The sequence below is a fragment of the Aphidius gifuensis genome, linkage group LG3 (genome assembly GCF_014905175.1).
Source record: "Aphidius gifuensis isolate YNYX2018 linkage group LG3, ASM1490517v1, whole genome shotgun sequence".
In the NCBI taxonomy this organism is placed as follows: Eukaryota; Metazoa; Arthropoda; class Insecta; order Hymenoptera; family Braconidae; genus Aphidius; species Aphidius gifuensis.
Window position 1 is genome coordinate 20905817 of NC_057790.1, and position 105424 is coordinate 21011240.

Below are 105424 nucleotides of genomic sequence, written 5' to 3' on the forward strand. Positions count from 1 at the left end.
CCCAAAAAAATCAATAGATGGCGCCACCTGTTTTAAAAAATTTCAAAAAATATCGAATACCTCTTTGCTCATTCTATGTTCCTGATACTCAAAAATTTTTTTTTCTACAATTTTTTTGAAATTTGATAGAAAAAAAAATTTTCGAGTATCAGGAACATAGAATAAGCAAAGAGGTATTTCATATTTTTGGATATACCTCCTTGCTCATTCTATGTTCCTGATACTCAAAAAATTTTTTTCCACAATTTTTTCAAAATTTTATAGAAAAAAAAAATTTTCGAGTATCAGGAACATAGAATGAGCAAAGAGGTATTCGATATTTTCAAAAATACCTCCTCAGTCTTTCTATGTTCCTGATACTCGAAAATTTTTTTTTCTATAAAATTTTGAAAAAATTGTGGAAAAATCATAGATTTGTATTAGGAACATAGAATGAGCAAAGAGGTATTCTTAAATATTTGAAAAAAAAATTAGGAAAACAAAAAATGGAAGAGGTAATTTTCAAAAATAACAAATACCTCCTCAGTGATTCTATGTTCCTGATACAAATCAATAAAAATTTTAAATAATAAATTAGGAAAACAGAAAAGCAAGAAAGTAAATTCTTAATTTTTTTTTACATATTTTCTGATTTGTATTAGGAATATAGACATAGTGAGGAGGTAATCAAACTTAAAGCTAATAATAAAGGTACACAATATTTCTTTTTCATTCATCAATTATTATTTATTTATTTATTGTTTTTTTTTGTTTCTTTTTTAATCATCTTTTTAATGTAACAGTTTTACAATTAGAAAAAAAAAAGTTACAAAGTTGTCAAGTGCACAAAATGACAAATAAAAATAAAAATATCTTAAGGGTTTTTTTTCTTTTCGTTTATAATTATACAATGTAAAATATTTATGTTGATATAATTGCTAAATAAATATCATTATAAAGATTGTTTGTATTTTTTTTGTTTCCCTTCTTTTTTACAATCAGTTTTGGATTTGACAGAAGGTCAACTAGAAATTAAATATACCGCCGTATTATATATTTACATAGCACGCCATCTTTCTTATCCTTTTGACAACTTTGAGCCATTATTACTTTAGTGCTAATATAGGACACGTCCTTATTAACTAAATCTACACTATGACGTCATATTGCACTTTGATGCATTTTTACGCAATGTTTATGTTTTGCTAGTCTAATATTTTTTTATTTACCTGTATTATTTTATCACAATATTTATACTATTTTTTACAAATTCTAATAATTATTTAATAATGAATTAATGTTTGGCTAAGTTAATAAGACGAATAACAATGTTCACGTGCATTAGTAAAAAAATGCAATATTTACACTATAAACAACGTTTTATTTTTAAAAAAGGTAACAACATTAATACTATTATTGTTATTATTATTAATTAATAATCCATGCGTTTATTGTTTGTTATTTAAATTGAATATTAGTTTACCAAAAATGGAAGGATGCCTGGAATACTTGACCTTGATTGCCAAACTGTTGACAAAAAAAACATAGTGAATAAAAAATCATTTAGGTTCAATTAACCTAAATCAATCAAGAAGCACAATTTATAATTAATTTACATCATTTTTTGAAGGTAATTTATAATATCAATCTTATTAAAAAAAAAATCATTATTTATTTATATTTACATTTATCAGTTATTTTAGTTTAGCAAATTATTTTCTAATAATTTAATAAATATCATTATGATACTTTCAAAATAATAAAATAAATTTTGTTTATTTAATTTTCACTCTGTTGTGATAAGTTTTATCAATTATTTTGAAATTTTATGTTGAAAGTGACTAATAAACAAATAAAATTAAATATAAATATTGATTTTTGGTAATAACAATCATCATTTTTAAATATACACAATAAAATAAAAATAAATTTTAAATTTCTTTTTCTTTTGATTGTATAGATTTTAAAATTTATTATTTTTAATTTTATTTTATCAGAAAAAATATCAGTTTAAAACTTGTCTTGCATTGATAAACATCAATCTTGGTGCACGTATATTTCTTGATCAAAAAAATAAATTAAATTAATTAAAATTGTTGTCTCAAAACTGAATTATTTTTATTGTCAAGTGTTTGTTTAAATATTTAAATTAATTGAATTATTAAACTTAAAAATCGTATAAAAAATAAAATTTAAAAATATAATTTTATAATCTTTGAAAAATGTCGATTCATAAATTCACAGATGATTATCTTGCTACAATATTCAAGTTTTTACCATATTCAGACAGATTAAATATGGAGAATGGTAAAATAAAATTATAATTATTCATAATATAATACATAATAAATTGATTTCTTTTGTTGTTTTTAATTTTTAGTATGTGAGAAATGGAAACGTATAAGTAAATTCCAAGCTTGGAATGAAGTTGACAAATTTTTTGCTGGTGATTTCTATTTTTTTAATCAAGAACATTTTGGAGATAGAAAACCACCACAAGAAATTGTTGAGAAAGTCATTATACGATGTGGTCAATTTTTAAACAGACTAATATTGGGTGATTATATTGAATCAAGTATCATGAGAGTTGTTGCTGATCATTGTTGCAACGTAACATATTTACAATTGGGATTTCACGTTCATAATACAATGGATTATGTTGGTGTTTTTGAAAAACTTATCAAGTTACATACAATCAAAATTTTGACTCATTATTCAACGAAATTTGATCCTCAAAATTTTCTAAGTCTCACAGCTGATATTAATACTATTTATTATTCTGTTGGATCATATGGAGATACACCAAGTCGAAGTTGGTGCAATAATTTTTCATCAGTAAGTTATCCATTAATAATAATATTATGAATTAAAATTTAATTATTTAAAATTAATATGATATATTAATTATTGTAATTTTTGTTGCAACAGGTAATTTCGAATTGTCATGTACTCCATTCACTCAATTTACGAGAAATAAAATTTGACAAAAGTACATTTAAAATAATAACAAAGATTCAAACATTAAAACATCTTGGTTTAATATTTTGTAAATTGCCATCAAATAGCAAAAAAATTAAGAAGCTTGTTAATTTAGAAAGTCTTGAACTTGAACGTATAGCAAATATGGAAAATGAATTTCTTCAGGCAATTTGTGAAAATTTAAATAATTTAAAAAGTATTGCAATTAAAAATTTAATGGCACCAAAAATAACAAGACAAGGCTTTTATCTTTTTAGTGCACCACAAAGTTTAAAATCAATACGTATTTGCATGATGGAACGTGAAATTGATAACACAGTATTTTTTCAATTTCAAAATTTAATTAAATTAGAATGTTGTGGTTGTCAATTAGTGACTGATGTTGCTATTAAAAGAGTACTTGAAAATTGTCCTGCACTTGAAGTTTTAAATGTCATGGGAACTGCTGTAACAGTTGCTACTATTCAATTGGCTGATAGAGCAACACGTCATCGTTTTGGTAATGCATCAAAATTACATGTATTTATACATCAAAATATCATCAAGGACTTTGAATGTTTAAACACACCAGCCAATAAATATCTTGTACTTCAACACGATGTTTTTTGGCAAAATCAAACACGTGTTTTTAATTAATTCACAAAATTATTATTTGTCATCATTATTTTAATAATAATTCAATTATACTCTTCAATTTAAACGAGCACGTAGATAGCAAGTTTGTATAATTTTAAAATTTATCTTTAATACCATAAACCACATTTTGTTTGTGGATTCATTATTGTTTTGTTGGAACATTCAAACACATCAGAAAATTCTTTCATGTTTGAAAGTGTTCCAGTCATTCGAAAAGGAGCTGGTGAATGTACGTCAGTCATCAACATATTGAGCATTTTATTTAAAGGCATTGCTTCACAAAATGACTGAAAAATAATCATGTAAATAGAATTAATTTTTTGAATTGAAAAATATAGAGAAAAAAAGATATTGTTAAATTAAATTTTCAAGTTGCTTACGTGTGCATATGAAAGAAAAAACAATTTTCTTGTGTTTATATTTTCCAAACCAATTAGCCGCATATTATTTAATGAATATTTTTCAACAGAGTGTTTTTCAAATGCCTTAAATACAGCTCGTATGCCTGTTGAATCAGCAATATTTTCTGACAATGTTTTTATTGAATTTAGCTAAAAAATAATAACTCAATATCCATAATTAATTGTATGTAACTTCTTTTTTTTTTTTCATAAATGTAATATTTAGATTTTTTTTTTTTACCTTGTAAGTTGTATTCTGCGAAACAATTGCGTATTTTTTAAATTTTTCCACGAAACACCAGGCTCTTTTTTTATAGTCATTAAGTGTATTATTTGACCACCAATTTTTTAAATTGCCATTATTGTCATAACGACGTCCAATGTCATCGAATCCATGAGAAATTTCATGACCTTAAATTGATAAAATAATTATAAATAAAAAACAATAGATTAATGATGATATATAAATGACTTTATTATTAAATATTATGATACCTATTACACCACCAATTCCTCCATAATTGACAGCACTAAATTTGTGAAAAAAATCATATTATTTTTATATTTATTATTATTCATTATGTTAGTAAATAAACACTCACTCTGGTTGTTCTTTACTGTAAAATGGTCGTTGTAAAATTACTGCTGGAATTGCTACAAAAAAAAAAATTCTATGTTCATGATAATTATATGTAATATTTAATTGAAAAAATATTTATATTATTATTTACTTACACAAAGAATTTTCTGGATAATCATGATAGGCATTTACAACAGTTGCAATTAGATTTGACCTTTTTATAAAATAAAAAATAATTAGTAAAACAAATTTAATTGAAACTTCAACATTTATAAATTTAAGAAAAATTAATTATACTTTTTTTTATCAACTGGTGTATTAAATAATTCAAGATTATTTTTAATATTAAATTTACGAATTGATAAATAATTTTCCATATAATTATCACCAATTTTGAGCTGAAAGAAAAAACAATTTATTCATTTTTATTTTTTGCATTTAAAAGATAAGAGAAAAAATAAAGAAATGTATTTTTACTTTGTTGTAATAATGGTAAGTGATATTTTTATTTAAATACCAGTCAGGAAAGCCAATAAATTGTCTCATCCCATTTAATTTATCAAGAGCACTTTGTTTCGATTGTGAATCCATCCAAGTAGAATTTTCAATGTGTTCTCTCATTTCATGAATAATTTGGCCAACCATTTGTTCAGTCTAAATTAAAATAAATAAAACATAATTAACTAAATTATTTTCAATTAATATAATAATAAATTAATAATATTTACAGCTTCTTTTGCATTATTTGGAAAGTATCTTTTAATATACTCATGTGAAATTGCATGTTTTAATTCGTTTTCTGCTGTACAGATAATCCATCTAGTTATTATAAAAAAAAAAAATAATAATAAAAATATACTTGATAAAGCAATAGATGTTTAACAATAAATAAATAAATTAATATTATACCTTGGTTGAATTTCCATCATTACTGGACTAAATTCTCTTGATATATTCAACATCTCTTGATTTGTATAAGGCAAGAGCTCACTTATCAACCACCAGTGCATTGTGTTAACTAAAAAAAAAAATTTAAAAACCACATTTTTTAAAATAAAACATTTATCAAGTATAAATTAATATTCATAATTATATTTACTGATGTCTCTTTTTGGTGTTTCATCAAGAACTTTTGCTAAATTAATAAAGTATCTTAATGGATGCACAGTAATAATTGTTGATCCATTTACATTAATTTCAGGAACAACAGATAAGTAATTACGAATATACTCCAGCCAATTGATCTTTAAAAAAAAAATAATAATATATAATTTTAATAATTTTTTAATAAACAAATAAAAATAAATTAAATAAAAAATAATTTACTTTTCTATTTGATTGTTCTGGAATCATTGAATTATATTTTTTCTGTAACTCATCAATAGTTAATTTTGTAAATGGAGCAAGAAGATCTTGATCAGTTGTGTTTATTCCAACTCTTGTAATCTACAAAAAAAAAAAATCATAATAGATTATAATTTCATGATATAATTTTAATAAATAAACTTACTTGATTCAATTTAACTTCTAGAGTAACAATATTTCTAGCATCAGCTTCAATTACATCATCAGAAATATTTTTAACACTTTTTTGTTTTGCAATTATTTTAGCAATTTTACCAATACCATTTATATATTTACGAGTAAGATTTTTTTGCATATATGCTTTAAGATGTTCTTCATCTAATGTTAAACCAGCAGCAGTTTGTGTTTTGGGTGATGATAACTTAATTAAATTAACAAAAATATATTATTAATAAAAAAATAAATTCAATTATTTTTATCAAGCTAAATTTACCTGAATAATATGAGATGATGTATCAAATACATCAGGTTTAATTTGAATATTAAATAATAATGATTTTCCCAATAATTTGTTTATACTTTCATCAATTATTTGCCAATTAAAATTATCATTTGATAATATCCATTCTTGGTTGTCCATGGTCATTGGCCAGCCACCACCTTGTTGATTAATTAACTCCACTAATCCAATTATTCCTTGGCTCTCAATTTTACCTAATATCATTAATATAATTTATTAAATTATCTATTATCAATAATAATTATCTAAATATATACTCACTTGTATTCATACAAACTTTGTACAATTCTTTAGCTTTTTTTAATGATAAATTTTCATCAGATGTTATATTCGACTCTAAAATATCTAAAAAAAAAAAATAAATAATAATAATTACATGAATTTTTAAATAAATTAAAACTCAAATAACTCACCTTTTAAATAATATTTTGTTCTATTATTTATAATATTCATATAAGTCATTATATTATTTGTTTTTTGATAATTTTTTCCCCAATTACCACAAGCATATTGATAAAAATCATTGCATGGATTTGCACGTGTATCCATACCATTAATAATTTCATTAGCTAGAAAATTTTTATTCAATTATTAAATTGTTATTATAATTTTTAAATAAATATTTAGTTTATTTATAATTACCTATATCACGACATGTTTCAGTTTTACAAACCGGTTCATTTTCATACTTGATAGTTGCTCCTTTTGATTGCAATATGTGCATCAGTATAATTACATGAATTACAATTATTCTGTAACTTTAAAAATAATATAAAAATACATTTATTGGTTTTATAATAATTATTAATTTATATAAATATATATATGTATTTTTTTTTTGAGTTAATTTGTAGTTTTCTTGACTTACAGAAATAGGTTTTTCGCCTGGGGAATCATCTTGGAAACTGGTTGAATTCTTTTGATATTCCACACCGAAAACTGGTGGATGATGATAATGATGAGTCAGGGTTAACGTTCTTATTTCAATTTTTATTATTATTATTTTTTTATATATATTTGTTCTTTTTTTGTCATGTTTAATTTTGTTTTTTTTTTTTTTTTGTTCTTATCTTAAGGCAAATAATAAAAAATCTGGATTTATCGAAATGCAAAAATCTTAATAGAGGTATAATTTATGTGGAATAAAAATTAATAATAAATAATGCTTTGGTTATTTTCCCAAAGCTTTATTTTGCTTGAATAAAAATAAATCAGTTTTTTTCTTTTTTTAATTGATATATAAAAATATAATGAAATTCTTAAACTGGTATTTGATGCAAGTAATTAATTTATTGTCGATATAACCAGACATAATTATTGAGATGAAAAATTAATTTATTATTTTAATAAATAATAATTTATTATTGATGCTTTGATATGATTATTTATAAATAAAATATCAACATGTTCAATTGGCACGAAAATAGTTATCTTCATTTGTCAAATGAAATATTAATTAAATATTAATGTGTACATAATGACGTAAATTACTGATATTATTATTTCATAATTTTACGTCAATACGAGTTAAAATTATAAGATCTCACAATACACAAATGTTTCATCATATCATAAAATTACAAATGATAAATTATCAAGTTAATAAATTACTCAAAAATTATTCTCTTTATCTCTTTCAACTAGTTAAATAAATAAAAAAAAAAAATCTACAATATCATTTAGAGTAATTTTTAAAATTGTTATTTACATTTAAAATTAAATTAACAACTATATAATAAATTGTAAACTTAATTTTTCCTGTATTTGGAAAAATAAAAAAAAAAAAGAAATTTAAAAAATTGATACAATTAAAAGTAAAATATTTAAAACATTATTTATCAATATACAATATTTTTTTTTATTTCTTCATTATTAATTAATTATTCGGTCAATGATTTAAACAATTTATAAATCATTTTTTTATCACGAATCATTGCGAGTTTGGTATCGGATTTCCAATAACAGTCAATATATAAAATAAAAAAAAAAATAATAATATTAATAAATAATAATACTTTAAAAAAAGCATTGATAAATTATACCCGCATTTTAATGTTATTTTAAAAATTAAAAATTAACAAGCACATGTAAATTTAAATCAGAAAATTTTTAAAAATGACATTTTAATTATTAAAGTAACGAAGAAAAAAATTTTTTGTTTTTAAAAATTATCTAATTTTTCATTTAAAAATCACAAACACAAAGTATAAATAATTAAAAATACTGAGAAACAATAATGCTTCAAGACGATCAGCACAATCTAACAAGATAATAATCCATTTTCTCGTTAAGCTTTCTTGACGTACATAATAAAAATTTTTAAAAAACGACACAAATTTTTTATTTTTCTATATACATGTTTTTGTTTCATTTAATGAACATAAAGATTAAAATTAAATATACAAATAAAGAAATTTTTTTTTTTTTTCTATCAATTGTTGACCTATTTCACACGGTTTCGGTCTTTCGCCAATTATTTTTTCTTTTTCTAATATTGCAATCAGTCTCTCGTGAATGGCCTCTCAACATTGGCTATTTTTATTTTAAATTTTACAATTTTTTTTTCCAAGTAATATTATGCAATTAAACGCACATTGTTTAAGTGCACATATAGTCAACAGAATAAATTAAAGATACGCAATTAATTGCGCATATATCCATAAGTTAAATGAATATTTACATTGCGTCAATGTTAAATTTATTCTTTGCAATCGAAATTCTTAAAAAAAAATATTTCTCAAACATTTACTCAAAGATGAACAATAGTAATAAAAAAACAAAATAATAATAGTAAATTAAATTTATAAAAATATCATTGACAAGTAGATATTGAATGAAAATATGAAAAAAAATAAAAATATTCAAAGAGAAAATAAATAAAGTGAGAATAAATTTTTATTTTTTTTTAAAAAATGTCAAAAGAAAGTGTGGCTTTAAAAACGAGAGGAGTATTATGTGGTTCGTCAAGCAAGTTGGCATAATTTAGAATATAGATTTTTTTTTTTAAAATGAATTATTATAAAAAAAGAAAAAAAAAAACATCAAATGGACACATTTATATGTACCGTAAATTTTACTTCACGCTTTTTAATTACGCTCGATCGTATTAACCAACATTATTATAAATTTAACATTATTTTTTTTTATTTGTTTAATTATCTCATCGAAAATTCATGGTTTTATTATACACAGGTATTATTAATTACTTTGTTAATCTCGTTGAATAATAAACGAAAAATTATTGGTATTTGGCAGTTTGTTTGTTTTTTTTTTTTTTTGAACATTTATATTGTCGAAATTTCTTTTATCATTATACTAGTATTACGTTGACATTTTTTTTTATTTAAATATATATATATATATGTATATATAAACAACAATTTTACTACAATGAAAAATATAATCGATATTGGCTGTAAATCGAAAAAAATTTCATTGTGATAACATTCGTTTGTATTTATTTTTTTTCTGGTTCTCAATTCCAAATTGCATACAACAAATAGTTTGTAAACTCTATCAAACATAGATTTGAATTAGATAATTACACATTGTCATTTATTATTTATTTTTTATCGTTTCGAAATTATTCATTATTTGACAATGCTATTGACAAAAAGACAAACACATTTTCGATTATAACAATATACGTATTTGAATTTAAAACTTTTATATAATATTTAAATAATATAACAAACAAAAAATATATTTACATGACAACTAGAGCAAATTAATGTTCAATTTTCATTTTAATTTTTTATTTATATGTTGACCACAGGATTGAGTGTCGTTGCGGCCGATGAAACACGAGAAAATATTTTACGGCGGAAGTTCCAGACTCGACATTCAGAAGTTAAATTAAAAAATAAAAAAAAAAAAACGGAAATGGCTTGAGAGTCAAGTTAATAGAAATAATAAAAATAATAAAAAAAATATATATATATAATATAAGGTAGCATAAAATCATTGGCTGGAAAATTTGTGTCATCTTTGTCATTGTTTCGTTGAAGACAATATTTTGCTTGAAAAAATTCTCTGCATCGTTAATTCACATTATATATAGTAATATTTTTTTTTTGTTTATAAAATTATAATTAATTAGATAATTAATTTTTTTTTATAAATGTGCAAGAACTTCAACAGCTGCTTGAACAGGTAATGTTTGATCGCCATTAAGTATAACTGGTTCTGATTCAGTTTGTACAATTCTAACAAGATTTGCATCTTTTTTTGTTGTTGATATTGTGGCATTTGGTGTAACATTTGTACGTAAACCACAATAACTTGGTGGTCTACTTTCACGTGTACATGGTCCAACAATACTTGCTGCATTTGATCTATAAGTTGGTGGTGGTGATGATGTTGGTTGTAATCTATCTAGCAATAGTAACCGAAGCCTGTACTCTTGCATACTTGCCTATTAATAATAATAATAATAATAATAATAAATATACTTTTAACAATGTCAATGATAAATAAAAAAAAATAAATAAATAAAAAATAAACAAGAGACAACCTTGTTAAAAACGACCCAATTATTTACCTGGTAACTTGGTGGTGGTGTTCTGAACTGGAATTCCGGATAGATCATGGCCGCGTATGGATGCATTGGCCTTGCTGGTGGAATCCTTGCTGTTAAACTAAAAAAGCTACCACAATTTTCTCGACTACTAAATCGCCATCCCAATCCACTTAGTGTCACTAACATTATTCCACTACCTGAAACAAATAAATTGCTTGATTAAAAACCATACATGATTTTATATTTTATTTTTCATTTTATTTTCTATCTTTATCTTCTTGTTTATGTCAATACTATTTTTCTTATTTTTTTTGTAGTAAACTTACTACTGTTCTATACGTACATATTTTTTTTTATTAAACATTTTACAAGTTGATTGTAAGAAAAAAAATAAATAAATAATGACAATAACAATAATTGATAACAAGACATGAAAAACATGATCAACTTGATTAATTAAATTTTAATTCAAATTTGTTATTTAACATTTGTAAATAATATAAATATATTATGTATATGTATTAAAAGTTAGTTAAAATATGTATTATATAATGTGCATCTATTGAAATTTAAATTAAGTATAGAATATACATTTACATTGTCATTTTTTGTATTGTTGATATATTTTTTTTTTTCATTTTTATTAAACTTTTCAAATTCATCTCTATTTATCAATCTCTCTCTTTCTTTTTTTCTTTCCTTTTTTTTTTTTTTTTTTTTATACATTTTATTATTTCTTATTGAATAGTCCTCTATCTCAATGCCGATACAACTTTCCAACAATGTATTTTGATAGAAATTGTACTGTCAGCTGTCTGTCGACGTTGTTGGATCCAAACGACGAAATAAAATAAAATCAACCCTGGTTCTCTATTTTTTTTTTATTATACCAACATATTCACTGTGAGAATAATATTTTTTACCTCTCACTTTGTCTATTCTCTTATTCATTTATTTATCTATTGACTCACTCACTAACTCACTTTGTTTAATCTCATCCCTCAACAAAAATTTTATATAGTAATCCAATTGAATCCTAAATTTTTTTTGATCATTTTAGATCAATTTTGATCAATATTTATCCAGGAATATTTTATTTCATACAGTTAATAATTTTGCTATATACAATATATTTGATTTGACATTTAGAAAGTAGTCACCATTGCTAAACTCACCACACACCAATACATGAAAAAATAATTACTCAAATAATATTTAAAAAACTTTAAAAAAAAATCATTATCATAAATTTATCATTATAAATAATTCAAACAAATTATTGGATATATTTTTTTTCATAACAATAAAAGATCAATGATGTATACAATAATAATTTTATTGTTTAAAAAATAATAAATAAATAAAATAACAGAGAGAAATTAATCATGCTATTAAATAAATCATTGACGTTTTGTAGTTTGCCTTAAATAGAAAACTGGTTCAGTCGTTAAAATAAGAACGACAAGTCAATTTCCTCAATGCAGAGTACATAGAAAAAAATATATAATAAAATAATGAAAAAAAAATATAATCAGAATTTAACAAAGAAAATTAAAAAAAAAAAACCATATACTAAGTAAAAAATTAAAAAAAAAAATAAATTCAAGGTAAATCTAGCAAACACATGAACTCCCACGTTCTTGAGAAGAGATATTTGTATTTTTAATTTTCATAGCAAGGTTAAAATTACACTAGATTTAATTAACATAAATATAAATATATGTATTTTTGTCACGATTTTCATAAAGACACTCCACGTAAATTACATTCAAAGAAGATATTATTCTTCTTGTCTATATAATTTTTTTTTTGTCTTAATAAAAAATTAAAAAAACACCAAGAATTAAGGTGTGATACAAGGATAAAATATACCACACCTGATCAATTGAACAAGGTTGATAATTATTGTAAAAAAAAAATAAGATAAAAAATAAATAAAATACTTTGTTTTAATCTAGCAAACATGGAGATATAAAAAAAAAACATGTGTTTACTTGGAAAAACATTGATATAGCAATTGTTTAAAAATAAAAAATAATGATTATTTGTTAGAACAAGAGAATAACATGTTTTAATGAAAAGTAAGTTGTCTATTGAACCAAAAATGCATATGCCAGATTTAGTAAAGTTAATACAAGTGGGTCAGGGAAGATGGGCGTGTTGCATTTACTGAGTTAGCTCTCAACCACTCACTGGATCATCATGATGATGATGATGAGGCCCCAAATCAAAAATAGATTTGCCTTGGTTTAATTTTCTCACTTTAAATTAGCTTGATTTGTTATATACTCGTATTAAATATCATTCTATTTATAATACACACATATATGTGTTAAATTTTAGTTGAATAATAAATCTTTTTCCTTGACTTTAACATTAACCATGAAATACATTTTATTTTTCAACGATATATATTTGTATATATATTTTTAATAATATATATAAAAGTTGGAAAAATAAATAAATTATATACTTTCTAATGGATTAATATTTCTAACGATAATTCAGACAGATAATTAGAGTTTTTTTTAAAAAAAAAAAAAAATATGTAAATATGCTAATTATATTTTATTGTATTTATTGATAATTTAAATAATAATAAATTAATTTTTTAAATTAATTAATAAATACAAATAAAAAAAATACTTATATTCATTTGATTATTTTTATTATTGTTAATATATATTTACCAATCATAAGTAGTGATACAGCAACATGATCACGACCAGTTACCCTTAGGGCACCAAGTATAGCTCCAGTTGCTGCAAAAACTAGGCCCATAATGCCAATACCAATAATAGTCCAACGACATAATGGTGAACCTAAACCACAACATTGCTTTGGTAGTACTGCGTCTCTGTAACAAGAAAAATATACAAGACATCAAGTACATGTTGGTATATATAGCCGAATTGACCCACTGACACACACTTTACTCTTTTTTATTTTACTCTTTTTCTTTCTCTCTCTTTTTTTTTTTTTCATTCCTCTCTCAAGTATATATTTATTTTTATGTCCAAACGTCGTCATATTTTTCCTCAAAATATTCAAGTCTGTACACACAGACAATAAAAAATTATTTAAATATAAATATGCATTGTCATGTATTTATTAATGATTCCTTTTAAACTCAATTATTTAATATTTAATTGTCTATTGGTATTCATGGAGAATATTCATGAAGAAATAAATGTAAATTTAGCAATATTTTTAAGTGCAATTTTACCAATGCTTAGAGAAATTTTACAAAACAAGAAAAAATACTCACAAGTATATAATGATGAACGGAATAGAAAGTGCACAGTGTGCTCTTACAAAAATTTTATATTACTTGGTAACTTTTTGTTTCCGTGTTTACTTAAAATGTACTTATATATTTAAATACCTACGCATGTGAACTGTTTTTTTTTTTTATATATTAATTTTCATTGTTTCAATGTTAAATTATAATTATTAAAAAAATTAATATTCAATTTAAATTATTTATAATGTTTTTTATGTTTATTTTTATAATTTATCAAAATGATAAATATGTATATTTATTTATTTATATCTGTTATACTGACACAATTTACTCAACAAAAAATTTCACTTTTTCTTTTTTTACTTTTTTAAAAAAAGGTGAACAAAAAAATATGTATAAATTAAAATGAGTATATGAAATAACAAAGAATTGATTTTTGAATATGAAAATATGGTAAAAAAATTTTATGAGCTATTTTCTTGACGTTATTATTATTTTATTTTTTTTTTTTTTATTTTAATTTTTATATTGTTTTATGATTCAGGCAGGGAAAGTTTCAAGTATAGAATAAAAAAAAAAATATTGTATATAAATTGTTGAAGAGAATATTTTTAGTGAATGTTATAATAAAATTATTATTGATTTATTTTTTTATTTTTTTTAATTTTCAAACAACAAACTTTGTTGCTACATATTTATCTATCGGATGTAATATTTAGTCACGTACGAAAGATAGAATATATGAACAAAGTTAAATTCATCTATTTAATAAAAGGCGTGTCATGTTTGACAGGAAAAGACTCATCATGAATTTATTATTATTATTTTATTTCGTTGATAAAAGTTTAGATGAAAGTTTAATTTGTTAGATACAATATAGATAACAAGTTGCTCATGTTAATTTTTTTTTTTTTTTAATAGTCATCATGTTACATTTACTCTTTGTTACTATTTGTGATTGCTTTATCGTTGAGAAAACTGATCGAAATTTTTTGGTGATAATCAACAAAGTAGTGGGCCAATTGAAAGACGATAATATATTTTTTAAGATTTATCTAAAACTTGTTTATAGTTGATGTGATAATTTTCATTGTTTGCACAATAAAATTTACACTTATAAATGACAAAATTTATTGAGTAACACAATAATTATTGTGGTACTGAAAACAAATTGTTGATAAATACTATAAAAATTGTTAAGCAGAAATTGTAACAATTTGTAATAAAATATAGTAAAAATTATTTAGCCCAGTTAAATTTGTATATAAACCATCAAAAAATATTATTAAATATTATAAAATTAAAATTAAAATACTAGAAAAATTATTGTCTTGTATAATAATATTTTTTGTGGCCAGTATGTCAAATACAAATATGGCTTTTTATAAACAATTTCAGTCAAAAACAGTCGGAGCTTTTGCCACAAGATTTTATATATTAATAATATAATACAAAAAAATTTTCGTTGAATTTTATTTTTTTTCTATATATGTATACATAAACTCGATTCAAAGCATTGACGATGCGACAATAGGGGAAATAAGAGTGATTCACGAAAATAGAACTTGCCTGCAATTTCATTTATTCACTATTCTATATATATATATATATATATATATATATATATATATGTACATTTATATATATACATTTATATGTGTATAGAGTTCAATCGAAATTGGGGGAGAATGTATATTTTCCCTGCACAAAAACAAACCAACCCCAGGATCAATTTTATCCACTGAAGCGAGAATATATATTTGGCTTCATTATTTTTTTTATGGGGTTTTTTTTTTTTTTTTTATATATAAAACTTGGTTCTGAAATGAGGATCAAGTCATGATTTAAATCTTTTTTTATGGCTATTTATTTTTAAAACTAAATTATTAGCCGATTAAATTGCTTTTTCACATGATATCATAATTGATTTTTTCTTTTTTTATATTATTGTTGAAATATTGAAATACAAAAAGATTATTATTATTCTCATTTTATCATGACTATGACGAATTGTGAAAATTCAATTGTCACAATGCCAAATTTTATAATGAAAAAAAGAAAAAAATAAAATTATCTGAGAAATAAATTTTCATTGATGAATCCCAAAAAAAAACAAACTTTTATCAAATAAAATTTGACATAAAGAAAAAAATAAAAAATAACAAGTGTAAATTTTCAAAAAAAAAAAAAAAAACTATTCTCCTCAACAATGTCGCAGAAAATAAATAAATAAAAATTTATACATAGCTATATATATACACTAACCCAGTGACACGTGGGAAATCTTTGCCCTCGTATCACCACACTGTATTGCAATTATATATCTACCAAAGAAATTTCTCTCAGTACTTCACGTCTTCATGATGTTTGTGTCATAACAAACACGTCAGACAACAAACAAAAAAATAAATAAAATACGTATATCTATTCTCATTAGAGCCTAGTAAAATTTTAAACTATAAAAAAAAAAAAAAAAATTCAATAAAATATTCTACACACATTGAAATGTTTTTAATAATAAAATTAATTTCAATCAGCACACAAATAAATATAAATTGCGAGTAAATTTAAGGCGAAGCAATACCTTTGAAAAAAGCGTTTCACAAGAATCGCCCAAACTCTTTTAATATTGAACTTAGAGGCATGAAATTTTAAAGGTCAATATAAAATTGCATGGCCGATGGGCTGATTGTCTCAAAAATTGTTAATAACAAAAAAAAGTTATTAATAAATTACAGTTTTCTATAAAAACGCGATTGACCCGTTTTCATTCAAAAATGCATTCTCAGTTTCCAAAATTTGCAGGAGAACTTAGAATAATATGGCCGATGGGCTGATTATCTTAAAAATTGTAATTGTTGAAAAAATTTTTATTGTTTTTTTTAATAATCATTTAGTTTTTTTGCTTCTTTATCATGCACTGCTTTGTTGATGCTATGATATTTGGAACTACTAGAGGGCACTAAAAACGTGTTTAAAATCAGGTGCGTGAACCTAGCTTGCATATGTCTGAAAAATTTTCTAGGATACTAATATAATTAGAAGTGCTTGATTTGTACTATTTTGTACCTCAATTATTTCAATTAAAGGGTGGAATTTTCCAGATGACTTGAGGGGGAAAAAAATTGCTACAGACCCAAAATAATTTTTACTTATTTGTACCATCAAGCCCGAAATTTGTTCTTTGATAATAACAACGTAGAAAATATTTACTCCAAAATGTTAATGACTAATTGCATATCTATTTTAATAAACAACGTATTTCGATGTTTTATTTCCAAAATAGAAAGTCAGTTTGATCCAGGAAAGATCCCTTTTAAATGAACATTTTAAAAAATTTGGTTCCATTTTTATAAAAAAATTATTATAACTAAATTCGACCCTTCTGATTTCAATAAAAATATTTAAAAAATTCTATCCCCCCGGGAAAGGGTTAAAAAAAATTAATTAAAAATAAAATAATTGATTCCGCGATCCCTGTTAGAATTAGATAAAAATGTTTCAAATAAAAGTTGTAGAGAATAATATTTTAGGGGGGGTAAGTCAAATAAGTTTTTTTTTTTTAACCATCCGTTTTCGCGTAATTAATTTTTAAAGTTTTATATTTTTTGATTAACGCGTTTCCCCTCACTCTCAGTCCTGCGCGACCGCAATAGATATATAAAAAAAAAGAGATAGTTTTATTTTGACCCGACGTTACCCGACGCTACTCGACTGTACCCGACTCGACGCACACACACACGCACAGCTGTTGTATTTACACGCACCGTGAAAGTATTAGTGACATAAATTTTTAAATTCGATTTCTATCAATTCTCTCAATTCTCGCGTCGTCGGCTCGGACTAACAACAAAAGCAATTGTTAATAAAAAAAGAATCTTAACAAATAGCCCGACCATTCAAAAATGCATCGATTTTGAAAATTTTTTTTTCGTCATATTATAAATTAAATGGACTATCGTATGCGCATAATAAAATTGCTATTTCTATTTTCTCGCGGCCCGTAATTATTTTTGAGGGAAAAAGGGTGGTTTTTTCGTGAAAATACCCTACAACGAAATTAAAGTACTACAATTAAAGGAAATTTCCCCGTTTTTATTTTATTTTTCGGTCAATTATTTAAAGAGTTATTCTATATTTCACGGACAAAAATATTTTTATTTTCAATTCTTTTCGCGACGCGTAATTATTTTTGGGGAAAAAGGGGTGGTTTTTTCGTGGAAATGCCTTACAACGAAATTAAAGTACTACAATTAAAGAAAATTTTCCCGTTTTTATTTTATTTTTCCGTTGATTATTGAGAAAGTTATTCGATATTTCTCCGATCAAAATATTTTTTTTTCTATTCTTTTCGCGACGCGTAATTACTGTTGGTGGAAAAGGGGTAGTTATTTCACGAAAACGCTATATATCAAAATTGATGTACTACAATTAAAGAAAATTTTCCCGTTTTTATTTTATTTTTCGGTCAATTATTAAAAAAGTTATTCGATATTTCACGGACAAAAATATTTTTATTTTCAATTCTTTTCGCGACGCGTAATTATTTTTGGGGAAAAAGGGGGGGTTTATGAAAAATTGTATATATATGTAGATTATTATAAAATAGATAAATTTTTGTGTTTTGCCTAATAAACAATTAATATTTGCATAAACAAATAAAAATCTTTGAATTATCAAGTTTTTTTTTTAATTTGCGTTTATGTAAATATTTATTGTTATAAAGGCAAGACACAAAAATCTATTTATTTTATAATAATCTACATATTGTATACTATACATAACAATTTTTTTTTTTTGTAAATATCCCAAGATTGAATTGTTTAAACAATTTAATAACTTAAAATTATCAAATTTATACACTTTTTTCTAGTTGTGCGTGTGTGTGTGCGTCGAGTCGGGTACAGTCGAGTAGCGTCGGGTAACGTCGGGTCAAAATAAAACTATCTCTTTTTTTTATATATCTATCGCGGTCGCGCAGGAGAGTTTTGAGTGGGGACTCGTGAGGGGAAACGCGTTAATCAAAAAATATACAACTTTAAAAATTAATTACGCGAAAACGGATGGTTAAAAAAAAAAAACTTATTTGACTTACCCCCCCTAAAATATTGTCTTAGAGAGATAGATCTGGGCTAATTTGTACCTGTTTGTACCCAAAAGAACAAATTTGGGGTACAAAATATGTACCCCGATAGAAATAACAAAGTAATATTCATAGAATTTTTTTTTTTTTTTGATAAAAAAAACTCTTCTGAATAAAAAAAAATTATTCAAAAATATAGATTTTTGGATAATTGTTAATTACACATTTTTATTAATAATTGCATGGTGCCTTTAAATATAAATATTTTTAAATAATTTTTTTTTTATTTTAAAAAGCAGAACATTGTACATTAACAATAAAAATAAAGTATTGTAAATTAAAACGTTGTCACTTGTTTTTTTATTATTGTTATTAGGTATGAGTTCACTATGAAATGAATTTTTAATTTTTTGATTTTTTTTTCAATTAAAAATATTATACAGTTAATGAAAATATTAATAAAAATACAAAGTAAAAAAAAATGTTTTTTTTTATTAAAACTTCTATCCGATTTTGGAATTGATATTCTTATGTTAGTATTTCTGTTAATCAACGGCTAAAAAATATTTGAAAAGGCATAACTAAGTTGCTAGTAAATTAAAATATTATAATATTAAAATTGAAATAATACATTCGTGTATTTTTCTTTGAAAAATATATGTATTTTTTTTCAATATTTCACCTTTTTTCAATATGTGCACATTGAAAGTTTTCTTCATAGACATGTAGACTTCTTCATTTATCTTACAATGAATAAGAGAAAAAAGAAAACGGATAGAAAAGCCAAACAATCAATTTGCATCGGTGCCCAGGTCTCTAGGGGCCTAAACATGATGTGAAACCTATTGAATTGTGTGTCATCACATATTCTTTTAAGTCATTGACATTGGCCCGACAACCTTACGATTCCGGTTTTGCACAGAAGAATTAAAAACTATAGGGAAAACTAACTTTTTTTTCGTAGATCTTTACACACATATATACACCATATTTGTGTAGACGCATGCATACGCCTACAAGTAGAAGAAGAAAAAAAAAATTTTCTTATTTACTCTTTTTCCTCGTTCTCATCTATAACGGTAAAATGTAAATCAATTTACGTGAGAACATTTTAGTAGGATATTTAATTGTTTCAATAAATATATATTCAAAATTAATACATATAATTATTTGTTCAACATAATATAACTTCAAAGAAAAAAAAATTATTATTTTTTCCTGTTATTATGATAAAAGATAATATCAAATTATTTTGTTGGATGTCATTATAAATCTATATCTTTCAATATATTGAATTATACTTTTCAATTTTTTTTTCTACATATAATTAAATAAACTTTAATACTCTATATCGTAAATAAAAACAAAATTTAGTTTTTCTAATTATATTTTTTACTCTTTTTTCTAGTTCTCATATATAACATTTTGAACTTAAAACATTTTACGCATATATTTGTTTAATAATTTAGTTTATATTGTAAAAAAAATATTCGATAATTATAAAAAAATACTCAGCTATAGCAATCGCATAATCTTTTTTTATTAAATTAAAACTGTCCACACAATGATAGGCGTAGAAAAAGAAAAAGATGCAATTGAACAGCTAGAGAAAAAAATTGGAAAAAAAATAAATAAATCTGGCCTTTTTATTGATCCAGAGTACTCATATATTGGTGCAAGTCCAGATGGCTTAATTGATGATGATGGCATTGTTGAAGTCAAAGCACTTGCCGCAGATTTTGAAAAGTATGCGAATCACCAAGATTTCGACTGCCGTTTAACTATTCTTGGTAAACCATCGTACGAGCGTTTTTTCAAGAACGGTAATAAAAAAAAAGAAAAAACAGACCTAACCAAAATGAACGAGAATCACCCTCATTACTATCAAGTTCAAGGCCAGCTGCATATAACAAGACGTCAATATTGTATTTTCGCAGTATATACTGCAACTGGTATACATAGTATTAGAGTTGAAAAAGATAATAAGTTTTGGGAAGTCAATATCATCAAGTACTTGACAGAATTTTTTGAAGAATGGTATCTCCCAGAGCTCGTTGACAGCCGAACGATGCGGAACAAAGAAATTCGTGTACCAGAGAAATATGTCACATCAATGAGCCAGAATCATGTAGAACACAAAAAAAGATCACTGGTTGGAAAATTAAAAATTGTACATAAAAAACGAAAAACAGGTTTTCATAAATTAAGCATATCAATGATGCCTCTTGATGAATACTTTAATAATTTAATAAGCGTCAGGATTCAAAATACCGATGTAACACTTCGTAATCTTGTATATATAACTCGTTTATACACGGACTTATGATTTCATATACAGCAGATAGAGAGTTTCAACAATTTATTGAAAAAAATAATCATCCATTTTTTATGGTTTTTTTAGAGATTGTAAATGCTCGTGAAAAAAAGGAAAAAGAATTAAAATGGATTATGTTCTTACACGAAAATTTTATCAACGATAACGACAATAATAACAGTAATAATAATTGTTTCTCATATGATATGAAGGGAGATGCACCAGAGATGATTAATAAATTGCTGGAAGGCTTGAGTTCAAGCTTTTTAACTTATGTATGCCCTGATAAATGTCAGGATATGGAGTCATTTCAACGGACAATAATCATATGTTTAACAAGTGATGATTTAATAAGAATATACATGATTTAAAAGTATCTTACTAAACTTAATCACGATTACATTAATAAACGTGTTCTAAGAGATCATAAAAAATGTCAAGAATGTTCAAAAGAATATGTTAAAAGACATGTATTTGGTGATTTGGTTATCCTAGAAACAGTAAGATCAGGAAGTGATAATGTATTCACGACTCTAACACTCCAAGACATTCCACAACAGTTAAGTCTTGGTGGTAATTACTATGCATTAAAATTTTTAATTGATTATGATCCTGTACGAGATGGAATTGGGCATTACACATGTTATTGCATGAAAGATAATGGGTTTGTTTTTTATTAATGACATGCTTCTCCATAAAACCGAAAATGTAGATACGGGTAAAGTGAATCCATGCTTGATTGTATATTACAAAATCAAGCAATTGAAAATCGAAAAGTAATTGTGTGTATATATACGTATATATGTGTATGTGTATATGAATGTTATTTTTATAAAAATTAATTGTTAAATAAAAAACGTAAAGAAAACGATTGTTATTATTATTAATTGATTAATTCAATATATCATTTGAATAAATTAAATTCGTATATAATAATTAAAAAATATTGCAGTACAGTGGGCACTGCACTTAATTATATTTTCATCTCATTTTCACTTGTTTTCACTGTGCATATATATGTCAACATGTTGGTTTACATCGGAAAATTTTGCACAGAGGGCACTACATTTGAATATATTTTCAGTTCATTTCCACTGTGTAAATCTGCCATTACATGTCAGTTGACACCGTAACTAAGGCCCAAAACAGAAGAAAGAGAGAGAAAGAAAATGTGCAAGGATGTGCGCAGTGCAATAGTGCAAAATAGATTAGACCTTGTAAACGTTGATAGGTGTATATGTTTGTGAGGTTATAATTGTGCGAGCTAGTATTATAATAAACAAACAATTATTGTTAAAAAAAATTTTTAAAAGTGATTTTAAAAGTTTATGCTGTGCCAATCAGTGAAAAGTTTAATAACTAGTGAACGTATATTAATATTGATATATAATTTGAGTTTGCTCAATTGCCAAAAATTACAATAAGACATATGTGCTTTGATATTTTGTTAGTACACTATATTTTGTACAAGTATATTGGGTAAGTATAATTTAGTTAGTACAAGTTTAACTTTAATTAATTCAATAATTTTATAATTTTTTTTTCTACTAACCTTTTAAGTGGATGTTTTTATGAAAAAGTCGCTTAATTTATTAAAAGATGTGAAATGTTTGTTGACATATCTGAATGTATGTACTTCAAACGGTTGCAATCAAACAATATGAAATATGAAATATGTCTGGCAAAGACAATATTATAACCAAGTATATTTTGACAAGTGTAAATCATAGATTGGGAATGTCAGAATTATTTAATTGTTGATTGTTTACTTAATATAAATGTTTGTCAATCACACTGCAATAGCCAGATTGATTGGTATAGTATATGTACATGGGTAAGTGGAAAATGTTAAAATTAAAAATACTAAAAGTAATAATGTTGCCATGACTTTTGTTTTTGCAGATTTGTCTCTTCTGGATTGAAGTTGTACTTTGAACGCTTTATAAAGTGACTGACGTGAAAAATTAAAGTGTTTATTTATATAGCTCTATTCCTATTTAACTATCTGTCGGGATTCTACCACTTACTTTCTCCAGTTTTTTCTCTATCAATTGTCATATCAACTAACAAATATTAATCAACACATAATCTAAAACGAATATAATGTCAAACGCTATTGCTAGAAAAACATTAAAAATAATAGTTGTTATGATTTTTGCGTGGTCTTTTATATTCAGCATGTAACTCAAATCTTGCCAAAAAAAGAATCTACTGACCAATTATTTCAATATTTATATATGATTAAATATATATAATTTTATATGTTTATATGTGCATATATATATTAAATATGCATGATATAAAATTATATTGCATGATGTAATTAAAAAATGGCTAATTATTTCAATATTTATATATGATTAAATATATATAATTTTATATGTTTATATGGCCATATATATATTAAATATGCATGATATAAAATTATATTGCATGATGTAATTAAAAAATGATCTAAGTTTTGGTTTTTGAAAAATGTAATTGTATACATATGCATGCATATATACATACATTATATTTTTTAATTAATAATATTAAAATTACAATAGTAATAATCAATATTTTTATAATTACGAATATTATAAGGCAAATTTTACAAACTTTTTTTTGTGTAGAATTGCCATAACGTAAAACGTGAAACGTTATTTCTAAAAACATTAAAAGATAATAGCTGTTATGATTTTTGCATGGTCTTTTATATTTAGCATGTAGCTCAAATCTTGTGAAAAAAATAAAGTCTAGTGACCAATTACTTCAATATTCATATATGATTAAATATATATAATTTTATATGTTTATATGTGCATATATATATTAAATATGCATGATATAAAATATATAAAATGATGTAATTAAAAAACGATCCAAGACGTTATTAGAATTTGTTATTGTATGCATATGTAATCTATTTCTGTTTATAGAATGAAAAATCATTTTGAATTCGACATTTTAAATAATGAAAAAATTATTGCATGATTTAAATATGCATGTAATTTCAATTAGATTAAACAAAAATGTAAAATGCATGTAATAATTTTGTGGTGATTATTTTTTTTGCATGCCACTTTATAATCAGCCTTATATTTATTATCTATTTTATAAGAAATTTATTAGCACTCTTTTTAGTGTGTATGAAAGATTGTTTATGTACACTGTATATAACTTATAATTCTTTTTATTTAAACATTGGGTTCTATATCATATATTGTTTAACAAATTAAAATATATGAAACCTTATATGTTGTAAAGCATGGTTATATAGATTTAAGGTAAAAATTTGACCGGCTGCGCCGATGTATGGGCCCAATTGTTTTTGGGACTCATAGATGGGGCAGCAGTCTGCTCCATCGATAAATATAGGTTAGGGTTCACTTGAAACCAAAGGTATTGCTTCGCCTTAAAAAACAAATTATCTTGTTCATGCTGACACGTTCAAATATCATATCTCTTTTATTTTAATTTTTTTTTTTTTCCATCTAAAAACTTTTGTATTTTCCATTTCATTAGCAAGAGGTGGAAATGGCACGTGATGTGAATTGAAAATGATCGGAATCTAAAAGTCTAGTTCATTGTCTCGACAGCAGGCGTCAAGAAGAAATCCAACGATTCATCGTTTCCGCATGGAATTTCTCATATAAGCTAGATCAAAATGTCTATCTATATCTGTGGCTCAATCCCATAAATATATGTGCAAAAAGCTATGAGAAAAAAAATTAAAAAAAAACATTTGATAATGTTGAGGAGACAAGTCGAGCCACTTCACACGCAAACACTGGAAAATTATATTCAACCTCCTGATGACGACAGTACCAACATTATAATAATGATAATAATTGTACAAGTTGATAATAATATAGGGAGAGAAAAAAAAAAAAATGTATAAATAGTGTTGCAGGTTGAGACGCATGACATGTGCGCAATATGAAACCTTGAATCAAGGACGCAATTATTGTAGATAATACAATATGCGTCAATAATGACACTTGAATATTAAAATGACAGAAAAAAATAATATATAAAATAATTATTCATTTGAGAAATAATTATAATAATGCATTAGTTAATTTATTTATTTATCAAAATGATGAATTATATGACATAGAAACATTTTGGTATAGAAATATATTTCTCTGCATTTTATTTTTCGAATGACTGCAGGTGAATTAGTTCGGTCATAGAAAATCCAGGTAGATTTTATAAAAATACAAAGAAAAGATTGAAAAATGGTCAAGAAATTCTAAATAATAGGGAATAACTATTCAAGAAAATCCGGAAATGATATTTCAAAATTAAAACCTTCAAAAAAATGATAAAAATCATGTACCAAATAAATTCTTAGCGAGAATTAAAAAATCATTAAAGTGTGGATCCAAATGCTACTGTATCTTGAAAGTGAAATTTATTTTACCTTATTTGAGAGATGAGTGGATATATACATGCTCATTTATGAGCATGAAAAATATGAGAAAATATTGAGAAAAAAAAAAAAAAAATACTCAAACAAAGATCAAGTTGATGGATTAAAGTGATCATACAGCTGATATTATTTTGATTACCGTTATGCACTCAATAAAAAATGATATCAATTTATCATTTGAAAAATAAATACTTGATATAATCTATAGTTAAATTTTTATGTTGTAAAAAAAGCATATCAAATGAAAGTTATATATATTATTTAATTGTTCAATTAAATTTTTAATTATTAATTTATATTTTCTATTTTATTTTTTTTCAATTTATATAATTGAAAAAAAAAAATCTAGATTTAATTTTTTCTTTCTTATTTAAATAGTAATTAATAACAAAAATATATATTACATAAATCAAATAATTATTAATTTAATAACAAAGTAATTTAAATATAAAAAAAACTGATCTAAATTTCATCACAATAAATAATTAAATAAATAAAAAATTGAATAATTTCTTACCTGCCAAATGCAGAAACACTTGCAGGTACTGGAAAAGGTAAACCAAGACTAAGACCTCTTAGTCCAAGATGTGGTGGTGGTGGATGTAAATAACTTCCAACTTGTGAAACAATTGGCATACCAGTTGTACCAACAATATTATTAACACCACTAATACAACCAGGACCACCAGGATAACTTGGTGGCATTGAACAACTTCTCATAGCTCTTCTATGATGTCTTCTAACTCTTCTTTCACGTCTTCTTGCATCTCTAATTTCATCATTATTTGTATTTTGAAATATACCATAATCATTTGTTCTTATTGAATTATCAGTTTGTGCTTCAGTTGATGCAAAACAACGTATATCATTTATATTATTATCTAATCTATTTTGTAATAATAAATCATTATTAATATTAGATGTATTTTGTTGTTGTTGTTCTTGTTCATTTGTTGTTTCAATGGTTGATAAATTTGTTTGTATTCCACCTTCAACTGTTACAACACTAACTGGTCTTGGTGCATTTTCAGACAAAGTTCCAGCCATTGTTATAAAATTTTCAACATCTATCGTATATATTCACGAACAACTTGACAATTTTTCTTTGTCCTTTTATATTATTTTTATTATTTTTTTTGTCCTTTCTTGGCTTTCTTACCAACTTTTTGGGTATATCCAAATCCTTTTTATCTTGATCTACCAGAAAAGAATATAAAAAAAATAAAAATAACAACCAACAAGAACCAAAAATTTCTCTCCCCTAGGTTTCTTTTTTTTTTTCTTCTCGTTCTTTATATATTTTATATTTTTTTACCTTCGTTTTTCACTCCCTTTTCACCATATATATACACCACCAACACAAATGCACATATTTATTATCCTACAGCTTCTTCTTCTTCTTCTTCTTTTACTTATTTTTCCTTTTGAAAATCCAATATACTCTCACATAAACACACACAAGTCATACATAACTTTTTTTTTGCTCTTTTTTATATTTCTTTTCTTTCACTGACACAATAGCCTCTTATTTTGTCTTTTGAATGTTCATCAATAATATTCCCATCCCAGTATCTTCTTTAAAAAAAAAAAAAAAAACAATTTAAATCCGTTGTTTTAATCTTGATGTAATTATATACATAACATTGAATGTTAATTTAAACTTGAAAAATTAAATTCACAAAGCGCATAATTGACCAATAGTCTTTCCATCAGCATGACCTTCTTCTTCATTATTATTTTTTATTTTTTTTTTTAAATATTGGCATCGATCATCCGTGACGTCAACATCAACTCGAGCGTTTTTATTATTTTTATTCTGATTTCTTTTTTTTTTTTTTCTTTTACGTCAATGTATATATCTTTATATAGCTTTTTTTTTTTTTTTCTTTTTGGTAAATTATTTTGTTCTAGTCATCATTCAAGTTTCCATTAGCACACAAAAGACACGGTACTAGAGAGAAAAGTAATATGTACCAAGAACTTTGAAAATGACAAAATATATACTGTATTGCTTTTTTTTATATTTCAAAAAATTGTTATTTACCGCTTTTTTTTTTTTTTTTAAATCATCATCATTGTTGTTTCTTGTTTTTTTTTTCGTTTATAATTTATTTAACTTATATAAAACCGTTGTTTTACAATCTGTCAGTTTATTTAGCGACCTCCTATTCTCACTTTGTGTATATATATTTTTTATTTTTTTGATATAAAGTTGATGATTGTTGGTGTGTACTGTGTGTTGTTTGACTGAGTCTGCGATGAAAGCACCGTTTCAGGCTCTGGTTAACCGGTCACGTATGCCCGCCACTGAAAATGAAAAGTACCCACGTTTTAACATTCGCTTTGGTATTATTTTGTATATATAATATTAACAACAAACTACAATATATGCATTATTATTTATTTAAAAATAAAAATATATATAGTTATGAAAATGTCGATTTTTATTTTTTTTTATAATGATATTTCATGGTGTTATGAAAACTGATTCATCCATATAATCATTTTAAAAACATTAAAAAAATAATAATTATATAAATAAACTAATAATTATAATAATAGTCATGATATTTATTTCAAGCCAGATGTTACCCTGATGGTCAATATAATATAAATAGCAATTGTCATTAAATAGCTCAACATACTATACGATCGATACACTTTGATTCAAATGACACACCATGAAATTACATGAAAATTAAAAAAATAAAAATTCATTTAAATAATTAATATTATAAAGAAAATAAAATTATTATTTTCATTTCAATTAAAATTATTTATATATTTATTATTCGAATTTTCAGTATATACTAAATTATAAACGAAAAAAAAAAAAATAATAAAAATTCATTTTTTCAAATTAAATTACAGATGAAAATATATTTCTAAATGTTATTTTAAATAGGTCAAATACGAAGTAATATTTTAATCAATTTTAATGAATTATTATTATTTTTTTTTTCGTATATATCTAAATGGTTTTTTTTAGTTATTCACTTCATCTCGAATGATGGATACTGTGTGCGGTTTTTAAACAACACAATACACAGCTATAACTGTACGAGAAAAATATTTATATATATATATATAAAGATTATATTCTCGTCACCTGTATGATACTTTTTTTTTTTTTTATTATTGCACTTGTGTTTGTATATATGAGAGCTTCTGTGACTGACCGTTTTGACAAACGGTACTATCGCATAACATGCGTTGACTTGTCGGACTAAAAACAAACTTCTCATTTATTTGTAAAAAAAAAATTATTAATATTAATAATAAATAATAATCTATTGACTTTGATTAATATTAAGCATTACATTTAATCGATATATAACAAAGTTTGAGTCAATTAATAACTCATTAAAGATCCTGATAAATTTAAAGATCAAAAAATTGAATTTATACTTTTGCAGTATATCGTGATTATATATAGAGCAACATGAACAGGTAGTATTTTATAGTAGTAGTTAAGGCGGTAAAATAGAAGAAAAAATTCAATTTGTCTATTCGTGAGTATCGAAAGTTTAACATTAAGAAAGTTTAAAGTTTAAAAATTTTCATTCCCAAGATGATATTATTATGGCAGTTGTGAATATATCGATATATAAATTGAAATTTCCCACACGGTATTTCATGTTATTTAAAATTTATGTATTATTTTTTCTTCCTTTCTACTGATAAACTATTTTTTTTTATTTCTAGATTTATTTATTTTATATATATAGATTATGAATACGATTAACGAGTTTAGTCGTGCATCAAGCGACCCTAACCCGAGAGCAATACTCTCCTGCTGTAATGTAACTGAGATTTTGATAAAATAGAATGGAGAAAATACAGATGTGTTTGCAATAAATTTATATACATAAATTTTTTTGACGATTATCAAAAATTATTAAATTGTATCTATCCAATTTGTATATCTATCCAATTTTTTAAAATACGCGAAAATATATATCAATATTTGTATATTTTTGTTATTTATCTTTTAATTTTTTTTTTTCTTTATAATTTTATATTTATGGTGAACAACAAACTGTTCATATACAACAGTGGCACAGTCTCATCTCCGGTTTATATATACTCTTGATCCCATTTTACAATTTTGTGAAAGGATCATCCCATTAATTTGTTTTTTATATATATTTATTTCAACTTCTCCGTTTTATTTTAACAGTAAACAATGACGAAATAAATGAATAAAGTATTTAAAATAAATTATATCAAATTATTTTCTCAGGACATATTAAAATACAATCACTTGTTCATATATATTTATTTCTAAAAACAAATATATATAACACTTATTTATAAAATTTAGAAGAAAAAAAAAAACCCACACACCTTTTATTCACATTTTTTTTTTTTTTTAATTTGATTATAATCAAATTTAAACAATCACTAAGTTACACACACGACACATGGAGTAAAAAACAATGCTGAAATATTGTTTTTTTTAAAAAAAAAAAAAAAAGCACTGTATATTTTTTATTAACACTATTGATATTTTCGAAAATATTATCAATCGAAATTTAAATTCACAAATATTTGATACTTTTTCTATGACCTTTTTCTATAAATGATAAATTTTAAATTTATAAAACAACAATAAATTTATTAATTGATAATTTTTGTTGTTTATCATTAGAATTAATTATAAATTATATTAAATGTTTTGAGTTTATAATAATATATATACATAAAAAATTGAAACGGAGCACGCGGCGTTCACTCACAAACTGATGTTTCTCTTCTAGAGTTCTAGCCAGTAACACTCACAATATTCAACACAAAGACTAAAAGAGAAAAAGAGAGATATACACAAAGAGACATTATATAAAAAGAGAAAAAAAAAATATTATAAAAAAAAGCATCAAGCAAGGCAAAGGCAAGCGCGCGTTGTATTCGATGAAAGGCGCGCGCGTTTGGCCTGGCCTTTACGTACTGACTTTGCGTATATACAATTCCAACACACTAGTAATACTAAAGTAATAGTAATGGTGGTCTACTATATACAATTCAACATAGTCCAATACAACCACTAGCTATAGTATAGTATCATTCAAACAATGCACTATAATATTTTAACTTGATTCTTTCGAAAAATTTACACTGATGATGACACAGTCTACATTGATCCATCTGTAATTCAATAAACAAATATATAAATAAATTAATGAATAATTAAATTAATATATAACGTAATTTAATTTCTTTTATTCATTATAGAAAAAAAAAAAAAATAAATACTGCAGCATCACCAGCAAAGTCCTTCTTGACTAGTCTTTTTTTCTTCAACTTGAGAATTGAGATACTCCTCTCTTATCTGGTTTTATATATACGATTCAAACAACATACAGCATATTATTTATTTTCCCTTGATGTTGACGCCAATGCAATAAGGCCCCCTTCGATGAGTTTTTTCCTTTATTTTTTTCCAATTTTATTTTCTTCCCTGTGAGGCCTTTGTGATGCTCCATAGATCCTCTATATACCAGTCGAACATAAGACTCTAAGACACTCTAAGATGACACATAATATATATGCAGCATCACAAGAAGAATGAAAAAAAAAAAAACATATATAATAATAATTCTCTCTCTCCTGTTTGTACAATATATGTTAAAAATATATATTTATACTTACTTGTGTATGATCAGTTTAACTCATTCGAATGTGTATATAAAAAAATTAATACTGTCTCACTTTTTTCCTCCCTCGTTCTGGCTCCCCTTTTTTTTTTTCTTTTTAAAATTTCCCTGCAACATTAATGGCTGGAACAAGTATATATAGGCATGAAAAAACATAAAAAGAAAAACTTTTTTACCATAATAATAATGATATATATATAAAATTGAATGAGAGACACTGTCTATGGTGTGGCCCCTCTTTTTTTTCTCTCTTAGTAATAAAACTTCTTATACTATATAGTGATGTAGAAATTTTCCTTTTTTTTTCTTTTATAATAATTATAAAAATATATTTAAAAAATGTCCTTTCGAAATTTAATACCACAGAGGTCTTATTACATAAAAAAAAAATAAATTTCTCTGTGGGGGTTGTTATTGTATGCACCACCTTGTTGAGGCATGTTTTTTAGGGGACCCCCTTAATGCAACTCTATTCATCTAGAAACTAAAAATTACATTAATTTTTTTCTAAATAAATCAATAAATTATTTAAACATTTATATAATATATATACAAAAAATTATTAATATTATTATTATGCATTAATTGGCTTTATTTAAATGAACAATTCAATTTATAATTATTAAATCAAATAATATATTTTATTTATAATTTTAAATGCTTATTTAAAATCAACATGTAAATAGGGATGAAGAAAAAAAAAAAAAAAGGAATTAAGGATGGGATATAATGTGTACAATAAAATTCAGCAATTTCGACAAACGCTGGATAATTGCTGGAGTTTTCTTTTTTTTTCTTTTCTTTTGCCAGTTTGGCGCGCGCGCGTACATTTGTACAAAAACTATAACTAGTATATATTTATACATATACATACATATAAATATAAATAATAATAATTAAACAAGTATACCTTTGATTCTAGACAATTTGTCTATTAAAATTATTATTTTTTTCTTTTTAAAATACTGCCTGATATATAAATATTAGTCTTATAGTAAAAAAAAAAAATTATGTAAATATAATAGTTAATTTATTTTATAATAAAATAATAATAATCATATATTTTTTAATAAAATAATAAATGTATCTATTTTTAAAAGTGTTGTTGTTGTTTTTCAAAAATTTTATCTATTTTTTTTTTTTTTTTTTTCTATAATAACATAAAATGTTGAAAGTTGTATTTAATAATTTTTCTGTTTTTTAAAATCACTGCTTGTTTATGGCGTTTATATTTTATTAATATAATATTTCGAAATATATAATATATATATGTATATGTATATTTATATATATAACTATACATCTACAGTAGTTAACAAGACAAGTCCATGACCCGAAATAACGAGGTCCTTATTTTATAATTTTTTTATGTTTTTATAAAAAAAAATTTTAGCTTCAAACATTAAATTGAGATTTTTATTTTTTATTAATGTTGTGTTATTATTTGTGAAAACACAATTTAATCCAGTAGGTGGATTTATTTTTGATAATTTGCAAGTAAATAATCGCTTTTTTTTTTTTATCTGGATACACATGTGTGACACCAGAGGAGTGAATTTTTTTTTTTACATAGTTAATTAATGCACCTTATTACAATCTAAAGTGCTAAAAAAAGCACCAGTATAAATTGCATATAAAACAATGATAAAAATTGAAATAAAAAAATTTATTTATGCCATTTACGGTATAAAATTGTTTTAAAAGAAAATTTTTGTTTTAAATGTCACCTCAACACCCTGTATAATTGGGCACACTGCTTTATAACAATCTTAAATTACGTATTTAATTTTTTGAATTTTTTCATCATTACTACAAGTAATAAATATGTATATAAAAAAAAAAAAAAAATACATCGATTGGCATTTAGCAGTTTATTCAATAATGGTCAATGATTCCATCAAAAAAAACGTCAGCCTTTTCTTTTTTTTTTTTTTTTTATGAATACAATTGTTGTTTTTAATATACTTTTGCTCATTTTATTTTATAGATTTTTTTTTCGAGTTTAAAAACCCATAATATATATATATTTGTTTTTGTTACGATTCAAGTACTTTATTGGTTTTTTTTTTTAATAATATATTTTTTATACAAAAAACTACGGCTATCTGATCTAGTTTCTTTTTTTTTTTTTTTCAATATGAATATTTGATTAAACATCATGATGATTTAAAAAAAGAAAAAAAAATTATAAACAAATAAATAGCGAGAAATTTCTAATGGAATGTCTTACTATATAGAAAAAAAAAAATAAGCTGCCTATCAAAAGAATTTATTAGAGCAAAAAAATAAAATAAAAATTAAGCTCATTTTATAATAACATAAATCTCACGTGTATGTGCTACTATAGCTCATATAAAATTTTATGTTTATCTATTAAAAAAATAAAATAATAATAAATGAGCTCTAAAAACACTGACACACAATTTATCAGTGATTACACAGTGACCCTGTTGACGATATAATAAATCTACGATCAATAAAAATAATAGTTAAAAACAAAAAAGAAAAAAAAAAAGCTTTCACATGTGTTTTTTTTTTTAAATTAATTATATTATATTATAATAGAACCAGTGCAAATCGGAAGTATAAAAAATTGGATTTTAAAAATAAAAAAATTAAAATTCCAATGATAAATATATTGAAAAATCAACTCACTCCAGCTGGTTTTGTTTTTTAATTTTTAAATTGTTTAATTGTTTTCTACTCAATGATAAAAATTATGTTTTTTTTTTTTTTTTTTTTTTTTAATAATATAATATTAAAATAATAATTTTTTGTTTTTTAAATGTCTGTTATTTTGTCATCGTTAATTTTCACTGTCGTTTTATGGCAACACAAGTACAATGTATGACACACATAAAGGCAATGATGATGATGATGATAATGGTAATGATAATGATGATAATGATGATGATGATAATGATAATAATAATGATAATGATGACGATGATTATGGATTGAGACCTTGACGTTTTTCTTCTTCAAGCATTGCATCTAGTTCATCAGTTAAATTAGCAAGCATATTTCCAATATCATTAAGTACATCAGCTGGTTCTTCATTATTTGGTGCTTGATGATGGTGATGATGATGATGAATTTGTATTTGATGTTGTTGTTGTTGTTGTTGTTGATGATGTTGATGATGATTACCATTACTATTACCAATATTAGATGAATTATTATTTGCATATTCTTGTACTCTTGCTGCACGTTGTTTTATTGTACCAGCATTTTCATTTGCAAATGGTAATGAATCTGACTCTGTACTTGAGCTTGACTATAAAAAAATAAATATTAATTATTAATTATTATAAATAATAATAATAGTAATAATTTAAAAAAATAAAAAATAATAAATACCTTAAAACTAGCGTCAGAACCATTACGATGTTGAAGAGCAAGTGTACATATAAGTTCATGTTCTTCATTAACATTGCCAGAAACACTACCCCAAGAACGTGACATTGATGATGTTGGTCTATGCATTTGTGGTGTTGATGGTGCTACATTTGTTGTTGGTGCTGGTGGTGGTGGTGGATTATGAATATTATGATGATGTAATTCATGTTCATCACATGTTGTTGGTACTGGACCACTACAGTCAATAACAACATCACCACTATTACCACTTATTTGTATATTACTTAAATCACGTGAACTTTGTCGTCTTGGTGGTGATGGTGGACGTCTTTTTGGTAAATGTGGACTACTTTCAAGGCCATATGTTAATTGATATTTATTATCAAAATCACGTGGTAATGATTTAAATTGTCCTTGTGTTGCTGTTACCTGATCCAAAAACTAGATTTTATTATGAATTTTATTTTATTTATATTAATCATTTTTTTTTTTTCTTAATTATTAGTATTTATTTATTACATTTAATTTAATAATGAATAATTTATAAAAAAAAATTTTTTTTTACCTTTGCAACGGGTCGTGGTCTTACTAGACAATGTCGTGGTCTTGGAAGTGTACCACCACCACCACTGCCAACACTAGCAGTCTCAATCATTGATGATACTTCATTTGTTGGTGTAACATCACCATCTTCAAAACATCTTGATCGCCAACCAATTGATTCAATATGTGATATTGGTGCTGGTGATGGTGGAAAAGTTAATGGTGCATCTTCAAGACTTTCAAGTGATTTACCACGTGGACCACGATTAATACTATTATAATCAATACCACCAGGTGGTAATGCTGCATACATACTTTTCCATCCTATATTTGTATCATTATTATTATTGCTATTATTACTATTATTATTACCAGTTCTTTGAAATGAACGTAATACTGGTGATGAACAATCTTCATCTGGTGATGGTAAATCTTGTCCACCTCTTTGTATAACAACATCTTGTGTATGTCCAGGATGTGGTGGTAATCTTGCTAAATCCAATGGTTGTACACGTTTACCAGAACGTATATCTTTAACTCTTTTTATTGCTAATAATAGCTTTTTTTGATGTCCCAAACGTACAATACCAATATCTTCAAGATCTTCCCATGTTAATGTTGTTACATCTTCAACTGAACGCATTCCTTGTTGATGTAATGCACCAAGATATTCTTCAAGTCTCAAAAGTCGTAACCATTCTTCTAATGAACCTGGTATATGTTCTGGTAAACCATCACCAACATTTAAATTATCAATTTCCGCTTTAAGACGTTTTCTGTGATTTGGCTTTTTTATACCTGTAATAAATAATTATTATTATTAAAAAAAAAAAAAATAAATTTTAACCCTGACCTTTTGTTATTTTTATTTAAATAATAAACTATCTAATAATAGTTTATTTTTATTTTTCTTAGAAATCAATATAATCAAAAAAAACATTTATCTATATATACTAAAATATTTTTATATACTTTTAACAGGTATAATAAAACTACTGTATATATATATGGTATAATATAATATAAAAATAAAATAAATAAATAAATTTAAATTACCTATTGCTGTTAGATCCTCAGGGGTCATGCGCATTATAGTAGCAAGATCATATCCAGCTGATGCAAATAGCGGAAAATATTCTTCAAATTGTAATTCCGTTAACCATACATGAACAACTTCAAGGTCAACTGGTCTGTCTGGATGACTACCAAGTGAACTTATTGAACATCTTGGTGATGATGCAAGTGCACCTGGTCCTCTTGGTCCTAAATGATAACCAGATGCTCTACCAGAATCAAGTGATGCTGTTGAATGTCTTGAACCAGATCCTGAGCCTGAACTACCTGGACTATCACGACCTGGACTCTGGGTCATATCGATACCTACAATTTAAATTATTTATATTAATAATAATAATAATAAGATTATCTATTTATTTATTTATTTATTTTACATATATTATATGCAAAGAGAAAGAAAAAAGAAATTGAGAGAGAAAAAAAAATGATGAAGGTAGACCAATGCTGTTAAGGCATTACATTTCAAGGCCTTTTATGGTTGAATGTTGAGATGCTAAACTAGAGAAAATAAGAGAAAGAAAGATAGTTGATATATGCATTTTAAAATGTTGATAGCTTGAATTTATATTTATTTATTTTTTATTTTATGAATTGACGAAGAAAAAAAAAAAAGTAGAAGAAGAAGAAAAAGAAGAAGAAGAAGAAGTAAAAGTAGAAAAAAAAAAAAGACAAATTATTGAATAAGTTGTTGATGCTGATAAAAAAAAAAAAAAACATACCTTGATCCTCGGCGTGGGCATATTTGCCAACAACTGGTGGAAATGCAAATCCAGGATGTGTGTAAATTGGTCCAGGACTTTTACCAGCTGGCATACCATAAGAACCGTCGTCACCAGGACCACCAACACCACCACCACTTGATAAAAAACCACCGTCTTCACTACTAGCGTAACCAGCCGAACCAAAAGACGAACCAGAATGTCGGAATACATCGGGTACAGCTGGTGGTGCCACCTTCTTCACCTGGGTAACGGCTTTCGATGGCCGGCTCATGCCACCAACTATAATAAATAAGAAAATTAAATAACACTTTGATTCCTTTTTTTTTATTATTAAACGATAAAATTATATATTTAAATATAAATTGAATTCATTAAATATATATTTAATCAAATTAATCATTTATTTTTTTGATGAAAAAAAATTCATTTTATTTTGCTCCAAGTGATAATATATATAATGACCACACAATTATTTCTAATTGACACACACACACACACACAAATAACAAAACAATGAATAAATCCAAGTAAAATAAAATTTCTTTTATGGTTTTTTTTGTTCTTTTTAAAATTTAAAAAATTATACGCAACCTTGTTCTCTTGTTGAACAGGGTTGAAGATGTGAATGCCTTTGTTCCGTCTCGTGCACGAACGAAATGAGAATATAAGGGGACTCGAAATCTCGTGAGGTAGAAATGAAAAAAAAAATATAAAATAAAATTCGAAAAGTCGCGCGAGCTTGACTCGACTTTTACGTTATGTATATTTGGCATCTTGGTTTTTTTTTTTTTACTTGGTATATGTGTGTATCTTATTCATCACCCCTTTGTTGACTACGACACTGCAATTCGCAGCAAAGATTTTTGCTTTGAAGATGATAATAACAAAAAAAAAAAAAATGCATATGTGTATGCATCAATGTTGTGAGTAAGGAAGAAGATCCTGTAAGAAGGAGTTAAATTAAAATGAGTGGGGGAAAAAAAGGACCCTTGAAGTTTTTAAACGGGGACTCACTGTTACGAACAAACAGGTTTTCATCGGCGTAGAATTTATTTATACAAATATATATATGCAATATCTATATTTGTTTTTTTTTTTTTTTTTCTTTTAATTCATTTTAATGAAAATATTTAATGAATTTTTATTAACACCACATCAAACAAAAAAAAATAGTGTGATGAAAAAAAAATGAATTTTTATATTTTTTTTTGGGAAGTTGATTATTTTCTCATGGTTTGTTTTTTAGTTGAAATTTTATTTGGCTTTTAAATTAACATAGTCTTAAAATAAAAAAAAAATTAAATATATATGTGTATATATGGGAAACATCGATCGACACTTCTTCGTGATACAACTCCCCGTCGTGACGTTATAACACATAAGTATATAGACAAATAACAAAATAACTATATGGGTATGTAGAAAAGCCGGATCTAGTTCATCGTCTTCCCACGTTTTTTAAAAAGGTTAGAGTCATACAGCAACCTAATATAATGATTGTGAAATAATTTTGATTTTTTTTTAAATAAATAAATATAATTGTCAAATGAGTATATCATTTTTTAAAATAATTACAATTTTTTTATGATATGGCTGACTATTTCATTTTTGATCTACTTAAAATATTTAAATTTCCATTAATACGTTTTATTTTTTAATCTAAAAAAAAATTAATATATCTATATTATTGTTTTGTAAATTAAACAAATGTTTATGTTATTTTTAATTGATAAATTGAGTAATTTAAAGAGTTAAATCAAAAGTAAAATAAAAATTTAAAACAATTATGTAACCAGTTAGCCAACGATTCAGAGTCAACACACGATTTTTCGTCAATTGATACTGTAAATGAGGTAAAAAAAAAAGAAAATAAATAAATAAAAGAAGATTAAATAAGGTCGAGGAGAAAAGTAGAAAAAATAAAAAAAAAAATAAGCTTAAAACCTTAATGACCATATACACTGAGAGCAAAAAATACTCGAAGCAAAAAAAAAAAAAAAATATCTCCAAAACTGGGGATGAATTTTCTATCTCACTATTCGCACATACATCGCTAAATTAGGAACAAAAAATAGCTTAAAAAAAAAAATTAAATATATATATAAGGAAATACAAAAAAATATATATAAAAAAAATTAAAGAGACGAGCTTTTTTCTGCAAGAAACACGTACAGTGTCAATCTATTACCCAGCTCATATTTTTTTTTACTATCTTTATCATGATTATTTTTATAATTTTTTTTTTATTTTCTTTTTTTTTCATTAGTATATTTATCCAAGGGACTGAATGCTCTCTGCCCTCCGTGACGATGTTGTAAATAATTTTAATAACAAGCCGACTCTGATGTGCATTGCGTGTACAAGTCTATAAGTCATCACGACAAATAAATAATTTTTTTTTTTTCTCTTTTACTTGAATAACTCTACTTGCTGTATGTTAATAAAAAAAAAAAAAAAAAAACAAAGCATTTATTTTAGAGAAAAATATGAAATTTTCGTCTTGAACGATTTTCGTCACGAAATTTTACCTCAAAAAATAAAATAAAAAATAGTAAATAGTACTTGACACGTGCAAGAAAATATATATAACTCAACTTCCTTGTCGTTTAGCTGATATTTTTTTAAACATAAAAAAAATTTAACACAATTTTATTTATATATCTGTAATCAATAACCATATAGCAAAATTAACTTAAATATATTTTCTAAAATTTTAAATTTATTTCTTTTTGGAAAAACATATTTTACTTAAAATAAAAAACACTTGTTGTTCAATTAAAAGTCACGTACAAAAGTAATGTTATGAAATTTCGTTTTTTTATTTTTCTACTTTTTAAAGATTTTTAATATTTATTTTCATATATATATATTTATATATTTTTCAGATGTCTTATGTAACACGTAGACGTAATTAACTAACGTATATATATATTTTATTTTTTTGTGTACATATGATTTTTATTTATATTTGGTAATATATTACTTTTAAGGTAAAACACAAGTGTTGACTATCTGGCACACATGTCTCTAAAATTGCCAGTCAATATCAACAGGTTGTTGATTTTTTATTTACTTTTTTTTTTTTTTTTAACCTAGAATAGAATTGAGTGTGTAAGTATAAAGACGACGCGAAAGGAACTAACCTGGGGTTAAATGAAAATAGTCACGTATTACCAATACGAATTTACTCTACTAAAAATAAAATCAAAAAAAAAATAAAACTAGGTTATACTTATTCAAAATGTTTGATAAATAAAAATAAAATTAAATTTATATTTATAAATAATTAATAGCCTACCATATATATTTTAAAAAAATAAATCAAATATATATTTTATTTATTTTTTATAAATCATCATTAATTTTATATCATTATTTTTAATTAAAGATGAATAAATATTGTTTGAATAAAAAAAAAAAAAAAACCTTCAACGTAAAAGGAAACAACACCATCAATATAAATAATTTATTCTTCAAATCGGCCTTCGTATTAATAAGTAATGTTAGTAATGCGAATAATTATAATACTTGTGTCTGAGCAATACTGGTCCAATTGACTTTTACGTAATACCTCAACTTAACTAACGACATTGATAATAATATTAACAACCAACAGTCATAACATAAAAATTTTATAAAAAGTAAAACAATTTGTTCAAGTTAATAAATTTTTATCTATAAAATTAATTGTTTTTAATTTGTTTTAATAATAACAATTAAACTATATGTATAAATAAAGTCTCACAAGTTAATTAAATTTGATTAATAAATTTTGACAAATGATAAAAAATCAATAGAGCTAAAATTCGAATTATTGTTAAGAAAAATTTATAAACAAGTGTTTAAAATATATGAAATTTAAAAATATGTATAGCTCAAGTGCATCATGAGAATCCTCAGTGGTGTGTTTTATGGTCTCAAAGCGATAAAATGATATTTCGTCGTGTTGTAAACGGGTTTTTCTCATTCTCAAGTTGAAACTGGAACGACTGGGTAAGATTACCAATATACAAACACATATACACATCCAGTACATATATATTTTATGTTTAAAGATTATTTTTTATGTACAATATACACTCATACATGAAATTGTTCTACATATATGTATAAGGAAGTCAAAGGATTTCATAAATACTTGTTAAGCAACAATTTCAAGTGTATTTTTTTTTATACTTTTAATATATAGTACATCTGTATGTGTGTATATATATGTTTGCAGACTTTTTTGATAAAAAAAAAAAGGGAATTCTCAGTATATTAGGAGGATAAATTATTTAAAAAAAAAAAAAATTCCAACGACCTTGAAGGATTTCTCCCTGGTGTCTAAGAAGCAGCACTCAGGGACCGTTAAAAGATCATCACTTCCTTTTTATTTTATTTTATTTTTTTTCATCTAAATATTTTCGAGTTAAATATAATTCTTTTTTTAAAAAAAAAAATTTAATTTAAACTTCAAAAATATGTAGAGAGAATATATTTTATTCATTTAATTAAAATTATTATATATAATTTTTAATTTTTTTAAATGAATTATTATTTATATATAAAAAGAAATTAATTAAAAAAATTATTAAATTATGAAAATTTGCTTTCGAATCTAGGATATGTTTATATATAGAATTAAATTTTTTTATTGGTAGAGGAGAGAGAGAGAGAGTATTGAAAGACCTTATCGAGTAAAAAAAATTAAAAATATCTATATCATGGTTAAGAGACCACCCTCGATATGACCTCAGAATTTCTCTCTCTCTTTTATATAAGTATATTTATATACGTCACATTGAATTTAAAATTTTGTGCATATATATTTATATACATTGATATCGTTTTATTTTATCCTTTGAACGATCGATTGTGGCAATGCAATGCTGCCTCTCGTTGCTGCAGTTTACGGGCGTCACCATCAACAGCCACGACATTCAACATCGAACCTGCTTTTTGCTTCACTAGGCACATGATTTTTTTTTTTTTTTTTTAACCATACTGCTATTGGTACTTTTAATATTGCTACAGTTATATTGTATATACTATTATAACTTCCGCAACTTTTAGTTTGCTTGAAAATTGTCATGAAAAACATTCACTATATTGTCTTTAAAATGATTCAATTTTTTTTCCATATAATAAAATTTTTTTTCCACAATTTTAATACACTAAACTTTTTTGTATTGTTTCTGATATATTCTATCAAATTTTCAAGTAATTTCTTCATCGCGTTTTGTTGTAGAAAAAAAAAATACCAATCGAAATCGAAAAATAATAAAATTAAAAAAAACCGACTACTATAGCTCCAAGTTAATTAATTTTTTTCTTTTATAAAAAATTATTCTTCCTGGAATTTTAATGCACAAAACTCTTTTGTATTATTACTAGTATATTCTGTCAAATTTTCAAGCAATTCCTTTTTTCCGTACTAATCGAAATGAAAAATAAAAAAACAAAAAAAATGACTTCTATAGCTCCAGGTTAATTAATTTTTTTTCCTAGTATAAAAAATCATTTCCCCGGAATTTTTAATACATCAAACTCTTTAATATTTTTTCTAGAACACTCTATCAATTTTAAAAAAATTCTAAATTCAAATTATATTTAATTTAAAAATCTATTTATCGATAACGCAATTTTTTTTTTAATAAAAAAATATAAAAACTTTCAACAATAAAGCTTCTAAAAATTTTAAATATTTTTCTAAACTAATAAATTTTTCTATCCAATTATAAAAGCTTCCTTAAACTAAAAAAAATTTCAAAACTTTTAATTTATTTTATATAATGGTTTAAATATAATTCATATGGTGCATAATTTTGTGAAAGCACATATAAAAACATCAACACACATATTATATATATAAATTAAACCATCTTGTATAAATACCTAACAATTATTAAACACATACATCAACTGTATAAAATTAATGTGAACCTATACATATATATTCATTTTTCAATAATTTTTAACACTCAAGTAAGTGATTACATGTCTAGGCAAAAATATATAAACTTTTATCAGTTGTAAATATAAAAAAAAGTTAAAACTTTCATATACAACTTACTTTTATTATTATTATTAATTTACAATAATAATAATTTAATGAAAATAATCTTGAGGCTAAATTTAAATAAATAAAAATATATATTTAATTATTTATTAACGATGAGATTATAATTACTGTAAATATTCATCTGACATATTTGAAAGTATATTTTCAATTATTAAATTTATATAAACACTGTATACAGTGTATTCAATTAATAATTATAATTTTTCATTTTTAATAAATTTAAATACAATAAATAAATATATATTTATATAAAAATCAATAATTAATTTATAAACTTACGTTGCATTAAATTTTTCCAACTTCCATAAATAACTTTGATACACTTGTCAAATGATTTTAATGTTATATTATTATTATCATTATTATTATATTTTTGATTAAAATATAAATTTCCTTCAGATTGACTTTTAAATAAATTTTTTTTATATTTTTTATCATTATAATTTATATTATTATCATCAATATCATGTGTTGTATATGATAAACGTAATTTTGTTTTTTTTGTTAATTTATTATTTATATTTTTTTCATTAATATTTATTGATAACCATGATTCAATTGCTGGATCATGAAAACTTAAATATGTTGATGATAATTTTTTATTAATTGTTGTACGTTTTATAAAACGTTTACCTGGTGGTAATGGTGGGGGACCAAGACAACTTGATACTGCTGTAATGGCCATCTTATTTTTTTTTTATTTTTCTCAACTTGACTCCTTATATGTATATACACAACTCCCTACGTAATTTTTTTTTACCTCTACCTCTTTATATATTATATCTCTCTTTCTAAATTCTTTATTTATTTTGTTTTTTTCTATTTTTCTATATACCGCAAATCACAATCTATCGATGTCAATAAACGTGGGTGATTTTTATCCAACAACCACGTCAACATTAAAGTTGAAAAAATAATAATAATAATAATAATAATAATATTGAAAATTTGTGATGAAAATGATGCGTTAATCGCGTGTCTAGTTATATACATGTATTTACTGATAAAAATTTTATTTTTCATCAACACATTGTCAATAAATATATATGTGTATAAATTTTCTTATCAAATAAAAATATATATATATATATTTTTCAAGCCCCCCAAGTTATTTTATCAGTATTGATTTTCAAATGTAAACGAGAAAACCACAAATACATACACACACACTATTAAATGACATGAAAAAAAAAACCACGATACACTTTGCACATTGTCTAGTATATTTTCTTATCTTTCCCATTTGCTTTCAAACCCCAACCAATAGATATATTAATATATATCTACCCTTCCTTTTTTTTTTATAACTATTTTTTATTTTAAATATATAACACCTAATTGTTTTTCAATTTTTTCTTTTATTTTTATATTAAATTCACTTGTATGAATAATTTAATAATATATTAATATAAAATTATTAATGATAAATTGATTGATTGTTTTTTTTTTTTTGTTTTGTAAATTTATATGTGTCACACACGTTTAAACTTGACGAATGAATTTTTTCCAATGACTGGTATAATGGATATTTTACAGTGATATATATGTTGAATGATTTTTTTTTTTTTTTTTTCACATTGCATATTGTCAGTGGTGGAAGTAACTGAGTGAGTGAGTGAGTGAGTGAATGAGTGAATGAATGCAAAAGGGACTTGTTTCATGATATAAAAAAAAAAAAGTAGTAGTTGCAAGATGAGGATAGAAGGTGGGTTAAACAAGTTCGTGGATTTTAAGCGTAGGCTGGTCCTGGATGGGTGTGCACACGCACACATACACTAATAAAGCGTAGGATTTGGAAAAAAAAAATAATATTGAGATAATATTTAAGCTGAGACGAGTAAAATGAAAAAAAAAAAAATTTTTTTTCTTTTAAAAAGTCGACTGTCAGCGAGAGATTCACAAAAGTGTGAGGCGCGACCGAGATATGTCGAATATGGGTATAGCAAGGCTAAAAAGAAAAAGTCATATTTATATGTGTTTGTGGATAAGAGGCTGACGGAGAGAAAAAAGGGGTTGATACTGTCGAGACAGAAAAAAAAAAAAAAAGGATTAAAAATGACGGTGGTAGGGTGAAAAGAGAACATTTTTTTTTTATTTTTTTTTTTTTTCCATTGATGGACTTTTTTGTCAGAGATATGCGTATACCATATAAATCATTTTTAAAAAATTTTTATATTTAGCAATATATGAAGATTTAAAAAAATAAAATATCGATAGTGCCGGATAAGTTGGTCATTATGGGAAGGTCGTCGGCCTTGTCAAAGACTCTACTTGGACATGTATAATCATGAAAAAATTTATGGCCTGTTACCTTCGATGTTTACTTGGTTTTTTTTTTTTTTTATATATACCATATCAAATAATTTCATATTTTTTTTACATATATTTATAAACGATAAACTTGCGTAATTTTCATTTGATACTATATATATAAACTATAAGAAAATGACTTTATAAAAGACGACAATGTATGCTTATAATTTATTTGAAGTGTGAGCCTTGCGGGTGTCAAGGTGACTCAAGAGTAATTTATAAAAAAAATGTCATTAAAATAAAAATAAAAAAATAATATCATCGATGATGCTTCAAATTGCCTTAAGGCTTTTGAAAATATTATTTATTTTTTTTATTTTCCATCACTGTATAAAGTGTCTTTTATAATTTGAAAAAAAAAAATGCTTGAAATTTAAATTTTTTTGATGAATTTTTAGAATAAATTCTGTAATTTTATCTCATTTATAAAATGTATTTTAAATATGTATAAAAAAAAAAAAAAATTATTTACTTTATTTTTGGTTCTTGAAATAAATGAGACAAGAAAAATTAAGATTACAAAATGTTTATCAGGCGGTTTGTTTATTTGTTTATTCTTGTTGAGAGTTAAAAGTAGTCATGGCAATTGTATCCTTGTTTTAAAGTAGATATGTGTGTTAGCACCCTGGATGGCTTCAGAAACCGCAAGCTGAGTGGAGGGTGAATACAATGTATATAAATTGAACAAGAAAAAAAAAATATACAAGAGCAAGATAAAGACAATAAGATATATACATAGACTACGTTGGAAAATGTGAAAAAAAAAGGAAAAAGTTAAAGAAGAGGTGATCGCGAGGCAAGGGTAGGAGGAATAAGAGGGTGGTGCACACAATTTGCTCTTCGCTCGATACGCATTGTCTGACTCGTACCTCACAAACTACTCCACCTCTTTTCCTGTCCCTTCAGTTACACTTTGCTTCCGTTTCAACATCACCCCTAACATTTACAAACATACATACCCTCAACATTCAAAGCTTTATTCTTCACCAGGTACAGACACTTTTGTTACAATCTTTCAATCGAATGAAAATCAAAAAAAAAAAAAATTTATATTAATATCTATCACAAAGTAAAATTGTTCGAGAAAATAAAATGAAATTTTTTAGTGATAGACAACAAAGTACAGGGTAAATTGAAATACTATTATTTTTTTGTCTAAAACAAATTATTTTTTTTTAACTTAAAAATTATATCCATCATGTGTTTAATAAATTATTTACTTAATTTTAATGTAAAGAGGTTCAAACGACCTCGCCCATTACTTTGCAAGCTCGTTTATTTTTCATCGACTTAATTTTTTTTTTTTTCAACTCCCTTTTTATACTATGTAAGAGAATTGTTATTTTTATTTTTAAAATTTATATATATCTTTGGCCATTGAAGAATGATGTAATGCCAATATCTTCACTTCAAGAAAATTGATGATATATAAAAATATAAAATATATATTTTAACTTGGAATTTTCTCATAAGCGTGAATTCATATTGATGGATACAAATTGTACATGGTATATATATTTTTTTTTTTTTTTTGTTTTTAAAACTTGATGGGTAATATCTGTCTTGTTCTATATTTACAAATGAAAATGTTTATGATATAATTTTTTTATGTTATTTATATGACTCTTGTGCACAAGGACCCAGGCAAATTTTACGTATATATAATCTGGTCTCCTTGCGCGTTCAGAGTCGCACCCACGGACAAGCAAGGAAGTTCCGGTTTACGCCCTGGATCGCCAAAAATAAATCGAACTATTAGGGCGATAATAAAAGGAAAAAAAAAAAAAAATACATTTAAAAATAAGTTACACAAAAAAAAAAAATATATTAAATTAAATAGAAAGAGATAAATCATAAAAATAAACCAAAATACATACACAAATGTAAATGGATGAAAAAAAAAAAAATTAAAATCCAGTCTGTTTCTCATCCGTTCAAAGTGCCTACCATCAGATTTTTTTTTTTTTTATTTATATATATATATATTTAAATATTGAAATATGCAGTTGAGTTTTTTATTCATCTAATACATAAATAAATAAATTTTAAAGAACAGTGTGATTTTTATATATCAACACTCGATATAAAATAAAAATCAACTAAAAACAATTAAACCAATTTAAAAGATGAAAAAAAAATTGATGAAACATTAAAAAAAATTTATCAAAAGAGTTTTATAATATAAATTTGTTTCTTTTTTTTTAAAAAAATCCATCGAACCATATAAAATTTTCCATTAACTTAATTAAAATTTAAAATTGAAATATATTTTTTAACGAAAAAAAAAAAATTAATAAACACGCATATAGATATATTGAAATCAAAAAAACTAAACATTACAAACATTTGTAAATACCAAAATAATTAAATAATTTGTTTTATTTTTTAAAAAAATATTTTTTCGATGTGCAAGTCTGTCGTATATAATAATACGAATATACCAACTGGGGTGTGCCATAATTGGCAGATAGAAAGGAAGCAATTCGCGGAAAAATTTATTGGCCAAACGGGATTCAAGTGATAGTGAGAAAGAGGCGTCTGCAAGAGTGATAAAAGAGGGCTGAAGGGTTGGGCTACGAAAAAAAAAAAAAAAAAAGGACACGACAGACAAAAGGATAATTATATTTCAAACCATATATCAAAAAAAAAAAATCAACTAAAAATTAATAATAAAATTAAAAAAGATAAATATATGTGCCTTTTTTTTAAATATCATTTTGAAACAAACGATTATTGTACAGATATTGTATCAAAACTTTTAGCAATATATTTATTATACAAACATATTTTGTTCGCATCCATAACCCGACATGAACCAGACATAAAAAAATGAGAGAGAGAGAAAGCTGACTGTTACATACAGCTGTAGAATCAAGTTTAATATATTTTAATTTATATGAGCATGGTGAACATGTTGACTAGTGTCATGTGCAGAATCTGAGAATGAATATACACACTTTTAGACATGCGCGCACGATTGAGGATATATGCAGAGGGAGTAACTGATTTTGTCGATTGGTTACGTCTTTTCAAGTATAATAAATAAATAAATAAATAAATAATATATATAACACTTTAAATTAAAACAAGACTCCATCATCATAACCATCATAATTATGGAACAAACATGTATACACAACATGTTAAATTATTATTCCAAATTCAAATGTAAATTTTATTTAGTCTGACGACTTGCGTCTGCATAGTTAATCATCTTACGACAATATTAAATCAATTAATATTTATATAAAATAATATGCATGATGTATATTTTGTTGTTGATGATAATGATTGAATTTAATACGACAAAATGCTTGTTTAAACAAAATCAAGAATAATGATAACGGTCTGTTGTTTTAGTCAATACATACATGTATATAGGTAAGGTCGTTTTATACATAAGGTAATTCAGTACATCACCAACAGACATCTGGCATTTGTTAAAATAGATAGAGTGAAAAAAGGCCATTCACATTGTACCAATTATTATTATATATACACATCTGCGTTATTATATTTTAGTAAATGCGCTTCAATGCACACGGCAATGTTGATAGACTTTGACATGTGTGATGATAAAATAAAAAAAAAAATAAAAAATAAACTAAATTAAATAAATAAATATTATATAAATGTTAATTAATATTTTTTCTTTTTTTTGAATGGTACAGAAGAGGTGTACTATGGAATTTGATGACTTTACAATGTTGACATTTTTTTTTTTTTTCATTTTTAAACTTGAAATAAGACCTCCCACAAACAAAGCTGTTTGCATTAAATTGACTTGAAATAAATAAAATACTATTTGACCGTATATAATAATTTTAAAAAATATTATTATATTTTTTTTTAGATAAAATATATATATACACACACGTGTATAGAAGATTGGGAAATCATGTTTTTGATTATAGTAGTTTTATATCTTAAATATAAAAAATAAATAAAAAAATCATCATCTCATATGACCAATGGAATTTTTTTTAATTCCTATTTTTTATTATCATTGAAATTATTACGATATATATTTTTTTTTTTAATACCATGTCACACACTGTTATCAAATAATTCATGTTAATGTATTAACAGTGTTTTTCATGTGGGATTTAAAATTATATTTTAAATAAAATTATAAACATCATAATAAAATGTATATTATAATGTTTATTTATTTATACTGAAATTGGATATAATAAAAAAAAAAAAAATTTATATCATTATGCAAGATGAAATAATGTACTTGGAAATTTTTGTTATTTAAAGGATATATTTACATTGGGTGTATATATATTTTGCAACGTCATTTAAATTACTTAGAAATGATGATTTTTCATTAAAAATAAATTAATAAAACTATACAGATAAATTTAATTTAAATTTGATGAATAGAAGTTTTTAAAAATGTGATTAAAAAATATACATAAAATATTGAACAAAATAATAATCAAAAGGCACATTTGTATTTATATTTTTTTTTTTTTTTTTTGCTGAAGCATTCAATTACGATAAATCCAAATGTATATATGGACATAGACACATTTATAAATAATCTATAATAAATGTATCACTGTCGTGATAATAATTAATAAGTTTTCATTTATGCACATTGGTCATGATGTTAATGACAGAAATGTAGATCCACATGCAAGTCGTGGTTTAAATAATTTTAGCTCATGGACATGTGTGTGATTGGTTTTATTTATATACCAACACAAATTCATATATAGAGATTAATAACTACGCAATTGCTGAATACTGATAATAAAAATATCAATTAATTACATATACAAAATTATAATGGCCGAGTTTAAATAATCCAGATAATAATTCATTTGAAATTTTTTTTGTCTAGAGGAAAAAAAAAATGACAGGGAAATTGGACTTGTGTCTTTTTGACATTGATAATATATTTTAAATAAATAAATAAATAATATATCTATATTAAATATAAAATTTAAATATATTTATTTTATTTTACTTTTATTTATAAGAGAAAAAATATATAAAATAATTTTAAAAAATATATTCAAATTTTTGTATGTCTAAATTTAAATATAATTTTTATAAATTTTATAGATAATTTAAATTTATTAGAAATATAATTTAGATATATATATATTTAATAAAATTATAATATATAATTTTTTTTTTTCTTCATTTTGACATATGTACTACTTTTATATATATAATTATTTCAGAGAAAAAAAAAAAAAGGTTTAAAAAATTGTTTATTTAATTTTTTCACTTATTCTGCAAACATTAAAATTAATCATTGACACTAAAATGTTAATATACTCTTGAGATCACTAGAGAAAGCTCAAATAAATTTTAACCTAAATGCACACATAGCCATTATTATTATTTAAATAATATAAAACACAGCTGACAAATTATATTTTATGTTGAGAAAAAATATATTTTTTTTTTTCTCTAAAATAAACAAAACTAATTAAATTAAGTTTAAAAAAAAAATATATATAATACAAAGAAGAAAAAAAATATTAAAAATATATAATATAAAAGAGAGAAATTTATTTAAATTCTTTTATTTTATTTTTCATTTTTGGCTTTGTAAGATTAAAAAATTTCGTGCCAAGTTGAATAGTTTGGGTCTGTTGGGTATTATTTGGACAAAGAATTGTATCATAATACATCTCAAACAAACTCGTTAAACCAAGGCCACATATTGGTTCCAAATTTTTATTTTATTTTTTATATTCTCCATTGAAAAAAAAAAAAAAAAACGAAGGCCATTCGCAAATAGGGAACATTGTGCGAGATTATGCCAAGAGATTATATGCATCAAAAAAAAAAAAATAAATAAAATGAAAAGTATATACAACATGCAGACAAAATGGAGCACATTCATACATTGAAATATATTTGTAATGTATATAGTTTTGATAATAGTAATAGTTAAAGCAGCTCAGCATCACTGCTTGACTTTTAATTTAAATCCTCAAGTCCATCTGGCACAAGCAATTGTGCAGCAAGCATCAGAAATAGTAATAATAATAATAATAATACTAGTAATAGTAGTCAAAGTAATAGTAGTAGTACTATCCAACAGCCAAGTCTGCAAATGGAGTAAAATTTATGTTGCTTCTATTCAGAAAAAGCATGATAAAGTTAGCTGAGAAAAGAGAAAAATTGAAGAGGAACTTTACAACTAAACTGAGGACAAAAGAAAGAAAGAAACTGGGGAAAGAAAGAGTAGGATAGTTAAATAGAAGAGAGAGAAAGAGAGTATTAAATGATAGAAAAATATATAAATTTAGTATGTGTGTATGTATCCTAGAGGATCATATATACGTCGATGCTCGACGATGAAAAAAAAGGTGCCACGTGCCACATATACCCTTCCTATTTTATTTTTGAAATTTTTTTATTTTCTCTCTTTAATGTAACTTTCTTTATTCCTTCAATATATATATATTTTATCCTACGCTTTTTCTATCCTTCACTGTTAGAATTTTTATTTTATTTTTTCGCTTTATTTATAGCACAAATGTAACTCATTCTTGATGGAGCCAGTTGGACTCTCTCTCGTCTTCCGGATGATAGTTGCAGCTGCAAAAGCCACACACACACAACTATATATATCTGCACCTTTTGCAATATTATATTACTATATACTTTGACGTAATTTTTAAATTAAAAAAATAAAAAAAAGTATAATAATAAGTTGATGGTATTTTACATTTGAGAAGAGACTGGAGGCCAAGAGCATATATCCACGGTTAGTGTGCTATGATGTTGATGTGATAGCTATATGTATATAAAAAAAAAAAAAAAATTATACAAGTTCCTTTATCCGGTGGGCTTACGGTCGAATGAACCAAGAGAATCGATACCTAATGCTCTTGGCTGTCGTCTACGAAAAGCCAACTCGCTTGCCAAAAGGTTCTTTTTATTTTTCTCACTCAATGCTTTTTTCAAAACTTTATCTATCTTTCTTGTTATCATGGTAAAATGAGTATTTTTTTATTCCTCTTTATTTTTCTACTGTCCCAAAAAAAAATTCAGCTAAAAGCTTTCAAACATTTTTTATCTTTATCACAATTTTTTTTTTTTATCATTATTCCATATAATGATTTTGAAAAAATAAATACAAAAAAATTTATTCATCATTCAGTCATCAAGTACACACATTATTAATTATTAATAAATATTTATTTTTCAAAATAAATAAAGTCAAAAAAATGTTTGTATTGAAGTGCTGTTAGTTTTTTTTTTTAATTTTTTTTTTCTTGAAAAGTTAATGATGAGGGTTCAGTGACCTTATCTGGCTATATATGCCCGTATGCATTTCAATGTTTGACACTTTGCTTTAACATAAAATACCCCAGAGTCAATGTTCACGGTCGAGATCAAACTATTTCATTTATATCCTTTCGTACCTGTTATTTCTCCGAAAAAAAAAAGATGAAAATATAATAATAAATTATATTTACAAAAGAATACTCAATAACAATCAAAAAAGTTTAAAAAAAAAAACTCTAAATAAAATTGCTTAACATATTACAACAAATAAAAAAAAAATTAAATTTCCCACTTGAATAATTTTCATTGTTTATAAATTCTATAAAATTTAAAATATTTTTCAACTAAAAAAAAAAAATATAATATACGTATAATTACAGGAAATATAAAAATAAAAAAAAAAACAATTTCAAATTGTGCAAAATATTTAATCGAACAAAAAAAAAATGTTGCATACCAATATGAATCATATAACAATCATTTTTTTTTTTTTTTTTTCTTTCATCTCACGTTCTTGATGAAAAAAAAAAAATAAAAAATTGTGTCGTCATTATCAAGGAATTTTTTTTATGATTTTAATATCATGCAAATTTTCTGACATCGTTAGGGGACTTTATTATTACTGCTAATTTAGTTTTTTTTTTTTTAATTATTTTTTAAATAATTTTTAAGTTTCCAATAAAGTGACAAACATTGATGTATGTACAGGCAAATAATACACGCAAGCAGACACCCTGGGTAATCATCATCATCATCATCATCACGAAGTCAACGTTCACACGAGATAGCAAAAAGCACAGAAAAGCTCACACACATAGTCGGAAAATCGATGATAGCACGTGCCAGTTGAGACATGTTCGTTGAACTCTTCTTCTTCAATCTTTTCATCTTTATTTTTTATTTTCAACCCTTCTACAATTGTATTTTATTTTTTTTCCTCTTTTTTTTTATTATTTATTTTATTATTATTTTGTAAATTCAAGGCTTCTTCTTTTAGTCTCTCATTAAAGTATAAAAAAAAACATGACATTTTCCTCCAAGCAAATTGCAAACTTCATTTGTAGATAGATATATATTATTACAAATGAGATAATAGAAAAGAATACATAAAAAAAAGAGTAATAATAATGATGATGATGAAAAGAAAAGTGAAAATAAAATAATCATAAAGATAAAAGAAAAAAAAAAATGTTTAAGAGTTATATACATTGGAGAATTTACGTTTTAAAAATTATTAGTGTGAGACTGTTACAAGATGTGGCAGACGAATTTTATGACGTTGATGCTTCACACCCCAAAAATAAAAAAAAAATAATAAAATATTCTGGTATATATAAGTAAAAGATGTGAGTGAAAAGATTGCGGTTTACGAGTTGGGCTTTTTTTTTTTTTTTTTCGAAAACTTGTTTGTGTTCTCTAAGGTTTTTTTTTTTTTTTATTTCTATTTTCTAAAATGACAACCGATGAAAATCGTTTTCTCTCGTGACAGATAAAAAAAAAACTAATCTTCTTTTATTTATTTTCATATCGTTTAAAAAATAAAACAACACAAAAATTTACTAGACTAAAATGTAAAAATAAAGATCAAGATAAATAAACTGATAAACTTAGTAGGAAAAAAAAAAAATAAAAAATAAAAAAATGACATTTTAGTGACACGGATTTGACACTATAAATAAATAAATAATGTATAAAATATTTTTGATTTTATTTTGTATTTTTGTAATATTATTTTAGCGCCATTTAAATGCCAAGTATCGATTGCCATTGGAGCTGAAGAGACTGGATAAAAGGGAGTGCAAAAAATGAAAAAGAAAAAAAAAGAGTAAGGGTAGTTATTTCACCCTGATATCGACCATTTTTATTTTTCTCACTCAGACTAAAGTTAACTTGGTATTTTTCATCGTCAATGATTTTTCTTTCATCTTTTTCTTCTCTCTTGATTTTATTTTTTCACGATTTTACGATTTTTTTTCACTCAAATATCAAGGCTTTATGTATGATCTTATACTTTTTGCATCTCTTCAAGTGTTATATTCACAACTTTTAAACAACAAAACAATTTCAACCAGAAACCTTTCTTGTGTCATTTTTTTAAAACTCATACAACCACAATACTTGAAACCACAAATTTCATTTTTAAAATTATTATTTACTGCATGTATATATTTTAAATATATAATAAGAAAAAAAAAATTCATCTTACATGTCCTTTTTTCTCATCAATAAATAATACATAAATAAAATATTTAATTTTTAATAAAAAATAAAAAATAATAAATGAAAATTACTATATATGTAGATTTTTTTTGTGCAACATAGATGTTTTTTTTTTATTTAACTAAATATGTCCGACACGATCAATTGGATTGCAAGTAATTTCCTTCAACTGAATTTTATTTTCTTATATATATTCTACATGTACATATGTGTGTGTGGGCGTTAACAAAAAATCACACGGTGAATAAGCTCACTTCCATGACTATTACCTCCAGGATACAAGGACTATATAGCTTCATAAAATTGCTTGTCTTGTTCCGGCATACATACACACACATTGCAATGATGATGGAAGCATATAAAATCCAGGAAAATCATAAAAAATAATAATTCAATGCAAGAGAAAAAAAAATGACATAAACATATAATAAAAATGATATATATAAAATATGAAAAGAAAAATCAGTGGTATATAAGAATGCTACAAAAAAAAAAAACAGAAAAAAATGTCTTCTTCTTCTTCGACTTTATATATACGTGTTTATGTGCAAAAATTGCGCATATTTACACATATATTTACATGAAAAAATTTGACAGTGTGTGAGACAGAAGAAAAAGATGCAAATTGCGTATACATGCAGTGTTTATTATCATTTTTACTGACGGACTTGAGACATAAGAAGCCAAAAAAATTAAAAAAAAAAAAGTACATATAGAAAATATTAATAGAAAGAGAGAGAGGAAGAGAAAAAAAATAAAAAAAAGTGCATATGAATAAGGCGGAGAATTACTTAAGAGCAAGAAGACTACAGAGACTTAAGAGTCATGAGCTTTGAACATTGTCGTTGTTTTTTAGAATTTTTTTTTTTTTAATATTACGCATATTCCATTAAAAAAAAAAAACATGAAATTTCTAAAAATGAAATCTTGTTTTTTGAGTAATATATATATTAAGAAAAATCGTTTACACAAATGGTCATGCTTTCTTAATTATTTTGTTTTATTATTCAAAAAAAAAAAAAATCTCGACTAATTACGTAAAGCCTGGTATAATTAAAAAAAAATATATATTTTCCTTACTTTATATTTACATTTTTATCTAAAATTAAAGCTATATGAATATTTTAAAGGTTTATTATATTTTTAAATAAGCAAATAAAAAAAAAAAAAAAAAATTCATTGAATAATATTTGCTTGTTGATTGGTAAAAAAATTAAAAATATATTGAATATATAAATTGCGATGGTCACCAGTGTTCTTTACAAAACACAAGTATAAAAAATAATAATAATAATATTAAAAATATGTAAAAATATTATATACACATGATGCATGCATAATGCAAAGAGTATTACAAGAAAAAAAATCTTCAAAGAAGAAAAAATAAAATAAAAAGTAAAATAAGAAAAAGCAAATATAAAGACCTCTTGGAATATATTTTGTATGCATATTGAAATTCATTTTGGGATAAAGGAATCAAAATGCACTTGAAAGCTCAGTTGAAAGGCAAAGTTGCTCTTTTTTTTTTGTGGTCTAATATGTTGCACCACCACCATCGCCATTATTACACTGAGAAAAACCCGAGTAGAAATTCAGGTCAGGTTCGGATCAAGCCCTGATCAGGCTTGCCTGATTTCAAATCCAATCTGGATCCAGATACTGGATCCGAACCTGATCAGGATGTAACGCTTTTTCGTAAGGTTTGGATCCAGAATGGATCAGGATACCTGATCAGGCTGTAGTAAAGATACATGATCCATAATGGATCCAGATACTGGATCCGAACCTGATCAGGATGTAACGCTTTTTCGTAAGGTTCGGATCCAGAATGGATCAGGATACCTGATCAGGCTGTGGTAAAGATACATGATCCATAATGGATCCAGATTCCGGATCAAAACTGGATCAGGATACATGATTTATTCAAAAAAAAAAAATTAATAATTTCAAATTTATTTTTTTTTTTTATTTGTAATCTAACGCCTAACAGAATACAGATAAACTTTATTATTACAAACTGACCTAATTGATAATTTACCTAACTAATTATTGCTACGACCGGGGTTCGAACCCTTCGACACGGGATTACAACGCTAGTACTTGACACGCTCGGCCATTGAGGCATTCGATAATTCGTACTAACTTTTTGTCCTCATAGGTTCTACAAATTGCCTGGTCAGGATAGCATCAGGCCATCTCTATTTTATCCTTAATAGGGATAGCCTGATCCATTCTGGAACAAGACTGGATCAAGAAAAAATTATTTGAAAAATAAATGCAATAATTTTTTCTTGATCAGATTTGATCCAGAATGGATCAGGCTACTAATAAGGATAAAACAGATAACTGATGCTATCTGATCAAACTGATAAAATTCAAAGACGCAAATTTGATACTTGTTTGTTCATCAATTTGGATCCAGCTAACCTCTATCCTTAATAGAGTAGCCTGATCCATTCTGGATCGAGACTGGATCAAGAAAATTATTTGAAAAAATAAATGCAATAATTTTTTCTTGATCAAGATTTGATCAGAATGGATCAAACTACTATAATAAGATAAAATAATAATATGATGCTATCCTGATCAGGCAATTTGTAAAATGCAAATTTGATACTTTTTTCTTTATCCATTTTGGATCCAGCTAGCCTTACTCTATCCTTAATAGAGTAGCCTGATCCATTCTGGATCAAGACTGGATCAAGAAAAAATTATTTGAAAAAAAAATAAATGCAATAATTTTTTCTTGATCAAGATTTGATCCAGAATGGATCAAGCTACTCTATTAAGGATAAAATACAGATAGCCTGATGCTATCCTGATCAGGCAATTTGTAAAATTCAAAGACGCAAAATTTGATACTTTTTTCTTTATCCATTTTGGATCCAGCTAGCCTTACTCTATCTAATAGAGTAGCTGATCCATTCTGGATCAAATCTTGATCAAGAAAAATTATTTGAAAAAAAATAAATTCAATAATTTTTCTTGATCAAGATTTGATCCAGAATGGATCAGGCTACTCAAATGGATAAAATACAGATAGCCTGATGCTATCCTGATCAGGCCATTCCTACTCTATCTTTAATAGGGGTAGCCTGATCCAGTCCGGATCAGGACTTGATCAAGATGAAATTATTTAAAAATTAAATAAATTTAATACTTTTATCTTGATCAAGTCCTGATCCGGACTGGATCAGGCTATCAATAAGAAAGATATGAGTGCCTGATCCAGGCTTGATCAGGATGTGATAGAGTTACTTGAATAGGGATAGCCTTACGATATCCTGATCAGGCCTGGATCAGTGTTCAGGCTATCCTGAACAAGTTTCTACTCGGGAAAACGACAAGGGATGACAAGAGTTTAATGTGGGGTAAAAAAAATTTAAAAGAGGGTTAAATTGCCCCCTAGGCCTCTCACTCACTCACTCAGTCTTTTTTTTTTTTTTTTCTTATTGTTATTGTCTTGTTGATTAACAAAGTGGGAATACCACGACATTGCCACGCCTCGATAGATCCACGTGTAAACAAGACGTGATCAGGAACCGTTGCACGTTTCAAATAACTCGTCTTGCACTCGTATTACCCAAACTCTCACAATATATATATATTGGACCACAAATTTCGTATATATTTTAAAAAATTAACTGACTGTAAAAAGTCTTTAAAAAAAATGTAAAAAAAAAAAATAGCTACTGGACACATTGATGGAGTATCATTTTTCATAAATTTTTTTTTTTTAATATTATAAATTTATTTTTAATATTTTTAATTTATATAAATAATTGAAAAATATATTTAATAATATTATTTAAAATTTTCATTTATTTTTAAATTTTTATTTCTTTTCATAAAAAAAAAAGAAAAATGTTAAGTGGATCATTTAAAATTCAAACGATTACTTGTACATACAAACAGCGACTTTCTCTGCTGCTATACTATATAGCGTATACACGTTTGGCCTTTTTTTTTTTTTTTTTTTTCATGGATAAAATACGTTGAGGACATGCTGGCCCTGTCATCCAACAACTAAAACGTGTCAGACATATAGTACTATTACCCATATGCTAATTTTTTGTTTTTAAACTTGGAAAAATAATAAACAAACTCTACTTATATATTATTATCGATTTTATATTTCAATAAATTTAATTAATTTTAAATTTTTTATGTACAAAAAAACAAGGACTTTGATCACAAATTAAGTCATACTAATTATGTAAAATAAATTGAAATTAAAGACTCAAAAAATTAATTTAGAAAAAAAAAATAAAATTAAAAAAAATTATATTTCTATGGGTTTTATGATTTTTTTATTTTTGATTCTTCAACACAACGATAAAAAGAGAAATATTATATAAAAAAAACCTGTCATATACTTTTAAACATTCTGAACTTGACGTCTGACCATATAGTATTGAAAATAATGATTTTCAACGGGAAATACAGACCACAAGTTTATACTCTGTTCTTTTAATTTTTTTATTTTATTATTATAATTATTATTATTGTTATTATCTTTGAGAGCGAGTGTTTATACAAGTATCGTATAATGTATACATACAACTTCTTAAGATCCTTAAGCATTCCTGTGGATTCTTAGTTTCCGTTTTGAAACTAGAGAAACTCGTCTTACTAACTTTTTTTTTATTATGGTTAAACACACAAAAAAAAAAAAAAACTACAACAAAATTTATCTACTTTTCTACGCATTTAATTTAATTTAATTTAATTTTAAACATAAATTTTATTTTTTTTTGTTTTTAAACATTTTCACAAGTGACAAAAAAAAAAAATTATTTGTTTTTTCTTTTGCTGATTTTAATCAAAAACATCATGCTCAACATGACATAAAAATTTCAATTATTATTTTTTTTTTCTTCAAGTCATAAAAATTATGATAACATCTTTGAAATGAAAATTATTTCAATTAAAAATAAAAAAATTATATAATAAAAAGAATTGAATAAAAAAAAAAAATATATAAATTTTTTTTCAAATTATATTTTATGTAAAAAAAAAATTAATTATTTAAAAAAAAAAGTAATGTTAAATTTTAATATATGCAAATATATATATTTATTATAATATATATAACACAATGGAGTTAAAAGTGTTAATTACATTTTCACATAACAATTGATAATTTAAATAACGATTTTAACGAGAAAACTTCAAAAGGTGTAATATAATCCGCAAAATCCCTTGGCACACAATGAAGCTCCATAAAACCGTTATGACCAAATAAATTTATGATTTTTAATCAACACAGTAATATAATATAATTTTTCATAATAATAAATTCATATATTTAATAATTAAATATTAAAATAAAAACCTCTCGTTAAAAAAAAAAACGTTAAAGTCAATTTTAACTAGTTAAATTATATTTATCAAAATTTATTATAAACAAATAATTTTGCATTAAAACTATAGCTCAATGCAAACAAAAAATAAAACAAGCAACTAAAAAAATTTATTTGCAAACGTAGAAATAAATTTTAAATTTGTAATTTTTTTTTTTGCCATTACGGTCTGTCGAATACATAGTCCTCGTCAGCAGATATAATACCACATTAAAAATAATTTTCATTCCTACATTTTATACAAATAATATTAAAAAAAAAAAAAACTAAAACTTTTCTTTCTTAAAAAAAAAATTAAACATATACCCAGAGGAGATAAAAAAAAAAGCAAATTATCATAGTAAAAGTGAAGAGAACCTTGGTAAAAACTGTCTGTTAAATGATGAATATTTCATTCGTGATTTTAGGTATAAATAATATAATGTTGCTCTTTTCCTGTGCGGTTAATTTAACCTGGTCAATGTTTATATATGCCTTGCGGGCACGAAATATACTATAATAGAGAGAAAGAGTCGTCATCTTCATCCAAAGTTTACTATCTCTACAAGAAACTAATGGTTCTTCAACACAAAATATATATATATATATCTATTGACGCAAGAGACAATGCCAAATGATTACTCAGCAATCGTGATTTATTCTTGAATACTTTTTTAAGAAAAAAAAAAAATAAAATAAAAAACTATATATAATTTTTTTTATTTTCATTTATTTTTCAATATTTGATAAATATAAAATTATTTATTTAATATGCAATTTAATTTATGTTATTGTAAATGGAACATTAAATACAAGCTGCATATGAATTTATTTGAAAAATATGTTTTACATTTATAAGTAAATGTTTACCACGTAATATTTGCCGCAAAGTATAAAGAAAATATTTATTATTATTATTATTATTAAATTAAATGTACGCTTTATATATTTACTTATACAAAAAGACATTAATCGTTAAGCCACACGTCATCACTCTTTAAGACTTTTTAGTGTTAATATATGACTTAAATTAATGATAACAATTATGACGTGTATTTGTATGTATTTTACCTAATGCAAGATAATGAGAAAGTTTTTTTTTTTTTTTAAATAATAAAACGGTAAAGCTTTTAACTTGATAGAAAAAAATTATCATATATACAAAATAAAAATAATAATAATAAAAAAACAAATATAAGTAAATTTAAAAAATAAATAGAGTTAAAAGTGGGTGAGGTTTTGTCTTTGGTATATATCTTTCTAGATTCTAGCTACATATCAATTTTTTTTTATCACAAGAAAATCGATTTAACAGAAGATTCAGTGTATATATGTATACAACAACTGGGATGCACTTTGGTCTTGGTCCAAGTGTACTCATCGATTGAGCCACGGATTCCATGGCAATAATAAAATTTTCAAAAAGAAAAAAAAAAAATTGCATCAATGCAACAAAAGGATAAAAATATAAAATTGCATCCAACACAATTGTCGTATATAAAATTGAATAATAATAAATAAAAAAATAGAAACTTTGTAAAATCAATGATATAAAAGCTATAAATTATATTATTATATTTATTAGTGTATAAAAATAAAATTGATAATTAGTCTGGAAAGTATTTAAACAGGATATCTAAAGTATGAATTTACAAAAAGTCTTTATGCAATGAGTTTGAATATATCTACTGTGTGTGGATTTTATGTATACATGCAACACATTAAAACAAGAAAAAATAATATATATAACAAACAGTTTCTTATATATTGGCATTGATGAAAGCCAGTCTTTCTCATTTTGCATGTTGGCCATGAAATACATACTCAAATTTCCAGTCATCAAAAGCCATCAACCCATGGGCATTGAAATTATCACCAGGATCACAAAATTGAGATGATAAAAATAAAATAAATTCAAGTACTATGATTTTACTCATAAAAAAAACTAATATATATATAACCAGGTGTATGTGTGTGTGTGTGATAAAATACAAGTTGGAAGAATTTTTTGTATTCTATTTTATAAAATTCACATTGGCCAGAATGTTTTACGCTTCGTTACAGAAGTTCAATAATAAAATAGGTATAGATTCAAGATTTTACGATGCCCCATCGTAAGCCGATACTTTACTCCTCTCATTTCCGTCTAAATTTTTTTTTTATTTTACTTTTTTTTATTATTCCCTTTCTTATATTCAAGCTACAAAAATATCTTTTTACATTTTCTTGGTAGAAAAAAAAAATAATAATAATAATATTGCATGATTATTAAATTGAACAGTTACACGACATTGCTCCTCCTTTAATTTGTCATTTATAAATTATTATTGTAAAGTTTAAAAAAAAAATTTTAAATAAATAATATATTCTCATAAAGAGAATTTGATATTTAAACAAAAAAAAAAATTGACGTAACAGCTGCGTTAAAAAATTGCCGGTATGCGGGATTGAAGCCTTTTTTTACTATTATTATTATTATTTTGAGGATATAAAGGACCCCGCATATATAGCGTGACTCGATTTAAAATTTACAATAAATTGACAATATATGCTAGTCGTGTTATTGCTATATGTATCTAATAATAATAAATAAAAAAAAATTTATCGTTTGCTTTGTTTACTCTTAAACTACTCCAATTTTCGTTGATTTTTTTTTTTTATCAAATAATTGTTTTATTAAATAATTAAAATATATTGTTTATTTATTTTATATTCTTACCACTTATTCTCCTCATGTTGTTATACGTAGTTTCCAATTAATTATTATTATTATTAAAACACAATAAATTTTTTTTTTTTTATATAAAAAAATACACCATAACCGAAATTAATAATAATAAAAAAAAATGATATATTTTAATTATTTAAAAATATATCTATTATTAATTTAATGAATTTTTTTATTTATTTATATCATAAAACTATCACCTGTGGTTTTTCAATAAATAAATAATTTTTAATTATATGTTTTTTAACACTCGCCATGTTTTATTTACACTTGTTTTTTTCGATCCACAATTATTCACATTGTGTGTTTATTTTTTTAAATAAATAATTAAATAAATAAAATGACGCTATATAATGACGAAGGACGCCAATACACAATTTACCGTTTACTCGTTATTTTTTTTTTTTTGTTGTTATTGTAAAAAACACATTTTTTAATATAAATAATTAAAAATAAAATTCACTTGTTAATTTGTAATTACTTAATATATCTATTTATTATTAATTATCAAGACAAATGTCAATTGTCAATTATAAATATATATAAAATAATAAAAAAAATAATATTTTAATTTTACGGAGTAAATTTTGCTCACGATGGAACACGATATGGAACGTATACTAACGACAAGAAGCCCAGTGTTCAACACCACCATCACACCAACATACACACACACAAACACACACCAACTTTCAATAGTTCATAAAATGGCCGATAGGAAACCCGGGCGGGTCCATTGTCCGATCACCCCACCATCCCAATAATTTTTTTTTTTCCTATTTTCTTCTCATTTTCCAATGTGTACAGTCAATTCTCCCCTCTTTCTCTCTCTTTGTTTCTTTTGTAACTCGCAAATCAAACTATACTCAACACTGTCCCCGCCAAACTAAACTTGAACTTTTTTTTTTTTTTTTTAATTTATTATTAATTTTTTACATACACTATTACATATAGCTATTGTTATTATCTTTTATTTATTTATTTAAATAGTATTTTTGAAATTAATTTTTGGAGTAAATTTAAAAAAAATTTAATAAGAAATTTTTAATCAAGCTTTATATCTAAAAGATACTCTTATTTACTTTTTTTTTTTTTAATTGATTTACTTTGATTTTACTCTGTTTTATTATGTATTTATCTTAATTAAACTGAAAATATATTTTTATATATGTACCAGGTTTATTTATAAATTGAAAGTTGTCAAGTTGTTATTTTATATTTATATATTTTTAAAAATTCATGGTAAAATTATTGAAAGCTTATTATAATAATAATTTTTAATAGTTAAAAAAAATAATAAAAAAAGCCACAAATTTATGATATAAATATATAAATAAATAAAATAAATAAAGGATAATAATAAAAGAGTTTATCTTAAGGTATGAAAGTAGGATTACCTTATATTTTATTGCTCAATTCCGGCCACGAAGGTCAGTTTTTCCTTTTTTTAAGTTTATACTATGTATAAATATTGGTGGATAAATATAATGTTCATATTAAAAACTTTTTGAATTTTCCATCTTGCTTATATATATATATTTTTTTTTTTTTTGATGATGCGTTTAAACGAGATAATACAAGTGAGACAAATATAGAAGAACGATTAGATAAGAAAACCGAGAACCGGTGTGAATGTATATATACGAAAATAAAAAAAATATATAAATATTGAAAATAATAAAAACTGGTTAAGTGCATTCAGTAAAAATAAATTAACACGATACTTATTTCCAATTGCAAAAAAAAATATCAAAAAAATTTACCATAAAAAAAATCCACAGTAATATATTTTTCATATATTTTCTAGTTATTTTTCAATTACCTACAATTTATAAATTTTATAAATTAAAAAAAAAAATACAGAGATAATATATTTCATCAAAAATATAATGTTATATATAATATAAAATATAAATAAAACAAACACCTAAAATTGGAACTCGTTATCTCGTCTGATAAATGAAATTAAAAAAAAAAAAAAAAAAAACCCAAGCGGGTTTGATGATGAAGAGATAAAAGAAGTAAAAAAAAAAAATTAAGATAAAAATAGATTTGTATATATAAAAATTAATTAATTGATAAATGCAATATATAATAATTGTTTTATAAATTGACTGATGTTGATGAAAAAAAAAATAAAATAAAATAAAAATATGATTGTGTATAAATACGAGAGAGAAAAGCCGGTGTTAGCTAGTTTGATTGGACAGGGCTTTGGCAACAATGCCTCTAATTAACATCAATTACATACTTGATGCAAGGGAAGGAGCTTGTTTAACCCCAACTGACCATGTTTAACTCACTATCCAATTCTTTATTTCTCTTTCACTCTCTTTCTCTTGTTCATTTATCTACTATTTAAATACACCAATAGCTTTGTGATGCTATTAAACGGTGATATACTTTGTTAAATCCCGATTGACGCCAATTGCTTAATCCTATTTTACTCAATTTAATTGTCATATATTAACAAGTATAAATTAAATACGCTCAAAATATTATTAATACACAAAATAATAAATATAAAATCATTGAGACATAAAAATTTAAAAAAAAATTTAAAAAAAAGTCGATGCTTTTGTCAAGGAGCATTGACATTTCCCTTCAATCAATTATTATTTTTTTTTTATAACATACAGACTATTTATATGAATTGTTTTATGATATAAAAAAATAAAAATAAAATATATCAACAGCTTGAAGATCGGTGTGCAACCAGCGGTAAAGAGTTGAATTGAAAAATGAAAATATAAGCACATGCGCTTTCTTCTATTATATATATCACTTTTTTTAACCCCCCATGTGCAGTTGTGTCTACGGGGGTGGTTTTCATGTATATATATATATATCATAGGCCCGATTCCCTTGAAAAGCTTTTGGGGTATCACCATGGTAACCAACCACGATTTTTCCCCAGTAAAATATATTTACATCTTTGTCTATTTTCTCTTCTCTCCATGTATATATGGATATTATCAATAGATATATACATACATATACATGTGCAGTATATAAATTTTAAAACATCCCCTTGTGTGTGTATGTGTTAATGTATTGCTTTCGTAATATATACATAGAGCCAATGTACTTTTGAAAATATATATATACATGATTTTTTTTTTTATTTTCATTCAACAAAACTCACCCTGTCTTTATACGAGTCGTGATAGTTGCTGGTGTCCTATGAGGACTTGCAGCATCAACACAAAAACCACCAACATACGTTATTATCAATTATCACCTTCATATTTATATTTATATATTATTATTTTTTGATTTATCTTATCACAACTTAAACTAATTATTGGACGGTTATATTTATTTGATTTGATTTGATTTTTTTTTTTGTTTTAATTCTCACTGGAGTATTTATAAATTAATATAAATTTAGTATATCAAGTTTTTTTTTATTATATAAATATATATTAAAATGAGTAAATAATAAATTTATGTAATTTATAAATTTATGTAGTTTAGACACAACACATGTATAAATAATTATTTTGATTTTTTGTCAACTTAAAATCATGATAACAGTGTTATATAAAAAGTGTTAATAATTAATATTTTTATTTTTTTTTGTTATTCACTTGAGTTATTGATAATATAAAACTTGAACTTTAAAAATTTCTTTATGATAATGGGGGATGATAAATTATTGCTTTGCGGAATTCATTGGAACTTCACTCGCGACCTATGTACGTGATGCGCCTGTCTATGCTTTTTTTTTATTATAAATATTTCTAAGATATGTTTTTTTTTTTTTTTGATTTTATTATAAAATTTTTAATTATCTTTTTTATTTTGTTAATTGATTATTTTTCTATCCACACAAACACTTCACTGTTAATTTTAAATATATGTATGAAATTATAAAAAATTATTTATTTTGTTTTTGTTTTTTTTTTTTCCCAGGTGTATTTCTTTGGCGCGTGCTTGTGTGTGCTTTCAGTAAAATCTATCCACCCACCTAGCACCCTTCTTTGCCAGGTTTAACTGGCTTGCAAAATATCGATTTACAAAATAGTACAGAGCGCTGCTGGTACTTTACGTTTCTGGCGCGCAATGACTACGACAACACACACCCTCTAAACTCAACACTCATTTTTATTATCTACGCTATACTATTTTTTATTATTATTTTTTTATAGGCAAGATTGGAATAAAGACAACGTTTTGTATTACACTTTGAATGGATTTTTGAAATATTTTTTTTTTTAAAAGATAAGGGTTACAGTTATCCAAAGACTTCAAAAGTACTTAGTTAAACTTTACTTTTAAAAAAAAACGATGAAGATACTTTATTGACAATTTTGCTTTTTTTTATTACAAGGGAAAATGATAGATGACATGCACAAGAATTTAAATCAGAATATTATATTTTTTTTTTTTTATTTTTTTTATTTTTGCCAAGAGTTCAAAAGATTTATGTATTACTGAAAAAATTTATGAAAAATTATTTTAGTAAATTAAAAAGTTTTCATCTCAAATCAATATATATTTTTTTTTTTCTTGTATTTTTGTTTATAAATAAATAAAGCAATTATAATACTTAAATACTATTGAACATAATAAATAGAAGACTAAATTTTTCCTTAAATTAAAACAAAAATTAACAAGTATTTTTTTGAATTTAAATAAAAAATAAAAGCATGAAGTTTTTAAATTTTTTCTATTTTCTCTTGTTTTTTTTTTTTATGTTTATCTTGAAATAATTACTTGACTGACTTGTTTATATTATCAATCAATAATATTATAATTATAATTAGCTTTTTATCAACACAATATAATGTGTTAATATTTTTTAAAATATTGCTACCGCTTTTTACGAAATCCTTTACGATAACCTTTACCAAACCAGCCAGGATTTTTAGCAGTTGTTATTGGTGTTATTGTGTCATCATTATCAGTAATATCCTCAACAATATTTTCATGATCTGTTTCAATTGTTGTTATTGTTTCAATATCAGTTATAACTGGATCATCACCATCACGTTGATAATACAAACACGTCAATGAATCTTCATTTTCCATGCAAAATTTACATGATGGTATTTGTTTATTATCATTTTTATTAATATTATTTTGTTCTTTTAATAATGCTGCTTGTTGAATTAGTGGATAATAAAGTAATGATGTTAATTGTGGATATAAAAACATTGGTGGAAATGGTAAACCCATTGATAAAAATGGTAGAGCTGTAAAAAATGGAGCTGTATATGCTGTTAATGCATCATTCATTTCAATTTGTGTTACACAATTTTCATTATTTTTAGGTATTATAACTTGATTTTGATCATTTTCAATAATAGAAATATCATCATCATCATCTACATTATTATCATCAACATGATTATTAGTATCATCATTATTATTAGTTGAATTAATAATTGGTTCTTCTAATAATGGTTGTGTTGTTGTTGTTAATTCATTATTTTCTAATTTAATAGCATGATAAAAAATTGGATCTTTTGTACGTTGATATTGTGGTATATTAATTCCTAAATGTGATAATACACGTTTCATAACATCATCACAACGTCCATTAATTTTTAATGTTGCATTTTCATCTTTAGGTGTCCATTGTAAATTAACAATAAATAATGAACAACGTTTTTTACTTGGTCTATCCATTTGCCATAACCATGGATATTTTTTTAATACTTTTAAACTTGAACCAAGACATAATATAACATCAGCATATTTAGCTGCTCTTGAACCACCATTCCAATTAATTGGCCATGGTAAATTACCACGTTCACCAAAATGTACAATTGAATCTTGTAATAATGAATTACATTTATGACAATAACGTCCAGTACCATGTGAATATCTTGCTGTTTTTTCAGTAACATCAAATAAACGCCAATATTCACGTGATGGTTTACATGTACGACATACTTCAACATACATATTACCATGTACCTCAGATAATAATGTTTTTGGTATACCACTACGTAAATGTAAACCATCACAATTTTGTGATACAATATGTTTTAATAAATTTGCTTTATATAATGCATACAATGCCATATGAGTAACTGTTGGTTCAGCCAAACTAAGATCATGATTTCTAAAATTAATTAAAATTCAAATATTAATAATATATTATAATCATCATAATTATTATAATATATTTACCCAATATCTTTTCCTTGTTGCATTCTAGTCCATACACCATTTGTACCACGATAATCTGGTATTGATGCTGCAGTACTTATACCAGCACCAGTATATACAGCCAATGATGATGCACCACTTATTGCTGCAGCTAATTTCATACATTTTTCTTCAAATATATCAGGTGGATCTTCAATTTCTTCTAATCTTGCTTTAACTTTATCTCTTTTTTCTTGTCTCAAGTTAACCTCTTTTACAACATCACCACAGGAAGACAATAGTTCATTTTCTTCAGTTGTTCTATCAACCACAGATTTATTAAGAATAGCAGCAACCTAAACACAATTCAATTACCATAATAAGTACAATATTTTTTTTTGCTTCAATTGAATGAACAAGTCAGTCAAGAGATCAATGACATAAATTATTATTATTATTAATTTATTAAAATAATATTAATAATATATTACATACCTTTTTTAATGTTGCAACACGTTCATCTTTAACTTTAAGTGGTTTTAATGTAACTAAACGTTTTCGTAAAATAAACTTGTCGTTTCCATTTTCCTCCATCTTTAATTAAATTATTGTATTTATCAAAAAAAAAATTAAAATAAAATAATATCACAAGCGTCTCAAGAGATTCATTGATTTTTTATTATTTCATATTTTAAATAATTTATTTTTAAAAATAAATATATTAATCATTTTGTCAATATTATTTATCATTAATTAATAATATTTTTTTATTATTGTTGTTATTATTATTTTATGTCAAATAGATTGATTTTTCACATTCGCAATTGGTCACTAATAAAAAACGCATTTCAGGTTTTGATGCAGCAGCAACACACTATCTTGAAAATTCGATAAAATTATATATAGGTTGATGGAGGTATAATTTCAGACGCCACACAGATGGCAATGCCATTGAAGATTATTTTATTATTTTTTTTTAATATCACATCAATTATTTAGTGATTACTGATTCATTATAAATTTGTAATTATTATTATCATTTAATTGGTGGTGATAAAAATGAATGATGTTTTTTTTTTTAATAAGGTTATTATTAAATTATTGTTTTTATTTGAGCCCCCCAAAAATTTATGACAACTTCTAATCACAGAAGAATGTTTTTTGTTTTGACAATTATAAGTTGTGTGAGAGAGAGTGTGTGTATGTGTGTGTGTGAGTAAATCTGTAGTACCGACTTGTAATAACTGTACAAAATGGCAGTGTTTATAAATTGCGCGGTAAACTTTGAATATGTATAAATTTGTTATCGTAAATATTGAAATAAGAATTTTAAATATTATACAAATAAAATTATTATAAAATTATTATAATAAAAATAAAATATTTACTTACTTTAAATTTGTAGTAAATCTTCCAATCACACATTATAAAACGGTATATGAAAAAATAGTCTATAATATTGCGCTTTGAGCAGCAAATATTGATGGATTTAATAATAAACTACTTGGTATTTTTATAAACATGTACTGATGTACATGATAACTATTATGATACGGGTCGTCTATGCAATATAGCATAGAAATTAAATTAACGCATAGTAAATTGATGGGAGTAAAGAAAAAAGCAAGAGGACCTAAAGAATACATCAGGACGTATCATGGTGGTGTTTAAAAAAAATACACATCATAATCAATTATTTATGGTGAAAAAAAAGCAAGACTTCATACAATTGCATCAATATAATTATAAATTAAATAAAATCCTACCTTTTAAGCGGATGTTCATCTTCCCACGCTGGTCATCAAAATGCCCTGAAGTCATGTAGTAGTTTATGATGATTGTCTATGATCAGCAACACCATTTGGTGATCCATGATGATTCTATCTGGTCAGCAAAATAGTTGAATTGATTACACACACAACACAAGCACTAAACAATTATCACTTTTCACTGCTTTTTATCACAATATTTTTAAAAACACTTTTCACAATCACCACCACCATCACCACTTTTACACCGCAGTATATAGTTTATAAATTAGTTCAGTCTTCTTTTATTTATATCAACTAGTTTTTAATATTTTATTTTTATTTGCTTGATAATTCACTTTTCAAAATAGTTTATTATTATATTATTTGAAAATGATTTATCAACTTGAAAAGAAGAGCTCGAGCTGGCTGTTGATTTTCTTACATTCTTTGTAAGAGAGGCGGTTTATTCTGGCAACTCTGAATACCAACGTGAAGACCTATTGCGCAGCAACAACAGCGGCTTATCAAAGAAAATTTTCATCAACTTTGATAAAGCTTAACAACAGCAAATGTTGAGTAATAACAACAACAAGTGGTACATTAAATAGAACTTAAAAGTCAATAATACCAGCACCATGTGATGTTATTGATTGTTGTCCAGTAAAAGATAGATAAAATCACATCAGATAACTCATGAGATGTTGGATTTCATTGAAACTTGACATTTTTTAAATTCAATTGTACATGCCAAATGTAAATAATTAAGTAATGATTTTCTTTATGATAGATTCATCATTGTTGAAGCATAATATCATGTCTTGAAACACTTTGTTAATGGTTCAAGTATACCAGTATTTCATATGATCGTTGTATCATCGAATAGTTTATCAATAATTCACTTAATTTTTAAAGCACTTGGTAACACAAACTAATGTCTTATGACACTTTTAACATTAACATCATTCACTTGGTATTTTTCATGTTATATTTTAGCATAAAAACAGTCTCAGTTGTTTCAATTATTTTAAATATTTTATGACATATATTATCAAGACTAATGTTTTTCCCATGAATAAATTTGATGCAACTGTAACAATAAATTATTAAACTATTATTGGGTGAATATTAGACTGTACTTTGATTTTTTTTTAATGAAATAAATTAACTCACTATACTCAAATATGATTTTCTCCTTAATAACAAACCAATTCAGTCATTTTTTTGGTTCCAGTTATAAAAATTGTGTTTGTTAAATTATATCAACACATTAGACGTTTCAGACGCACTTTTTGTTATCTGTAAACAATAAAAATATTGAATAAACATTATGTTATAAATTTTTTTCAAACTGGAGTAATTATTAAAAACAACAAAAAGAGTAGATGAAAGTGGCATTAATAAATAAACGATAAATAAATAAATGATAAATAAACAATTAAATAAATAATAAATAGATTAAAAATAGATAAATAATAATTCATAATTAAATAAATAGACAGTAAAAAATTACATTTCAAAGTGAGTAAATAAATATTAAACACTGACAAAAAAAACTGACAAAGTCTTCAAACAATGGAAAATTAATATTGAAATATTTCACAATTTTTTGATTGTTAATAATAAAAAAACGATTATTATACAACAATGATGCTACAACAATGCTATATATAACAAATATTTATAAATATTTACAAATAAATTGATAATCTCTTTGTCTTTGTAAATAATGACAACCTAACCTCAAATCATTAATTTATTTTCGGTTTAATTATTGAAAAAAATTACGTAAATATGTTTGTTTATGCACTAAATAATTAATAATAATAAAACAACATGAAATTTACATACCATTTGTCTGTTATTTAGCAAATTAACATTTGCCTTTTGTCAGCTCCAAGAGCTTTGACATGTCCATTAATTTTGGCCAAAATTCACAAAAGTTAGCAATAATTTATATCACAATCTGTTCAGAAAAATTTAATTAACCGATTTATCAACAATTTATAATTGTTTAATAATTATTTTAGCAAAAATAAGTGAAAAAAGTCACGACACTGAACGACACAAGTTTTCTCTCTAACAAAGCAGCGGCCATTTTGTTTTCACAAAAGTTCGTCGCGCCACCTATAAGTGTATTTTTGTAAATAGTTTGATAATTATTATTATAATAAATAATTATTAATATTTATTAACAAAAATATGTTGCACAATTGTTATAAATATTATTTTTTTTATTTATTTATAATATTTTTTATAATAGCAAGTTTTTAATGTATTAAATTTGATGATTTAAAAACAATATTAAAAATATAATTTTATTATTTATTTAAACTTGAAATAAATTTTAACAAATTTTTTATAAAAATACATGAGTATATTTAACAATAAAATGACTTAATAATATAATTTGTTAATAATGTCATAATTTTAATTAATAAAAACAATAAAATCTAGCAAAAAAAAAAAAATATTAATTTAACTGAATAAAAAATTTTTCACGTTTATAATATTTTCTAAATATTTACATGTATAGTTTATAATTTTCACAGCATTTGGAATGTTAGTTGTGCAATTTTATAATAATATAAAAAATAAAATTCAATATTTAATTGATAAATTTAACAATTTAAAAATCAACAATAATCATAAATTCATTTGACACATATTTTTTTTTTTTTTTCTTTACAATCAATTATTTATACATACCTATGTATATTGAATTAAAATTAAAAAATGAAAAGATCATTAAAAAAATATTATGACATTTATATTTTTGTAATAAAAAATATAATAAATTTAATTTAATTACTGACACTTTCAGCAAGTGCAGGATTAATAATATCTAAACTATTTTTTCTACGTGAATGACGTATTTCGATAAAACAAAATGAACAAGTACCAAGTATCATTGATATAAATAGAATTGTTAATTGTACATGAAGACCAATATGAGTACTATAAACAAAACTAATTGCAGCAGCAATTGATTGACAAAATTTAAATAATGCAAATGCTGGTGCTGATTCTTTTGAATAAATAACACCAAGTAATGCATAAATTTGTGTATTATAACATGCATCACCAAAACCAAGTGTAAAACTTCCAATCATTGCTAATATTGGTGATGGATTTATAAATCCCGTGTCATTTGTATCATTAAATGGTGAATTATTTGGTAAATTTAATAATATTGTAATATAAGCAAATAAACTAAATAAAAATCCAACAATAACAATTTTCCAACCACTTAATTTACAAAATGTATTTTGTTTTGTTGATAATATACCAAATATAATACCACCAATAACTTCACCAATACCAATAAATATACCAGATAAACCAATTAAACTTTTTCTTTTATCACCCATGCCAATTGTAAAACCAATACTTGATGAATAAACACCAGAAAAAAATGTCAATGCCAAACCGGTATATATAAATGTCAATGATAATAACATTATTTTACATGTTAAAAATAATAATATTGCTTCTTTAAATGCATACCATGCTGTTAATATATTTTTATCATTTTTTTGTTCTGGTAATGCTAATTCTTTATCAGCACTTGATACACCCTCAGCTTCACCAAGTGATAATAAATATGGTGGTTTACGTAAAAATAATAACATCATGGTACCAATTATTGATAAACTTAATAAAACAGAAAATACTAATTTTCTTGTTGGTTCATCAATTTTTGGCTCATTAAACATAAAAAATACAAATAAATTACCAGCAAATAATGATGATTGAAATATTGCCCAAAATAAACTTGAATTACGTGACATTGTTTCAGAATCTGAATTTTTAGTTAAATAAATACCATGACCAGTCCATAATAAACTTCCACCAAAACCAAGTATACCTGATGCAATGTATAATAAAGTTGAACTTGGTATTAAAAATGTACCAATGAAAAATGCATAACAACATGAACCAATAAATATTGCAACACGTGGTCCAGTCATTGATATAAATGATGGTGCTAGCCAATTACATGCTGCTAATGCTGCATATATTATTGCTAAACTTTGATATCCATCACCATCAAATGTTTTGTCATCTTGTTTAATACTTTCCAATATTGTTTTCTGTAATTATAAATTATTTATTATAAAACAAATACATATTATCATATTATTAGTTTCATTTTATTAACATCTTGTTTATTTTTTTATTATTACTATTACAAATAGCATTGAAAGGTCAACGATAAATAAAATATCTGGAGGCTCGATCAAATTATTATTATGTAAATAATATATTTATACTTTTACTTTTAATTTGAATAATTACATTGAGAAAAAATTCATTTATTATTATTTTGTTTTTTGAATGATGATAACTAAATTGTTTAGTCAATATTGTTATCATTTTTTATTTATATTTGTTTTTTTTTTTTGGCATAAAACTAACAAGTTTATTATATTAAAATTTTATTTATCAAAATGACTTTTCAATGTTGAATTTATATATTTATTTATGCTATAAAAAATAACCGGTTTTTTAAATATTCAACAACAAAAATATCTAGCTGGTTCAGTGCACCAATCTGGACTTTCTAGTTTAACAAGAATTTCTTTAATTTGTCATTGGCGCCATGAATTAATTATTTATAAATATATTTTTAATTAAATAATTTATGTTAAATTTAGTATTCATTTTTTTTTCTTTTAATTTTCAACAAGTGCCTGAAGATTTTGATATGAAATTTTATCAATAAAATTGATACCAACACAATCAATCAATCAAATATTTTTTAGCCTCATTTTATTATCTATTTATAATTATATTATTTATTATTAATTGTTATTTTTTGTTTATTATTATTATTGATATTTAAAAAAATTTTTTCCCCTTTGAAAAATGCCAAGACAAATAAACAAGAAAATTCATGATAACAATGAATTAACTGGATCAACAATGATTACAGTATTAAACATTATTTTTTTTTTTTTAAATTAAATATATCCAAGACTTAATGATTAAGTATATCGCACATATTATGAGTGTTATCATCAAACAAACTGCAAAAATATACTGGCAATATAAAAAATTTAAAATAAAATTAAATACGCAGTAATAAAAAATATAATATTAATTTAGAAAACAAAACAAATAGACATTAAAAATAGTTAATAAATTTGAAATATTAAATTACAATTAAGAATCAATTTAGCATATATATTTTTGAATTTATATATACTCATTTTTTTTTCAACAGTATACTCTAAGTGAATGTCAAAAATGTAAAAAAATAATAAATAAAAATTTAAAAAGTTACACGTATCCCACGTGGGTTTCGCAACTGACAGGAAGTTATAAAATAAAAAAATAAAAATAAAAAGGTATAAACAAAGCTCAATAATGATCGAATAAATAAATAAAAATTTAAACGACTTACCTCAATATTACCCATTGTTTGAAATGCCGTAAAAACGAGCATAAAACCAAAACTTAACATAATGACATTTAAAAAGCTCCTGTCAAATTCCATGTTTATTTAATCCGTCAAAAAAAATGCAACAATAAATACAATTTAATTTTCTAAATCACCCGTATGTTTATAATAAAATTTAACAACAAATTATATATTTTTTTTTTTTATATCATGTACGACACTATTAATGATTACGTTGTTGTTGAAAGGTCGCGTTATAAGTAAAAGCTAAAATATTTTGTTAGCTTCCGTAAAAAAAATATAACAAGCCAAGAGAGAGAGTCATAATTGCGTAGGGGGGTTTTATATTTTCAAACAAGTAGACACAAGATAAACAAAGACAGAACAATAAAAAAGTAAGATAAACATACAAAGATTTTTATTAAAAAAAAAAAACAAAACGTGAATCGAATTCCATATTACTTTCATAAACTGAAGTTGTTTGTTAATCGAAAATTGGGAGATTCGATTTATCGTTACCACCCCCTTTGATAAACAATAACAACAATAATGGCCGACAAAAATATGAAGTCAAATTGACAACAAATAAAAAGTTAATTCATTATTAAATTGATTAATTATAAATTATCAATAATTATTTATTAATAAATTTTTAAAATTTATTAATATTAATATCATTATTATTATTTTTTATTAATTTAAAAAAAAAAATGGCAGACAGTTATTAAAGCGTATTTACAACACAACACAATAAATTGTCAGCTGAATTTTTTTTTTCTCTCTATATTTTTAAAAAAAAAATATAATAATGATTATTAATAATCATTAATTAGTATTAAATTAACATGCTCGTTTTATTTATTTATAATAATACATAAATGTAACAATTATTATTGACAATAAATATAATTTGATTGAAAATGTGATAGATATTTATCATCAATCAAATGTGACAGTTGACAGATTACGTTTTTTTTTTTTTTTTTCTTTATTTTTATTTATCATCATTGTGTGCTATTATTATTATAATATATAATTTTTTATAATTTTATTTTGTTTATCTTTAATGTATATTTTGTTTTAGATAAAATTTTTGGTTAAAAAAATAATAATTGTTTTTGGAAATACGTAGCAAATGTTTAAACATTTGTAAACGACAAAGATACCGTGACGATGCACACAACGTCATTTAAATAGTCAGTACATGATTTTTTTTAATATATAATATTTATATATATAAAAAAAAAAAAATATTATTGTCTTGTCTCAAATGAGAAAGAGAGATTGTTGATCGTTGAAGCTTAAAAGTGAGAGTACTCATGTTAATTTCAATTTCTATTTAAAAAGAAATTTTTTTTTTTCTAAAAAACTGTGGTTAATTTTTAGGATAAGATAAATAAATAAATATATTTTTAAAGAATATAGGTACATTTTTTTTTTTTTTGTGTGACTGGCACAGTAAAGTGTTTCGTTTGATGATAAAAATAGATATTGTGTGCTTATCGCTGTTACTGGCTATCAGAAATAAAAATGTGCACAATGTTCACTGTCTACGTGTTTGTCTTCGTGGTGTATGAGATCATTATTCATCAGGTATTATGACGATATTACTGCGACAATCACTTTTCAATACTTTATTACTTAACAAATAATAATTTAATAATATTCGACCCACCCATCAAACTCATACTATTATCTATGAAAAAAAAATGTTAAAATAAAAATAAAACAATTTGTTTTTTATCATATATATATTTCTTTTTTTGATTAAACATTATTATTATTATTATTTTGTGATTAAAAAATAATAGTCAAGTGACAGAGTGTTATTGTGAAGGTGTCATTTTAATTATTGTGATATTTAAAGTTTCTTTGTATGAATTTTTTTTTATTTTATATTCGAAAAACATTTTAAATAAATCATCATGAAGAAGCAATTTTTTCGTGTTAAACAGCTTGCTGATCAAACATTTTCCAGGTAATAATTAATATTTTTTTTGCATTATATTTATAAAAGATATTAAATGTTTTTATTTTTTATATAGAGCTGGAAAAACTGAAGTTTTGACAGATGATTTACAAGCAGCTGATAAACATGTTGAACAAATTAGAAATGCACTTAATGGATTGAGTAAAAGACTTGGTTCACAACCAAGTCAAACAACAGCACAAGATCCAGCTCACAAAGAAAAACGATTGGTACTTTTTAATTAATATTAATTTGTTTTATTTTAGTTAATTAATTTATATATATATATATTTATTTTGTTATGCAGAAAAAATGTTCAGAATATATACTTGGACAAACAATGCTTGATAATGCATCTGATGAAGGTTTATTGGGTTTTGTATTAACAAAATGTGGTGATACACAAATAGCACTTGCTATTGAAGCTGTTGAACATGAAGCTAAAGTTGAACAATTTGTTGTAACACCAATACAACAAATATTGGATACAGATGTACCAAATATTGTTAAACATAAAAGAAATTTAGCTAAATTAATACTTGATATGGATAGTGCAAGAACACGATATATGCAAGCAATTAAACACAGTGGTAATGGTGGTACTGGTGCAACAAAAGTTGATAGTTTACGTGAAGAATTAGAAGAAGCTGAAACAAAAGTTGAACAATGTCGTGATCAATTAGCTGCTGATATGTTTCAATTAATGTCTAAAGAAACAGAACTTGCTCAAAGAATAATACAATATGTTAAACTTCAACGTGCTTATCATGAAAGTGCCTTACATTGTTTGGAAGAACTTATACCTGGATTAGAATGTTATATTAATGACAATGAAATGAAACCAGTATATGGTCATTCATTGGAAGAACATTTAAGAGTTACTAATAGAAAAATTGCATTACCAATACAATTATGTGTATCAGCATTATTAAAAATTGGTATGGAAGAAGAAGGTTTATTTAGAATTGCTGGTGGTGCATCAAAATTAAGAAGAATTAAATTGAGTCTTGATGCATGTTGTTTAAATCTTCATACTGCATTGGAATATAAAGATCCTCATTTAATTGCTGGTGCATTAAAATCATATTTACGTGAATTACCAGAACCACTTCTTACATACAAGTGAGTCATTGTTAATAATACAAATATATTATCTATATATTAATATTCTTTTTTTCTGGTCATTGCTCTCTCTTTTTGATTATCTGTAAAAAAAAAAAAAACATACATGATAGTAGATAAAATTGAAACTATATATAGGTATATTCTTTTTTTATTTATTTTTATTTCATTGAATTTTATATACGCCATGGTTAAAACTACTTGTCAGTCAAGTGAATCATTAAATTAATTTGACCTCGAGTTTATAACTTGCACTGATTCACAATACAGACATATGAACCATAATTTATAATACAATAAACATTCAATTTAAATTTAACTCCATCCGTTTAACAAAAAATAATAATTTAAATACAATCAATTTATTATATTATTGTTTTTTATATTTTTTTTTTAGATTATACAATGAATGGATGACAGCATCAAAAATGCTTCAAAGTGATAATAGACTTCAAGCAATTTGGGAAGTTTTACATAAATTACCGCAAATTAATTATGATAATTTACGTTATTTAATTAAATTTTTGGCAAAATTAACAACAAATTGTGATGTTAATAAAATGACACCACAAAATATTGCAATTGTTATTGCACCAAATTTAATTTGGGCACCACAAGACGATAAAAATACCATGGTGTAAGTAATTTTATTTAAATTTGTATTTAAATTATTTTAATTTGTTTTTTGTTTTTTTTTATGTTTAGAATGAATATGAGTACTGCAAATAACTCTAGTCAAATAGTTGATCAATTGGTAACATATGCCGATTGGTTTTTTCCTGATGATATTGATTTTGAAAGTGATTTAGATATTGGTATTGTAAATGGTACTGATAATACAAGTATTATGCATAAATGTATATCAACTGGTAGTTTAAATGATATTGGTGAAAGTCCACCACAAGGAAGTCCAAAACCAGCAACAAGAAGAAAAAATAAATTAGCACCAACACCACCAAATTCAACACCTGATAAAGTTGATAAAAAAATTATTGATGATAAATTATTAATACCATCAGCACCAGATAAACCACCACGTCCATTAACAACATCAACATTAAATCGTTATACATATAAAGCACAAAAATCTGATGTAAATAACGAATTAACAGGATCAATATATCAACAAAATCATGACAAAGATAATAAAATTGATAAAAAAAATGAAACAGATATTAAAACACTTGGTTTTGATGCTATTATTAATAATAATAATAATGTTAATAATGATAATAATGATGAATTAATTGAAAAAAATGATGATGAAATTGATAAAATAAGTAAAAATTCTGATGTAAATATACCAATTGGTTTTGATTGTATTAATGCTTCTTTAGCATCTGGTAAAATATCTGAAATAGATAATAATAATAGTGATGTTTATAAATTTAAACCAATACCTGCTGAAAAACCAACAACATTAGAACGTCGTAGAATGCCAATTGCTGCACCAAGAACAACAATAACAAATACAGCTAGTGATGAAGTTGTTGAATTGAGAAAAAAAAATGATGGACCATCAACAATTGATCGTAATAGTAAACCAGCAATTCCAGAAAGACCAGCAGGACTTCCAAGACCATCAAGTTTAATTAGATCACATCCTCGTCAAAGTAATGAAAATTTAGATTTAGATATTGGATCAATGACACTTGAACGTGCACATATGTATTCAGTTGATAAACAACAAGTAAGTATAATACAATTACGTGGTAATAATAATCAACAAAAATTAATAAATGAAAGCAATGGTACATCAATATTACAAAGAAGTCCAAGTGTTGGTAGTAGACCAACATCAGTATCATTAGCTGATGATAATAAACCACCAAGACCAGATATACCAGAACAAAATAAAACTCATACACGTACAAGATCAGAGGGTAATATTATTGATGTACAAACACAAACATCAACAATTATTGTATCAAAATCACCACAAAATATACAAATACAACAACCTGTATCACCAAGATTTCTACAAAGACCACCAAGACCACAGCCACCACCACCTCCACCACCAACAAATCGTCCAAAATCAGAATATGAAACTACCAATCTTTAGAGCTTAATATAAAAAAAATAATTACAATTTATTATTATTAATAATAATAATAGTACTGTTTAATTAGTATTTAATATTTCCAAAGTCGAACAAAAATTATTTTGCGTTTTTATTATTATTATTATTCAAATTTATATAAAAGAAAAAATGTTCGAAAAAAAAAAAAAATATATAAATCTGCTTCCTCATTATTTAAATCAGGAATTAAAATTAATAATTAATAATAAATATCCAATGATAATTTTGTCCAAGACATTATACCTCATATGGAAATTAAAAAAAAAATTTTTTTATATATATATAAATATATTTTTTAAATAGAAAATATAAATGATATATATAAAATTTAAAAATTAAATCAACAGTTAAAAGTAGATTTATTAAAATAATATGTATTTTTTAATAATAATTATAATTATGTGCTTCTAATTATTGTTATTTAGCAATTATTAAATTTACATTTTTTTTTTAACGCACAAATTTTAAGTTACACATTGTTAAATCATCAAACACACAATGACAAAATTTTAAATTATAAATAATTTTGTTATTTTATTATTTGTTATTGATAATATAAAAAGAAAAATAATTTAAATTATTTTCATTAGCGCAACTGTGATTAAGCGCTAAGTTTGATTAAGTTTGATTGAAAAAAAAAAAAAGAAAAATCATTTTGTTTTTTTTTGTTCAAGTTTATGGAAATAGTCTATAAACATGAATGATTGTGCATCATTGATGACACACATCGAGATGTGAAATATAGAATATATATTATTATAAACATTAATTAAGAATAAATATGATTTTTTTTTTAAATTAAAATTTTTATCTACTTGATGTGAAGGATGTTGACATGATAATATTATTTTTCCAACGAGTATTTTTATATGATCAGCTGTGTTTATTATAAAATAATAAATACCAAGCATATATATATTTTGTTTGATAAATTAATAATCAATTATGATGACGAAAAAATAAATGTATCAAGAAATTTTTTTTTAAAAACCACTGAAGCATGCATTTACCTAAGTAAATCTTAGGCTGTGAGTTTATTGGAGTATGCATTATAAATAAAAGAATAAAAAAAAAAAAAAAACAACCAACATCTAATCAATTTAATAAATAAATAAACCAAGTTTTAAACCAATTATTTTGTGCTTTTATATAATTATTAATTGTGTATTGAAATTTTTATAAAATTCATTACAAGAATTACATTTTTATTAATTATTAATATATATAAAAAAAAAAGAAGAAAAATTAATTCAAAGCATGGCTTTAACATTTTCATCAGCAACATCTTTTGGTGTTAAATCATCATTGTCTTTAAGTAATTTTGCCCCAACTGATATTAAATATTCAACTGTTTCAATGTGTCCACATGATGCTGCATAATGTAATGCAGTTTGTCCATCATTATCTTGAAGATCAAGGTAAGCTCCATTTTCAATGAGACATTTAATTATTGACAAATGTCCACGATCAGATGCCCAATGTAATGGTGACATACCATCATCATCAATATTATTTATATCTGATGAATTAATCATAAGTATTTCTTTGACACGTACTTCATTACCCTCTTTGATCCAGTCTAATAATTTTTTATCATTGTCATTTAGCTTTTTATCAGTATTTGGTAAACTACTTACAACAACCCATGAATTATTTGCATCATTATTACTATCAATTTTCCAATCTGGTTCAATTTTAGTTATGGCATTAATATATTTATTCATAGCTTCTTCTCTACTCATATTACCAAGATTATTCCAAGCACTCCATTTATGTTTAGCTTGTGTTTGATACCAACTTGGTTTTGGCACATCACATACACCAATTGTTGCTTGTTTATAAAAACCATAAAATTCTAATAATTGTCCAGAATCTAATTTTGATACAATACTTTGTAAATGATTTGCAGCTTTATTAAAATTTTTTTCTAACAATGACATTTCATCAATTAAATCAATATTTTCAGCCATGGTTATTTTTCTTTTTTTTTTTTTCTTTTTTATTTAATATAATTAATAATATTTTTTTTATTACTACAAACTTGTATGTTTTTTTGCTTTTATGTAAATTTTAATTTTCAAAAAAACGTCTTACATAAAGTTCATATCCTTCAAGATGATGATTTTTTTTTTCAACAATATTATGATAAGTATCTTTATCAGTTATTTCAAGATAACCAAAATTTTTACTTAAACCAGTACGTCTGTCAAAGATAACTTTAGCGTTATTAATAAAGCCAAATTGTGAAAAATATTGTTTCAATTGTAAATCACCAATTGTCCATGGAATATTAACAACACGTAATTTATGAAGTGTTTTACCTACACCAACACCAGCCATGACCTTGTTTTATATAATTTATTAAGAAAAAAATAATAATAATGAAACTTTAATTAAAGCTCAAGTTGCACGTCTTATATCCAATAAATGAATTGTATGATCTTGCATTAATTCACCAATTGATATACCAGAATCAGCACCAAGATCAGTTAATGGTATATGAGTACAAACAAGTCCCCACTTATTTAATAAATGTTCAATTGACCAATCAGCACTACGTTCTTGATATGTACAAAGAAATTTTGCGTTATTATTTTTTTCTAATAAATAACCAATTGTAACAACAATGTCTTCAAATATTGATGGTTCATAAAAACAATCAGATCCAATAATTAAATCAAGTTGTCCAATAGTAAATATACTTGTTAAAAATTGTCCCCAAGTTATACCAATTATTTTAACTTGTGATGTTATATTATTTAAATCACAACAACGTTTAATATGTTGTAAACTTTTTGGAAAATTTGCTGAATCACTTAGTGTTACATGTGCACCACATTTACTAGCAACAATACCTGGTAATGCTGTACCAGAACCAATTTCAAGTATACGTTTACCAACAAGATCTTGACGATTTTCCCAAAGAAACCAGGCTAATACTGGAGCTGATGGCCAAGTATAAAAACTATAACTTGCTTGTAACAACTAAAATTAAATAAACAAACAACAAAAAAAATTATTAATTATAAATAATTATGATTTTTTTAACAAGTAGATAGTACTTGAAGAGAGGTTAGATTTGTCATTGATAAAATAATTAAATATAGGTATATTATTATTTTAATTGAATGAAATAATATACAATAATATTTATGACAATAAATTAAAATTATTATTAACAAATTTGATTTGTTATTTATATTTTAGAATGTTATGCAACATTGTGCAACATTGTTAATGATTACTCACCTCGGGTATATAAATTTCAAGTGATTCCTCGTGTTGTCCTGCTTCGTGTGATCGTCGTGATGTGAAAAAAAATTTTTTCACTTGTTCGCCAGCATCGGACATTAGGCTGTTAACTAATGGACTCGATTCGAACAAAATGCTACCAAATGCTAAACCTGGCATAACTTAATTAATTATCATAAATTTATTTTTTATTTTTTAAATCATCATTATATATTTTTTAATACATTATTTATAATTATTTAAATATTTAATTGTGTTGTCAAATAAACAACTAAATATGTGTGTGCATGTGTGTGTGTGTGTGTGTGTTTCCATTTTGTATGCAACAAAGGCACGACCATCTTGGATTTTAAAAAAATTTCACTCGCGCTATCTAGCTAAAAAACTACTGACTATTTTTTTGTAGAATTTTACTTATCGACAATTATGAATATTTTTTTAAATTATAAAAGCTGCAGGGTGTCGTACACCCCGGAGCTCACCTGGAGTTCCAGGTAAAGATTATGTTAAAGGTAGTTAAAAAAAAGCTCTTATATTAAAAAAAAAAAATAAAAAAAAATAATTCATGTGTTTTTAACCTTAAACTTTTTTTTTTAAATAAAAATTTGGATGTTTGTAAATTAAAAAAAAAGAGCAGTAAATACGACAGTGAGTGCATAATGAGTGCAAAAAGAAAATATGATGAGATAGACCAACAAACCTTTGATGATGGTGACAAGAATAAAAAAAAAGTTGTCATCAATTCACTGGATTACGACTCATTAGCACAAATCATCAGTTTGTTGCCAATACCAGAAATAATACTCATGGAAGAAGGTATAATTATCATCAAAAAAAAGTTTATTTTTTATTGTTGATAAAATATCAATGTTTCTATTATTAATTTTTAAATTTGATATGTTTTATTGTAGTTTGTACCAAATGGAAAGAGGCATCTCAACTTGCTTGGTATGACATTAAAAAATACAAATGTGAATCATCAATTAGACGTAATTGTTATGACGTCCGTTTGTTAACACAATCATACCTCGAGAAAATATTATTAAGATGTAAGTGTTTAAGAAGATTGTCTCTCTCAGATATTTGTGATTCAAGTATCATGCCATTTGTTGGTGATCACTGTAAAAATTTAACAAGTCTTGAATGTAAATTTCCCGCCAATACGTTGAATAATAATGCTGATGATTTTGTTCAAGCATTTACACAGCTGGATAAATTAAAATGCATTAAAATAATAACGATTAATGATAAACCGCTTGATGAAACATTAGATTTATTTCGAATAATTAATAGTCTTCCAGAAGAAATTAATGAAATTCATATGATTTCTGAAGCTTGGGTATGCAAAGAAAAAAAAGTTTCTTTGGTAAGTTGTTATTGAATACCAACTAGTTGTTTATCACCAGTGACAAACAATACTTTATCAATCGAATTTAAATAAATTTCTATTATTTTCAGACTTTTAAAAAATTTAAAAATCTTAAAAAATTGACATTACATGGCTGCAGCCGCTTTTTAGACAGCATAATTCTTCAAGAAATAGCAGAAAAAACAACGCTTGTTTATCTTAACATTCGACTACATGATATTCCTGAAAGGTTTTTTCTATTTGATAAACTTGTTAATTTGGAATATATTAACCTAACGCTAGTCACGTACCCTTCTTCATCTTTCTGTGGAATAAAGAATAACCTCTCTACAAAAGTACTCAATACTATTTTTTGTACATGCAAAAACTTAAAACATCTTGAGATGCCACCTGCTCTTTACGATATAGCTGAAATTCCTTTCAAGAAATGGATAAATTTTCAAAACTTGGAATATCTTGGTATTTCTTGTAATAATATAATGCCTGACTTAGCAAATACAATTGTTGAATATTGCAAGAATTTGAAACATTTGAGATTACATTATCCTTATCACTGCAGGATAAATGAAGCTGCTTTAAAGAAGCTAACAGAGTTGGAAAATCTTGAAAGTTTAATATTGCTTTTTTACATGAAGATCAGTGAAGAATCAATAATTGCAATTTCAAACAATTGTAAAAAACTTAGAGTTTTAGAAATTCCTAATTGCTATTTAGTACCATCTATTGACGGTGAGCCACTTTCTTCTCCATCTGTTTTTGATGAGTTATCAAAATTGCAATATCTTGAACATCTTAATGTAGCTGGTCCATTCCATTACCGAGATGAGGCAACATATCTTGAAGATAGTACAATTATTGCGATTGCTAATAATTGTAAAAATCTAAATATTTTACATATTAAAAATCAAAAAGCTATTACTGAAACAGCTCTTGTTGCTTTAACAAACTTGGAAAATTTACAACAACTAGACGTCTCTTATCTAAATATTATTACAGACGACTTTATTATCAAATTAAAAGGCTTAAAAACATTGAATTGTTCTTATTGCCCGAAACTTACTAATGTTGGTATTATTCAATTTATAAAAAATAACCCAGATCTTGAACAAATGTGTGTGCTCCAAAGTAATATTGCAACTGACTTGGTTATTGCTGCTGATCAGGCAACTAAAAATCGTACAAATGGTATCATTTTACAACTATCAATAGATTATTGGTTCAACAGAGAATTTTCTGCTAGGCCAATAATTAAATCTCAATGGTTGATTGTTAAATATATAAGAGTTTCCGACTTTTAAAGAGCAAGTAGCAACCCGGCCGCCGAGGACCCCCCCAGCGCCTGGTTGTATATATATATTATTGTGTATGTTTATTATAACTATTTTAGTCATCATAATTATAATTTTTACATTCAATTACTTTTCTTATTTTTCATTTTCATGAATAAACCCGCACAGACTTTCTGAGGGTTTATCGGAATATTATTTATGATAAATCTTGATAGACCCTCTAATCATATCATGCATAATATTATTTTAAAAAATTTACTATAACTTATATTCCCTATAATAAATAAAAAAAAAAAAAAAACTATATTTCTCAGAGGGTCTATGTAGAATTAATTATACTGAATGATATTATTTATGATAAATTATTGTAAGTAATATTAGTGATAGTAAATTATTAATGTATGTCCGTGATTGATAAAAAAAAAAGAACATTAGAAATTTGAAATACTTTGTTATCGACTGTTGGTGTACTTTTTTTTTTAATATCAAGATGACGCTAACAACGCCATTTTGAGGTTTACAACTCCATTTTTTTTGCCAGGATTTTTAGTGTAACGGTTTTTTATGTGCAAAATATCGGTCGTGTTTTTTAGTTTATTTATTTATTTTTTTTGAGTAATTTGTCAATTAAATTGTGATTATTTAATAGTAGATATCAATGAAGATTAAAAAAACGGTAATTAAAAAACTAACTAACACTATTATTTAATGATAAGAAAGAAATAAATAAAATTAAAAAATTAATCTTGCGAAATTGTTTGATAATAATTTTAGTAAAAAAAAAAATATTTTGGAGTTGTCTGATTAATTTTTATTATTGTCTTTGTTTTGTTAAAAATAAAAATATAATTTGAGCGGGCCATATACCTCTTAATCTTTGGCCACACAATTAGGACTGGTCCATGTAATTTATTGTGGTTTCACATCCGCAGGGTAAATTATATATCAAGGATGACGTCATGGATTATCCTCTGTTGCCACAAAAAAAAAAAAAATACTCATTATCAGTCAAGATGAAATAAAAAAACAAAATAAAAGTTAGCAGTTAGCAAGGAAGTGCTAATTGTCCAAATGATTATTACACAAATAATGCAAAACCGGACGTGGTAAGTTATACACTATTATTTCACTAGACAATTTTTGTTAATTTTTTTTTTACATATAAATATATTTGCATGGTGTTGTTTTATTTATATGTTATAAACAATTTGATGAAATATTTTACTTGAATTAATAGCTAGACTTATTTATACTTGGTAATTTTATTTATCACGTACTCATGATGTTCATCATCAATCATCATAATAACGATAATGATGATTGTTTATAAAACTCAGTGAAACTTTAATGGAGTTTGTCTTGAATTTCAAGATGAGCTTTTATTTTTAATGAGACATTTAATTATTGACAAGTGTCCATGATGATGACATACCATCATCATCAATATTATTCAATACTGATGGATTATAGTCATTAGTATTTCTTTGACATGTACTTTGATTTAGTCTTCTTTGATTGAGTCTAATTTTGGCTATATTTGACAAGATTATATTAGATAAAAAAAATAACTTAATAATATATGACACTTGAATTATCAACGTAGTCTATTTATACGATGTATTTTTATTCCGGTATTACACGTTATCACGTGATATTCATCATAATAGTTAGAATGATGATTGTTTAAAAAGTTGGAGTAATAGTCTTGATAAAATTGGAGTTTCCTTATTCAGGGTAAAATTAATTTACACGCAGTAAAGATTTTATTAAATGCAATTGAATAGATTCTCTTCCTTGTAGCTATTATTTTTTTTTACTATTTATTTATATACATATAAAAAAGTTACAATTTTATTTGGGTTGGTTTTTTTTTTTAAATACAATTGAGTGAACAAAGTCACACAATTGAGATTCATACATCAGGCTAATTAAAAGTAAACAATAAAAAATAAAAAAACAAAGAAATTTAAGAGAAAAAAAAAACGAGATCTTCACTCAATTAAACGTAATTTCTTTTTATTTTTTATCTTGAGCAGCTGCAAAAGTGAGCATATATAAAGTCCAAGACACAACAGGGGCACTAAGGCTATTTCCATTTTATTTTTTTTATATTATTTTTATTTCTCTTAATCTTTCACAAAGCATTGTTGTTTGTGCCAATAGAATTGTTCATAGCACGTGCCAATCTACCGCCTACCATCCACCAGGTTCTCTCATACTAAATAAAAAAAATCATCATCATCTCCACCTACAAGCCACCTACGTTGAGAAAAAATAAGAAAATAAATTTCAAATTATCCTGAAAAAAGAGCACATACTTTTGAAATATTTTTAATATATAAATTTAAACTTTAATTTAAAAAAAAGTCTTAAAGAAAAGCAAGAAAAAAATATATACTTTTTTTAAATAAATGATAAATTAAGATTATGTATTAATTTATTAACAATAACTTTAACAAATAATTTTAGTAATTTAAAATCAATGAGAGTTTATATATAAAATTTAAAACAAGACATTAAGTTGAATTGTAAGAACGCATTTCATTGTTACACTGATTGATCTCAATCTTTTTTAATTAATAATATGACGTTTTATATTGTAGAGATAAACACGTGCTCAGTCAAGAATCATACATGAAAAAAAAATAAAGAAAAAAAAAACTTTGACCCCCTTGCCTTTGGCTTGTCTTCACATGCAATCATTTATATCATAATAATTTTTTTTTTCTTCTTTTTAAATACAATATAAATGCAGACTTATATATAGTCAGTATGTGGGTGGTTTAATAATCTTTAGGTTTTTTTTATAATTACTATCATTATTATTTTAAATAATAATCACAGTATAATTTCTTCATTTAACTTAAATATTATAATAACAAAAAAAAAATGCTCAACTCATTAATTAATATAATTTTATCGTTTAAATTACATCAACAATTTTTTTTTTTTTTTATATTTGTTTATTGGCGTTTTTTAATAATTACTATTACATCATAATTAATTTTTTAACAATCAATTTTAATTATCATTTAAATTACGTTAAATATTTATCAATATAATTTTTTATTTTTTTATTATATTTGTTTATTAAATTCATAATAATAATATTTAAAAAATAATTTAAATTTAATAAATAAAAATTCAAGAAAAGAAATTTATTTTTTTTTTCTTTCTATTGAATTTTATTTATTGATGCAGTGAGTGCATGATGATGATGAGTATAAGGGTGTTCCCTTTTTTTTTTTTTTCTTTAGCACCCTATCGTCTCTCGTCTCTCCTGCTAATGTTACTTGCATAAGCAGGTGGCCCTCTTGATGTGTGCCTTGATGTTTATGTCAATGAATGTATATAGAACCTGTTGCACGTGGTGTGTAGCTTTTTTTTTTCATTTAATTTCTACACAGGCAATTCTTTCTTGCATTCTTTACTCTAAATTTTGTAGAAAATCTATATACTATATGTTTTTTCAACCCCTCATTTTAAAAATACCAGCTGCCCTTCTCTTCATCACCCTCTTTTACTCATTTTATTTTTCTTTTCCTTTTTCAAGGCACACAGTGGTTCACTGTATTTTTTTTTTTCATCTCAAATGTCACACACTCTTTATTGATCTTGAACCAGAACTTGATGCTTTTTATATTTATTTCATTGTTTTTTTTCTTTCTCTATAAATATTATTCATTTTAAAACGTCATTCGGTCTATATTTAATATATTTTTTTTTTCAAATCAATTTTTTATTTAATGTTTATTTCTTGTAAACTTATTTGTTACTGGATAAAAAAAACCATGAGAACAAAAATTACGAAGAAGATCAAAAAGTCGAAAAATAGAAAAAATAAAAAGCTCCACTTTTGAAGATTTTTAGGAAGTTGTTATATGTTTAGATTAGTTAAATTCACAAAGACAATATTCGTGGAACAATAATATATTTTTTTTGATTTTTTGTATTGTATATTTTTCGTTGTGTGAATTTTTTTTTTTTTTTTTTGTTCTACCTGTCGTGTGAAGATGAATTTCGAAAAAGCAACATAAGCACGTGCTTGAGTGTCCATTTCCGAAATTATCTAAATTTTTTTTATATTCAACACAAAAGAAACCACAAATTTACAATAGAAAATATATTTATTTATTTAGAAATGATAATATTTTAGTTTTTTTTTTTCTTATTCAAAATATTTTTTTAACAAATATTATCTTCAGGTGCTTCAGGAAGTCCTTCATTAAATAGTTCAAAAAAAAAAATTATTATCTCAAAAAAGAAATTTTAAATATGCATGTCAAAAAAAATAAAATAAAAAAAATATATAGACTATCGATGACTGTTTATTCGTGGGATAATATTTATTGATTATTATTGATGAGCATATTAGAAGCCTCTCATGAATGACAAGAAAATACAAAAATAAATGATACCCTGGAATTTTATAATTCAAATTAAATCAACGGAACCGGAAGATTAACTCGTTCACCCACGAAAATTACTCAAGCATATAATGAAAAAAATAAAAAAATAATTATCAATAGTCTATACATGTGTTTGCTATTATTTAAATATATTTCAAATATATATTTAATTTAAATTAATAATTTACAATATAAAAAAATAAATATAAAACACTTGTTGCTTGTAAAAAAATAATTAAAAATGACAAGTGTCTTTTGATTAATTGTCACAGTTGGCTTTGAAAGTGGCTGCAAGCAAAAATGTTATTTATTCCAGGAAATTGATTTACAAACTCTATTCACGTTCATAAATTTATATGTATATGAATAATAATAATAGTAGTTAGTCCTATTTATAAAACTGGTTGACATTCCTCATTTAAAAACTGTATAGCAAGTTGTTCATGATACATACAAACACTTGTCTTATACAGTGTTGGCCACATGTTGATGTGTTTTTAATTTTTAAAATATATTTTTTTTCTTCTCTTTTGCTTGAAATTATTTAAAATTATTTGTTTGTGATTTTTAATTACAAAAATTATTAATATAATTGTTATTTGGCAAATGGATTTTTAAATTATCAAAAGCAATTGCATTAAAATGTTGTTTAAAAATTAAAAATTCAAGTATTTTTGATTATTATTAATAAATATAAAATTAAGATTTTATTATTGTCAAATGATAATAAATTTTTGTATAATTTTTAAATGTCATTGCTTGGCAATTAGGATATCAAATTAAAAAAAAAAAAAAAAAATTGATAACTTTGAGCCTGCACTCAGCATGTGTGCTATAGATTCAAAAAAAAAAAAAAACATTTTTATCTCTTTCTCTCGCAACAGGGTGGCCTGAAATGTTTTTTTTATTTTTTTAATTTGATTTTTTTTGCCTCTAATTTTTATCTTTTAATTCTAAGCTTTTCTTTAGAGCTTTATTTTATCTTGAATGTATATCAGAGTATATAGCAATCTCAATTTATTTCTGTCAATGTCATCTTATCGACTTGAACATTTATCAATCTACTTTTAAATATATATATAGCTAAAAGTAAATGGCCTCATAAATTGTCGTGATTATACAGAGCCTGGTTGATGCGCCTCCTCGACGGGTGCTACACTTGACACCCTCTTGGAATATTTTAAACCAATGACCACTACTGATGGAATTGAGAGAATATACTCAAGATTTATTTTTATTTATATTTTTTTCATTTAAAGTACACTTGATAGAATAATTGACCTCAATTAAATTTGATAAATACATTTAAAAAAATAAAAATTAATATAGATATTTTCTTTTTAAATTCTTAATCGAGATAATTAATTTTAATTAATGAATAAACATTATAAAGCAGGTTTTTTTATTTTTTAAATTTTTATAAACCAGTAACATAAATTATTGACAATCACTATGCACAAGTTGGTTAATTTTTATATTTTTTATTTCGTTTAAAATTATACACTATTTTATGAGTTAAAAAATTAATTTCAATAATTTTTTTTTTGAAGTATTATTATCATTTAAATTTATGTGATTTTTAAAATACTAAATATTATTTTTTTAATTTACTGGAAATATAGATTTTTATTTTCTAATTTTTATCTAATTTTTTTAAAGCCTATAATTTTTTTTTTTACCTGAAATATATATTATAACGCATTTAAAATACCCTCATCAAAAAAATAATTTTTTTATTAGTAATTTTTATGGCTATACTTGTGTGTCATCTATATACATAACAAATAAAAATTGATACAAAATATTTTCCATAAAATTTTGTATAAATTATCAATTTATAATTTTTTTTTTTTTACAAAATTCATTCCCCAAGGGTTTTGTTTTAGAGTACAACAATTTATATAAAAAAAAATTGCAAATATAAAAGTAAAAAAAGTAAAATGTATATGAAACTTGATATGAATTTTTTAAATGAAAAAAAAAAAAAAAAATGATATTATAAAATAAGCAAGAGCAAGGTGAACAACAAACTAAGGCTGGTTGCCTACTATGCCACATGACATATACAATGAAAAAAAAATATTATGTGTATATAAAATGTGGTGTTGTGGTGGCACCAGGCTCTTCTTGCTGGAAAGGATTTGGAAAAAAAAAAAAAAAAATATATTTAAAAAGTATCCAACGAGAGAATAAAGATAGGGAAAGATTGTTGGGATATATAAGAGAAATCACCGACACACCTACGCCCTGAAGGCCCAGACAAGGGACTACCATTAATACCAAGGTTGGCCCCATCTTCAAATCATGATGGCTCCCTTTATACTCTTCATATAATATCACTACAATATATTCATCCAATCAAAATTTATTTTATTACACTATTACTATCATCTTGCTAATGTATCTCTCCCCTCTCTCTCCTCTCTTCTCTCCTCTCTATAAATAATAAAATTTATTTTTATTAAAAAAAATATAATTTACATTAGATAACTATTTACCATTATATATTTTTTTCTTCATATTCTCCAACAGTGTCGTTTGAATAACTAAATAAATAAAAAAAGTCACAAATTACTTATGAATTAATTTTTAAATTTAAAAAAAATAATAATTTGTTTTTTAAATATAATTTTAAAATAACATATAGGTATGTGTGTTTGTAGGTTTTTTTTTTTCAAAAATAAATTCAATTTAATTTATTACAATACATCACAGTAACTTGATATAATTTTAGACAATAAAAATATTAAAAATGAAAGATAATATTTAATTTTAAATAATAATAAAAATAATAATATTAAATTTTTATAAAATTCAATGGTACGTTGTTGTTGTTGTTGTTGTTGAGAACAATAATAATAATAATAAATAAATAAATGCATTATAGTGCAGCGTTATAATCGTATGCAGCACGGGTGCGCCCGAGGCAAAGATTTATATATTTTTTTTAAAAAACTATATATACCTTGTCCATGCACCCCGTTTTTTTTTTTTTTCTCAATTTCTCTTCTTGCTACAAATAAATAAATAAATATATGTGCACACATAATAATAATATGCGTGCAAAAAGGGTTCAAACTGGTTTTTTTTTTTTTAGTTTGCCGACGATCTATCGACAAAAGACTCCATGCATATACACATACATGGATTTTGTTTTTATTTATTTATTATTATTTTTGTTGTTGTTTTTCTTGACTTGCTTCGAGCCATCTTTCGGCCTAATTACGCGCCTTTCTCAGAGAATCGATGGTACATGTTCTCCCTGGCAAATATAAACCCCCTTTGGCAATTGGATAAATCAGCAGTCGCCGAATCGTTTGATCAATCGGAATGACGATTAATATAACCCACACTTGAAAATTTGTTCACTCGTTTTATTCAATATATACTTGTATGCGTGTATATATATATAAACCTTTTTTTTTTGTAATTAAATGTATGGTCAATTGGAATCCACACCCATGACAACTTGGTCATTTATGCAAAAAAGTGGTTTGGTTTACGCGTGCAGTCAGCGTGAAAATCAAACTCGTTGATATATAAAATGTCAAATATTATATTTTTTTTTAAATATAATTTATCTATAAAATAAATAGAAAATTGAGTTTATCACAAAATAAATTTTATCATCTTTTATGAGTATAGTTTTTTATTTTTTTTTTTAATAGAAATTTTTTTTTTTTCGAAACTCATATAAGATAGTACTCATATATTTTTATTTATTTTTTTTTCATTTAAACTTATCTACAGATTGTACGCATATATATATTTTTTTTTTTTACTAATAGTATTTCTTTTTATTTTTTTAAATTTATTACTGTGCATATTTTTTTTTTTCGTGTTGGTTGCGACTCTTTTGAATGACTTTTGCCGCTATCGATGATGATCACTCATTGGTAATTCATTTAATGAATTTTTATATGACACACAATGTTGTATTGGCATAACAACATGTCTTTCGTGTCATCCGGTGTATATTTTTCATTAAATCGTGTTGGTTTAATAAACGATGATATCCGGTATTTTCAAAATAAATGTCAACAACTTGTAAAGAAAAATTTATCCGTATTTTATTATGTCATATTAATTAAAAATAAAAGAAAATTATTGTTTTTTATAATAAAACTCGTTTAATATTTATAATTAATTTCAATTTTTTTTGTTTAAATTAAATTATCACTCTTGTTGATTATATTATACATATTTTATATAAAAAAAAATAATATTTTTTACAAAACTATAATGGTTAGAAATTAATTCTATTTATATATTTTTTATTTTTTTTTTATAAGAGCTATCTTGAATTTATTATGGAGTGTTAAATACACATACCTTAATGGATTTCAAGTTGTAAAATGAGTAAGATTAAATGAGGCAGGTGTGCGTCTTGGAGTGACTGGTATTTGTAAATATATTAAATTCAATGCAAAGTATTAAAATACATACATTCCAATCGCATTGTAAACATTTTTATTCTATCTTATTTAAATATGACAATACAAAACTCGCTCCAATATATATTTACTATTTGTTTTTTAACAAAAAATTATGTATATTTTTTTTTTTGTTATCTTTTATTTGTCGTCATGCCTTCAGCTTATCACAACTGGTTTTTATGGTTTTTTTTTTTTGGTCTCTTTTTCTCTCTCTTTTGGTCAGAGAAACTATGTCATTATGTTTTTCATGGTGGTCTTTTTAAAAAACTATACATAAAGCAAAATTTAAATTATATTTTTAAAAAATTCTATTGTCTAAAAAAACTAAAAAATATTTACAGATTATTTTTAATTTTTATCTAAAATCAAGTTCACTATATATTAAGGCAAAAAATAAAACAAAAAAGATCTTAAAAATATGATAAAAAGATAATTTTTAAAAGCTTACAATAATAATAAAATTTTAAGTTAAAAAAATCAAATAAAATAAAAATTCTGCTTTTAAAAAAAACTGTCTCTTATATTTTTTTTTTATCTGACAATCGTGATGTGTGTCTTCATGCGTAAATGATTGGGTTTTTTTTTTCATATATATATATTAACTGTAAAAGAAAAAATTTTAAAAAATTTGGAGCACACAGAAAAAATATATAAGGAAACTGAAAAATAAAAAAATACTGACACACACGTAACATGTAACTTTTAAAATAACACATATTAAAAAATTTAATTAACTCAATTTATATTTTTAATTTTAATATATACATTGCAATTAATAATAGCAATAATTATTATTATTACAAATTAAATTTGACCATTGATTTATATGCAATAGCATATTAACATGTTCAAATTAATTGAGACATGATATTTTTATTGTAAAAAAAAAAAAATCCTTAGAGGGTTAAATAGTTAATTCTAAATATAGGCAAAATAATAATATTTTAATAAAAATTAATAGGTTTATATTAAAAGCACAGTTGGGGGTTAACGATGATGATGACGACGATCTTGATGAAACGAGCAAAATCACGTAGTTTTATATTTGAAAATAAAAAACGTGCGTCTTTTATAAACACAGATATAAATGTGCATTTATTATTTATATTATTTAAGCTGAATTTAATATTATTATTTATTTATTTATATTCATTATTAATAAGTTTTCAACAAAAACCATTTTTAAAAAGAGACAAAATAAACTAATGCAGCAGAGAAATCACTTTTATATAAATAAATGATATCCCCAAAGGACCAACGTATCCACTGCATTATTCATGATGTAGTGCACCTTTTGGTCACGGCAATAGTATTTTTAGATCGTTAAAAATTTTATGGCTCGCATTTTACCTTTCTCATGTATTGTATGGATATATATATTTTTATTTTTTTTTTTAACTGCTCTCCAAACTGTCTTTAAATATATTATATAGAGAACATGGGGTTATTAATTTTTCAAGTTAAAAATTTCAAAAAACAAAAGAATTTTATAAATAATTATTATAAACAAAGTATAAACAATTAAATCAGTTGATACAATATCCTATTGATTTTTATAATTAAAAGATTTTAATCTATCTAAGCTTGTTTTAATAAAAAAAAAAAATACAAATTGTTGAAAAAATTTTTTAAATAAAATTAAAAAACATGTCATGTTCCATTTAAATTTTGTCATTTAAATATGTATATTTTTTTTTTTAAATATCCATAATAAGATGATTTATTTAATTTTTTATTTTTTCATTTAAATACTACAATTGCCCATGGTGTTATATATGTGTCTCGGATGAATCACCATCACCACCACCACCAGTATCTCGCGTGGGTGCGGCAAACGCGTAATCTCTTTTCCCCCGAGGATACACACACACACATAAATATACAAACAATATCATCCATTGTTGTTAAAACGTGAATAAATAAAAATATTTAGAAATAAAGCATAAAAAAATATCGAGCTAAAAGAAAAAAAAGGAGAAGACTGTAACAGGGCACACCCATGACCGAACTTGATAGTCTATAGTCGTTCGAAACACATTGCCAAGCTGAATATATATATAGTAAAACTTGGTCTCGATATACGCAAAAAAAAATAAACATAATATAAAATCTGTTGTAACAAACTGCAGCCCAACGCATATGTATATATTTTTTAAAACTGCATCAACAAATGCTATGTAGAGTCAAGAAAAGAGAGTAGGCGATGAAAAAAAAGCACACCTTTGCCCTGAGCTTTTTTTTTTTTTTTCTCTTTACCTGTCTTTTATCTGTTACTCTCCCTTTTACCTCACTATAATATTGTATATATGTATTAAACATATCTGAATAACAACCCCCATTGTTTATATATGCATTTATTGTACTTGGATCAAATTTATGCAGGGCTTCTTTTTATTCACTGTCTTTTACTCAACTTTTTATATAAAAAAAAAAAAAACAATTATTTTTTTTATCATTATTTTTTATATATGAAATATATATAAATATATTTTATTACTCTTATTATTATTAGCATGTGCACTCGTTTGTGGACACTATATTTATTTATTTTTTTTTCTCGGTCAAATTGACATAAATTTATGGATTTAATGGTGCTCTGAGGTTTGCACACACAAAAAAAAATCTTGTTCCAGTATCTTTTAGAGTGTCTTTTAAGGTTTTTTTTAAAATAAAATATTTTTATTATTCTTGATATACTCTAAAATTATTATTTTTATATTTTAAAGTTGATGGGTTTAAAATGAGTATGAATTTTTTTAATTTTTTTTTTTATTTATTCAATGCTAAAGTTATTGTAATTTTTTTTTTTGTGTCATCGAATTGCAGTCATATAAAATTATTACAATTATTATAGTTTTTTTTTTTTATCCATTCAATTTTTTTAAAAATGTTTTATTCATAAATTCAGATAAACGATATTATTTTAATAAATAATAATTTGTATTTTTTTTTTTTATCTTTGTATACGCAATTATATATGATGAATTTTGATAAATTTAAAATATTAGCCATTGATAAATAAAATTGGCTAATGTATTTTATATAGCATGAAATATATTTATCATTTTTTATTCAAATGACTTTTTTTTTTTTTTTTTGTAATATAAAATGTAAATATAGTTGCAAAATATTTAATGACATGTTTATAAAAAGAGTTGACACATCACCTGGATATATATATTTTTATTTATTAAAATTTTTTTTTAATCAAAATAGATGTGTAGCTTGCTTGTCCACTATTTATTGGCGAGTTTATGGATATGCGGGGGTTGTAGAAATTCAACAGTCACGTATTTTATTTATAATACTTAAATAACCAGTAGAAAGACACGCGTTTATAACGACTGGTTTTATAAACCTGACTTGGTTTTTTATATTTTTTTATTTTGCCAATATATAGACAACTCAAACAATAATAATATAAATATTTAAAAAATAAAAAATTAAATATCTAAATATACATTCAATATTTATATAGGAAACACTTACTGCTTGTCTTGGATTTGCTGTAATTTTTTTTTTTTTTTTTTTGGTTTTGTTTAATAATTTCTATATTATAGTCGATATACATATATTATTTTATTATATATCGGCCGTTTTGATAAAATACGATTCTTAGTATTGAATATATTTAATTAAAATTTTTTATCTATGATACTGTCGATATTTAAATTTGAATTTATATACATTTTATTTTTTCATAACAGTAATGTATATTTATTCCACTGGATTTTAAATGAAATTGTTTTTTTTTTTTTTTTTCTTTTTTTTTAAGACTAAATAAGCTGTAACATAAAATTACTATATAGATTTATATAAAATAAGAAAAACAAATATATTTTTAATTACAAATATTTTTATTTTATTTTTTTTTAATAGCCAATTAATACATTAATTACATACTAAATCAAACTTTAATTAATTAATTATTTTATATCTTAAAAATCTAAAAAAAAACAGTAAAAATTAGAAAAAAAAAATTTTTAAACAGTATTTTTTGATCAGCAAAGACAAACTATTTTTTTTTTTTTTATAGAAAATTTGTTTTAAACTTATACTTATATGAATAAAGAGTTGTAAAAATAAAAATTATAATACATCAGCTAATGATTGTAGGAAAATCGAATTTTGTGAAGTTGAAGAATTTGTTGCATGTTTTTTCGGGTTAACTAAATTCATTGGTATTATATTTGATGACAAAAGTGGATTATTATTTTGTAAATAATAATCATCAGGAATTCTTTTATGAGGTTTATCAATTTTTGATTTTGTACAAAGTTTAATTTGTTGATATGGTTCATTTAATTTAACTTGAGTTTTTAACGATTCATTTTCAACTAAATTAACTGATTTTATTGATGAATTAAATTTTGTTTCAATTTTTTGTAAATATAATTTTGCTTCATTCATTTTACGAATATGATTACTACTAACTAACATCGAATCCATTGCCATTCGACGCTCTGTTTCAATGATAAATTTAAGTTGTTCAATTTCTTTTTTCATTGGATTATTATTATTAATATTAATATCATTATTTTTATGATTACTTGTTGTTTTTAAATTCAAAGAATAGTTTAGTGGTGATAATGGTGGTGATGATGGTGATGATAATGTCGACGGTGGTGATGACGATGATGACGATGACGATAATGTTGACGGTGGTAATGATACTGTGACATTTTCTTTATTTTTTTTTTGTAGATAATGTTCATTAATCACTTTATCATATTTACACCCTTTGTTGTTTTTTTGAATTAGCGTATCCAAATTTAATGAATGCTCTCCAAATATTTGATCCAGCCGATTAAACCATGGGCATTTTTTAAATATTTTTAATTCTATTTCATGTTGATCGCCCATTGGATCCACCAACAACTTGGCTTTTAAATATGAACCTTAAAAATTAAAACAATAAACATGTTACATAAATTTTTTTACTCAATCGAAATTTATAAAATAAAAAATCAAATCACAATAATTAATATACAATAATTAAAATTTTCAATATTCGTGGTGATCTATGTGCAATTATTAATTTAATTAATTATTTTAAAATAAATAAAATATGTCATATTGGTTATTTTTAAAGTAGTTATAAAAAATAAATAGAAAAAATAAAATACGTACTTTTCATTCGTGTAAATTTTCCACGTATCGCATACACACTGTAGTCGAAACCGTTTTTTTTTAATTCATACATTGCCACATTAAAAATATCCCTATAATAAATGTCTTGTGATCTTGATAAATATTTAAATCTTAAATTATCAATAATTGTTATGAAACAATTTTCTGCATCAAACGACCAAACTGTTTTTGAAGAACGCATTTTCAAATTTTCAACTGTTGAGATCAAGTCACTCTGAAGGTTTGTCAACGACTAATATTTTTTAGAAACTACCTAACATCAAGTGCAATTTTATTTTGTTGGTAAATTTCTTTTTCATAGCCAAAAAGAAAGAAAAAAAAAAAAAAAAAAGATATACCTGAAAAATTGAATGGCGTACAAGAAGAAATAAAAACAGAAAAAGGCTTTTTTCTTTTTTTTTTCCAATAATTTAACTGTGAAACCCTTGTCTAACAAAACGTAGCTGTAAATTGGTACAAGCAAAAAAAAAAAAAATTAAAAAGAAAACAATTTATCTAAATTTTCAAGGTGAAGGAAAATAAAAGAAAAGAAAATTGTTTAAGATATTTTTTTTTTTTTCACAAATTCAACATCAATCATTTGTCAAATGTCTTAATACTTTTAAGTATTGAATTTCACAGTCAGATTTTCGAATATCCTTGGTGGAAATATTACTCTGGCATTACTCCGTTTTTGGCTCATTGTCGGAGAAATTATTTCGGCATGAAATTGATTAAGTAAAGCCGGAGAAATGCCGAAAAATATTTCCACCAGGCTTTTTGGTATAAAATTAAAAATAATCATATTATTTATTTTATTTATTTATTTTTTTATTTTGTCTGATATTTTGCCATGTATGCGGTGTTACAAACAAATAATTATTTTCATCCAGTATTTTCGTTTTCTCTTGTAACGGCTGTTCTTTCCTTTTTTTTTTTTTTTTTTTTCTTTGATAATTTTATGGGTTTTCCCTTGACCCAAGAAAATTTCCAAAAAAACCTTCAAAAGACACTAAAAACAACCGTTTTTTTTTTCTTTCAACAAGACAGAACATGGATATGAAAATGTTTTTTTTTTTTTTTTTTCTTTCATTTGACAAACTGTGTCTAATTCATTTGATTTATTGATTTTATTTTTTCCAAGAAAAAATTTGACCATTTCTTTTTTTTTTTTTTTTTTATAATAAAAACAATAAATAAATAAAAGCAATTTAATAATTTGTTTATGAAAATTAAATTTATTTTATTTTTTTTTTAATTTTTAAATCTGTCAGCATTATATTGGGCAATAATATACAACCCCCCGCACGTGGCATATCGTATTCTCGGTCATTTTATATGAGACGAAACGGGTGTCAAACTGAATCGAAGTGAAACTTTATTTTTATTTATATATATAAAATTTATTTTTTTTTATTTTACAATTCATACCCTGACGCAGTTGATTAAATTTCACAAATTAGTTTGAGCACATTTAACTGCCATTGAGTTTCATATTACTTGGCTGTACCAAAAAGAGGAGGAGGTGGGTTTAAATTCAGACTTCATCATAGTAACAAGTCGATCGGCTACTCCAAAGATCATCTTACCACATTTCCCGCATGAAAATATTTTTATTTATTTATATACACAAATACAATGACCATTTTTTTTTTTTTTTAATATCATGCCATCAATATTCACTGAGAAAGATAATTTTTAATGACTAGAAAAGCTCATTTTTTCGTTTGAGAAAAACACATAAATATTCCAGTAATTGTAGAAAATTTATTTTGTACATTTTGACAAACTTTCAATAATTAAAATTATTTTTTAAATTAATATTTATCATTTTTATTATTTGAAATTAAAAAAAGAAATTAAAAAATTACTTAAATTTAATTTTCGGTAAGGCTATTGGCACCGAATCCATGTTAGCATTTATTGAAAAAATTATTCTTGAATTATTTTTAGAAAAATTTAGAATTTAATAATTCATTTTTAAGTGTAGTATTTCATTTGGTTAAAAATTTAAATCACCGCCCACTTTACACTCGTTTTTCTTATATATTTTTACGATTTTTCAAATTTTTTTTTTAACGATCTTTAAAATTTTAACACATGTAAAATCAACACTATGGCATTAAGGAAAAATTTTTAAATTAGTATATTTAAAATTTATTGACTTTAATTTAATTTAATTTTTTTTTTTAATTTTAAATTTTTTCTCTTATTCGTCTGAAAAATAAAAAAGCTTAACTGTCATTTTGCGTGTCTCTACGTGAATTTAAAAAAATGAAAAAACTAAAATATAATAAAAACACCCAAAAATTATTATCTCAGAATTCCAAAAATTACTTTATTTCATATTTTATTTGTCTTGTTAAAAAAAAAAACTAGTATAAAGTGTATAAAATTTTTTATTTTTATTATTACGTGAATTTTTTCTTCAACTCTTTGAAGAATATAAAAAAAAATTGGTTATTTTTCAAATAGACATTAGCACTTGTTGCAAATTATCAGGTATACCTTGAAAGTTATAAAAAAAAAAAAAAAAATACTGAATTCTTTTGGCAAATGCATTTCTAAAATTAGTAACATCGTGTTGTATTTTTCATTTTATTTATTTATTTTATAAATTTTTATAAACATGCCTTATTCGTGATTTAATTAAATTCCAATTTAGCAATTGACCAACAAGGTAAAATAGATATAAAACAAATGAAGAATAAATAAAAAACTTGAATGCACATATGCGATATGTCATGATGATGATGATGGTGGTGGTGGTGGTGTTGGATTATATTCCGAGACAACTTGACGACAGCTATCATTTATGGAATTACCGGTTAATGATCATCACATGGCCTTTAGACCACAATATCAAAATAGAATATACTATTTTATATTTTTTTTTTCTGTCGTTCAACTGTAACCATCCATAAAAATGACAACATAAAACGTGTCTTGATTGTAAATACAATTTAAACGAGGAAATATCTAAACAGCAATTTCAATTTCAACTATATATACTGTCATGACATTCTGTGTTTAAATTCTTTGGTAAAAAAAAAATATATATCATACCCAAATACTTTTATGTCATCTGTTCTTCAAACTGTTTTAAATTTATTTATTTTCTTTGAAATATTTTTTGAAAAAAAAAACACACAAGTAAAGAGTTGATATATACTTAAAATATATATTTTTTTCATCCACTTGTTTAATAAAAAAAACCAAAATTATACTTTTTATTTATTTTTTTATAAAGAAAAACTTGTTTAAATTTTTGAGAAATTTAAAAGTAGACATATATGAGATTCCTTGTGATGCACTTGAAGAAAAAAAAAATGACTTAGTTTAAAAAAAAAAAAAAAAAGGGTCACCACATTGAGCTCGCATCTGAGAATTAAATCTGAGAGAAACACGTGGGATTATTTGCTTGAATGCCATGTCTACTTGTCTCATTTAGCAAAGAAAAAATAAAATAGTATTTGACATTTTATCGTTTTAAATATTGAACAAATAATTCATTAACATTATCAAAATATTATTAAGCATATAACAGTTATTGTCAATTAAATATTTTGTATTTTTTATTTTTCTATCATTTCGATTCACACTGAATTTTATTTCGATTTTCGAGTGTTACATGTGGTCCTCAATATATACTACCTTTTACATATCAAAAAAAATTATGAATGTTTAATGAATGCTGAGAATTAAGAGCAATTATTATTTGAAGGAAAAAAAGATTAAGTATTTTTTTTTTTTGTTATTTATTTTAACAAGTTTGTCACACGCTGATGATGAGAGAATATAACGCAAGTATCTTTTGCCGGATGAGAAAGTTGCTTGAATGAGAAGAATGG

The 105424-nt window shown here is 24.1% G+C and overlaps 10 protein-coding genes and 1 long non-coding RNA gene across 18 annotated transcripts; 2 read left to right on the plus strand and 9 right to left on the minus strand.

Annotated features, from left to right (window-relative positions):
- The first annotated feature begins 966 nt into the window (after positions 1 to 966).
- On the plus strand, positions 967 to 4455 carry LOC122852691. The gene is made up of 5 exons (XM_044152634.1): positions 967 to 1374; positions 1458 to 1609; positions 2224 to 2286; positions 2360 to 2814; positions 2908 to 4455. The coding sequence occupies exons 3-5, from the start codon at positions 2277 to 2279 to the stop codon at positions 3592 to 3594; spliced, it is 1152 nt and encodes a 383-aa protein (XP_044008569.1). The 5' UTR covers positions 967 to 1374; positions 1458 to 1609; positions 2224 to 2276; the 3' UTR covers positions 3595 to 4455.
- On the minus strand, positions 2075 to 7352 carry LOC122852690 (neprilysin-like). The gene is made up of 18 exons (XM_044152632.1): positions 7269 to 7352; positions 7043 to 7158; positions 6814 to 6969; positions 6662 to 6745; positions 6374 to 6594; positions 6086 to 6301; positions 5902 to 6021; positions 5675 to 5819; positions 5485 to 5593; positions 5304 to 5394; positions 5053 to 5229; positions 4873 to 4973; positions 4731 to 4789; positions 4598 to 4649; positions 4491 to 4525; positions 4237 to 4406; positions 3975 to 4145; positions 2075 to 3881 (listed from the first exon to the last, which is right to left on the minus strand). The coding sequence occupies exons 1-18, from the start codon at positions 7295 to 7297 to the stop codon at positions 3702 to 3704; spliced, it is 2232 nt and encodes a 743-aa protein (XP_044008567.1). The 5' UTR covers positions 7298 to 7352; the 3' UTR covers positions 2075 to 3701.
- A 584-nt stretch (positions 7353 to 7936) lies between these two features.
- Positions 7937 to 31494, minus strand: LOC122852694. 2 transcript variants are annotated; one of them, XM_044152642.1, is made up of 6 exons: positions 31231 to 31494; positions 30325 to 31122; positions 26495 to 28284; positions 13610 to 13776; positions 10941 to 11116; positions 7937 to 10814 (listed from the first exon to the last, which is right to left on the minus strand). In XM_044152642.1, exons 3-6 carry the CDS (start codon positions 27022 to 27024, stop codon positions 10515 to 10517), a joined length of 1173 nt encoding a protein of 390 aa, XP_044008577.1. In that variant the 5' UTR covers positions 27025 to 28284; positions 30325 to 31122; positions 31231 to 31494; the 3' UTR covers positions 7937 to 10514. The 2 variants fall into 2 exon arrangements, with proteins under 2 accessions (XP_044008577.1, XP_044008579.1); XM_044152644.1 differs by having other exon boundaries at positions 9332 to 10814; positions 31242 to 31494.
- A 1607-nt stretch (positions 31495 to 33101) lies between these two features.
- Positions 33102 to 71334, minus strand: LOC122852692 (caskin-1). Of its 6 annotated transcripts, none has more exons than XM_044152637.1 (6): positions 71129 to 71334; positions 37331 to 37612; positions 36591 to 36914; positions 35557 to 36332; positions 34992 to 35432; positions 33102 to 34908 (listed from the first exon to the last, which is right to left on the minus strand). In XM_044152637.1, exons 1-6 carry the CDS (start codon positions 71181 to 71183, stop codon positions 34582 to 34584), a joined length of 2205 nt encoding a protein of 734 aa, XP_044008572.1. In that variant the 5' UTR covers positions 71184 to 71334; the 3' UTR covers positions 33102 to 34581. The 6 variants fall into 6 exon arrangements, with proteins under 6 accessions (XP_044008572.1, XP_044008573.1, XP_044008574.1 ...); XM_044152638.1 differs by lacking the exon at positions 71129 to 71334 and adding an exon at positions 63255 to 63908; XM_044152639.1 differs by lacking the exon at positions 71129 to 71334 and adding an exon at positions 63255 to 63887 and having other exon boundaries at positions 34992 to 35420.
- Positions 66836 to 70564, minus strand: LOC122852693 (NAD-dependent protein deacetylase sirtuin-7). The gene is made up of 3 exons (XM_044152641.1): positions 69858 to 70564; positions 69405 to 69718; positions 66836 to 69336 (listed from the first exon to the last, which is right to left on the minus strand). Exons 1-3 carry the CDS (start codon positions 69954 to 69956, stop codon positions 68079 to 68081), a joined length of 1671 nt encoding a protein of 556 aa, XP_044008576.1. The 5' UTR covers positions 69957 to 70564; the 3' UTR covers positions 66836 to 68078.
- A 399-nt stretch (positions 71335 to 71733) lies between the features above and the next one.
- On the minus strand, positions 71734 to 73217 carry LOC122852696. Of its 2 annotated transcripts, none has more exons than XR_006373853.1 (3): positions 72962 to 73217; positions 72284 to 72409; positions 71734 to 72200 (listed from the first exon to the last, which is right to left on the minus strand). It is a non-coding gene; the product is annotated as an uncharacterized LOC122852696 (long non-coding RNA). The 2 variants fall into 2 exon arrangements; XR_006373852.1 differs by having other exon boundaries at positions 71734 to 72221.
- A 640-nt stretch (positions 73218 to 73857) lies between these two features.
- On the minus strand, positions 73858 to 76982 carry LOC122852697 (UNC93-like protein MFSD11). Its single transcript, XM_044152645.1, has 2 exons — positions 76518 to 76982; positions 73858 to 75204 (listed from the first exon to the last, which is right to left on the minus strand). The coding sequence occupies exons 1-2, from the start codon at positions 76608 to 76610 to the stop codon at positions 73915 to 73917; spliced, it is 1383 nt and encodes a 460-aa protein (XP_044008580.1). The 5' UTR covers positions 76611 to 76982; the 3' UTR covers positions 73858 to 73914.
- A 470-nt stretch (positions 76983 to 77452) lies between these two features.
- LOC122852698 (rho GTPase-activating protein 44-like) lies at positions 77453 to 82368 on the plus strand. Its single transcript, XM_044152646.1, has 5 exons — positions 77453 to 78492; positions 78560 to 78713; positions 78791 to 79605; positions 80003 to 80242; positions 80311 to 82368. Exons 1-5 carry the CDS (start codon positions 78440 to 78442, stop codon positions 81668 to 81670), a joined length of 2622 nt encoding a protein of 873 aa, XP_044008581.1. The 5' UTR covers positions 77453 to 78439; the 3' UTR covers positions 81671 to 82368.
- Positions 82369 to 82938: 570 nt separating this feature from the next.
- LOC122852700 (acyl-CoA-binding domain-containing protein 6-like) lies at positions 82939 to 83658 on the minus strand. Its single transcript, XM_044152648.1, has one exon. It carries the CDS (start codon positions 83656 to 83658, stop codon positions 82939 to 82941), a length of 720 nt encoding a protein of 239 aa, XP_044008583.1.
- LOC122852699 (methyltransferase-like protein 23) lies at positions 83510 to 85220 on the minus strand. Its single transcript, XM_044152647.1, has 2 exons — positions 84938 to 85220; positions 83510 to 84673 (listed from the first exon to the last, which is right to left on the minus strand). The coding sequence occupies exons 1-2, from the start codon at positions 85097 to 85099 to the stop codon at positions 84089 to 84091; spliced, it is 747 nt and encodes a 248-aa protein (XP_044008582.1). The 5' UTR covers positions 85100 to 85220; the 3' UTR covers positions 83510 to 84088.
- On the minus strand, positions 83759 to 84028 carry LOC122852701 (SRA stem-loop-interacting RNA-binding protein, mitochondrial-like). The gene has a single exon (XM_044152649.1). The coding sequence runs from the start codon at positions 84026 to 84028 to the stop codon at positions 83759 to 83761; it is 270 nt and encodes an 89-aa protein (XP_044008584.1).
- Positions 85221 to 105424: the final 20204 nt, after the last annotated feature.

Excerpts from the sequence above, each read along its gene's own strand:
- LOC122852691 (XM_044152634.1), top strand. Across the intron at positions 2,815-2,907 it reads GGTGCAATAATTTTTCATCA|GTAATTTCGAATTGTCATGT; the intron begins GTAAGTTATCCA and ends TTGTTGCAACAG.
- LOC122852690 (XM_044152632.1), bottom strand. The coding sequence starts at position 7,297 with ATGATTCCCCAGGCGAAAAACCTATTTCT. Across the intron at positions 6,595-6,661 it reads CAAAGTTTGTATGAATACAA|GTAAAATTGAGAGCCAAGGA; the intron begins GTGAGTATATAT and ends TAATGATATTAG. Across the intron at positions 4,650-4,730 it reads TTATCCAGAAAATTCTTTGT|CAATTCCAGCAGTAATTTTA; the intron begins GTAAGTAAATAA and ends TTTTTTTTGTAG.
- LOC122852694 (XM_044152642.1), bottom strand. The coding sequence starts at position 27,024 with ATGGCTGGAACTTTGTCTGAAAATGCACCAAGACCAGTTAGTGTTGTA. Across the intron at positions 13,777-26,494 it reads AGTGTTTCTGCATTTGGCAG|AGACGCAGTACTACCAAAGC; the intron begins GTAAGAAATTAT and ends TTCTTGTTACAG. Across the intron at positions 11,117-13,609 it reads TGTATCACTACTTATGATTG|GTAGTGGAATAATGTTAGTG; the intron begins GTAAATATATAT and ends TATTTGTTTCAG.
- LOC122852692 (XM_044152635.1), bottom strand. The coding sequence starts at position 44,082 with ATGGCCATTACAGCAGTATCAAGTTGTCTTGGTCCCCCACCATTACCA. Across the intron at positions 36,333-36,590 it reads TGAGGATCTAACAGCAATAG|GTATAAAAAAGCCAAATCAC; the intron begins GTAATTTAAATT and ends TATTTATTACAG. Across the intron at positions 34,909-34,991 it reads GTTCTGACGCTAGTTTTAAG|TCAAGCTCAAGTACAGAGTC; the intron begins GTATTTATTATT and ends ATTTTTTTATAG.
- LOC122852693 (XM_044152641.1), bottom strand. The coding sequence starts at position 69,956 with ATGGAGGAAAATGGAAACGACAAGTTTATTTTACGAAAACGTTTAGTT. Across the intron at positions 69,719-69,857 it reads GTGTTGCAACATTAAAAAAG|GTTGCTGCTATTCTTAATAA; the intron begins GTATGTAATATA and ends AATTGTGTTTAG. Across the intron at positions 69,337-69,404 it reads CAACAAGGAAAAGATATTGG|AAATCATGATCTTAGTTTGG; the intron begins GTAAATATATTA and ends AATTAATTTTAG.
- LOC122852697 (XM_044152645.1), bottom strand. The coding sequence starts at position 76,610 with ATGGAATTTGACAGGAGCTTTTTAAATGTCATTATGTTAAGTTTTGGT. Across the intron at positions 75,205-76,517 it reads AAACAATGGGTAATATTGAG|AAAACAATATTGGAAAGTAT; the intron begins GTAAGTCGTTTA and ends TTATAATTACAG.
- LOC122852698 (XM_044152646.1), top strand. The coding sequence starts at position 78,440 with ATGAAGAAGCAATTTTTTCGTGTTAAACAGCTTGCTGATCAAACATTT. Across the intron at positions 78,714-78,790 it reads CTCACAAAGAAAAACGATTG|AAAAAATGTTCAGAATATAT; the intron begins GTACTTTTTAAT and ends TTTGTTATGCAG. Across the intron at positions 80,243-80,310 it reads GACGATAAAAATACCATGGT|AATGAATATGAGTACTGCAA; the intron begins GTAAGTAATTTT and ends TTTTATGTTTAG.
- LOC122852700 (XM_044152648.1), bottom strand. The coding sequence starts at position 83,658 with ATGGCTGAAAATATTGATTTAATTGATGAAATGTCATTGTTAGAAAAA.
- LOC122852701 (XM_044152649.1), bottom strand. The coding sequence starts at position 84,028 with ATGGCTGGTGTTGGTGTAGGTAAAACACTTCATAAATTACGTGTTGTT.
- LOC122852699 (XM_044152647.1), bottom strand. The coding sequence starts at position 85,099 with ATGCCAGGTTTAGCATTTGGTAGCATTTTGTTCGAATCGAGTCCATTA. Across the intron at positions 84,674-84,937 it reads TTGAAATTTATATACCCGAG|TTGTTACAAGCAAGTTATAG; the intron begins GTGAGTAATCAT and ends ATTTAATTTTAG.